General features: G+C 51.6%; 2 protein-coding genes and 1 pseudogene across 4 annotated transcripts; 2 read left to right on the plus strand and 1 right to left on the minus strand.

Annotated features, from left to right (window-relative positions):
• Positions 1 to 13,739: 13,739 nt before the first annotated feature.
• PCM1 (pericentriolar material 1) lies at positions 13,740 to 95,896 on the minus strand. Its single transcript, XM_043969619.1, is given in 40 exon segments — positions 13,740 to 14,051; positions 14,262 to 14,379; positions 14,541 to 14,633; positions 14,986 to 15,242; positions 15,901 to 15,988; positions 16,852 to 17,009; positions 18,376 to 18,520; positions 18,859 to 18,921; positions 20,767 to 20,964; positions 25,616 to 25,750; positions 28,050 to 28,186; positions 30,123 to 30,272; positions 32,785 to 32,905; positions 39,778 to 39,909; positions 40,290 to 40,462; positions 47,774 to 47,938; positions 50,503 to 50,861; positions 52,702 to 52,873; positions 58,438 to 58,628; positions 59,335 to 59,480; positions 59,626 to 59,845; positions 61,724 to 61,927; positions 64,389 to 64,582; positions 65,246 to 65,311; positions 65,314 to 65,400; positions 65,749 to 65,878; positions 65,976 to 66,133; positions 66,759 to 66,988; positions 67,655 to 67,812; positions 68,198 to 68,374; positions 69,168 to 69,365; positions 71,178 to 71,404; positions 72,548 to 72,657; positions 78,130 to 78,307; positions 88,090 to 88,206; positions 88,368 to 88,538; positions 89,598 to 89,867; positions 90,559 to 90,804; positions 91,637 to 91,756; positions 95,806 to 95,896. Coding segments are annotated over 39 exon segments (6,264 nt in total). The 5' UTR covers positions 91,733 to 91,756; positions 95,806 to 95,896; the 3' UTR covers positions 13,740 to 14,025.
• Positions 54,861 to 55,583, plus strand: LOC122730916 (annotated as a pseudogene).
• A 7,860-nt stretch (positions 95,897 to 103,756) lies between the features above and the next one.
• On the plus strand, positions 103,757 to 116,494 carry FGL1 (fibrinogen like 1). Of its 3 annotated transcripts, none has more exons than XM_043972405.1 (8): positions 103,757 to 103,797; positions 105,930 to 105,996; positions 109,694 to 109,874; positions 111,709 to 111,868; positions 112,270 to 112,367; positions 114,283 to 114,371; positions 114,506 to 114,693; positions 116,185 to 116,494. In XM_043972405.1, exons 1-8 carry the CDS (start codon positions 103,772 to 103,774, stop codon positions 116,342 to 116,344), a joined length of 969 nt encoding a protein of 322 aa, XP_043828340.1. In that variant the 5' UTR covers positions 103,757 to 103,771; the 3' UTR covers positions 116,345 to 116,494. The 3 variants fall into 3 exon arrangements, with proteins under 3 accessions (XP_043828340.1, XP_043828341.1, XP_043828342.1); XM_043972406.1 differs by lacking the exon at positions 103,757 to 103,797 and adding an exon at positions 104,430 to 104,704; XM_043972407.1 differs by lacking the exon at positions 103,757 to 103,797 and adding an exon at positions 104,430 to 104,704 and having other exon boundaries at positions 105,933 to 105,996.
• Positions 116,495 to 121,896: the final 5,402 nt, after the last annotated feature.

A 121,896-nucleotide genomic window follows, 5' to 3' on the forward strand; every position in this document is an offset into this window, starting at 1 on the left:
ATCTGGATCTGGAGTGAACCTCAAAAAGGAAATTGCTGAGTGATGGTGGCAGGGGACGGTCTTGAAGTAACCATGGGAAGCAAGAAGCCAGCCTCCTTCTCCTCCTGGCCCAGGGGCAGAGGGCCACAAGGGAAGGGACAGGAGAGGGTGGTCAGGGATGGGGCACCTTCTGGAGAGTCAGGTTCCTATCATTTGGGGAACCTGGGAGGGAGGAGAGAGAAAAGGGCTGATGTGAAGAATAGAATGGAACTCCAGAGGGTGCAATGGAAGGGGAGGTAATATGAGCCAGGACTCTCCAAGGGATGGGGCTGACATGGGTGGGTATAAGAGATTGAGGGATGGGGAGACGGCCAGGAAAGGGATCTTCCGTCTAGGTAGCGTGTGCTACATGAGAGGGGGATTGTGATGGAACAAGGTCAAGAGTTAGCAAGGAGGAGGTGATGCCTTGTCCTCTGGAAGGGCGCAGGGCGGTGACCTGGGGAAGAGGGAAACTTGGGGGAGGTCCTATTGGATGAACTCATCCTCAGTAGAGGAGGAGGCACCAGGGAGATTATATATTTCTCAACCTCCCCATTGCACTCACTTATTTTGGTGCCTGGGAAAGACCTGTGACCTCATCCCCAAAGCCTAGTTATTCTGTTCTCCTCTTTTGCCTTTGGTTTTGGTCTTACTATTTACTCCAACTTGTGACCTATTTGAGTATTTTGACTGAGAGGTAGATACCCCTTCCTACATGGCTTCCTTTTTGATCAGCTTCCTCACCCCTCTGCCTCAGCCACAGCCAGGATAGACCACATCACTGCCACAGGGTACACAAATACCTCCCCATCATCTCTCCATCCATGCCCATCTATCTCTCCATTCACACAGCTGCCTCACTAACCCAGGCCTCCCTCACATCAGCTGGATTATGACATCGTGCCTCACTTGGCCTCCCCGCCTCTGGTCTCTTCCTCTTTAATCCCTGCACCGCCCAGTTGCCCCTGATCTCCTTAATGCAGGTCTGGATATGCCTTTCCTCTGCTCTGCCTGTAGGTGAAAATACAAATCCTTTTGTTTGGCATTTAAAATCCTTAGTCTAGTTCTCCTTTATTACCCATGAATCTCTCCTCCCTCACCCTGACCTAACACACACAGGCTCTCTCTCTCCTCTCCCAGCAATCCAACCTTCTGGCTGGTCCCTTGACCCAATATTCTAACACATGCCTGTCTATTCCCAGGCTCTCTCTCCTCTTCCCACAGTGCTCTCCCTCCCCACTGCTATCTCTTGGGATTCCTGGTCCCCTTAAAAGTTCATCTCCAGTGGCATCTCCTTCAAGAGGTTATTCATGATTTTTCTAGTCACTAGTGACCCCTTTCTCCCATTACTCTATTTATTTGGTGTGGATCTTGTATTTTCTCATCTCTTCCTCGAGTAGAACCTTGAGAGCAGTACCCATCTCTCCTTTGGCTCCTTTATCTTGGTTGGGGGGAGGGGGAGCACTACATGTCGGGCACACCTTCCCTTGTTGAAAGAACACCAAGGAATTCTAAAGGAGAAGGTGAGGTACCAGAGAGATATGCATGAACGACACAGGCAGGGTTTGGTTGGGGATCTTACACTGATGATCCTACTTCCTTTTTTTTTTTCTTTTTAAAATACAATTTTATTTTATTTTTGGCTTGGAAGTCTCTCTGTCTTCCCTCAGGCACTGGAAAGGAAAGGAAAAACCCATTACAAATATGTATAGTCATGAAAATAAATCTCTACATTCATCACGTCGAAAGCAAGAAAGAATGAATTAGAAGAAAATAAGCTGCCCTCTGAATCCATCAGTTCTCCATCTGGAGGTGGGTAACATTTTTCATCATGAGTCCTCTGGATTTGTGGTGGGTCATTGTGTTGATTAGTTACCATATCTCTCAGAGTCCATTAGCTTTGCGATATTACTGTTACTGTGCAAATTGTTGTCCTGGTTTTACTCACTTTGCATTTGCATCAGTTCATATAGATTTTCCCAGGTTTCTCTGAAACCATCCCCTCGATAATTTCTTACAACACAATGGTATTCCATCACATTAATATACTGCAACTTGTTCAGTCATTCCTCACAAAATGGGCAACCCCCATTTCCAATTTTTTTGCCATCATGAAAAGAGCTATATATGTCTTCCCTCTAATTTCCACCCCCTTCTCCCCTTTCCCTCCTATTTCCTATTCAGTGAAGTGTATTTCTGTACCCAACTCTGTGTAGATTCTTCCTTCTTTTGACCAGTACAAGTAGAGCAAAGTTCAAATGTCAGTCTCCCTGGCCCCATCCCTTCCTCCTCGTATGCTTGGGTGTCTACTTTTGTGCCCTCATTACGTGAGATAATTTCTCCTAACCTTCCTTCCTCTCCCTCCCCTCATTCTTCTTTCTCCTCTTTCCATTCCGAAGATTATCAAGCCATAACAGAAGTATCCCAAACTTTGTCTAATTGGCCTTCCTCTATGAACCCTGATGACAGGGTTCAGAAATTTATCATCTCATATTTGAATGTAAGCAGTTTGTTTCGTTCTTTATCATCATTCACTCATATTTAACTTTTTATGCTTCTCTTCACTCCTGTGTCTGAATATCAAAGTTTCTCTGCAGCTTTGGTTTTTATTTTTTCATCAGAAATGCTTGGAGGGGGCAGCTAGGTGGTGCAGTGGATAAAGCACTGGCCCTGGATTCAGGAGTGCCTGAGTTCAAATCCGGTCTCAGACACTTGACACTTACTAGCTGTGTGACCCTGGGTAAGTCACTTAACCCCCATTGCCCTGCATTAAAAAAAAAAAAGAAATGCTTGGAAACCCCCTATTATACTTCCCCTGACAGCATTATACACTTAGTTTTTCCAGATAAGCTATACTTGGCTATACATCCATATTCTTTGCCATCTGAAATATTGTATTCAAAGCTCTCTGCTCCTGGTTAGTAAACTCTGTGTGATGCTCTCTATAGCTCCTCTGTACTTGAATTCTTTCTGGATGCAAGCGGTAGTTTTTTTGTTTTGTTTTGTTTTGAACTGGAAACTTTGGATATTGGCTACAATGTTACATATTGCAGGGGTTTTCATTTTGGCCTTTCTTTTAGAAGATGACCAATGTTTTCTTTCTGTTTCTACTTTGCCTCTGGTTCTTAGAGATCTGAGCAATTTTCTTTTAAGATTTCTTGAAATAGGATGCCTAGACTCTTTCTGGGTCACACTGTTCATATGGTCAAATGATTTTTTTTCTTCCATCTATTTTCTAGGTCAGTTGTCTTTGCTATGAAATTCCTTCTATCTTTTTTTCCCCTTTTCCCCCTTTTTTTGTGGGGCAGTGAGGGTTAAGTGACTTGCCCAGGGTCACACAGCTAGTAAGTGTCAAGTGTCTGAGGAAAGATTTGAACTCAACTCCTCCTGAATCCAGGGCTGGCGCTTTATCCACTGCACTCCCTAGCTGCCATCTCTTTTTCTTTTTCTAATCCTTCCTCCTTTTTGAATTTGTTTTTTTATTATAAAAGTATTTTATTATTTCCTAGTTACATGGAGAGATAGTTTTCAACATTTGTTTTTATAAGATTTCAAATTTCAAAATTTTCTCCCTCCTTCCCCTCCCTCCCTCCTTCCCTAGACAGCAGGTGATCTGATATAGGTTATATATATATATTTTTTTTTAGTGAGGCAATTGGGATTAAGTGACTTGCCGAGGGTCACACAGCTAGTAAGTGTTAAGTGTCTGAGGCCAGATTTGAACCCAGGTGCTCCTGACTCCAGGGCCGGTGCTCTATCCACTGCGCCACCTAGCTGCCCTATAGGTTATATATTTACAATAACATTAAACATATTTCTGCATTAGTCATCTTATAAGAGAAGAATCAGACCAAAAAATGAAAAACCTCAAAAAAGAAAAACAACAGCACCAAAAACAAAAGAAATAGTATGGTTCAATCCACATCCATATTCCACAGTTCTTTTTTTTTTTCTGTATTTGGAGAGCCTTTTCCATCATGAGTCCTTTGGAACTTTCTTGTACCCTTGTATTGGTGTTAAGAATCAAGTCTATCATAGTTGATCAACACATAATGTTGATGATACTTTGTACAATGGTCTTCTGGTTCTGCTCATCTCACTCATCATCAGTTCATGCAAGACCTTCCAGGTTTCTCTGAACTCCTCCTGCTCATTGTTTCTTACAGCACAATAGAATTCCATTACATTCATATACCATAACTTGTTCAGCCATTCCCCAATTGATGGATAGCCCCTCAATTCTAATTCCTTGCCACCACAAAAAGAGAAGCTATAAATATTTTTGTATATGTGGGTACTTTTCCCTTTTTTATGGTCTCTTTGGGAAAAAGACCCAAAAGTGGTATTGCTGGGTCAAAGGGTATGCACTCTTTTATAGCCCTTTGGGAATAATTCCAAATTGCTCTCCAGAACGGTTGGATCAGTTCACAGCTCTACCAACAATGCATTAATGTTCCAATTTTTCCACAGCTTCTCCAACATTATTATTTTACTTTTCTGTCATATTAGCCAATGTGATAGGTGTGAGTTGGTACCTCAGAGTCGTTTTAAGTTGCATTTCTCTAATCAATAGTGATTTAGAGCATTTTTTCATATGGCAATAGATAGCTTTGATTTCTTCACCAGAAAACTGCCTGTTCATATCCTTTGACCATTTCTCAATTGAAGAATGACTTGGATTCTTATAAATTTTATTTAGTTCCCAATATATTTTAGAAATGAGGTCTTTATCAGAAGTACTTGTCATAAAAAATTTTTCCCAGCTTTCTGCCTCCCTTCTAATTTTGGATGCATTGCTTCTGTTTGTACAAAACCTTTTTAATTTAATGTAATCAAAATCATCCATTTTGCATTTCATAATATTCTCTATCTCTTGTTTGGTCATAAACTGTTCTCCTTTCCAAAGATCTGAAAGGCAAACTATTCCTTCCTCTTTTGACTTTGTTTTAATGTTTTTTGTTGCTTCTTGGAGTCATTGGCTTCTATTTGTTTTTTTGGTTTTTTTGTGAGGCAATTGGGGTTAAGTGACTTGCCCAGGGTCACACAGCTAGTAAGTGTTAAGTGTCTGAGGCTGGATTTGAACTCAGGTCCCTCCTGAATCCAGGGCCGGTGCTCTATCCATTGTGCCACCTAGCTGCCCCTTCTATTTGTCTTTGTACCTCTTGTGCTAAGCTGTTAATTTCCTGTTCCAATTACCTTTCCTGGGGCCGCTAGGCGCAGTGGATAGAGCACCGGCCCTGGATTCAGGAAGACCTGAGTTCAAATCCAGCCTCAGACACTTAACACTTACTAGCTGTGTGACCCTGGGCAAGTCACTTAACCCCAACTGCCTCACTAAAAACAAAAACAAAAAACCAAAAAACAATTACCTTTCCTATTCCTCTTCTATAGTTTTCATTTCTTTTCCAATTTTTCTCAAACATTCCTTTTATAAAAACATTTTTAACTCTTCCTTGCTTAATCTTTTCCAAGAATTCTAGTTAAGAATTTATGCTGTGTTTTCCTCTGAGGCTTTCTAATAGATGGTATGGTGGGGTTCTTTCATTGTTTGCCCATTCTTCCAGGGACTTGATGTGAGGGCTGAGCTTTGTGGCATTTCTGGAGAGAAGGTCTGGGCTGGTCTTCTGCTTTCTTGGGGTGTTGAGTGTTGTGGTATTCCAAGTTCTTGGGAGAGCCTGGGAACCTTCAAGTTTTGGGGGCTCTCAAAAGGGTCCAGGGCAGAGTCAAAGGATTTTTCTGGACTTCTTCATCAGGATCTGATCCTGGTGCATTTTATAGATCTGTTTGATGGACAGGAGTTGTGAATGAGAGCTCAGTGCATTACTTCCAGATGGAAGCCATGTAGGCTCCATCTCCCTTCCCTTTTTCCCCCTTTAATTTCCTTGAAATTTTTTACTTTTTGTTCCTTCAGATGAATTATGTTATTATTTTTTCTAGCTCTATAAAGTAATTCTTTGGTAGTTTGAATGGTATGGCACTGAATAAGCAAATTAATTGAGGTAATACTGTCATTTTATGAAATTGATTTGAACTTTCCATGAGCAATGAGCATTTCTTCAATATTTAGTTAGTATTTTTCCATTATTATCTAATTATATTTTTATTCATCTGGAGTATTTTGTAATTGTGTTTAATATAGTTCCTGTGTGGGTCTTGGCAGTTAGACTCCCAAATATTTTATTCTGTCTGCAGTTATTTTAGATATAATTTCTTTTTCCATCTCTTCCTGCTGGGTTTTGTTGGTAATATACAGAAATGCTGATGATTTGTGTGGGTTCATTTTATATCCTGCAATTTTGCTAAAGTTATTGCTTCAACTAGTTTTTAGTTGGCTCTCCAGGCTTCCTTATGTATACCAGTCCTATCATCTGTAAAAAGTGATTGTTTTGTTTCCTCTTTGCCTGTGCTTTCAATTTATTTTTCTTATTGCTATAGGTAGTATTTCTAGTACAATATTAAACAGTAATTGTGATCAGAGACATTCTTGATTCACCTGTGATTTTGAGAAAAGCTTCTCTCTTATCCCTATTACAGAGAATGCTTACTTTTGCTTTTAGATAGATACTGTTTTAAGGAAAGCTCCATTTATTTCCATGCTTTCTTGTATTTTCAGTAGGAATGGGTACTGTATTTTGTCAAAAGTTTGTTTTCAGCATCTATTGAAATTATAATATAATTTTTGTTGGTTTTGTTATTAATATAGTTAATTGTGCTTATAGTTTTCATAATATTAATTAAACCAGACTTGCATTCTTAGTATAAATCCAGTCTGATCATAGTGTATGATCTTTGGGAGATGTTGCTATCTCCTCGCTAGTATTTTATTTAAAATATTTTCATTTATTGATTTAATGAATTTTAAGAAATTGGTCTATAGTTTTCTTGCAGTTTTTTCCTCTAGATTTTGGCTATAATATTCCCCAGAGTTTTCATTTTGAGATTTTTTTTTCAGGAAAAGACCAGTCAATTCTTTCTACTGAGGGTAATTTGGGTGCTACAGGAGTGGCTGGTAATTAGTACACATCTGTATTTCCCAGAAACAGGAAGTGATGGGAAAGGATGACCTAGGACTTGAGAGGGTACCATGGTCAATGGAATCCTCCCCCTCATCTTCTTTTTAAGGCTAGGCACCACTTGAATGTGTTTTAAGCACATAACTGTGTTGATTGGGTCTATTACAAATGGACATTCCAAATCACACCTGGGCCCTTGCTGTAACAAGACAATTCTTTTCTTTCTCCCTGATTCTCCATCCTACTCCCCATAGTAGCTGTTCCAAACCTTCTCTTCTCTCAACAGGCTGCTTGGGCTGAAACTCCTGTCTTTTCCCTGACCACTTTGCCCCCGCCCCACTCTTATACCCATTTGTGTCAGTCCTTGTCTTAGTCAATCCTCCCCTTCCATTGTGCTCCCTGGAGCACATCATTATTAACAACTGCTAAGGACCTTGACTTATTTTACTTAGAAAATTGGGACAATCTACCCTGCGTTTCCCCTTTTCTACATTTCACAGTCCCTTAACATTGTCCCTTGGTGTCTCCTCTTTGCCTCACTGGATGATGAAGAGACGGCCTTTCTCTTAACCAAAACCCATCTTCTACATGTGTTCTTCCTCCCATCACCATCCTTTCTGGGAGCTTGCCTCTCCACTACCCCCTCTTTCTGTAATCATCATCTTCAGTTGTCTTTGTCTACAGGCTCCTTCTCTGCTGCCCATAACTATGGCCACATCTCCCCCATACTTAAAATAATCCCTCACCGGATCCTGTAATTCTCACTAGCTGTCCCGCTATACCTCCCCTTCCTTTCATAGCTTAACACTTAGAAAAAGTAGTCTCGTCTTGTTGCTTCCATTTCCTGTCCTCATTTCTCAAACCCTGGCAGTCTGGTGTCATTTGACCAAACCTCTCTTTCCGAAGCCCCTGGTGGTGTCCTCCTGGCCAAGTCCAACAGCCTCTCCCCATCTTCATCCTTCCTGACCTCTGGGTTGCCTCTGATGGCACAACTGCCTCCTCTTCTTGATCTCTCTCCTCTTTGGATTCTGGGGACCTTGCTCCTCCCTGCCTGACCCCAGTCCTCTGCTGGCTCATCATCCACATGACACCCTCTAATTGTGTGTACCCCCCAAGCTCTCCCCTAAGGGGCTCCCTTTTATTTTTGTTCTCCATTCTCTGTGCAGATAATCCCCATCTTCTCCACTCCACCTACCAAAGCTGTCTGTTGCTCTATCTCGTTCTTTCTACTTCAGTCAAGAAACTTTCAAGTGCCCAGTTGTGCTGGGCAATGTGCTAAGTGCCCCAACACAGTCTCGCCTTCTTCCTAGGAGACACGCCGTTTCTGCTTTCCAGGCCTTTGCCCAGGCTGTCCCATGTACCTGTGATGCGTGCCTTCCTCACTTCTACTCTGCCAGATCCCAGTTTTCTGACCTTCCCAAGAAGCCTGTTGTGATACCTGCAGCTGTCCTTCATTTTGTACATTCTTCCATACGCACACGTGATCTTCACTCATAGGATGTCAGCTGCCTTTTAAAGGCAGAGGCTCTGCTCCTGTCTCAATCTCCAGCACCTTGCACGGTGCGCAGCACGCAGGTGCAAGCCCATCCACCCACTGACCAAAGGGAAGGAACCAGCCCGATGGAAGAGCATGATTGGAATGGAGAAAGCGTGGGTCTGGAGGAGAGGGCAGAGGGCTAACTCCCTGGGGAAGTAGGACTCTGGTCCCTGAGTGGAGGGGAAACAGGGAGAGACTTGGGAGGGGGGAATCGGGATCATTTCGGCATAAAAGCTCATCCCATTTGCGTCTAAAATGGATGACCTTTAAGTCAGTATGGACCACTTTTAGTTTGGTTGTAGGACTGTTTTCCTTCCTGAGGAAGCGCTCACTCTAGAGGCTAGGCTGGCATAAATATTCCCCTAAACCCACATTACCCGTAGATGTAGTGAATAGACTGACGAGATTTGATAGAATAGGAAATATGTCTTCACGGGAATCAGTCACAGGACTGAGTTTGGTATTCGGGGACTCTTTACCAAAGGCCAAGTTCCCTTTCCGGACGGCTGGAGGGTGGGGACTGACTTCCACCCTACTGACCAACAGTTCCCCTTTCTAAATGAGCCATTGAGAGAGGTACGAAAAGTTCACCAAACGATAGGAATGCGTTCTAATCCAATGGAATATTAATCCTAGCAGCTTCCCCACCCTGGAAACTCCCCTACTCCCCCACATGCCCAGTAGTGGAGTATTACAAATCAAGGATTTCCTATGAATAATCGTGAGTGTTGTGAATATGTATTGGCCTCATTTGACTATTCTAAAAATAAACTCTAATCCCGGAGGGATTATTGACCTGATTGTATGGACAATGTTGACCTTGCTAATTAAGTGCCTCAGACTTTCCTTTTTTAATGAACACATTTATTTCCATGTTGTCTGAGTGCCCTGGACTTGGTGCTGTTTATTTTGTGGGGGGTCTGTTCCCCGGGGAATGTCCCAGCATACTGTGGGGCCCTGCTGAGGTGGAGGGCCGTTTCTCTGCCATTCCCAAGCGGGATGCCCAGTCCTCCTGGCTGGATTCAGGGGGCACTTCTGGGAGAGGCCGCAGACATCCCTCTCCTGGGAGAGCTGCTTGAACCTCAGCAGACAGAGACCTCCCGGCCGCCGGCCAAGTCGGAAGGGGACCTGGGTCACCTGTAGCATATACCTCTGAAGGCTCTGGGTTCGAGGCTGAGGCAGTCATTTCTCTGCCTTTGGCCCCTTGGTCTAGAGTCCTACAGAGGGGAAGGGCAATGGCCATCTAAGCACTGGCAACTTTGAGGGCACAGGGCCCCCAAGCCCATCTGCTGTTGGTGAGGCTCCAGGCAGGAGGGGTAGTGCATACAGAAACTTGGGGAATGCCTGGGGAGGCGCAACCTGCCTGCCAGGGAAGGAGGCAGGGCCAAATTCTCCTACTCTGCCCATGCCAATGCGCAGCTGAGGGCTAAGGTGCCCGTCATTGGTGCCCAAGTAGCACAGATACTTTTGCCCATTTGGGGGTTCTGGTACCTTGCTGCAGTCGATCATCCTGCTTGAATTTTACTCTTCATTCATCACCTATCACTGCCCCCTCCTCAAAGATGAGAATACTCGGAAGAATATGTCGCAAAAGCCTGGACCTGGAAGGGGCTTCAGGGACGGAAATAGGAAATTCAAGAACAAGCCCCCTTTGCGAGATGCTCTGCTTGGAAGGCGAGCCTGAGGTCCCTGCTGTCCCGGAGGTCTCAGAATGTTAGAACGCCAGGCCACACCGCGAGCTCAGCTCTTGGGCCGTCCCAGTGCCCTCCCACGCATGGGCTGCGCTTTCACTGTCGCCAGGCTGAGCCTTGACTTCTGCTGGGGCCCCACGGCTGGGAGCGTGGTCGTAGGTCCGACAGCCGTAGGGACATTGGGAAGAGGGGAGGCTGGACTAAGACCAGCAGTCCTGCTTTGGACATGATGTTTCCAGAGGAGGGCGGGCTGGAAAGGCAAGACTGGAGGTCACCGGAGAGGTTAGGACTATCCTTGGGGGCTGAGGAGATCCAGTGAAGAGGACAGAGGGAGAAGGGGGAGGGCCCCGGGCAGAGTCCTCAGGGGAGACATCATCCGAGGGAGGATCCAGCCCAGGAGGCGGGAGGAGCGGTCAGAGACGGGGAGGGGGAGGACGCAGGAGGAGAGCATGAATGACCCGCCGTGCCCAGGGCTGCAGAGAGCAGGAGGAGGAGGCAGAGAAAGCTAAGAAGGGTCGTAAGAAGCGTGTCCCACATTGCTCGCCTTCTCAGCGTGTGTGTTGGGGGGCAGGGGATTTACCCCAAGCGAGCCAACAAAGGAGGGAAGGCTTCTCGCTGAAACCCACGCCAGTATTTTACATCTGGAAAGGTCCTTGACCCTCCCCCACATGGAATTGAATGACCCCTCGGGGAAATGGGCCAATAGGAGTCCAGGGGGCCCTCGGGATGGGAGCCGGATGGCCAGGCCGAAGGATCCAAGCGGTCAAAGAGCGCCCTCTATGGACGACTGACGGCACCATTCGGGGAGCAGTGCCCGCGACACCCTTGGAGCTAAGTGGGGGGACGACCCTCCGTGGAGCTTTAAACACCACGTTTCTCTTGATTTTGCTGGGTTCTGGGGAGATGGCGGAAGGCAGAGACCCAGGAATCGGCGCAGTGGGCAGCGAGCTGGTCCTCATCACGCCATGCTCAGCCCTGGGGGTAAAAAGAAGGGCAAAGTCTCTGCCCTCCAAGACCTCCCAGCTGTATCGGGAGACAACCCATACAAAGTCTCAACAGAGCGCAGCTGCGGGCGGCTGGAGGGCTTCCTGTAGGAGGTGACCTTTCAGTTGGTACTTAAGGAAACCAGGGAGGTCAGGAATTGGAGCACAGCCGGGAGCATCGTCCAGGCCTGGGGGACAGCCAGAGAGGAGAGCTAAAGCCGAGGGATGGGGGGGGGGGGGTCTTGTTCGTGGAACAACCTGGAGGCCAGAGTCACTGGACCAGAGTCTACGTCAAGGAGTGAGGCGTGCGGACACTGGGAAGTAGAGGCAGGGGAGGGAGGGCTTTGCACGCCGAGCATTCTGCACTTGAACCCGCAGGGAAATGGGCTTACTGAGGAGGGGGTGCGCTCTAGGACAGCCATTCGGTGGCTGAATGGAGGGTGGGCTAAGTGGGCAGAGACCATAGCCCGGGGCAGGGGATGAGTCTGCCCAGTCTGAGGGGGCTGAAAGGGAGGGCGGGGTGGAGGAGGCGTGGCCGCACATTTGAAGGGCATAGGGACGAGCAGAGAGAGGAGGGGACGTGGGAGCAGACAGGTGAGCAGCTCCACTCTGGACGCCCTGAGGCTAAGAGGTCTACGAGAGGGCGGGGCGGGACAGGTAGGTTTGAGAGCGGCCAGCAGAGATGAAGCCGGACGGAGGCCTGGGCACAGCTGTGGGGAGGACCCCGCCCCGGGGACAGGAGGAGCAGTCGGTGAGGGAGGACGTCCTGAGCCCTAGAGAGCAGTGACCAGCACGCCAAAGGCTGCAGAGAGGCCCAGGAGGGGCCTTGGAGACCAGAGCAGTCCGTGCGACAGACGGCCGAGAGAATGGGAGGAACCCGAGGCACTTGGGTCTGACGGGACTCGGGAAGAGACGACAGGGCAGGCTCCCTGACCCCTGGAGCTGGGAGGCCCACAGGGGCGACACGCGGCCCCGGCTGGGGGGCTTCTCCACAGGGGACCTTCGTGCTTGGCCGCCAGTGACAGTGGTGTAAGAAAAGGTGACAGCGCCGAGCGACGCCGCCCCCAACCCCGAGAGGCTGTTCCTTTTAAAGAGCCATTGGTGGGAAACCAGGACGTAACTCTGACCGCCGCCTTCTCTCCCCCAGTCCTTGGCCCCTGGAGGAAGGGGTGCCGGGGCACGGGGCAGCCACCGCTGGGACGTCACAGGCGGCAAAGCGACTCCCGCGCCGCGCCGCGGCATCCCGGCTACGGGTGAGGACATCATCGGGGCTCCTCTCACAGCTGCGGCCGAGCACGCACGATAGGGGACAAGAGCAGCCGGACCCTCGCTGGCGGGCAGTCGTGAGGCTACGTGCATAGGGACCAAGCCCTGCCTCCTCTCGTGATGGGAAGAAACGTCCTGATGCATTTAGAGTCAAGGGAAGGTGGGAGCTGACAGTGGCTCAGGGGGAGCTCGTGTTTCCTTCTATTTAGGCTTCTGGCCTTTGTTCTGATGCTGTGGAAAGACACAGATCTGCTAAAAAGCAGCCACAATTCTAGAATCAATTCAAAGCGTGAATAGGTGTGTGCTAGAACACAAATGAACAGACCTCAAGGGGCAGCTAGGTGGCGCAGTGGATAAAGCCCGGCACTGGATTCAGAGAGACCCTAGTTCAAATCCGGCCTCAGACACTTGACACTTACTAGCTGTGTGACCCTGGACAAGTCACTTAACCCTCATTGTCCTGCAAAACACAAACAACAAATGAGCAGACCTCAGTCAAGCCCTGCGCTGACACCTCACTGTAAAACCCTGGACAAAGTGGCTTCGCCTCTGAGCCGTGTCCTCCTCTGCAAAATGCCTGGTCGGCTCTGAATCCATGCTCTGGGAGGTATCATTTTCACATTGCTTATAGAATGTCACGTTCTCAGCAGCAGATGTCAGATCATCACTGACAATCCTGTGACCGCCTGTGGCACTGAGGATGCCCCCATCTTACAGAGTGGTTGTGAGGGTCGAGGGAGAACAGGTCAAGCACTCAGCCATCCTCAGAGCACTGCCCCCCACACTAGCTAACTAACTACTGAAGTGGCATTTGGTGGTGTTGGGACCATCCCCATCTAAGAAAAGGAAAGTGACATCACCACCCCCAACTTCGTTCTCTGAGGGAGAAGATGCACTCCCCACCACCTGAAAAGCAGGCCATCTCCGTCCTCCCAGGAATGACCCAGGGCAGGGCAGTCCTGACAAACCAAGACACCGTCACCCTTCTCTTCTCAAAGGGCTGTCGCGGCTGAAGGCCTGACTGAAATCGAGCGCCGTCGGAGGCGGGAAGGAAAGCCCTCCGTGTAGCCTTCCCCCTCAGAGGCACAGAACCTCTCAATGTGCGTGCGCGTGCGCCCAGGCCCCTCTTGGAAGGGGGAGCCGCTAGGGACGGGGCCTTCCTAAGCTCCATGCTGGTGACCATCAGTCTCAGCAGTTCAGGAGCATGCAACACGACGCTCAGAAAAGACCCTTTACAGACAAGTCCAAACTTTATTGAAAACTACATTTTCAGTTGAAAGTTACTAAACAAATCACAATGAAAAAATAAAAAAGAACAGTGCAGCAAGCCTCGGATCGAGGGGGGGATCCCGTCTGCGCCGTGTGACCTGCCTGAGCAGAAGTGAGCGATAGCTAGTCTAAAAGGCAGTGGGTCAAAAACTAATTTACATTTTTGTACAGATGGAAGCAAGTTTATTTAGTGCCCAGGAAAGATATGCATTGGTGGGGGCAGGGGAAGGCAGGTGGCTGGAGATCTCTCACACGCTTCGGGCTGCAACGGCTTCTGAAAAACACAAGCAGGAGAACGCGTCGGCCGGGCGTCTGGTTGGTTCCAACGCCGGGGGTGAAGGCTCCCAGTCGCCTTCAGAGTCACCCCTGGGGGGCAGAGCGAAGTCTGCAGCTGGGCCAAGCTTAGGAAAAGGCTTGCAGACTGGTAGGGACCCCCGGCCCGACACGGCCACCCCCAAAACACAGGGAAGACTCCCTCTCTCACCAGGCTCTTTCAGGGTCTGAGGGTCCCCAGCCAATTCCTCAGTGTGAGTCACGGTTAATATTTCCTCAGATAAATGGTTACTCTGCTCCTCTGCTGCCATCTTCTTCATCAGATCTGCCTTTGGAGGTAGAGAAAGGAAAAGGTGAGAACCCCCAGTGAGGGAACCAGAGTCGGTAGGCACTGCCCACTCGCCCACAGTGGGACTCACGGGGCCTCTAGGATGGGGTGGTCTAGGCTGGGCCAGGGGGCGTGCCCGACCACCAGGAGAAAGCCACCTACCTCGGAATAAATGGTCAGCTTAAGGGGCAAGTCTTCCACCTTGACGAAGTCCTCTTCGTCAGACTTCTGACTTAAATGGCCGGATCCCGCTTCCTGCTTTAGGAGGAGAAGCCCATGCCGTCAGCCCCCAAACAACTCTGATCTCCTGGTGCCGCGTGCTGTGCACTCCCTTGCACCGGTTCATCTTTCATTCATCGGCTTTGCTTCTCCCACCTGACTCCGTAAGCTCCCGGGCCCATCACAGGGCCCTGAGTGCAGCAGCCCGGGCAGTTTGTGCTGACGCTGAGCAGTACTAAGCTAGCCCAAGCGACAGATGTAACTTGGGAGTGACCAGTACGCTCCCACACAGCACTCATCAATGCCGTGGTCATTCTGACAGCCCTCCCACCACCTTTGTGGCCCGGGCTCCATGTGGCATGGGGCGCCGAGTCCGGTCGATACCTACGTAATCATTGACCAGCACCGGCGACTCGGTGTCAGGACTTCCGGCCACAGAGCTCTCGGGAGTTTCTGAAGTGGACTTCACCTGGCTGTTTCTGGGCACGGAGGCCTCCACCTCAGTGATGGGTAAAGAAGGCTTCGGCTCTTCTGAGGGCCCCCCGGGGGTCACTGTGGACTCCAGCGGGGGCGGGCCGCTCAGGGGCTGCTCACTGTCCAAGACGTTAAGGTAGCCAGGCATGGCAGGAGAGTCACCGTGGTCACCTGTCACCAAATGAACCAATACAGTGTCACCACCCCTAAGGCTGTCCCAGGCTTGTCTAGAAGACAATCTGGATGAATACTTGTGACCTGTGGGAATGTTCCGTCTTGCGTGTCCAATGTTCCCTGCATGGAGGAGCTGCTAGATGGGGCTTGAGAGATGGCGCGGTCTCCCATGGGCGCAGAGCGTGAGCTCGCATCTCCTGATGCCAAGGGCAGGGAGGCATTCATGGCTCCAACGGGTCACGGTTCTGCCCCATCTCTGACAGCCCAGGGTGGGGGAGCTCAGCACCCAAGGGCCAACACCCGACGGCAGTGGGCAGCCCAACCACAGCCTGAACACGCCAACACCAGCCTCACCCTGACGGCAGGTGTGTGGCACCCGCAGGCTGGGCACTTTCCTCTTCATCGCCTGGGCTTACTCCAGGGTTGCCTCACAGACTAACCTCTGTTCATATTTACCACAAAAGATTTAACCAAAGATCAATAACCACCAAGAATCAGAGGGAAGGTCACTCAAGATTTACATCATCACAAAGGAAGTGATGCGCTTGGACACCTCTCAGAGGAGGAAGAGAGGGCCAGGCCCCAAGCTCTCTCCCCGTCGCCACAGGCAGGCCTGGACAGGAAGCTTCCCTAAGCTAAGCGTGGACGCCCTCACCTTTGTGGCTGCTCTGGCCATTGGCAGGCTCCCGTTCGCATAGGAGGCCTTCCTTTTCCATGGACTTCTCAAATTCATTTTGTAGAACCTACGAGGGAGAACAGACGGTCACTGTGGACAAAAGCGGCCAATGCCAGCTGAGTTACTGGGGGAAGGAGAGGCAAGTGCCCGTGTTCTCTTGTTCTCCATGGTGGCAGATGCCAGTGGAGGAGGAGGGTAAGCTCTGGGCAGGGGGTAGGAACAGGCCTCAGTCAGGCCTGGTCAGGGCACCAGAGTCAGACCTGCCGCCTTTGGAAAGCCTTCCTGAGACAGTGAGACCCTCTCCACACCCCGAGGAGCCCAGGCTTGCGGGGCACATTGATGCTAAGAATACCCAGCGGGTCCAAGGACAGAGCGGCCCATCCCTCCAGCCCCTGCACATGACCGTTCAGAGGGCAGCTTTTTGAAGGAAATAGTGGCAACTCCTAAGACAGCCCCTTGCTTTCTCTTTACTGCCCCGACCTCCACCCCGTGAGCCCCTCCCTGCGGGCAGCCCTGTTCTCCAGCCCCTGCCCAGGCCGTGTGGGGTGCGGGGCCTGCTGGGAAGCCATCTTGCATCCCTCCCACAGGTAAGGAGCAGGCCTGCAGGGCTTACTGGAGCCCTGGGAATGCCTCTCTCTGAAGCACACCTCATGGAGGATCAGCTCTGTGCTGCTCACATGCCTGAGCCCGGACGGTAAGCCCTGAAGGCCCCCAGCCGGGCCAGTGCCGGGCAAGTGTCCTAAGACCTAACTAAGCCATACTGGGAGGCAGAGTCCCTGCTGAGCTCCAGGCTAAGGAGGGATCATCCCATGTAGGTAACTGGGTGCAGTTCAATACGATGAGAAGGGAACGTGCGCCCACACCACACCCCGCCGCACAGGCCTGGCGCCTCTGGTCATCAGCCGCAATGGCACCTCTCTCCTCTAGTACCTGGTCTTGGTCGTTCTCCTCGGTTGCTTCGTTGTTGGCCTGAAGGGACGTCTGGACGTCCACAGGCCCTTCTTCAAAGTCCTCGATCTCTTCGTCCTCATTCTCGTCTTCTCCGCTCCCGTAGTTTGTTAAGGCCTGAGTTTCCGCTTTGGACAGATCTGCACCGAGGAACACGTCACACGTCACTTAGCAGAACTGTCTCGGGGCTAGCCCTGGACAAGACGGAATCTGATTTTTCAGACACATCTCACTGGCCAGTCTGACCCACTCTCCCCAACGGTTCATGATCTCACGGGATGTTGTCTGTCACTGGCTGGAGAGAAGCCGGGCAGAGGCCACCGCGCCCCTGAAACGAATGTCCCCTCACACGTTCTTTAAGTCATACAATCCTGGGTCTAGGGCTGGACAGGGCCTCAGAGGAGGAAATAAGGGCCCGTGGAGGTGGGGAAGGGACTTGCTCTCCAGTCACACAGGCATGATGTGAGATTTGAACCCAGCTCCCCAGAGCTGGTGTGCTATCAGCCTTTCCAAGCGCCTCAGGGATGAACTCAGGCCCTTCACCACCTGGGCTCTACCTGTTCCCCTTGCCCACACCGGTCTGCCTGGGACGATGGCTCAGCACGGGGCCATCACCTCATTCAGGGGGTGTCTGGTTTTCTGGCATCTCAGTGCCAAGGAATTCAATGGAGATCTTCTGCCTCCTGACCCGGACATCCCACGTCAGCCAGCCCTCCCACTTTGTGTCCCCCCCCAACCTGAGGATCCCAACACCTCTGCTCTCATCCCATCCCTGGTACAAATGCTAAGCAGTCAAGCAGGGACTTCAGGGCTGCTCACTCAAGACCACTTGAAGCCACAATGACCCATGCTATCACCTGGCCCGTGCCTCCACACGTGGCAAGTGCTTGGCTAAAACAGTGACTCTGTCTGTACATTCTCCCTAATGGACAGCTCGATGGTAACCCTGCCAGCAAGGACCCCGAGGCCATTTCATTAAGACTTCTCCTTCGGGGCAGCTAGGTGGCGCAGTGGATAGAGCACGGGCCCTGGAGTCAGGAGTACCTGAGTTCAAATCAGGCCTCAGACACTTAACACTTACTAGTTGTGTGACCCTGGGCAAGTCACTTAACCCCAATTGCCTCACTAAAAAAAAAAAAAAAAAAGACTTCTCCTTCCCTGATGAAGCCACATGGGCTCTTTGTGACAACTCCCCCTTTTCTGGATGTTCCCTAACTGTTCCTTTAATGTTCTGTGTTCTAGAATTTAGCCAAGAAGCTGGCTCAAACTCCCCGGTCTGCACTGATGCGTACCTCTCACCTCCTCCACCCCCTTTCAAAGATGGTGGACAGCACCCCAACCACTGGCACACGAATGTTCTCCAGTCCTACCCTCCCCACACCACTCGATCCCTCCCACACCCCTCCCTGCCTCCCCCTTGGCTCCGGCTCCCTACACAAGTAGCTCTCGTGGACAGCCACGAAAGAGGCCCAAGGCTGCACCAGGCTCCCCAGCCGCTCCACTTACTGATGGACACAGGGCATCCTTCACTGTCTTCATCCTCCTCCTGATCAGATACATCGGACCTTGTGTTCTTAGGTGCCTCGCCACCATTGTACACCTCAGAGGGTGGCAGTGGCGCCGGCTTCACCGTCTCGGTCTCGTCCTTGTCCTAGCCACAAGCACAAGGGAGGGATTAGCACCTGCGCTCCTTGGACAGGTTCACTCTCGGGAACAGAAACTGGGGACAAAACGATGAGGAGGAGAACCAGAGCGGTTACAACGGAATTATTTTTGACAGCACTAAAGATCGTTTCTGACTGGAAAGAAAGGAAGAGAGCCATCAGAAAAGGCTCATTGGCCGAGAAGGGATTCTGCTCTCAAATGGCCAGAAAACAACTGAGCTCAAACCTGAGCCCAGGAAACACTAGCTAAGCACAGTGGGCAAACATTCACTAATTTTAAAGACTACTGAACTGGCTAAAATAAATTAAAGTTTTAACAACATACTTTATCTTCATCATCAATTTCTCCAGCAGGTGAGCCAAGATCTCCCTCAAGAATTCTTTTTGCCTATAAGAAAACCAATTCATGTTTTCAATTCTTTTTATATAACACGGGAAGGACAGAATTGAGAAGCAGCTACTTGGCAAAAAGCCAGTTACAAGGTTTCTAAGCGTTAAACACAGGCACTGGGAAGGACACAGCCTGGGAGCCAGAAGACCCGAGTCCAAGCGCTGGATTCAACATGTGCCAGCTGCCGTTTCCTCCTCTATGAAATGGGGACAAGCATCTTCCCACTGATTAATTCCTAAGGCTGCAGAACAATTGGGGAGCCGCCTTTACCTAAGCACAGTGGCAGGGCTGGCAGCTTTGCAATTACTTGGCAGGTAGGCTGCAGAGCCCACACTGACTTTGCCCGGACTTGGGCGGGCCCAGATGGGACAAGGCTGGGGTTAGGAAGATCTGGTCTCAAATCCTGCCTCAGACCCTTCCTGGCTAGGCAGCTCCAAGTCAGTCACTTTTTCATCTGTAAAGCAGGCTAACGCCATCCCTCCATCCCTCCCTCCCTCCCAGGTGCCTGAAGTATCCCAGAAGCGAATGGTTCAGGTAGGTCAGTCACTTTTTCATCTGTAAAGCAGGCTAACACCATCCCTCCATCCCTCCCTCCCTCCCTCCCTCCCAGGTGCCTGAAGTATCCCAGAAGCAAACGGTTCAGGCTTGGGGGTGCTCTGCTCTCGCTGATGCAGGGGAGCAGCAGCAGCCATTCCAGAGCCGTCTGGGGCAACAAGAGGAGAAGTGATGAGCCCCCTCCCTGCTCTGCCCCAGCCAGGGGGCAATGAACCTAGGTCTTCCTGACTCCACAACCAAGCTCCTGACCTCGAGGTCAGTTTCCTGATAGGAAAACCCAAGGGTAAAGGACCTCTGAGGGGCAGCCTGGCATAGCACAGCGACCCCCAGCCCCAGGGAGCCTCTCTCAGCTCCTGCTCCCGGTACAGAATAGAAGCTTGATAAATGTGACAAAGAAAATGCGTCACCGTCATCTTCTCTCCACCAACCAAAAGGCTCACAGTTTTTAGAAACGCCCTCGCTTCTGGATAACTCCACAGCAAGCTTGCCTTGTGGCCTCCGAGGGGCTTGTCATGGCGGTGGGGCTTCCAGACCTGCTCCTCCTGGCCCACGTGCTCTCCAAGCATGACCGGCTGTAGCCCCTCACGACGTTCAGGGGGTCAGAGGCCATTAGCACTCCAGGCACTGCTAAAGGACAGATCTCCTGCCCAGCCCTAGAGGCCCGGCCCAAATGCCACCTCCTTCCGAGAGCCTTCCAGAAACCTTTGCACAAGAGTCCTGGCCCACGTGCTTACAGCATTCCAATCTATTTTCTGCCAAGTGACCACGGCTCATCCACAGGCCTTCCCCAAAGCTGGGCCTGGGGCTTCCAGGAGCAATGAAGGGTTTACAAAGTGCTTCCTGGGCATGGTCTCTCTGGGCCCTCACAGAGGCCAGCAAGTGCTCTGAGCCACATCAGACAAGATTTCTAGTCTGACTTAAGGGGCCCTAGGCCTCGCGGCAGCCCCTCCCCACAGGCAGGCCGCTCTCATCCCCACCCCATTCATCCACTCGGCCATGAAACATGGCCTTGGGCACAGTGTCCACCCACTCCCCATCCCCCCTAGCCTCCCACCTTGTGCTCTGGAAGGAGCACCAAACTGGTACCACAGGGATTCCAGACAGGGCGTGACAAGGGGCTGCCAGCTCCCAGAAGAGAGAGTGCTCGTCTGGTGGCGAGCATTGCTCGGCATGTATTAAGAACGGCGTAAAGGTCATTCCACTCATTCATTTATTCATTCACGTGATCCCAGAAAACATTTCTATGTTCTTAAAGCTCTTAAGAAAAACAAAATCAACATGATTCACCTCTTTCGCGTAAGATGGCATCACCCCGGCGGCCTCCATCTTCCTCTTGCATCGCTGTTTCACAGAGATGCTGTTGTTGTCCAGATCTTGCATAAGCTTGAAGAAAGCCAATTCATTGAACAAAACTTCAGAAATCTCCACCAGAAGGTCCTCACCGCAGTCCTTCAGCTTCCGGCCAGCAAATTTTGCCAGTGAATCCTGGGAACAGCAAAGTCACAGTCAAGTTTACCTTTGACAGGAGACAATGGGCAAATGTAGCCAATTCACACTCATTATCACCAGAAAAGGCAAAGTGCACCTTCTGTCACGCCGTGAAAAGCAGGCAGTTCTGTCGCTCCCTGGCACCTGCTACTTAACAAGAATGACGGCCTTCGACAGCGCACGGCAAAGTCTTCCCATACTTGACTCTCACCAGTCCTTCCCCACAGCCCAACCCCGGCACACACCACCCCCCTTTTAGGAAAGTGACATCAGGCATCATGACTGCCAGGGGGAAAGGCTGACAGGATCCTGCAGGATGGAAGATGATATGATAAGCAGGCCTTATGGGTGGCCTCTGTGCACCCCACCTGCCTGCCTCACGCCTCATTCCACCTTCAGTGATGACGCAACATTTATGCCAGTGACACAGCCCCTAAACTATCCCAACAACATGAAAAACAAGAACCCAGCTGCTGCAGAGATTCACAAACAGCCTTTGATGATACACAGCATCCACTCCAAATAAAAACATGACCAAAGGGACAGAGGTGGCTGACACCGAGAGGCCTCTTTCTAAGAAACAGGTGGAATGAGGCTCTCTAGTGGACGCTACAGCAAATCGCAATGAGCCAAGAAAAAGAGAAGGGGAGGCCGCAAACTCATCCCTGTTTGCAGGGTCCACGATGGAGGATGTAAGCAACCCAGTCATTTAGGCCCTCTGCAAGGTTGCCAGGTACAAGATTAACCTATAAAAATAGTCCAAGTTCTTATGCAACAAAGATCAAGAAAACGTCCTTCTAAAAAACCCACTTATTACAACAAAAAGCTTGGGTGTCACTTTAAAGATCCCACAGAGAACAGCAGAAAGCATGAAACATTGGGGCTGAATCTTCCCTGGCCATTGCCACGTAATCACTGGTAAGATAACCACTAAACATAATATAGTCACAAATGAAGAGGGTGACTAAAACTGTAATGACAAAAATGAAGAAAGCCCCTAACAACTGCTCACGGGGAGGGCAGACTCCAAAAGACCCCATGACCAAAGTTAATTTACAGACGGTGCAGTCAATACCAATGTCAGTAGCACTGGTTTTCTTCCCCAAATTGTAGAAATCCCTCTGAAATGTGTATTCAAAGCTTGGCTTCCATAGAAAAGTAAACATGCCCCTTTTAGACTGGAAAATGCAGACGCTTTTTGGGGCGTGGGGAGCAGGGGGCCAGAGGAGTGACTTCAGGAGTGTCTAGACTTCTCGGTGTGTGCGAGGTAAAGGATTAGCCTGGAGGCTCCCAGCTCCCAGAATCCCGGTCTTCTATTCACCAGGCTGTGGAGTCAGCAGCCGTCAAACACAACAAAGTTGTTACCATCCCAAACTGTACAGAGCAAAAAAATAGGAGCCAGCTTCACTGGAAGAGAAGACGATTGGCCTGACCTATACATGGACAAAGTAAAAATTCGGGGAAAGCACTGGCTGTTTGCCAACTGTACTTCTAGCCATTCGGCAGTAGAGAGAGTGACAGACCTCATCCCCACTAGGGGTGGTCTGACTCCAAAGCCCTCGTCCTTCCCACCACGCCACCCGAGGGTCATCTTTCTCTAGCCGAGCCCCGCTGTACCGCAGCCCTGAGTGGCCGTCCAAACAGCAGCAGCAGCTCTGGCCTCCCGAGGCAGCCCATGGACGAGGGCACAGCTCCAATTAGTACCAAGGCTGTCCCGCACACCCAGCCTAGCTCATCGCGCCTCTCCTCCAGCTTCTCAGTCACCTTTCTGAGGCCAGACCAACGAGGTAGATCCCTCCTCCCCAGGACAGGCCGTCATCCACAAGCACGCACTGAGTCTGAGCGCTCCCCATTCTATCCACCCTCATGGATGCTAGCCCTTCAGCACCCTGTCTTGTCGACGTCCTGGCAAGGTGAACAACGGCACCCTGCACCAAATCCAGTACACCAGAGAAGAGGTGCTGGTGCCTCCCGGTTCCAGGAAGCCTGGCCTCTCCACAGTGCCCAAGACACCCAAAGCTTCTCTGCTGGGGCACCACAGGGAGCCTGCAGCCTGACCAGCCCGCCTTCACTCAGGGCAAGCCAAGAAGCACCCACCGTGTCCCAGGCACCGTGCTCAGTGCTGGGGATAAAAAAGAAGCAAAAGCAGCCCTCAAGGAGCTCCCAGGGACCCAAAACACACACACACACCCACACACACACACACACACACACACACACACACACACACACACACACACGGCACAGAGAGGACACACACGAGATCATTGGCAGAGGGAAGGCTTCCTGTACCAGGCAGGATTTAGCTGGGGCTTAAAGGATCCCAGGAGCTGACAGGCAGACCCCCCAGCAGCCACTACAACAGTCCAGGTGTGAGATGATGGGCGCTTGGACCAGGGTGGGGACACACTGGTGGGGGGAGGAGGAGATGTATTCATGAAGGTAGAAGCGACAGGATCTGGCCTGGATACAGGAAGTGGCAGAGAGTAAAGAGTGGAGGAGGATTCCAAGCGAGGACGGCAGTAACCTCTCCGACAACAGAGAAGGCTTGGGGCAAGATTGGACAGGCTGAATTTGGGTTGTCCATGAGACATTTAGCTCAAGAGGAGGGCAGTTGGAGATAAGGGAATGGGAGTCAGGAGAGAGGTGAGGGCTGGACAATCAAACGTGAGACTTGTCTGCTCGAATCCTCAGAGCCGATGCTCCACCAAGCAGAGTTGTAGAGAGGGACAAGAAGAGAAGAGGGTCCGGGACAGAGCCCTGAGGAACACCCGGTTAACAGGTGTGATGAGAGCATCAAGAAGGAGGGATCCAGTGTCCAAGGCTATGGAGGAGGACCAAGAAAGGCCACGGGATTTGATGACTGAGAGATAACTGGTACCTCTGTGTGAAATGATGAGGCCGGGAGCCCGAGTGCGAGGATTCATGAGTGAGAGGAGGGAAGTGGGAGCAGCAGCTCAAGGTCTCCTCCAGTCTAGCCATCAAGAGAGAAAAAGCAGAGTGGATGGAGGGGTCAAGCGAGAGCTGCTGAGGACGTGGGAAGCACAGGCGTGTCTGCAGGCACCAGGATGCAGCCGGCGGGCAGGGAGAGATTGCGGGTCAGCGGGACACCAGGAAGGACAGAGGCAGTGACGTGCTGTAGCAGACGGGAAGGAATGGGGTCTCACCTGGGGCGAGGAGGGCCGCGGGAGACGGTACGATCGGGAGGAAGGGAGAAGAGCCGGCTCTGGGAGAACGCTCTCCCAGCTGGGAGGCAAGCTTCTCAGGGAGAAGCCAGGGCAGGTCTGGCAGACGTGCAGGGAGGGAGGTCTGCTAGGACGGCTGGGCAGCAGTGAGGGCCCAGGGCAGGTGGCACCACACGCCTGTAGAGAACTCCGTGTTTCTGGGGTTTTCTCCAGTTTCATTCGGCAGCAGGTGAATAAGACCAGAGACAGTGATGGTGGGAGTGATCACAAGATCTTCAGAAGGATCCAGGAAGCAAGAGACTCGTGAAGACACCTCTGTAGAGCTGACCTGGCTCACCAAGGGGTCACGGTGGGGAAGAGAGGAGGGTGTGGCTAGAAAGGGGTAATGGCCCCGGAGAGAAATGAAGGATGGAGGGACTGGAGGTCGAGGTAAGAACAAAGAACGAGGTCTGGGGTTGCAAGGAAGAGTGGAGGCAGATAAGGAAAAGTGAGAATTTGCGAATGAGGAGGGGGTGACGGCAAGACCAAGGGTATGCCCATTCTCCCGTGTGGCTGAAGTGGGGAGGAGCGTCAGGATGTTTAAGAGAACATCCCTGTGTATGCCGAGGTCTCCTCACAGGAGACCAGGAACTGGGGAAGAGAGGAACCGCACTGAGGGAATCACAGGTCCAAAGCATTGCAATATCTCAAAACACTGGAAACCTGCCAGATGTCTGACACCAGGAGAAATGGCCTCAAAGTGTGGCAGGTGGCCCGTTCCCGTTCTGAATCTGTGGCCTGTGATGCCACGAAGAGAAGAGGAGGCTGTAACTAAGATGGGTAATGACGAGGAATAGGCGGGCACGGAGGGAGGGCTTGGAGAATTATTGGTCTTGCTCATCGGGCCACCTGAGGCAGAGGATGGAGAGCCAACCTTGACATCAGGAAGCCTGGGTCCAAGTGCCCTCTCGGGGGAGCACTAACACAAGCCATTGGACTCTGAAAGCCCAGACACTGATGATCTGCACCAGAGGAGGCACTTCCTGGCCGGTGACTTCCTTACGCTAATGAAATCAGTTCAGGCCCTGTCCTAACTATAAGTGATAATGCAGAAAAGAACGACAGAATGAGAACGAGTAAGCAAGGAAAAGGTGTGGAGACTGGGGCAGGGGACAGGACCAGCTGTGACAGACATGAACTCCCATGTAAACAGCTGCAAAACAAGTCTAACTGCATTTGATGAGGCTCTGGTGAAGGACTGCTGAACTCCAGCACCCCGTGGCATTTTACTAAAGCAGTGACTCCAAGCCTCTAAGGGGCAGCCGGCCTCGCACCCCCCTGGCCCGCAGGCTCTGCCACCATAACACAATGGCGGGTAGACTCTTTGAGGCGAAAGCCTGTCTGTCCCCACCCTCCTCACGGGGTGGGAGGGAGATGAGACATAGGGCAGGGACGCCGTCTGGGGTGCGCAGGGGCTCTCTCACCTGCAGAATGCTTCCCAGCTGCTTGTGAAAGAAATTCACAAATTCTTTGCTCTCGTCATTTTGCTGGGTGAGGGTCAGAACCATGCGTCTCACTGAGGTCAGCAGCTGTGAGGAGCACACCTCATCCATGTGTTCCTACAGAAGGGCAAGATGGATCATGAAATCGGCCCTGGTTCGCAGCAGGATGAACGGTGACAAAGATCCTCATGGAAACGGTCCCTGGGCACAAACCCAGGAGGCGTCTATCACCCAACCACTGCCACCCTCTGCCCTTATGGCTCCCAGCCCATGCCCATGCCAAGCTCCTCACTTTTCCTGTGTCTTTCTCTCAAAGCAGAGAGAACTTCATCTGAGGTCACCAGACATTCTCTTAAAGCCTAGTCTTCTCTCCTGACCTGTTTCTAAAAAAAAGTCCCTCACCCACTTATTAGTTGAGAACTCCAAGATGGGGAGATCACTTTGCTTGGGGCACACCTATAAGATGGACTAGGAAAAGCTAGTTTTGAAGTGCAATGAAGTGACAGCTGCCCGGGCTCCTCAAACCACTGAGCTGTGCCCAGAAGCCCCTGTCGGCATCTCCAGCCTTCCCATCAGCCCCCCCCCCCCACATTCTGTCCTCTTCCTCTAATTAGATCTGCATTCTGCCTTTTACATGAGGAGCTCAACAAATGTTTGCTGAATTAATGAGAAAAAAAGAAACATTTCTGGGGGGCAGCTAGGTGGCACAGTGGATAAAGCACCGGCCCTGAGTTCAAAGTCAGCCTCAAACACTTGACACTGTGTGATCCTGGGCAAGTCACTTAACCCTCATTGCCCCACCCTTCCCCCCAAAAAAATGCTGGTTCAGGGTCCTTTTTTGGGTTGGCTTTGTCACCCAACATGCTAAATTAAAAATGATTTTTCACTGCAAATGTACAGCAATTCAGCCACATAATGGATTCAATTGGCTTTCTTTGTAGACTGGTCTGGCAAAGAATGGAAGAGGCAGCATGGCATCAGGGAGCACTTTCCCCTTACATGACCATGGAGAATGGCAGGACTGGCCTGGAGAATCTCCTCTGGCCCGCTGGTTAGGATGGGCCCACTCCCTCAGGGGAACGGGGGAGGGGTGGGAGGGCAGACCCCAGATGGAAAGCTGATGAACTGATTACAGAGCCCAACGGACACCAGGCCCATCCTGCTCGTGACTGGCACAGTCAAAACCATCTGACGCACAGCAGGGCTCAGCTGCCACCAGTCTTAACTATCTCTGGCCGCTCACAGTCAGCCCTGATGAGAATTCATTCTGGGAAGGGCTCTGACCACAGATGGAACGTACTCCTAATAAAAGCTGTCGTCTGTCACGGGAGCATGGGACAGCTGTCACCATTCCTTGGAATGCAGGACGGGACTGCCAGAACTCTAAAATCCTCTTGAGCTCTAAACCAATGAACTTAGCTCTGGAGGAGCATCATTTTTTTTTTAAGACAGAAGCCCCCAAACCCCGACTCTTCCTATCTCACAAAGTTAAAAACCCTCATCTAAGAATTTGTACCTCCCCTCCCCCCAACATCCTTTAGAGCAAGATTGTAGAAAAAGGAGAATTCCATCATCAAGAGGAAATCCTTTTTGTACTCAATGTCCCGCATTTCACTGACAAACGATGCAAATGATTATTGTCTTATGTTGTGCCTGCCTTAACGGTGACCAGTGGATCACCAAAGAAACCCCAAACCAACCTCTTTTTAGTTCTATCTACCATGGGATCCCTTGGTTTTAACCTTCTTTCTTCTCTATGCAAAGAGTCCCAGTTTTCTAGTCTACAAACACTAGCTGGGGCAGCTAGGTGGCGCAGTGGATAAAGCACCGGCCTGGGATTCAGGAGGACCTGAGTTCAAATCTGGCCTCAAGACACTTGAGCTTACTAGCTGTGTGACCCTGGTCAAGTCACTTAACCCCCACTGCCCCGCCAAAAACCAAAACAAAACAAACACTAGCTGCTGGGACTTTTAAATGTGGGCTGCCATTTTGATTCAGCCATCTCTACTCACCCAGAGGTGTTGTCTTGGATCCTTTTTAAAAAACAGGACTGTATCAAAAACACACACACACATCATATTTACACAGACACAGACAACTGTCTCTTCTGTACTTTCCCCCTTTCAAACACTTCACTAGGGAAGCCACATGACAGTGAAACAAAGGCTTTCCTTTTCTGATACCTATCCAGGAAACAGATGGATCTGCAAGCAAGGCTGTAAGAACTACAACTATTAGCTACATGTGGGGGGTAATTCTATGGACAAAACAAAGGCAGTGACTCCTGCTGTTCCCCGTGTGACCATTCGAAGCACGGCATCATCCCAACTCCCCCGAAGGCCCCAAACAAGACACTTAGGAAATGGAGGGTTTTCTGAACATTGTACATAGAAGTCAGTGATCTCGAGCTCCCTACCTTCAAAAAAGGAATGACCTCTTTCATAATTGCTTTTATTTGCCGGTCAAGCTGCTGAGTGTCGATCCGAGGACAAGGAACAGCAGCGACTTCACTGAGGGCTTGTTGTGCACTACGAGGCTCAATTTTTGGAGATTCTGTTTGAAGAAAGACAAAAAAAAAAAACCTGGCTGGATTAGTAAGGACGAGGCCATCTAGCGAACAGCGACACTGACTGGCATGAAGAACTTATGGAGACGCCCTGACCTCACCCCCACAACAGCTCCTCCGCTCACGAGGCCACAACCCCGGTTTATGCCTCTTGGCTAGACTACTGCCAGAGCCTCCTCACTGGTCTCCCTGTCTCCATCTGTCCCCTCTCCAAGGTCCCCGAGAGACCGTCCTGCCAAGCCACCACCACCCAACAAGCCCACGAGCTTTAGCCTCCTGCAAGGCTCAACGTGGGTGCCGAGTCTCTCCTAATGCTCCTTTTGGTCAGTGCTCCCTCCTGTGGATCATTTTCGCCTTCCTATCTCTAGCACACTAGCACACACTGCCATGTAAACAATGAGTGCTTAATAAATGCATGCAGCTGAATGGACGTACTGGAGGTACTGTAGGCATTCCAGATGTGTTTTTTGTGCTACTAGTAAGTCAAAAGCTATGAATGTTCTTGTACCAAAAGGTCCATAGGCTTAAACTTAGCTCCCATCTCCCAAGGTTGGGATGAGGATGAACACTGCTCATCAAGGCCGTGTGTGCCCTCGGGCACCAGCACCTGGGCGCTGCCCCTGAAGCGCTCGGCCTACCAGACCTCAAAGGCCCCTCTCTCCTCTGCCCTCAGCCCCACTCTTTCCAGTTGCCTTTCGTGTTATCTTCCCCCTGGAGAATGTAAGGGGCTTGGGGGCAAGAAGTGCCTTGCCTGGGCAGCTAGGTGGCGCAGTGGATAGAGCACTGGCCCTGGAGTCAGGAGTACCTGAGTTCAAATCCGGCCTCAGACACTTAACACTTACTAGCTGTGTGACCCTGAGCAAGTCACTTAACCCCAATTGCCTCACTAAAAAAAAAAGAAGTGCCTTGCTTGCCGTACTGGGATTCCCAACACTGCTGAGCATGATAAGCACTTTCCTCCCTCATTCACTTATTCTCCTCTTGTCCAATGTGCTCCGTTCTCTTTCTGGATCACCTGTCCTAGACTCCTGCTTCATGGGCCGTTCCTCCAGCTGCCCAGCACAGGCTGCACAACAGACAGCATTTACCCAATTGGTTTTCCCCTGTGTGGATCACAGGTAGCTTTAGGGAGAAGAGAACTTTGAGTGATGAGGCTGGAAGCTGTATTACGAGGGGTGGTGATTGACTACAATGTCAAAACTATGGTACCTACTCTGCTGGGCTATTGTGAAGAAAATTCTCTGTCAAGTTCAAGGTACTATATAAAAATTATGATGAGCAGGATGCTCTCAGAAAAACCTGGAAAGACCCACATGAACTGAAGCAGAGAGAAATGTACTGTCTACAAAATAACAGCAATAGTGTAAGATGATCTGCTGGGAAGCACGTGGTTATTTTCAGCAAGGCCATGATCCAATATAACTCTGAAGAACTTATGAAAATTGTAGTCCATTTACAGAGAAAGAACTGATGGTATCTGAAAACAGACTGAAACACATTTTTTTTTGACAATTCCTTAATCTGAAGCTTTGTTTTTAAAATCTGTTTGTTCTCACAACCTAGATAATGTAGAATTGTTTGAATTCTTGGGGTGGGGGTGGGAAGGGAGGGAGGAAGAGAAGTTGGGACACAAAGTTTTTTAAAAAAACAAAATTGATGTCAAAATTTGCTTTTACATGTAATTTGGAAAATAAAAGTTAAAAAAAAAAAAAGTCACCTAGCAGGTGAGCAAGGCAGAGAGACTGCAGGCATTTCCTTGCCCCAGAAGCCAGCACCAGAGCAAATACCCAGCACAGCCGGTCCTCTGCTAGGCTCACTGCCCCTCACATTCTCTCTCCCAGCTGCCCTGGTGCCCAGGCCTCTTCCTGCTTTTGAGGACAGGCAGGCGCCGTGGTTTTTGCCCTCGCTCACCCCAGACCTGACCTTCTAAGGTGGAAGCAGTGGTGGCAGAGGTGGTGGCGGTGGCAGCGGCCCCAGTGCCCTCTGTACTCAGGTGACTTTCAGCCTCAGTTTTCATTCGTTCATACTCTCTCATCCTAGCCAGTGCTTGGTCCAAGTGGATCACGGTGTTGCCTGCATGGGGAACAGACACACATTTAAAAGGGCCGCTTTTTTCCATACCAGACTTCTAAAAACGCTGCCTGAGCTCAAAAATGACATCCCTCAAGAGAGACAAAGGGGCAGCTGGGTAGCACAGTAGATAAAGCACCAGCCCTGGATTCAGGAGAACCTGAGCTCTGCCTCAGACACTTGACACTTACTAGCTGTGTGACCCTGGGCAAGTCACTTAACCCTCATTGCCCCACAAAAAATTTTTAAAAAGAGAGACAAATAAAACTGCGTGAAAGGAAACAGAAGACAGCAGAGGAGGGGGCAGCACTACTGGTGAGCCCTCAGTACAGCAGGCAGAGTCTGCCACCACCTAGTAACAATTGTGCCTGGGCCCTGGTGGCATGAGCGCTCTCGGGGGTTCCCAACACCAGGGCAGTCATGGGTCAGGTCTTGCCCACTCCTTCCTTTAAAAAGAGAGAGACGACCAAGGTACCATGGAAAAGGAGGAGATCCTGCTGGACACTGACCGTCATCAGAGCAGCCACATCGGTCAAGTGCTTGAAGGTTTGCCAAGTGGTCTATGTGTGATCACTCCTGACCCACACGACAAGCACCCTCATTTTGTAGAGTAGAAAAGAGCAAATGACTTGTCCAGCACCACACAGAGAGTAAATACGGGATTCAAACCCGGGTCTTCCTGACTTGAAGTCCTGCCCCTAGTGCCCATGCCAGACTGCTTCTGGAAGTGAGACCAGGGCTCAGAATGAGGCCTCTGAACCTGCTCAACACTGTGCCCACTACAGGGTAAAGCAGATGAGCAGCCAGACCCAAAGCTCATGTGGAAAATGTGAGGGGAACTGGGAAGGGTGGGGGGCTGAGCAGGGAGTCGGTAGGGCTCACTGACAGGATACTGGTAAGTGCCTAGCACCTGGCACAGCCTGTGAGAGGGGACCAGGTCAAGGGGCCTGAGGGGAAGAAAAAGATGCTGGTTTTGTTTGTGCCAAATCGGTGGGCTCTGGGCTTCCTGTCTCATCATCACTCTTCCAGAGACGCTCGTTAGTGAGCATTTCAGATTTCGAAGCACGCGAGCATCTCTTAGTAGTAGATCGTCACCACCATCATCATATAGGTAGCAGTTAAACAGCACTGTGCTCTAACAGTTACAAATATTATCTCACTTGATCCTCTCAGGTGCTCTTGAGGCCCAGAGCAGGCGATGAGCTCCCTCTCTCACCCTCCTCCCTCCAGATCTGAACCATCTCCCAGGCTGCTCAGTTCCGCCTCCACATGGGTCTTGTAGCTGTTGTTGGCCCGACTCTCAGTTCAAAGCATTCCCTGTTCACATGCATTCATTTCTCAGCCTCTCCCTGCCTGGTTAGCTGAACAAGACCGGCCAACTCCAAACAGAAGCCTCCTAACAAGTCTGCAGAGTCCAGCGCCACAGGCGTCCACATTGGCCTGCTTCCTCTGGCATCTGAGCCCATCACGCCCTTGGCAGGAGCCCTTGGCATCCCGGCTGGTCACAGTGCTGACCTGAGTCCTCAACGAGCCCGCTGCTAAGGGGTTTCCCTGCCTCTTGTCCTCCCGTGTCCTATCCACGGTCCTCCCTGTGGTGGCCATGGTGATCGGTCACATCACTGCCTGCTCCAAAGGCTCCCTCCCACCTTCAGGACACATGCTCCTGGGCTGGGCCTGCGAAGCCCCTCCTGAGCTCCCTTTAGACCTCCCGGGGTTCTGCCCACCCTGACTACTTACAGCTCACTCACACCTTGGCACAGGTCACCTGCCCGGTCCTTTTCCCTAGACCATTCTCCTTCCTCATACCGCACCCCCCACCCCCACCCCCGCCTCCTCGAATTCTTGCAAAGCTCAGGTCAAATGGGACCGAGGTCGGGGGAGGGGGGGCTCCCTAATTACCCATCTCCTTCCCTTGATGGGCAGGGAGTGCTTTGTGTCTGTATCCCAATCACCTGGACGAGTCACTGGCAGTCAGGAGGCACTTAACAAATGCTGACTGACTTCCTGTTCTCACATCAGAGCCTCTGAAAGCCACCCAGAAGCCAGTCTGGCTGTGGGCCTGAGGCCGGTCCCCAACACCCTCTGGACGTAAAGACATCCAAGCTCTCTGGGAAAGCCAGCCTATTCAGCAGCGGAAAGGCAGAGTCCTACCTCGGGGCTGGCCACCGTCAGCTTTCCTTGATTTGTGTCGTGTAGACAGGAGGCCCAGTGCCCCCGAGGAACTTGTGTTTCCCTAAGAACTGTGACCATCCCCCTGAACTGAGAGAGGCCTCCTATGCACGTGGAGTCTAGGCTGGGCTCAGGAGCAGACTGGCTAGGGCAAGTGTCTTCCCATCTCAGGGTCTTCTAGCAAGGGCACCTGACAGCGGAGAGACTGAGGGTCTGTGACTCTGACCCGGCCGATGGCCCGCCGTCAAACAAGCCTCCCCAGGCTTCGGGTGCCTTGGCTGCAAAATGAGGGGATCGACAAGATGGCCCCAAACCAGCAAACATCCTTGAGGCCTGGGCTACTTACCAAGATCATCGGTGGCAAAGGGCTCAAAATTAGAAGACGTAGACAAGGTGCTGGCGTTGTCAACATCATTTCGCTCGCCAATTTTACAGGTTTCTCTTTCAAAATTCTTCTCAAAAGTTTCCTAAGATGCAAAATAAAGACACAATGTTCTGATCTGCAGAGGAAGACAAGAGTTAACATTCCGTAACCAGCCCACAGACACCACGTCTAGAATCTGGCTCGGCAGTCTGCACCGCCCCCCACAAACCCTTCTAAAAGCACCAGAATCTACTCCGACAGAAACGCAGTCTTGTCTCACAGAGGACATGGAAGGACCACCTCCTGCAAAGAGGATTTCAGGTCAGAGCGAGCAGGGCAGGAGAAGACATTTATAGACCATCTCAGGCAGGCTTGGAGGTAACGCGTGGTGTAGTTTTAAAGGACCTGAAGGATTACTCAAATCCAATCTACGAGCACCTGCTAAGCACAGGGTACAAATAAAGCAAACCAAGGGTCCCTGCCCTCAACGAGCTCCCAGTCTTATGGGGAAGACAGGACCAACTGGAGAGTGAGTGGGTACAGGGCAGTCACCTATGGAAAGTCAGGACTTAGCTGGGACTTGAAGGAGGCCAGGAGGCGGAAACGAGAAAGGAGGGCATGCCAACCATGGGAAGACCAGCGAAAAAGCTCGGAGTGCCTTACGGGAAGAAGATCTGAGTTCAAAACTGGTCTCAGCCACGTACTAGCTGTGTGACCCTGGTCAAGTTGCTTCATGCTATCTGTCTATTTCCTCATCAATAAAATGGGCTGGAGAAGGGAAGGAAACGGCAAACCACTCCAGTGTCTGCCAAGAAAACCCCAGTGGGGTCAGGAAGAGCTGGACACAACTGCAAGTGACGAAACAACAGTAATAACACACGTTGGGCAAGTCACTCCTCAGTGCTCTAGGCCAGGGGCGTCAAAACCTGTCCCCACAACCCTCCCAAGTGCTGCTGAATCCGATCCGAGTGCCGAGAGAGTACTGCGGGAGGGAGGGCTTGGAGGCTGCAGCAAGGGTGAAGGATGGGTTTAAGAAGGATGAGGCAGAGGGAAAGAGAAAATGACAGATGATGATTGGACCGTGACATCCAGAGCTGTGATACCCATCAGGATGACCAGAGATGACCCCAGTATTGGGGGTAATTGGGGTAAACTGGTTTGCCCAGGGTCACGCAGCTGACGATAGCTGGTAAAAACAGGGTGCCCAAATCAATCCTTCTTTTCCTGACCACTGTGTGTCCCACTCTCCGCCCTAAGACCCTCAGCTGCTTGAGAAACACATCCTAAGCTCGGTTTTCTCCACATGTTCAGCAGTGACCACGCTTTCCCCATGAGAACGTAACCTGCAGTCAGAGAGCCAGCAGGTCTCTGAAGACAGAACGATGACTTTAGGAACAGTAATACTGCTCGGTATTGGGAGTGCTTCTCTGCTAATGGAGACAGCCAGGCTTCAAGTAAACAACACCAGAGGTTAAGATCTGCCTCCAATATACATTTGCTGGAGATGGACGACCCCTTAGGAGAGGCACTCAATGCCCGGCTCTGGGCGGATCTCATTAAATCCCAGAATATTCTGCCCCAAGTTACTCAAGCCGATGAATTTGCAGGCCAGGGCCAAAAAAGAGAACAGGTATGGCGGTCATCACCAGAAACTCTCGGCACCACTTGCTCAATGCTGCCGTCTGGCACCGTCTCTTGCTTTTCTTTTTCTCTGGGGTCCGCTGGTCTGTCAGGGCCTACCCCAGAGACACACCCTCAGCGGATGGGCCTACGGCTGCATCTGAGGCTGAACTCCAGGCATTAGCTTTTCCCTGATGGACGGTTATGGGGATTTTTAAAAAGCTATCCCGGAATTCTCCACCACCTCTCTTGGCCACTTCACCAGTTCCCTTGGGTTCCATCATTGTGTCTAGGATGAAGCCCAGATGTCTCTCTAGCCCGAACCTCTCCCTCGGGCTTCAGGGCCGCCTCAGCAAGAGCATACTTTTTGGACATTTCAGGCCATCTGACAGACACCAAGAGATCCGGCCAAACTGACCTCTGTTTCTCTGATACTCTATCTCCTCTCTGTTTTTGCACTAGCTGCCCCCTGGACAGATCTCATCGAGTTCTGCCCTTCCTTGGAGATGCCGCTGACGCACCACCTTCTACAATCTATTCCTATCCCTCCCTAAATGCTTGTCCCTTCCTGGATCTCTTGATGTCTGACAAGTGCACATGAGAGCTTGTTCAAGGCGGGTCCTTGGGGCTACTCTCTTGCTTTTGAAAACGCATGCACTGCATGTTAGGAAAGCTCGATGAGGTAAATGGCCAAGGGGGCACAAGAAGGCCACGTGTGCTGCAGCTATGACTCCTGCAGACACCCCTCCATGCCAGAGTCTACCGTCTCCCAGCAGCCAGTGCCACTGGAGCAGGCCTCTAAGGCTGCATTCCTGAGCCAAAAGAGTTTTTTGGGATCCACAAACCATAAACCCAGTGGAACCGTGCAGACAACTGTGGGAACACAAAGGGGAGCTCAGCCATGGAGATCACGGTGGGCCTCTGCCTGCCCGGTTCTTACACCCCCAGAAAACATCCTGTCTGCCTACCATGGCCATTTTGAGACAGACTGCAAAGCCTAGGAAGACAGCGTCCTAGAAGGTTGTTTTCATATTCTCCAATGCCTTTTTTGCATAATATTAGTGGGGTTTTCTTCTAGACTTTTGGAATCTTAGTCCTTCTAGAGAAACAGCATAAAACAAGGGTCTTTAACCTGGGATTCAGGGCAGCAGACTGCGGGCATGGATGGTAGAAACCCGACAGCTTTACTTTCACCAGCCTCCAAGTGAAACTTAGCACTTCTTTCAATTGTGAATTTAAAAAACAAACACACACCAAAGCTCTTACCAGGAGCAGGGCCCACGGATCTCTCAAAGCTCCCGTTTGTGAGTACTTGGGTGGTTGAAATACTCTCCCAGATTGCCATAAAAATTAACTCCTTCATTTCTAAATACATCCCTCACCTCAGTCATTCCTTGTAACAGTAAAAATCCCTAAACCAGTCCAATAACCTAACCAAGCCACCGAGTTAACTTCACAGTAAAACCAAACAAGGTGTTTCAAAGTGATGCTTTGTAAAATCTGCATTCCACCCAAGTTCCCCACCCATCCCTGCAAGAGAGAGGCAGTCCATCTTTACATGCCCTGACAGTGCTGAGGGAACTGGGGGTACATGGTTTTCCTGCCTCTGCACACTTCACAAGTGTTGGAAGGGCCCTTGGGGGTCAGCAAATTCAATCCTCTTATTTTACATAGAATGCGACTGAGGCACAGCATCTGAATCAGGATCTAAAGTCGGGTCTTCCCAATTCCAAAGTCTACCCAGCTACCGTGTCAGCTTCTATCAACCTTCCCATACCTCTCTGTCTCATTCTTGTTCACTGTTTCTTACAACCTGGCAATATCCCATGACACACATTTATTCCCCAACAGAGGGCATCTACTTCATAAGGCCATTTCAGACTAAGATTTTAGGGTGTAAATAAAGTGGTTCCACTGTCACTAATGATGAAAAACAACTGTTTAGAGGCCCACTGGCCAGGCCGTTCCATTGCCTGTGCACATGCTGCCCTGCCAGGTATGAGGGTCCTTCTCTGGGTGTGAATGCTCTGACTCAATTAGGTCTCGTGCCAAGCTTTCAACAAGCCTGTTTTAACTTCCGCCACTTTTTGCTGCTTCTGAGGTGACGTTACTGTGCTTGTCGTCTGCCATCCTTCTCACCAAAATGGTTTGCAAAGGAGATTGGAATGGAAATGAGTCTTTCCATGCTTCTCTGCTGGGCAAGGAAATCAAGTGTTGGTGAGGGGCTCCTGCCTGTTGATGACTTTACATCTATTAATGTTAACAGGAAATGGTGATCATGGTACAGTCTTTTCGTCATCAATGGACTCTGGACAGGTTCCAAGCTGTGTCTTCTCAAGTTTCAACATCTGTGGTGCTTTGATTTAGAACATCTGGCCACAGTCTTCATCAATTTTGCAGTCTCTCTGTCTTCTGCAATGGTCTTAGGGACGTGATTCTTCCATGGCTTCTCTCCTTAACAGAAGACCTTCATCTGATCCAAGTGTCTTGTCAAGATGCCATCCTTTAACTCTCCTTCCCTTCACAGCTCATGGGGGGGGGGTGCATCTTCACTTCTCATCACCACTTTCACAGGCTCCCAGGACATCACGGAGCTGGCGCTGCCCTCTGCACATGATCCATCGTCTCTTACTTGGCAGGGCTCCTGGTCTTTTGCATGCCCCTTCCCTCACATCTCTGGAGTTTGCGGGTACTCTCCTAGCTCTCCCAACACCCACCTTTCTCCACATTCCTCCAAGGTCTCCTTTGTGTCTCATCCTTTCCTGTGCTCGTCTCCTCTTTTACAGATGAGTCCCAGGTCCCTCTCTACCGTCCTGGTTTCTCTTTCCTCTCACAGGACCAACTGCCAATTGGTTATCTCTAAGTGGCTCTTCCAAAGGGACCTCCGGACGAATCTGTCCACGCCGGGCCTCACCAGCATCGGCACATCATTCCATTTCCCGTCCTCTGTCTCCTCTCCCATTTCTCACTATTTCTGCCCTTCCAGTCAGCATCCGTGCCTGCAAGCCATCCCTCCCCATGCTCTGCTCACAGTCATCGCCTTGCTTCAGGCTCGTTGTGCTTCTTACCTGGATCACGGCACTAGGTTCCTCCTCACTGGGCTCCCCGATTCACGTCTGCTAACTATGTGCGTCTCTTTGCCATTCATGCCTTATGACCATATGTTGCACGGTGTTATAAAAAATGCCCGATGAACAAAATCGACCGCAAGAATGAACTAGTAGACATTCAATTCAATAAGCATTTATTACAGGCTGGGTGTCAAGTGCCATGCCAAGCACTGGGGGAGACACAGAATGCGGGGTCCCTGCTCTTGCTGGGTACACAGCAGAGGAGGGAGGGGGACACACACAGAAATCTAGGCGGGCTGCCCCAGGACAAAACGCCCCCTTTCTCCCTACTGTCTCCTGAGGTAAAATCTCAGAGGATGCTTGTTCCCCCAATGATGCTGCCATGGTTTTGATGAAGTTCTTAAGTCTAAGCAACGCCTTTGGGCGACAGACTTGTTTGCCTAGAGAGATGGGATGTCGGGGCCCCAAGGAGGGAGCAGGGCTGGCTCAGCATTTCTGAGGCCACACTGGGAAACCTAGAAATGCGATGGAGGCATTCATTTCTGGACCAAATCAAGAGCAGGCCAAGCTTTGAGTTGTTGGCACCAGAAGCAGGAAGCGAGGAGAAGCAAACAGACACAGTTCCCTATCCTGAGAGTCATGTGGTCAGACTGTAGGCCTGGGGATGGGGTTCTGTGGTACCCCTGAATTCTTGCCCCATCTTTAGGAGGAGGCTCCTTAAAGACAGTTTACAGGTACATACACAGAGGTGCCCTGAGAAAGTAGAGGCTTTTCTGGAGGCTAAGGTGAATAAGGGGGGAATGGGGGAGAGAAGAGCATCTCAAGTTTTTCCTTGATGTGGATGGGAATCAGGGCAGGCTTCCTGGAGGACAGGGCATTTGGACTACAAAGGATAGGGTAGGAATTTAACAGGGATGAGGAAAAGCGGGAATGAAAGCATGGGGCACAAGAGGGTAATAAAAGTTTTGGGGCACGGGGCAGCTAGGTGGTGCAGTTGGATAAAGCACTGGCCCTGGATTCAGGAGGACCTGAGTTCAAATCTGACCTCAGACACTTAACGCTTACTAGCTGTGTGACCCTGGGCAAGTCACTTAATCCTCACTGCCCTGCCCCCCCCCAAAAAAAAGTTCTGGGGAAGAGAGCTGCCCAAATTGGCCGCAATAAAGAAGCTGCAGGTGAGAGCAGAAAAAGATAATGATAGAAAGGGCAGCTGGCAACAGACCCTCTCCAAATACCAAATGAGTTTGGTTTTAACTCGGTGGACAAGAGCGAGCCAGGGAAGATCTCTGACCAGGGATGGGACATCTTTGAGTCAGACTGCACAGGTGGGAAGGGGGCAAGAAGGTTAAGGAGATGAGAGAGAAATCTCTTAAAGTTTTACATAAACTGTGTAAATGACAATGTTCTACCAAACTGTGAGTCGAGATCTTGGAAGTAATGGCTGTTAGGAAAAGGAGACCCATGCCATTGATGTCCCAGGGCCTTTTCCTCCTGCCTTGGTATCCCTGGAGGATTCATCAGGCCTGCTTCTCAATAATCCGCAGGAGCTGCCTTGAGCTCTGCCATGGAGCTGCCTGGCCTTCCCCTGTACTTCTGCTTCCCTTTGCCTGACTATGCACTGATGTGGGTCAAGATTGTTGGTCCGCTTGGCAGCCCGGATCCACTGGTGAGTCAGCTGTGCGACTGCCCTGCTCCATTCTTTTTTTTTTCTTTCTTTTGGTGAGGCAATTGGGGTTAAGTGACTTGCCTAGGGTCACACAGCTAGTAAGTGTTAAGTGTCCGAGGCCAGATTTGAACTCAGGTCCTCCTGACTCACCTGCTCCGTTCTTTACGGGAACACCAAGGGTTTGGAGCAGTGCTCTGAAGAGCTGCCTGAGGGCCGGCCCATGCAGGCTCACTCTGCTTTGGAGACACCATTTGCTCACGCCTACATCACTAACTCTACTGGGTCAATGGAGGTAACCCCCAGAAGTAATTCCAGTTCTAACTGTTGAGAAGCCCCTTTCTGACAAGTGAATGACTGCAAATCAACAAGGGACTCCAAATTCAGGCTAAAAGGGGAAACGTGGGGGCAGCTCGGTGGACGGCCTCAGACACTTGACCCTTACTAGCTGTGTGACCCTGGGCAAGTCACTTAACCCTCAATGCCCTGCCAAAACACACCAAAAAAACCAATGACAAAAGATACATTTGAGTGTGTCCACAAGAAGAAGTAAAATTGGTTGGTGCCAATTTGCTAGAGAATGAAAACACGCCTACGTCATATTCCACATTAATAGCTTACATCATCAGTAGTGGCGAGGCTTTCACTGGGAGTCAGTTCTGAGTTTGAGGCTATCCAAGGAGCAGAATTCATTGATTTGGCATTTTCACCTTCTTTTTCATTAGTCTCAGAAATATGCCTGTTGACTATGTCCTAAACAAGGAAATAAGGCAGTTAATTATGCATATAATAGCAGTAATAATCTATGAATAATAAATAATCCTTTAAAAAATAAACGATAATTTTTAAATGGTTCGGTGTAGCATTATTTAAATGCACTAGCCCTTTGCAGACCGAGACAAAAGAGGCAACATAAGGGATGAAGCTACCTTTTCAGAAGAGAATTTACACGAAGGGTCACCCCCAGAGTATACAAAAGGCAGCAGAGAAGCAGAAAAGTGGCCACAAAGTACGAGAAAAGAAAGAGAGGAACCCTAGTCCACAGCTTTGTCTCAGTGCAGAGCCGGGCTCCCCGGGCAGACACAGAGAGAAATGAGGCCCCAGGTCCATGGGAGTTGGAAGCCCTTCTTTACCTGCAGTGCATACAGTGCTCTCTGTCTCAAATAGTCTGTGTTAAGTAGCTGCAGCTCATGGAAAAGCTCAATGAGAAAATGAGGACGGGATTCGTTTTGAGAAATCAACGTTGCTACTTCAGAATAAATAGTATCTCTCAAAGCTTCAAACATAGAAAAATCACTTCCAGTTTCTGGAAGACAGAAAAGATCAGACAATCAAAATGGATGAACTGCTCGACGCCTCCTACCAGTGACTAGATGAGCTTTTAACAGCGGCTTTCACGTTCTTCAGAGCGCAGCAAGTTACTGAGGGTGGGAAGTTTTCGGGATAGAGAGAGTGCTGAAATGAGGAGCGAGCGTCCTTCACACCTGCAATACAGCCTCACACACCATTTACATGACACTGAAAACAGGGAAGAACCCTCACCCTTCCACAATGTTTTGTCTATTTGCTAACAAAATTGAATGGAACTTTCATCAGTACATCAGTGGGATGACACAGGCCACATGCAGATACACTGGATTTCTGCAGGTCACCTCACCAGAAATCATTTATTTTGGTGGTTGGTGATAGGACCACAGACACATCAGCTCTTCCTGGACAGGAAACAAGATCATTCCAAGTCAGAGAATTTGTGAGCTGGACCACCTCCTTTTAAATCAGTGGGAATTTAGTGACTTGACCAAGGTCCCCCAGTGAGTTCCTCTGACATACACAATAGAAAATTTTAAAAGTCACGGTTTCTGTATTGTGTGTACACACACACACACACACACACACACCATAAAATGGTTCACATCTTCCCATCCATTAGTGATAGTATCTTTACGTTTTTTATCTCAATAAATAATAACTTTTTATACTAATGTACATGTCCAATTCAGGTGTGTGTGGGCGTGTGTGTGTATGTATGTTAAGGGCCTGTTCTTGCCCCTCTTAGAATTTGGGGGGGTCGAAATGTGTGAGGAATACAGCCTGCTGCTTCCTGGAGCCCTTCTGAAGGCTATAGATGCTTTTTCCTTCAAAGTGTCCTTAATATGTTCAATTTCTGGCTTCCCTGGGCTCTGCTCACTTGTTCTTCCCCACTCTCTTAAATGTTAACCAACCCTCCTGTTTCTTCCTTATTGATTATTGCTATGGCATAACTACAAAGTATTACAAGGCAGTAAGTCTCTAGTTTAAATACAAGAATGACACTTCAGAAAGCTCTCTGAAAGTTCATATAATCTGAAATCTATATAGTCGGAAACTCTGAACAGTTTGTAGTTGACTTTCATGGGAGATATTGCTAATTAAAAACTCAGTGAAGTCTAGGATTTTGGTACCTCCAAGGAACAAAGCAAATATGATACTTTAATATCACAAACGTTTGGGAATCAGGAATAACTCTAAATTCTAATTTCTGGAAAATGGGGCTTTAAATATTTCCTAAGTACAAGCTGAATAGCTCAAAAAGCCAAACTCTATCTGCTCCAAATGTCAAGTTGAGAAATCACACACCTGCACATGGTACACGCACACTCCCACACATGCAGGTGCATGTGTATACACACTTACACACGCACACTGTCCTTTTACCAAGATAAAGTTGACAAATGAATAGTCACTGAAATTAGAAAATGATCAGATTCTTGAAGCAGCAGGGGTTTTTGGTTGTTTTAAACACTTTTTTTTTTAGTCAAATACTAGCCAAAAGATACGTTAAACTGTACCTAAAACAGAGAGTGAATTTCTAGCAATGAATCAGATAAAAAATTAAGACAGAGATTTGTTTTCCCCCCACATTGAAACTAAGCAGTTGGTGCATTACCTGGTGCTTCATTGCATGCATTTCTGTTAGACTGCTGAAGGATTCTCCTAGCATGTGCTGTAGGGAAAGGGGGAAGGGACAGATACAACGATGAACACCAAATGTGTATGAGTAGCAAACACAGGGTTTATCTATGAATCAGTGGAATTAAAAACAAACAAACAAAGCCCAAACTCTTGAAAGTTGTTTTTGAGACCAAAGGAGCAGCTTTTTATAGTTTTACTCATTTAAAATTCTTCCACCATGTAAAGGCAATCACCCCATCATCAAAGGCCCAAAAGATCTATCATAGAAAAAGGTGACTGATCTGAAACTGAAACGACTGAAATAAGCACCAATGAGTGTGACTCTACCTTCTGTGCTCAGGGTGGGGCATGAGGCACCCAAAAGGAGGACACCTTCCCTCGCTTTACCTGAAATCCTCAAAGAGGCCACAGACTTGTCCGAATTGCCCCTGGAGGTCCCTGGCCATCAAGTCTTGCTAGCCCCTTGAAAAAAGAGGGCCATGAACGGGTAACACTGGATGGAAGGGTAACTCAGGCTCAGGGTTTGGAGTGAGGAGAAGAATGATGGGCCTTGGTTACCCAGTGTCCCCTCTGGACAGCTCTAAGGGTCTGGAGGCGTTCCTCACCTCTGAACCTTTTATATAAGCCCCCTTTAGTCCTAGTTCTCCTCTCTGGGGTGTCAAGCAGAGCGAGTCTAACCCCATGTGTACCAGAAGCTCTTCCCATACTTGAAGACAGCTTTCATGCCCCCACAACTCTCCTCCCCAGCAGTCCAACGGGGCATGACTCAGGGCTCTTCACCATGTGCCCCCCAACATTAAGCATGGTCCTCCATCAGGGGTCCAGCTGGGTCTGCGGAGGACAGCAGGACCACCACCTGCTTAGTCCTGGGCTCCAGGCCTCACCCAGTACAGCGCAGGCCAGCACCAGCTTCCACGATGGACCTACCCCTTAAGGATGCCTGTGAAGCTCAAGGCATGCCCACGTCCCCAGGTGTTTTCCAGGCAAATGATGCTCTAGTCACCTCTTCCTCATCTCATGCTTCATGGCAGTCCTCTGCTTTGTATGTAAAATGAGGGCCATACCTCCCCTTTTGTGGGGGTGGGAAGGCCCACAGGCACTACACATTGCACTCTTTCAGACTCCTTTATTGATCCGCTGCACTGACTTTTTTTTAATGCTCTTGAAAATACACTATTTGCCCATTGGGAAGGCTTTCTGAGAGGGGAAGGGAAGGGATAAATGGGAGACTACAGAAACTATCCATAAAAAGTCATTAAAAACAACTTAATGGAGGGATGGAGGATGGCAGTAAGAGCACTATATTACAGACCACTTAGACAAAAATGGAGTAGATAAGGAGTTGGCCCAGAAGGGGCTGACCTCATTATGGAAGACCCCGTTAGCTGGATGTCCGCATGAAGCAAAATGGCTCATCATTCCTTGACTACTGACAATCAGATCCTTCCAAAGGCAGAGGAAGAAGTGAGGACGCCCCCATTCTGGACCTGACTCTAACCAACAAGGAGGGACTGGTTACCAGTGTGAAAATGGCGGCGTCCTTGGGAGGATCCCAGCAATGGAAAATGAGACATGGTCTGACACACACGGACTTGAAATATCGTCAATCTGCAGCAAGCGGACTTGAGAGAGTTCAGAGAAGAGAGAGGAGAATCCTGCCTCTGACCCACGTCAGCCGTGTGACTGTGGGCAAGTCACATATAACCTGTGAGGGGCTGGAGGCAATTCTCTAAGGGTACAAGTTACAGAGAAAGTGCCAAGCTACACCTGTGAAGGGCATTTCCTCCCCGACTTCCCCATATGAAAGGAATCGTACCCACTGGGGAGGGGAAAGAGGAGAATCCAAGAAGGGCAGGACTGCTAGGATGGGTGGCAAGCTCCTCTCCTCCTCTGGAGAGGACAAAAGCAGCCCAAGCAGGCCTGGCTCCAAGAAAAGGACATAAAAGGGCTGTTCGCTGCCCGTGATGAGTTTGAGTTACCAGAACCAGATGTGGCATGACGGCAGGTAAGAGAAGAAATGGCAGATAAACCTCTGTGGTGTGAGCAAAGGTTTTGTCCAGGAGGAGGAAGGCTTACTTTATTTACAACGGTCTCCCTGCATTAGACTGTAAGCCCTCTGAGAGAAGGGCCTGCTGCATGTCTCTTTTAAGTCTGGTGCTTAGCACACAGTTGGCACTTCATAAATGCTTGCTGAGCGGTGACCTGAATGCTTTTGCCAGGGGTGCTTATTCTCCCCAGTATCATTTGGCACAATATTGGAAACGCTAGCCATAGAAATAAAACTGGAAAGAAGTTAAAGGTAAAAATATGGGCAGAGCAAAGACAAAATTATCTGTTTGCAGATGAAAACCCCAGAGAATCAGTGAAGAAAATGAGGAAAAGTATGAATAACTTCGGTGAAGTAGTAGGATAGAAACTAAATCCAAAAAAATAAGCAGGATTTCTAGACAGTACTAATAAAAAAAAACTGTAGAAAATGCTAGGAAATACTGTACTCAAAATAACTACAAAATCCATAAAATATTTGGAATGCTTTGCTGAGACAAATTCAAGATTGAACTCTAAAACTGTCTATAGAAATAAAAGCAGCCTGCTAGTTAGACATTCATTGTTCATAGTTGGGCCATGTCAACATAATAAACATGATGACACATGATGCTTTGCACAAAACAAGTGCTTAATAAATGCTTCATTCATTTCATTCCTACCCACACTCATTTAGCACTGTACCAAACTACCAAAGGTTACTTTGTAGAACCAAAACATAAAATTTAAAAATTCATTTGGAGGAACAAGAACATTTAGAATCCCCAGGAGGAAAACAGAAAGAAAAAAAAAAAAGCAGGAATGAAGGGAGCCCAGCATTTGGGAGACCTAACAAATGATGTGATCCAACATGCATCAATACAACCTGAGCTAAAGAAAAAAATAGAGTTTATGGGGAAAGAAGAACAGAACACATTAGCTCAGTGATCAATCAATTAAGAAAACAAAATACCGTGAAAAGCCTGAGTCTGATAAACATTGAAAAGAAGCCAGAAAACAGCCTGGCAGAAAAAAGGTTTAGAGCAACAACTTACACCATGCCCATTCGTGCACCCATCCCTGAGCATCATTAAGCACCTACAAAGTGCCAGGTGCTGAGACACACAGACAAAAACAAGGAGTTTACATTCCTTCAGGGTCGGGGAGAAAGCAGTTTAAATCTAATATGGATAAACGTAGTCTGAAACCTTGATCCAAAGCCTCGATGTCAGAAATACAAGATGTGGAAGACCTGGCTAGAAAGTGACTCATGTGAAAAAGAGCCCATGGTGTGGCAGGGCAGTGTGACGTGGAACTGGGCAGTGAGTCTGATTTGGGCTGGAGGCGTGAGGAGTGTCCAGGCGCGGGGAGGCGAGTAGCCCAAAGGGCATCGGCAGACTGTAGGAGACACCAGCTGCATCAGTGGTGAATGGCCAGCCTGGAAGGAAGGAGATGTGAACACTGTCTTCAAGTGTGTGAAAGGAGGACGTTCACTTTGCTCTGGCCTGGGAAGCAGGACCAAGAGGCTGCCTGAAGGCTCAGCTCCTGATCTGAGCTGCCCTGAAGCAGAATGGGCTGCACAGGGTGAGCTCCCCATCCTCAAAGGGCTCCAAGTGGAGACCTGTCAGGTAGGAAGCCTGCTCAGGGCCGGGCTGAGGTAGCTGGTCTTGGAAGTCCCTGGTAGCTCCAACTCTGTGTTTCTTCTTTTCACCCATTCCAAGGACAACTCCTATAAATAAGGAGCCTTTCTAAAGTGCTTTAAGCACTTCACAAACAGTACCTCATTTGATCTTCATGACAACCCTGGCATTGGTTTTGCACCTGAGGAAACTGAAGCTAATAAAGGTGAACTGACTTGCCCGGGCTCACAAAGCCAGTAAGAGCTGGCAGTCAAATCTGAACTCGGGCCTTGTGACTCCAAACCCAGCATGCTATCTGGCAGCCTCTGACGACTGACCACTGTCCAGCTGGGAGAAGGAGCCAGCATGGTGTATTGGAAAGTGTAGCTCGTGGGCCTGGCTTTGAGTCTTGGGCATCACTTGAGAGTCTGGTTAGTGAATGTTCTGAAAAGGAAACAGCCCTCACACACTGTCAGCAGCACTTTATCCGCTCCAGGTCATGCCAGAGCATGCGTCATTTGCTTTCCTAATGGGTCACTAAGTGGCTCACTAGGGGAAATCAGTACTCAAGCCTTGAGCAAAGCAGTCAAGCAAGCACTGTGCTCGCTCATCTTGGAGAAAAGACAGACTGATGAGGGCTGGGTGGTAACACCATGAAGGAAGGCCGAAAGTGGGCTGAATGGCTGGAGAGAAAAGAGCCAGGTTGGCGTGGGTTAACCATTCCCCCAGGACTTAGTTCAGGGCAAAGGAAACAGCTTGGCCAGTCAAGGTGTGTCCACAGCACAAAGCTGAGAGGTATCTCAGGATCAGGACACACCAAAAGCAAGACAGGATCAAAGAGACTGTCCCGGGCTGCATCTCACAAGATTCCGTTCAAGAGGGATAAAGTGGGGGAGAAAACGAGTTCCAAAAATGGCTTTCACAAGTGGATGAAAGGGGCAGTGTGGCTGGCTGGATGTGCAGCTCCAGGCTTGGGGCCTGGAGGGGGCTACAAGTTCACTAGGTGTCAGCAGCTAAAAAGTGAACGGGGTCCGGCTGATTAGGAATAAGGAGATGAACCTCGCACTGGGAGGACGAGCACCACAGTTTAGAATGGACTTCATTATGTTTGACAGCGACTAGAGGTGGGCAGCCAGGAAAGTGAGGGGCCTCGGGGCTATGCCCTATGAGGATCAGGAGAACGAAGTAGAGGTGCCATCCCAGAGAATACGTGGGGCCTGGGTAGCCTTAGAGGACAGCTGTTCTCAAATATCTGAAGGGCTGTCCCATGCCAGAGACTGGTTCTGTGGCAAATTCGATTTTCCACCAATGAGAACCATTCCAAAGTGCAAAGGCTGCCCCAGAAGGAGGAGTTCCTTCACTGGAGGCTTCCAGGAGGATGCTGGGTACAGCCCAGACAGGACTTGGAGAGGACGGCTGCTCAGGGGACTTTTCAATCCTAAGACTCTGGGATTCTATGACTTCTGATTCTGCATCCAGAGGTTTGGAATTCATCACCTAGATTTACCACTTACATGTGTGACCTCAGAAGTCACTTCACCTTGTGGGCCTCAGTTTCCTTAACTGCAAAATGCAGGGCCTAAACTAGACGACTCGGGAGGTCTGCTATCACATGAATCACTCTAATGCTGCTGCTGCTGCTGCTGCTAACGATGTGGATACCAAGTGGTGGTGGCGGCAGTGGCACCCCCCCAGTGCCTCTACGACCCTTTCAGACTTGCCCAGTAGCCTGGGATCAGCTGACGGCACCAAGGGAAGGCTGAGATGAGGTCCGCCGTGTCCTCTGGGGCTTTATGTGGAGGTTCTAATGATCAGTGCACATGGAGAGTGAAGAGCTGACCTTAGGTCTATTGGAGATTTCTTGCCTCAAAGGTGAGTGGGACTTTCTGGATCCGAGATATAAGGAGAGTAAAGGATGCTTTTGAGAACCAAGGGCAAGCACACATCAATGCAGTTGTGAACCTCAACTGGACCAACCTGTGCCAGCTCGGCACGGCAGGCACTTCTTCCCATCCCCTTACCTGAGGACATCTCTGTCGATCGACTATATTTTATAATTTTTTCCAGCTGCTCATGATTCTTTCTGCTGAATACTTTTGCTGGGACAGGCTCGTCGGTCTGGGCTGCATGCCTGTTCCTACTCTTGCAAGGCTCACACGTACTAGACATACTGGCACTTTCATACCCTTAAGTGAAAAAAGGGACAAGGGTTGTCATCAGGTGTGACTGGCTCGCTGAAATCGTAACTCACATTAGTCATTCTGAGAGTCAATGCCATCTTAGGAGAGGACTGGGGCCCCACCAGTTGGGCAGGTGAAGCCAAAAGAAATGAGAGCATCGATACCCAGGGAATTTGCTCTCGTCTTCCATGAGTCTGTCTGGGAAGAGATTACAGGCGAGGTGTGTATATGGAAAAGGATCTCATGATGATTCTTGGAAAGAGCCCCAGAAAAAGGCGGAGACAAGACTCATCATGTTTCTCTGGAGCCCCTTAGGGACCCCACTAACATCAGAGTTAGCGATGGAGTGATAGTATGTCTATGACATCAGCTGCAGTCCTTAGATTTAGTAGAAACGTTAGTCCGTGATCTTAATTCTAAGTCAGTCAATAATAAAACGCAAATCTAATGAGGGGGAAACTCTTAATGTCTAAGCTAAGGAAATCTGCCCAAGCAAGAGTTGTTTTTCAGTGTTTGTTTCGGGCCTTTGTGCCCTTAACTCTGGAACGTCCTGCTATCTCCCTGGCTCTGGTGTTCGTTCCGTCACCACAATCTGCCTTCCTCCCCGACATGGACACACGGTGCCTCCTTTCAGCCCCCTCTGCCTCTCCCCTGGATGATTCTCATTCTCTCCTGCCTGGCCCCTTCCCCTCCCCAGTCCATCTTGCCCCACAGCTGCCAAAACAAGCTTCCTAAGGCACACGACTCGCCATGTCCCTCTCTAATCAAAGCCTCATTTTGCTTCTGCGAAAGCACGTTATTCCCTGGGTGCCACAATGCAGTCAGGTGAGATTCCTGGCTCTCAACCAAAGCAGGAGACGGGCCTTCCCTCCCCCTGGGCTGAATTCTGGGGCACCATCTCCCTTGCCTGAACAAATACCATTTTCTCCTCTCTGCCTTGCAGAAGACTTCTCTTCCCTCAAGGCCCACCGGCCATGTGGCAATGGCTCCAGAAAGCCTTTCCTGACTTGGGCGGGGCCTTCTGACATTCTGCCTCATTTGTTTACATGATATATATATATATACAGTCTCCGTCTGATAATATAACCTCTTTTTAGGCAGGCCATATCATTAATCATCTTGGCATGCCTAGCATCTAGCAGTGTCTGAAGAACAATAGGTATTTAATAGATATGGACAGAATTAAGGCTAATTAGATTCTTCTTATTCAGCATTTTGTATGTGCAAAGAACTGCATTATGCACTAGGGAATATGCATGACATTAGTTTATTATTAATATCATCATAATAAATAAACGATTGTTGCTTGTTTGTAAATGAAATCATTTCTATAAGACATCCTCTCACTTCGCAGAGCTCACAAGAGAATAAGGCCCTAACCAAATAGCGCTGGTAGGGAACATTATGTGCTAAGTGTACCTGAGAGATACAAAGGGAGAGATCAAGGGAAGTCAGGGAAGGTGAATGGGTTGGGAACCAGGGCACCTTTGGTGGAGGCGTCGTGAGGAACTCGACACGCATTCAGTAAGACAAGAGCGTGCGGCCAAGGCCCTGCTGAGACTCCTAATGGATGAGGCTGGCTGGCCTTCCTAGCTTCTGACAGTGGTACTCACTAAGGATACCCCAGGGTGTCACTGGCAGAAAAGCAAGAGAGTGTGGGTAGCAGCAAGTCAAAAGTAGGAGTCAGAGCATCAAGTTAATGGGAAAGTGAAGCTCGGGGTGGGTGGGGAAGCAAGAGCGATGGGTGGTAAAGGACTGGATGGGAATAGGGTCATGGCGTTCCCAGCTGCCCGCCTTCTTGAGAGAGAAATCAAGGAGGGAAGTCCGAGTGCCTACACATGAGGCTCATGGGGCATGGGGGGTGTAAGAGGCCACTGGAGTGGAAAGGGGATGGAGAGTCAGTGGTTATCAGTATGAACACTTCTGGGAGGGCATCGGATGGTGAGGAAGACAGAGTTCAGTACCCAAGGTACTGTAGGTCTGCAGGTGACACGGTGGCCTTGGGGGGAGAGTGGCAGGACTGTACACCATGGATCTTAAAGGGGCTTAGCTCAGAGGGGTGGGATGGTGGAGGAAGACTACTCTGCGAACAGAGGGTACAAGTCCTCATGGAGAGGAGGGCTGGAGGGCCCAGGGAGGAGGAGGAGGGATCAGAATAGGGATGAAGACAATGGTTATGTCGCCCGACCTTCAGAGGGTGAGCCTGGAGATTGGGGCTGGGATAGCAGCACACTGCAGGGCCAGACATTGCTTTAGTTCATTTGTTACAGAGTCCACCAAAGAACCTGGACTGGAATGTTAGTGGTATTAAAAGCCACCTTAATAAATCTGACCTACTGAATCACGTCAGCTACTTCAGCATTAGCCAGAGCAATGCGGAGGGAGACCTGGGTTTGTGGAGACGCTCCCTCATCCCTGGTTATTAATGTCCCGGGGCCTCAGAGCCTTCCCTTATAAACTCAGTGGGCAGTGCTGCACCCTGGGGGCACCTCACGGGATGGGCGGAATGGCTGCTGGTCACCGCTCTGTCTACGGCTGATCAACCCCGGGGTCCCCATCCCAGCACTTACCAGTGCTTTTAGCTCTCGCTTTCAGCTGCATAGACATCTTCTTTTTGGTCTTTGACTTGGGGGTCTTGTCTCTGGAGGCCAGGCTGGCCTGAGCAGACGCTTTCCGAGTTTTGAAGGTTTTTGTTACCGTGGTCGGGTCCACGGGGTCAGGCATGCTGCTGAAGCTCTCCAAGGACTCCTCGTCAAACTGCCGTCTCCTTCGGCTGCCGTCGAGCTGATCTGGGCGATGGTTACTGGCGGTTTTCTGGACAGACACGGCAAAGCCGGTCTTGATGAAAGGCTTCCCCAGGCCACCTTCTTGCTCAAACAGCCATGCCGGTTGACTGTTTTCCACCTCCTCCTCAGGCTGCCTTTGATTTCTTAACAGGGTGAAAAAAAAAGCATTTTTACCTTGATAGATTTCTCCATCCTTTCCTATTTTCTATGAGGTGGGCTTCAGTGGGTACAGCATCACCAGGGGGAAGGAAGGGAGGGCAAGTCCCAAGAGTCTGCACCACGATCTAAGTGAACGCCACCTGAGAGGAGTGGTGAGGCAGGCCTGCCCTAGGCCCCAAAGCACCAGCTCTTTCTCTGGTGGGAGAGCACAGCAGAGAGCACAGAGAAGGGCAGAGATCCCAAGAAAAAGTGGGCTCGGAGGTGGGAAGAAGCCTAGGGACTGAAGGCAAGCTAGCTCAAACAGAACCAAAGTTTGTCAGGTTCACTTAGAGCCACAACGCAGATGGTTGTTCTGGGCCTGTGCTGAGCCCCGAGGGTACAAACGCACAGCCTGGGAGAGACTTCAGAGCAGCCTGTTATCCCGGGGAGTATGCTTCGAGGTAGATAAGCCCAGATCCTGCCCAAGGACATCAGGCACCCAGGGCTGCCCATGGCTGCTGGATCCAACTGGACACCCCAAGAAGAGTCTCGGATTCCTGGTACAGCTCCAGAGATGGGGTGGCCAGAAGGAGTCCTAGGATTTGTCTGCCAAACAAATGGCCAGAGCCTGAGAACTGCCCACAAAATCTGGCTGGCTGGTTCTAGGTCAAGGCTGAGAAAAAAAGGGGACCAGCCAGAGAGGACGCTGTACAAAGAGCGAGCACGTGTGTATGACAGGAGGGACCTGCTGGAAGACTGTTGGCACCCAGAAAGAACTGCTGGCAGTTGTTTCTTGCCTGTTTTCTGGTTCTGTGGCAGACAATTGCTCTGTCCATAGGCCATTTTATTCCTCCTGCCTGTGCACACCCTGCCCTTTTCCTTCTTGTTTCCCCAAAGTCCCCAAACCTGGATCTTAAAACATCTAGGCTAGAACATTTGTTTGGGAACCCAAGAACAACTATCCAAAGAGGATTCTAGAGCCCTGGTCCCTGCTCTAGAAGGCCCTTTTCTGAGGGACTGAGGCCAGTGCTTTCCCAAGCTGCCCTGAAGCACAGACCTAGGAGCACCTCCATAAACCAAGTCTTGGGAGTGGCCTCCCCGTTCCTGCCGAGACACCACCACAGGATGTACCCCTTTCACTCTGCAGTCCCTGCCTGTGCATATGTGTGTGTGTGAGTGTGTGTGTGTGTGAGAGAGAGAGAGAGAGAGAGAGAGAGAGAGTAAAGAGGAGGATGCCCTCATGGAGCAGAGATAAAAAGGAGTAAGGGGTAGGGAGACCACCAATGGGCCAAGGCCTACAGGGAGATGAGAAGTGCCCCACTGGGGATCCGAGGCCAGGAGACCAGTTGGGCTGTGGCCTCCCTAGAAGCAAGTGCTGGGAGGTCCCCTTCAACCTGCCTAAGGCTCTCAGGGCAGTCCCTGTGGGTAACAGCAGACCTGTGGCCTAAGCCACCCTTATCTCCAGGTCATAGGTCCCCTCCTCTGCTATCCTGTGAATATCCTTCACAATTTTTCTTCAAAAGTGTACCCAGGGGCAGCTAGGTGGCACAGTGGATAGAGCACCAGCCCTGGATTCAGGAGGACCTGAGTTCAAATCCAGCTTCAGACACTGGACACTTACTAGCTGTGTGACCCTGAGAAAGTCACTTAACCCCAATTACCTCACACACACACAAATATATATATATATATATATATAAATCTTAAAAAAAAGTGTACCCTGTTATATCAGAGGGTACGCATGGGCCTTGTGTGCGTGCGCGTGCGCGCGCACACACACACACACACACACACACACACACACACGTGCATACATGTAACAAACATTGTTTATAAATTCCATACCTTTGCTTTTCACCTCCAATGGAGGAATTGCTTTCAAAGGGTTTAGGAAATGCCACGTACTCAGTTTTCCCCGGAATATTTTGGTCTGCTGGTTGTTGCTGATCACTGGGTGCAGAGATATTTTGTGCAAAATCTCCAAAATTAGATGTAAATAAAGGATTGAAATTCACACCTGTCAGAACAAAGTCACAGACGTGGCAACACTAGTGAATGCCATTTTTAAAATAGCATCATTCCAAGCCCATAACAATTAAAACTTTGAAATGCCTCCTTTCTTTCCAAAGCAGAAGAACTCATCACCCTCAAGGCCATTCACGAAACGCTCTTTGCAGTCCGGGATCTCACCCACATGATCCTAGGAAGGGAAGAGACCTTCCCTTGCCACCAACCCCGCCCCCCCATCTCTGGCTGGAGGCCGTGTACACCAGCTGACCTTCTGTGGGCACCCCTCGATTCCCGGGCTTGCCCAGGCAATGCCACCGTGTGCGATTGAGCAGCGGCAGTGAGGGTGCCGGTCGGTGTCTGTGGTGGGGCAGGCTTCTCAGCAATCTCAGAGATCTGGCCTGCAGAGGGGCCTGACGCTTCAGCAGCAGCCCAGAGTGATGGGACTGATGCAAACCCTGACTAGCTCTCTCCTGGGACGGTGCGGGCATCTGGATCCAAAGTGGTGACCGATTTCCCTGGGTCAGTGGGAGCTTTGTTCTCAGAGACTGCACGGAACTGAGAACATGGGCACACGGGCTGGCAGCTCCCAAGGCTGGCTGTGGCACCATCTTTCACTCCTGGTATGTCCCGTCCCCCCCCCCACACACACATACTGTCTTCCTCTCTTTCTGAGATCCTGCAAAGTGGCCGTTTGAGGCTCTCGACGCTGCGTCGGCTCTAGCAGAGGCATTTCTTCAGAGGGCTCTGACGACCTTCCTGGCCTTCGACGCCATTTCTGATTTTCTTAGCACATGTGGCTGTGTGCCCTAACAATTCTGCCATGCAAGATGAGAGAGCCCTCTAGGGATGCTGGCAGAGACGCAACTCTTCTGTCCTTGCTGTTCCCCAAGGCTTCATCGGGGCTATCTCAGACAGGACGCACGGCAGCCACCCCAGGAACAGAGCCAGAAATGACCCTCATTTCACAGAAAGGTCACTGAGGGCTAGACAAAGTCAAATGTCCGGTAAACTCCAGTGCCAGGATCTGAAGCACTTGGGCGGCACTTGGGGAGTGACTGAATATTGTGGCTCCCAACCGGGCTCTGTCCCACAAGTGCCATGTTGCTTCTCCCAAGTGCATCCCCTCGAGGACCAGCTGAGCGACGGAGAAGACGTGCTGGTGACCAGGAGGCTGACTGATTATGAGGCTCGCTTCCTACTCTGCCCATGAGGAGAGATGGCTACCTTCTTTGACTGTGCCCCCCTCCCCCTGGCTCCTGCTACACCTCAGGCACCTCATAGATAACCAGTTACAAGGAGCCTCCGAGTCAGTCACTTGAACCAGGGGATCTCACAGGCCATAGGCCTAGGTGACAAAAGCACATGATGGCCTGGTCCCCACCCCCAGCTCCCTTCTGATTGTGTGAGGATGGTGCAGACTGGCAGAAAGGGGGTGCACAGAGGGCTAAGAAGCCGAGAGCTTCGAGACAGTCAATAGACATTAGCTTCACAACCTACATGTGGGATCGGGGCCCACAATGGCCAACGAGTGGACATATGCCAGGCAGCCCTAACTGCTACCAATCTTAGAGCCATCCTTGCTATAAAAGAAGGCAGGAGCGGGGTGGTGAGTAATCTGCACAGAGACCACCGTGACACCACTTCAGAAAGCTCCAGCATCTGCTGCAGACAGTGACCTGGTTTTTCTGCTTGTGAGTCTGCAAAGACATGCCAAGTGAAACCCACCTGTATTTACTCAGTGATGATTCAATACCAAAGGGGGAGGGGGGGAAAGGGGAGTGGTGAGAAACTGGATCAAGAGTAAGGAATGACACTTGTACACTCAACAGAAGCCTCACCCCTACAATCACAAGTCACCTTTTAGAGAAAAGACTTGGGTCCCAGCGGGCCCCCGGGTCAGGCTGCAGCGAGGCCTGGCGGGAGGGCAGATGGGCAGGCGTTGCAGGTCCCGTTGTGCTGTGGCAACTGTGGTCTGTGCATCCACTGGCCCTGCCATGGAGCCCGGGCCCCCAGCCATCTGCGAGGGCTGGTTCTGGGAGACGTGCAGCCTGTGGCCGGGCCAGGCCACGTCCCTGCAGGTGGACGAGCTGCTCCACCACCAGCGCTCCTGCTACCAGGAGATCCTGGTATTCCACAGTAAGACCCACGGCAACGTCCTGGTGCTGGATGGAGTCATCCAGTGCAGAGACATCCATCGGTGGCGTCTGTGGTCCAGCGTGAGATCGACGAGGACGGGACCCAGGTCTCTAAGAAGTATTTGCCGGGCATGGCCGTGGGCTACTCCAGTCCCAAGCTGACCTTGCACGTTCGAGACGGGTTTGAATTCATGTACAGAACCAGGACGCCTTCGATGTCGTCATCACCGACTCCCCGGACCCCATGGGTCCTGCCGAGAGTTCGTTCAGAGTCTTACCAGCAGCTGATGAAGACGGCACTGAGAGATGACAGGATCCTCGGCTGTCTGGGTGGGTGCCAGTGGTTGCGTCTGGACCTCATCAGGGAGATGCGTCACTTCTGCAAGTCCCTGCTCCCTGTGGTGGAATATGCCTACTGCACCTACATCCCCACCTACCCCCGTGGCCAGACTGGCTTCATGGATGCTCAGCAAGAACCCGAGCGCTAACTTCCGGGAGCCAGTGCAGCAGCTGACCCAGGGACAAGTAGAAAAAACAAACTTCAAATACTACAACTCGGACGTTGACTACACAAGGCCCTGAGCGATGTGTAAGGAGACCAGCAGGTCCGGCTCGGCTTCTCCCAGGGACTTCAAGCCACAAGCACCCTTTGCAGGGTGCCCCTCTTCCTGCTCTGAGGGCATCGACTGGCACTCGGCAACCCCTCCCGACTGAGGACCTGCCCCTCACCAGCCATCCCACCCATTGACCAAGTGTTCCCAAACCCAGGATGTGATCAAGGGGCTCCCCGTGCCATACTCTGCTGGGCAGGTGGGGGAAGAGTACAAGATGTCTGTGTTTGTCTCTGTCCAGTCTGGTCAATGAGCATCTATTAATATTGATCATCTGTGTATAGAACGATCCTTCTCACCTCTACCAAGCCCCCTCACCAAACAGTGTATTTATAACTAGAAGAAAAGAAAAAAGGAAAGACTTGGAAGGCACCAAACAAGACCACAAAAGCTGAGTGTGATGCTATTTGAAACAGATGGGAAGGAACTTATTTGTTATGTGGAAGTCATTCCTAGATCAAGTGTGGGGCCCACTGACTTGTCAGAGCCAGGCTAAAAATCTGCACAAAACTAGAATAAAAATGGGGGGGGGCGGGGGAGGGGGGGGGGGAGAAAGACACAGCAAGAATTCAGTAATCATTCCCTCCTGAGCCATTTGCACCAGTTTCTGCAGAAGAACAGGACTCAAATACAGAGTATAATCACTTTCATACAGCAGGTTAATGGAAGCCAACCAGTTGCCATGAGAAAGAACCCAAGAGACCAAGAGCCTGGTCAACAAACCCCTAAGCTACTCAGCAAGGGGAGAGAAGATCCCAAAATATAAACAGGCTTTTACAAATTTATGGGGAATGATGACGGAAGACCATGAGCCACATAAAACCTCAGAAAAGAATGAGGAGGAAGGAAGGGAAACACAGCTTGAAAGGAGATCTCTAACCAGCCAAGTCCTCCATGATAAAATGGAAGCTGGAAAACAACGCTGGCAAAAGAACAACAGAAAAGATCTGCAAGGACTCTTGTCATCAAACTTCACTATCAAGGGTGGCAGGGCCCCCATCCTTGGACTCTTGACATCACAGCCCCTTATAGAAGCGTCGTTAACAGAGCCAGTACAGAAGACTACCGATGGGCCATGGGTATTCACAGAGACGAGCTGTGCTCGAGGCGATGCCATTACAAGGGCAGTGAGGGGACAATTCATCAAATGCCAAAAGTCTGAGAAGACTCTTGGCGCTCACTTAATATCGAAAGAAAGGGGCCTGAGAGACCATCAACAACAGCTCCAGTCTGCTCTTCCTGCATAAAGGAATTGGAGTGGGCCTCGTTTTATCTTCCAAGGGGACTCAGTGACTGGCTTCTCTCTGGCGGCTTCTGCTCGTTAGAGGGAACCCCAGTGTCAAGGACGTCTCAGACCCAGGGAAGGCTTCTCAGCAGGCACGGGTCTGTCAGGGGAAATGACTCGAAACCTTGCGCCGTGCCCTTCTGTGGTGCTATTCAAAGGGAAGTGTGGGTGTTCTGAAGGCAAGGACGCTGAGTGTCCCCTGCTGCAGAGGCACTCCCCAGGCTCTGATGGCGCCTTCTCTGGGCAGAGGAAAGAGCTGAACTGAAGAGTGTTCCTTCACAGCTTCTTCATGTCATGCTTGCTCCTGTTGAATATCTGGGCTGTGCTCCAATGAGTCTATGGTCTGTCAATATGGGTCCCTAGACCAGCTCTTCCAGGGAGAAGCCCGCTGCTATACAAATGAGGTTTGAAGAGTTTACAAACTGTGCCTGGGAACATCCTTTGCCCCCAGGCCCTGCAGAAGCTGCAAAAGCCAGGCCCCAGCACTTCTGGCCCACCCAGAAGAGTGCCAGCTTCTGAGGGCAAACGTGGCCTACTGACATGACTGGATTCCAGGCCTCCCACAGCTCGGGAGCCACTGGCATGACGCACAGGAGGAGATGCCAGTGGACTTGTGTGTCAGTCAGCTGGCACAGACTAAGCAGCTCTGAGTGTTGGGGATACGAAGGAAGACAAGGCCGTCCTTGCTCCCCAGGCACTCCTAGGCAGAGTGGGGTACTCCACTCTCCAGTCTCAGCCCTGCTCTTCCCTACCTGGGTGGCCCGGGGGGTGGGCAGTGCTCGCTGTTAGCATCAAGGCCTCCCCTGTCCTTCTGCTAGGTAAGCCCCACAGACTTTTCTCAATTCGGCTTTGAGAACTGGGCAAGAAGAACATCGCTGGAAAGAGACTTTGTCAAGGCTTGTGCTCAGTCTGCACTTTGTGAAGCCCCATCCTGAGCCTTTATCTATTCTTACTAAGGGGCTGCTACCAGACAAGGAGGAGGTAGAGACCGGAAGGGGCATAAGCCCAACTGCCCAGGCTCACCCAGCTGCTGGTACATGGCAGAGCTGGACTAGAAGGAGAAACCCTGGGGCCCTGATTCCAATTCAGAGCTGCCGGGCTTTTGCCCACACTACCAAGTGGGCCCTTGCCAGAGAGCAGATGCTCTGCCGCCTGAGTCTCTGGAAGGACAAGTCCGGATCACTTTCCTGCCACAATGAGACATCAGAGACCGGGCTGTAAGAGGCCTGCTGGGGAGAAGAGACAGACTTCTGGGCAAAGAGGACTTGATCTAAGGGCCTGGATTTATGAGACAGGTTAGAAATGCCATCTTGTGAAAGCCAACACTCCAGGGCCCTCAGAGGAGAAAAAGCAGTGTTAACGAGGCCTATTTCCTTTTAAATTAAGTAGAGCAATCAGGGTCCTTGCTTGTAGGCACTCTTTGAAAACAGATAATCCCATTTAACAGCAACCTTTAAAAAAACCCCACAGGTTGGTAAAGACACATAATTCTCAACAATGCCATGTATTTGTATTCCCTTTATGTTTTTTCCAAACATACCTGGTGCAAATGAAGAGAAATGGGAGAATCCTGGGAGATTGAAGAGACCCACAGGCTGGGCAGGGAAGCTGAAGGGACAGAATAGAGCTGGGGAGGGTGGCGGTGGCGCGCTGCTGCCTCGCTCCTTCCTGCCCGCCTTCTCAGGTCGCTGCTCTTGCTGGCGCATCAGGTCACTCAGCATCTGTCTCAGCCTAGGAAGAAAACAATGTGTCTTGAAAACGACCTCATCTGAGTCTGTTTCTGTGACTGCCCCCCAAAAGACAGACACTAAGAGGAAAACCCTGGGAAATGCTCCTGGGGGGGGACAGATGAGGGGTAAGGGGGGTGGTGTGCAGAAGCAGGGCTGCCAGGCGTGCGTGCCCATCCCCCGGGCTGGGCTGGAAAGGGGCTCTGGACACACAGCTGCTTCCATGGCCCCCTGGGAGGGGAGGGTGCCCCACTTCTCTCCAAACTGAGGCCAGGGGACTGGGCTGCACCAGCTCCCCAGTGCCATCAGCCATCCAACGCAATGCCTGGCACACAGCACATCATTTTTTAGGGTGCCCAAGCACCCTTACCTTCATCACAATAGCTATGCCACGTAGGTCAACAGAGCGTGAATGATGAGCCCAGAGTGGCACAGCTTGTTAGTGGCAGAAACGAAAGCTCGTTGTCCCGAGTCCCATCCCCCCCAAGCACTACCGAGAGCCCTAAGTAAATAGCAGCCCCCACACAATGTTCTCCCTGCCCCCATCACTTCACCAGTCCAGGGCAGAAGGCCCCGCTAGCAATGGAGGGGAGCATTTGCTCTGTGACCCCAGAAGAGCCTGCTAGTCAGCTGCCCTTGCCCAGGCTCCCAGAGCCAGGGGCCAGGAGAGCCCAACCCTTCCACATCAGTAAAGAAGAGCCAGTCCCTACCTCTGAACGTTATTCTGCTGCCATGTTAATTGAGTATAGCACTGGTTTAACTGGTGCATAATCAGATGGACTTGGGGGGATGCCACATTACTGGGCATGACACTGTAGGGCCCCGTGAGCAGGGTCTGCAGCAAACACGAGAGGGTCTGTGAAGGGAAGAGAAAGGTCCCATTACTGGTGGGCCGGATGAGGAGAGAGGGAGTCAGGACTCCCCTAACCTGGCCCCACCTCCCTCCCCCCAAGACTCTCCCCAGCCTGCCCCCTCCCCCCCCCCCCCCCGAGCCTGCCCACCTGCTGATCCTGCATTAGAGTCTGGCAAATGCTGACACTGAAGTCCAGCTGCTTCTTGAGCTGGTTGATCTGCTCTTGCCACTGTTCTTTCTCCTCCACATAAGAGAGCTCTGACACCCAGCGGAGGTTCTCTTGCCGCCGCATGCTGATATTCTGCTGCCTTGTCTTGGCTAGGGGACGGTAATTGCCATCTGCAGAAAGGGGACGGCTGGCCTTCCACCTGTGGGGTAAATGAGAACACATGCCAGTGCCAGCTAAAAGCCACCCCGGGGTGGGCCTGGGGAGGCCAACAGGCCAGCGCCTTTCGCTCTCCCACACTCTCTGAGCTGCGTGAAGACATCAACCCCAGCCACAGCTGGCTCAGAACCCACTGAGGACCCAGACATCCCCACATCAACCCGTTTGGGGTCAGTCAGTATGGGAGCGGTGCCAGAACCCAGTGGGCTCTTCGGGTATTGAAGGGAAAGTGAACCCTGACCAACCCAAACACAAAGGAGCACCTGGTACCACCGAGAGCCCTCAGAGAGATGTAGCCAAAAGCCAGAGAGCCAAGTTCTTTTTGTAAACGAGGTACTGGACAATCCTTGTAGCACGTCAGCTTATACTGACCAAAGGCGTCGTGACTGAGGGAAAAGCCTGGTTGTTTACTTCTCTACCCAGAGAGAGCCAAATGAACCTCTCGCTTTTAGCCATTCACTAGGATGCCAAAGACCCAACCTGAACTCCCAGAGAGGAAAGGCTCCCCCAGACATTCCACTCCTTTTTCAATTTGTCGCTGTGGCTGGGGGAGATAGCCTTGGCACCATTTTTGTTTTCAGTGGGAAGCAAGACGGGTGGGAAAACTCATTTAACACATCGCTCTTTCTCTGGGAAGGGAGCTGCTTGGCCTAGTGCGTGCAAAGTTAGACCCGAAGCCAGGAGGACATGTTTTAGAAAACGCAATGCTCTGGGCTTTGGGGGTCCAACATGGCAAGTCAAAGTACCCAAACCAGCTAAAAACGTAGCAGGGAAATGTTTAACCAAACAAAGTGACACTATTCCCAGAGGTAAGGTTCACAGGTGGTGTTCTAAGCCAGCATCTCCATCACCACTGGATACCATGACTCCAGGTAAAGCTTTCAGATGCTACGCTACAGAGGAGGGACTAAGCTTGGCTGGCATAGAGGAAGTTTACACACTAGGATCTCATGTTGCTGATACAAAAAATCACAGGGTCCAGGTCCCCTTCCTATTCTATGGGAAAAGGCACCGTGGGTGCCCAAACATGGAACTAGGGACCTTGGAATCCCTGGGCAAATATGACAATGGTCTGGCTGCAGATAAGCAGCTTCCCCAAAAGAGGGAATGAAGAGGCTATACCCGAGTGTCCCCAAAAAGCACTGGGAGCGGTGACGGCGGCAGGTAGAAGCGCCCTCCACTGGGGGCGGGGAGGGTGTGCTGCCCTCCCTAGGACCCGAGGGCACAGCAGGAAATGACCACAGACGACTCAATCGATCCAAGTTATGTTTCCGACAGCTCTGTGCCAAAGGACCTTTAGACCCTTGGGTTCTGACGAGGGTCTGACCACAGCAATGCTGCCTGGGGCCCCTCTGCTGCTATGAATACCCAAGCACATTTTACAGTGTTTGAGGAGAATTAAGATAGAGAATCACCGGCTCAAACAAATGAGCAGAGAACACGCTAGCCCATGCCCGAATGTCAGTTCCACAGTAACTTGCTCAAGTTCTGGCCCACGCAAACATAACGTGCCCCTACTAAGGACCGTGGGGAAGACACACAGAAAACGAACCCCCCCCCCCCCCCCGCCTGGACGATCTGATACCCCATCACCAACATTCCCCAGCCTTTTCTCAGGGACTCTCCAAATTCAGCTCATGTCAAAGAAATCCGAGGGCGGGACAGGGAGGAACTCGGCGACTCCGGCTGGCTCCTGTTGTTTCTAAGCCCCTGAGCTCTCGTGAACACGACCTCCCAGACCACACAGTCCGGACTCCTTCCTCGCAGACTTCTGACCAAGAAGGACACCCAGACCTCCTGACTCCCCACCGAGCGGTCCCTCCTCTCGCCCCTGCCCCTCCAGAGAAGGCCCCCGACTAACCTATCCTTGTTGTCCTTCACACCATAGGGGTTATGAGTCACGCTGTTGGGAGGATACAGGGGAAAGTGATCATTTGAGCTGGCATCTTGTTCTTCCTCCTCCTCCTCCTCCTCTGCTCGAACAACGCCATCAGAAAGGTAGCCGTCCTCGTCGCCTTCTTCGTCCAGGGCACACTGGGTAGAACCTCCCCATGTTGCCATTGTTCTAATGATTATGACATAAAATACAGTCAATGCTGCACACCTGCCAAATAGCTTCAGCAATCACTCCTGTGCCCAGCTCGAGAGGGCTAATGCCAGCCCTGGAGGGGCTGCCCCCGCCGCCCCCACCAGCTCTTAGGGCTTGGATCCTGGTTCCCTGTAGCCAGCCAGCCGGCCCCTTCTCCCTGGCAGCTCCCCGGGACACCCCATTTCTGGGCCTAGGCCCTCATTGGTCCTCCTCCTCCTCGGTCCCGGGTTGTTTGGTGCTTCACAGCAACGAAGCTGACGGCCACAGGAGCTCGGTGGTGCTGTCATCACTGGCGAGCACATGAGAAAAGGAAAGTGCATCTGGGGAGCGGGCAGGGGGTCGAAACGGGCTCCAGACAGGGAAGGAGCGCCTCTAAAAAAGGCTCGTGAAACATATCTGCCGGAGTCTCTAAACTGACAAGGATGTAAATGCACCAAGTCAGAGCACCAGGGAGAACACCCCAAACGGCATGTCAAGTAACAGCAGAGGAGCCCGAAAAGTCACTGAGGACGGTGAGGGCCTGCCACAGTGCCCAGAGCACTGGGCCTGGAGTCGGGAAGAGACGAGTTCAAATCCAGCCTCAGACACTCCCTGGCTGCGCAGCCTGAGCCAGTCCCTTCCCTTCAGCCTGCCTGTTTCCTCATCTGTACAGCAGGGGTCAGAACAGGACCTGCTCTCAGGACCGAGGTGAGGACCCAAAGGCACTGGGCATTAGTGAGCGCTGCAGAAACATTAGCTGTCATCGTCAATCCAGCCTCAGACAAGTCCCCTTAGCTCTCTGCCTGCCTTGGTTTCCTCAGTTGTCAACTGGAGATAATAATAGCACTGACACCTCCCAAGGTAGTTGTGAGGGTGAAATGAAAGGAGGGAAGGGGAGAGGGCCTCATTCAGTAATCCTACTGTGTGCCAGGCGCATGTTAAATGCTTTACAGGCCAGAGGCAGGCCCAGCACTCTGTGCACAGTGCCTGGTGAGCCTTATGCTAATGAAGCCAAAGTCCAAAAAAGTCACCAAGATGGAGAGAGCCCCCCCAGACACCATCTCCTTTGAGTCTCCCCACCATTCTGTGAGGTTTTTCAGATGGGGGAGCAGCCTCGAGGAGGGGGGTGCTGGTGACAGCTTAAAGTGGCATCTGGAGGTGGGAGGAGCTGGGTTCTAAGACTAAGGACGGCCAGCCACTCGAGGTGGCCCCCGGGGAATGTGGATGAAGGGAGGAAGCAGAGTGCAATGGCGGGGGGCAGCTGCTGCCGGGGGAGGGGGGGGGTCGCTCTCTGCACAGTGTAGATCTGAAAGGGCCCCAGAGATGGGCTGGTCACCCAAAATTCTAGCCAGGACCTCAGCCCAGCAGCTCTCCAGAGCTCTCCCATTCCCCAGCCATAAGGGGAAGGAGAAAGTGAGGTGCTCAAAGAGTCACATGTGGAGCTTTCAAAACCCGTACCGGGAAGGAGAGTAACAACAGGGACCACCACTGGGGCCGAATACTGCCACTCCTACCACTGGCTTACATTCAGTCAGCACCTGCTCCGTGTCAGGTGCTGTGCTAAACACCTACTGCAGCCTCACAACCACGCCAGGAGCCTGGTGCCAGTCTGACCCCTATTTTACATTTGAGGAAACGAAGTGGACAGAGGTGAAGGGACTTGTCCAGGGTCCCAAGGGCTGGATTTGAACTCGGGTCTTCCTGACTCCAGGCCCAGTGCTCTGGGCACTGTGGTGCTACCTTGCCGCCTGAGGATCCCTCAGGATCGACAGAAACATGAGGCTAGGTCTTGGTAGAATGGCACCAGGCACACTCCAACACCGGGCAGACAGAGCACTCAGAACTAAGACCTCCTGAAGAGAATACTAGCCCTAGAGAAGAGCTTTAAAAGAAGAGGAGAATTTAAGAACAAGCAACCCATATGAAGTTTCACAAGACTTCAATACAAGAACGTTAAGAACATCAGCACCTTCCCACAACAGAAGGAAATGAAGCACAAGACGACTCAGGCCACGACGGCCCATGGAGCTCCCGATCTCTTTGGGAAGAAGGGAACGAGACAGCAAACACCCAAGAGACCCAGACACGAGCTGCTCCCCTTTAGAACACGCTGGCGAGGGCTCTCCTCAAGGGGCCGGCAGCAGTGAGGAAACCAAGGGGCAAATGCCTTGGCCGGGTTCACTAAACTACCAAGGGAAACACCCAAATGGGCATCTTCTGAACCCAAGACATATGCTAGACCAAGGTCAGACCGGCTGATGCCCAAGAGAGGGATCTGGGTCCGGCAGGCCGCGGGGGAGGGAGGAGGGGGAGATGAGGAGAGAGGAGGAGGAGAGAGACAGAGAGACAGAGACACTGACCGCTCCAGACCCCAGCAGCAGGGTGAGGAAGGGCAGGGAGGGTGTGACAAGGTCGACGGCCTGTCCAGAGAAGAGATGGTTTGAGGACGGGTGGGTGCTTACTTTCCGTTCTGCTCTGCTGCGGTGTGCACGGATTCTCAGAGCCATCGCTTCTGACTGACACGGCGGCTGTGGATGCCGTCTCCGTTAGATCCCGCCTCCGCTGATGCTCGGCCATGAGGGCTTCGAGCTGCTTCCTTCTTTGTCTCAATTCTTCCCTTAAAATCTCATGTCTTCGCATTTCAGACCACAACTATTTTAAAAAGTGGGGCGAGGGGACCAGAGTCAGCTCCAACAAAACACTTGGGCTAATATATGGTTGTCAATGATTATTTCTTGATTTGCCCATTAAAAATAGCAATTTGAGGGCTGAAAGTACTGAATTAATGTGTCTATTTCAAATAAAAACTTCTTTTTGTCAACTGATTTGGCAGCTTTACCGCCAGAGCTTAGCACATGCTTGGCAGGTACACAACAGACACTTAATAAGTGCTATGGATATGGAAACAAAAAAGGATACAAAGAAGGTCAAAATGGCATTTCAAGAATGAATATTTGATAATGAATATTTCAGACCTTCTCTTGAACTGGTGAAAATAAATAACAGACAAGTCTTTCCCACACACTTTTCTAAAGACTGTATGCTCTCTCTAAAACAAATTCATACAATTCATTGCCCTCAGAAAACTTCCCTACCTGGGACGTATAATCTCATGAAGAAATCAAAACCATCTCAACCCCTGGCGTTTCCGAGTTTGTGTCATGCTTTGGTAGGCAGGTGGGGGCACCACCCGCTTGGCTGCTCTGAGCACATGGGAAGTCCGGACTCCCTCCAGAGACAACCTGACTCGCCCTTTCAAGCTGGCCATGAAATGCACCACGTGGAGGATGCGCCAGGCCCTCCCTCCCCACCTACCTCACTATCCGCCGCCACTGGCCCTGCCGGCTCTTCTGCCACAAATGCCGCTTTGGTTTGTGGGGCTGTTTCTCGGTCTCGTTCACAGCCGGTGTCGAGGTCACTGCCGGTGCATATTTCTTAGAGGAGCAGTTACTCACGCTCACAGCAGAGAGCTGAAAGGAGAGTCAGACCCATTTGCCCTCCATTGGTGAGTGTCCTTTCCCTGCTTCAAGGGGGTATCCCACAGACAGCCCCTCTCTGGTGTTGTGAGATCATTATACACCCTTTCCCCTCAAATGAGGAGCTGAGGAACAAGGCACTGGGATCACCAATGGCCTCAGAGGCCCTTCAGTTCAACCCTTTTCATCAGTCAGATGAGGGTGCCACGGCTAAGTCTGTCTGAGACCCCGCCCTCTGTCATCAGCCCAAGAAAACCACTTGTAGGACACCTGCCTGAGGCTGGCCTGGGTGTGGGCACGGTGCCAGGCCCCGAAGCTAAGCGGCCCCTGTCCCAGAGCTACCTGGAGGTCAGGACACGCCTTCTGTAGGGCTTGGATTTTTTCCTGAATCTCCATCAGCTTCTTTCTTTCTTCCTGCAGCTGTCTGAGCTCCCTCTGCTGCTGCTGCAATTTGGCTTCATAGAATTTCTCTCTGCAATAAGAGGGAGGTACCTGCCATATCTGTCCCTGACGAGACATCAAAGGTGGCCCGGCCAAAGCCAGGCATCCCCAGGGCTGACCAGCCATACCTCGCCTTCTCGTTGAGCCCAGCCTCCTTCGGTGTTTTACCGGTGTTGGCCCTCGTGTTATTGGAGTGCTGCGTGGCCTCTGGCTCCTCCGCCGGGAAGAAGTCCCCCAAGTTAGACGCGCTGGCCGCCGAGATCGCTCCAGGCTCACCATCATCATCCTACGACAGAATCGTCCCCAAAGCAATCAGCTCCATTAATGGGAGTTTGACCCCCAGAAGGTCTTTTCAGCCAGAGTGTCAATCACACCAATGACTCAATAGCCTTTCAATATGACTCTTACAACACCAACAGAGTTAAGTCAGTAAAGAAAGAAGAGACCTCTGAGAAGAGCATGAAGGTGACAGAGATTTGAGAACAGACTTAACCATATGCTTCTGGACTAGAAAGAAGACCCAGAAGAGACAAGTCCAGCAGCCCTCCCCTAATGCAGGGGCCGGCCCACAAATCTGGCCCACCGAGGGTTTCTGAACAGCCCCCAAGCTAAGAATGGTTTTTAACACTTTAAAATGAAGCTTCGTCATAAACCAAATAAAGAAAGCTTGCAGGCCGACCTCTGCTCTGTGGAGTCCTTGCTCGGTTCAATCAGAATAGAGGAAGCAACGGTAATGATTTGCACAGGCAAGTCACCTAGTCCCAGAAGCTCAGAAGCCACGCTCAGCCCCTTGGCATTTGCCACATTTAAACGCGTCCTCTAAGTGGGTGACGTCTTGTCCCATCACACCAGGGTCGCCTCTTCTTAGAAGACACGTTACATAACCCAGTAGATTTAACCCCCGGCCTCACCTGCACCATAGCGACCAGATCCTGTAACTGTCTCAGCTTCTGCTTGGCAGCCATCAGCCTGCTGATCTTCTGTTCAAATTCCGCGTCCTCGGGGGCCTCATCCCCCAAGCTGCTTCTGTGACTGGAGAGGGAGGCTTCGCTGCCGCCATCCTCTTCTGCTTCTTCCTCTTCCTCATCTTCACCTTGGCCTCCATCCATATCTTGTTCTCCTTCTCTGTTGTATCGGCATTCTACGTGGAAAATCAATCCGTCAGTGGAGAAACACTTATTAAGCACCTACTATATATAGGCAGTGGGGATACAAAGAGGCAAAAGACAGGCCCTGCCCTCAGTGAGCTCACAATCTGAGGGTAAGGATGACAAGCAGACACGTGTGTACAGAAAGCTCTATGCGGGATAAACAGGAAATCATTAAGAGAGAAGGCCTTGGGATGAAGAGGAGTTGGGGAAGGCTTCCTGGAGAAGGTGGGGACTTAGAGGAAGCCAGGGCCCAGTGTCACTGGGTCGAAGAGTGTTTGTGGGGGAGTAAGGTGTAAGACGGGACAGGTACTGAAAGACTGAATAGCAAACAGAGCACTTTGTATCTGATCCTGAAGGTGATACGGAATCAGTGGAGGAGGGAGGGAGTGTGTGTGTGTGTGCGTGTGCCTGTGCGAGTATCTCTGTGCATGCACATGGTAGTGATTTGGGGCTGTGGCTGTGTGTGCGTGTGTGTACATGTGTGTCTCTGTGTGCACACGTGGGCGGGGTAGTGTGTGTCTGTGCCCGTGTGCATATCACACAACAGTGGCAGATCAGAGAGAGCTTCTGCCCAGAGCCATAGGGACGAGTGGGGAGCAGTCCTAGAGGAACACCCCCCACCAATGGCCCTGAGAGGGGGCCCAGAGGCAGCTTACCGAGAGAGGAGGACACGTTCAGGGTGCGCAAGTTTGCGGCCGATCTGTTGTTGATCTCACAGTTTGTGTTGAGGGTTCTCCCATCCCGGTTGTTGGTGGCACACTGCGCATTTGTATTACTGTTCACCTCGGCCCAGCTGGCAGCCCCCTGGGGGTTTCTAAGGGGAATCAGAGTGGTTGGGTGAGAGCGTGTTTCTTCTCAGGGCTCCTGCTCACCCAAATCAAAGCGTCAAGTCTTTGATGAACCCCTCAGCACATTCCTCCCTCCAGGGGAAACGGAGGCATGCACTGTGACGCCGTATACCATGCACCTGAGTCCAAGGAAGCCTGTGTCAGTTGCCATGGAGGGATGAGGAAGGCCCCCACTATACACCCAGGATGGGCCAGGCCGCCCCCTCTGGGTGTCCTCCCTTGATAGCGCACATTAATGCATTTCCTCACCTGAAACCCAGGAGGGTTTCCCATTGCCCCAGAAGGCCTCACCTTACAGAGAGGAGTGCAGGGCCCCGGGCTGGGGGAGGAGGAGCGAAAGCCCCCTCTTACCGAATATTGGTGACGGGCGCAGGGTTCTCATGGTCTGAGTCATATTCTGACTCTTCTGTCTCCTCTTCGTCTCTGGTGTTCTCGTTCACAGCATCGGTCATCATATCTGACGTCTGTTCATAATAATGAACTAATTCCCTTAATTCATTCAGCCTCTTCCGAACTTCATTCAGTTTTCTAGGGGACAGAGACCATCAACTCCACATCCCCACGATAACTGCGAGCGCTGAGGGGATGCTTTAAGATTCAACGAGTCGCTGAAATCTATCATCCTATCTGAGTAATTCTCACAGTAACCCTCATTTGACATGAGGAAACTGAGGCAGACAGAGATGAAGTCACTTGCTGAAGGTCATCCAGCTAAGTGTACAAGGCTGGATTTGAACTCAGGTCTTCTGTACCCCTGGGCTGCCTCCACTGCTCCACCTTGCTGCCTCTTGTCTAACCACCATTTTAACTAAATCCCCACAGATAAAGGCAGGCCTTTTTCCCCCAACGTCCTCCAAGCAGAGGGCCCCCCCAAGTCAAAGCCAGTCCGCCCCAGCCATATTTCATTAGGTGGGTAGAGGCCTCAGATGGCATCTCAATCTTGGACAAGAATCAAAGGTTTAGGTGACAATGGCAATACATGGAACTGAGGCTTTTCTCGGCCACTTATTTGTCCAATCTGCTCATTTGGCTTGTGATCCACAAAAATCTGCCCCCAGAGCTCGCCCAACCAGAAATAAGGGTACATATAGCCCCAATTCAAAGGGAACGGCAGAGGAATCCAGACTCCTGAGTGGAGAATCGGCAGCTCCTTGGTGACTACACCCCCTTCCGCTTCAGGGCCTGCATTTCTCTGCAAGGATTCGAAGCATTAGCAGTTTTCCCCTTCTATGACAGCATTCGGGACCCTTTACTATCTGCACCAACGACCCTCTAAGTGTCTCCCACACCCCGCCCCCTGGCACGGGTATCACGCCCTTACTGCAGCTTTTCTGTCGGGTTGAGATGCTCCTCGTTGTCACTCTCCTGCTGAGAAGCCACCACGTCAGGGGCATAAGCAGCCGAGGGCACGTGACTGGAGGACTCGCCATGGGCGGCTGGGACCAGCCCCCCCGGGGCAGAGGCTGCTGAACCTGTGCTCCTTTGATCCACGCTCCTCTGAGGGGAAGGTGAGGCAAAACTAGGATGGGAAAAAGGGCATCGGCCCGCATGGGTGACCATGTTCGTTCGGTGATGCCGAACCTCCCCGACATCCCCCCACTAAAATACCCCCCCAGTTCTCAGTTGGCTCAAACATTCCTGCAAATTCCTGCCCTTCCCAGAGACCCGATGGTGTTCAAATCCCATTCCAAGACCCATTCCACACGCCTCGATCTTCTTGCAGCAACCACTCAGCTTCACTTCTCACCACCAGTGAAAACAAGCAAAAGGGAATGAGAAGAGCCAAAGTTGCTATAAAATATGGGTGGGGCGGGCACAGACCCATTCCAGAACAACGCAGTCAAGGCTCTCAAGGTGAGCCCAGGGAAGGGGCAGGCGAGGAGAAGAGGAGATCCTTCTCCAACTTTCTCAGAAAACGGTCCTAGGCTCAGAGCTCAGAGTTCAAAATGACCTTACAGGTCACGGGGCCCAAGGCCTTCATTTTATAGACGGGGAAACTGAGGCTGAGACAGGATTTGAATTCAGTTCTTCCTGACTCCAAGCCCAGTGCTCCTCTATCCACTGTATCATCTGGCTGCCCTTCAGCAGTTAAACATCGCTAAGCTTCCTTTAGCCGATATCGCCAAAGTCCAAACTTCAGTGTGTAGCCTAACTTGTTACTTCACCCCCTTCTTATTTTCCTTTGTGTCTCTTGTGTAAAATGAACAAAGAGCACTGAGGCCTAGAGTCAGAGGCCCTGATTTTGAATCCGGGCTCAGACAGGGTAAGTCATTAATGCCTTGAGCCTCGGTCTCCATCTACAAAATGACCGGCCGAGCCAGATGACCCTCTGAGCCTGGGCCCTGGCGTCTGGAGACTCACCAAGGGACACTCTCTCTGCCTTTGGGAAAGAAGGGATGTGTGTAATGCTATACCCCCCCATTCCAAGGCCATTTTTCTGAAGGCCAGAATTGGATGGTGAAAAGGCCCAGGAGGAACATGGCCCCCGCTACTGAGCAGGACCTTAATTAAGTGTCTGCTGCACTGTGTGGGGACTTGTGAGCTGGTCCAGCCATTCTGGAGAGCAGTGTGGCCCCTGGGCCCCAAGGGCTCTACGACAGGGTCTGTATTCCACAGAGATCCAAAAAGAAAAGAGAAGGACCTATCTGTGCAAAAGTATTGCTAGCAGCTCCTTTTGTGGTGGCCAAAGAACTAGGAATGGAGGGGATTCCCATCGGTGGGGAATGGATTGTGATGGAAATACTGTCATGCAGTAAGAAACAATGGGTGTGTGTGTGTGGGTGGGGACGGGTGGGGGGGGGGTCCGAAAAACCTGGGAAGACCAGTATGAACTGAGTGCAGAGCAAAGTAAGCAGAACCAGGAAACTGTTGCACACAGTAATGATATCGTGGCAAAATTGGCTGTGAATGACTTGGCTACTTGATCAAACGATGATCTAAGACGATTCCAAAGGACCCATGACAAAAAATATTACTGTCCACGCCCAGAATGAGAACTGACAAACCCAGAGGGCAGATTGAAGTAGATCTCTTTTCTCTCTTTTTCCTTGCCTTTTTTGGAGGGAGGAGAGGGGGATGTGGCTAACTGCATGGAGAAATTTGTTTTGCCGTGCGTATTGATAATGGATATTGTATTTCTTGTCTTCTCAATGGGAGAGAGGAATTTGGAACTCAAACTCAAACAGAATCCAAACCAAACAAATCTAGGTCCAGCAGACTCTTCTTGTTCTAGAATGGTGTCTTCTTCTTCCATGACCCTGGCAGCCCCTGACCGACAGCCAGGGAACCACGCCTCCCTGTCCTGGAGGCCCCCGGGCTGAGCAAGATATACTTACAAGCAGAGTTATTCAGGTGCTGATCACGCAGTGTATGAAGTTCTCCAAGCAATTTGTCCATTTTCTGTTTTCTTTTCTTTGCAACACCTCGCATTTTGCTAAAAAGTTGAACTTTCCTCATCAGACAACTGCTCTGAGACCAGATGAATTCCTGCTTTGGGAAATCGTCCCTGGCTAATGAAAGGCTTTCTGCTTGTCTCCTATTGTCTGGAACAGCTGGGGCCTTAAAAAGGAAAAAAAATATGCATGTTTATCCAGCCATGTGCTTATGTGTTACAATAAGCAGTCAATTATTCTGAATAAAATAAGGTTTCTTTTCTGGCTTGCTCATTTTCTTACACCATTAACATGCAGATCATGGGTCCCAGAGGGGACTAGTTGCTTCTATAAAGTGAACCAATAAACCATGCGCTGTCCCCCTTGCCAGGACGCCTAAATTGAATGACACACCACTAGAAGCCTTCTTGTATTACGTTGGTAACACCTAGCCCTGGGCACAAGAGCACTTGGGAACCTAGAGAGCAGGCTTGATAACTTGACACCCCCTTCTAAAGAGCAGAGTGACCTCACATGCCTCTCCTCCTCCTCCGCCACCACCCCACCCCTGTCCCACTCTCCTGGACTGCCCTTATCTTCCCCCACCTCCCCATAACCACCCAGCCACAGCCTGAGCCACGCCTCGAGCTTTACAAAGTCTGACTTGTAAAATCCAGGAAAGCAAAGCAAGGACATAAAGGGTCTGGGCCACCCCCGGTATGAGACACAGCCTAATCCGAGTGACTCAGCAGACAAGCCAGGAGAGTTGCGAAAGCCGCAAAGCTTGTGAGGCCTGCCCAGCATCCCAGCTTCCCCCAGAAGCTCTACCACGATGATCCTCAGGAAAACAGCACGGCCTATAACCCAGTCCTGGTTCAACAGAGACATGGCTCCATTTCTTTCTTTCTTTTTTCTTTTTTTTTTTAAAGTGGGGCAATGAGGGTTAAATGACTTGCCCAGGGTCACACAGCTAATAAGTGTCAAGTGTCTGAGGCCATATTTGAACTCAGCTACTCCTGAATCCAGGGCCGGTGCTCTATCCACTGTGCCACCTAGTTGCCCCCGACATGGCTCGATTTCAAGGATCGTTGCTTAAAAGCAAAAAGAAACTAAAGGAAAACAAATAACAACAAAAACCCTCCCCTGACAGCAGGTGGCAAAATTCAGGGACAGTCATGATAATCTGAAAACCAAAACCAAACCTGAACAAGAGGCCACCAACACAAACCCTGCAACGCATGCACGCGTGACACAGGAGAACCAGTGAGTCTCGCCCTTAAACTCAACAGCACTCTTCTCTAACAAGGCGCTACTGAAGACGAAAGGGTACCTGAGCGTCGTGCAGCTGATTGTGAAAACGCTGGATTAAGTCATTCAGCTCCTCGTTGAGCTCCGATGTTATACTTATGCCAGATATGCTGCCCGTGGTCTCCGTGACAACTAGAAAGCAAACAAGGAAACTCATTTCATTCCCATAGACCATACAACCAAGAGCCCGGGCCCACCCTCCTTCCACAGCCTCCTGGTGGCACAGAAGACTCACAAGGTGAAAAAACACCAATGCCAGCAGCACTAACTCTGTGATCTCCCTCACCCCACAACCAGGAGCTGCCACAACCCTAACTATTGCCATTTTACAGTTGTGACTGCCAGGCTGTGGCGGAGCTGAGACTGCCACTCAGCCCCTGGGTAGTGCCAGGTACACAACAGGAACTTAATGGATGGGTGGCGACTAAGATGGGATTCTTGCCGCTACTTGGCACAACAGCATTTCCAAGCCACAAGTGCTGCCCATAAGACATTAAGCCAACGATCAATGTGACACCACAGAGCATTTTGCTGGGGCTGAGAGAGATACCAAGCGGAGGGGTGCTAGAGGCCTTACCCTCAAGTCTTAGCTCAGGGGGTGCTCAAAGGTCCAGAAAGCTAAGTAACTGACTAGGTTGTAATGACGCCACTTGCTGGAGACTTACTGTAGAAAAGCTCCACCACGAGGTGAAGGTCCCTGAGGGCAGGACCATGCATCTTTCCTTTGCTTGTGGGAGGAAGAAGGGGGAGGCTGGGGCTCCGACTCGCTCTCTTTCCTGTGGACTCTGGCGGAGAGCGGAGCTAGGAACGCGCTCTCCCTTTAATAGATAGAGGAATCAGGCCTTTCTCTCTCTCTTTACCAAATTCTTATTCTCCTTAATAAATGCTTAAAAGTCTAACTCTTGCTAAAGCTTATAATTTATTGGCGACCACTCAGATATTTTAGACAGACTAGCTAGAATTTTAGCCTTTACAAGGTGTAGCTGGGAGGTCAAGAATGCCCCCAGCCCCAGCCCCAGATCCACGCAGCCTCAGTACCCCTTTGCCTCTCTGAACACAGTGCGCCCCGTGAGGCCCAAAGGCCGGCCAGGCAGTACCCCCCCACACCCCGACTTCTCTACCATGTTTCCCATGCTCCCCGCCCCCTTCAACTTCCCTTTGCGTGTTGCCTGCTCCCAATGGAGTATAAGTGCCTTGAAGACAGGACTCCTTTTTTTTTGTCTCTGTTGCGCTTGTGTTTAGCACAGTGCTAGGCACACTTACTGACTGACACAACTGAAACCAGTGGGGGCAAACAGAGGCTGTCCAGACTGAACTGGGCACTCATTACGGCAAAGCAATCCTTTTCTTGTCCAGACCGAAGCTCTCTCCCAGCCCAAGCAGCTGACCCAGACCTCTCGCCCGGCATCCGGTGCCCTTTGCAAGCTTGGTTTGACAAGGGAAGATTGTGATCAGCCCTTTCTCCCTTGTTTCCCTTCATAAACCACTCCTAGCCGGTCTCTGAACCTGCAGCTGGTCCGTGACACAGCCCAAAGATGGAGGACAGCATGCTCCGCATGAAGCACCAAGAAGGCCAGGGTGGCTGAACTGGAGAGTTAAGTCCCCCTGAGACTGCAAAGACAGGTTGGCACCAGGCAGCCCAGGGCTTTCAAAGCTCACGAGGGGCATCTGTAACTGTTCCGATAGGCAAGAGGAAGCCCATGGCATTTGTGAAATAAAGCGACACAGTTAGACAGGTACTAAAGAGCTGGGTGGAAGATGGCTCAGACGGGGACGGACAGGGAACAGACGACCAGTGAGGAGGCTGTGACCGCGTGAGTGCCTGCCAGAAGTTCTTTCCCAATCCCTCTGCATCTCCACTACTGAGCAGGTCCAAAAGGAAGCTCCTTGCCTCTCCTCCCTGCTCCACCGTCTTCTTCTGCTTCTGTTAGTGGAGCTGCCATCCTTCCAGTGGCCCAGGTTGGCAAGCCTGGAGTCACCCCTCCCCCTCCACACCTACATTCAACCTGGTTCCAGCTCTCATGGCTTCCACGGCCAGGCCATAAGCTCGCCTGGCTCCCACCTTGGCTCCCACCCCCCCCACCTCCTGTCCAGCTCTCATGCTTCCTTTCCCACCATTCAGAAAAATTAACTGACGGTCATTCCCCCCGGTCATTCCGGGGCTCCACAAGCCCCAGGAATAACCAACCACAAACGCTTCCCCAGACATGTCACCGTCATCGCTTCTGCTTTTTTCTTTGCAGACGTTAATGCTACCCCCCCCCACGGCCTTCTCGACATCCTAGGCCCGCCAAACTGCCGTCAGCACCTCTCCCAAACATCTCCTGTCTCTCTCCGTGCCAACACCCATGGACTGGCGTCCTTCTCGTCTCAGCCTCGACCTTCAAGGCCGTTTCCCGCTCCTGTTAGTGCCCTCCCCTCCCCACAGGCCTTTGTACTCAGTCCTGAAGAGAGGATGAGGAGCACACATTCGTGAGGCAAAGCTTATCCTTTCTTTTTCCTCTGAGTGCCCAGTACCCAGCACCTAAGTGGCTCTGAATAAATGCTGCCTGAACCGTGGGCTGCAGGGGGAGGACAGCGGTCCAAATCCTTATCACCTTCAGACTGGCAGAAAGGGGCAGAGCTGATGATAAAAAGAAGAAGCCTCTCACTGGGCCAAGCCCCAGGGCACCTTCGAGACAGGCGTGTTCTCTCCAGGAGAGTCTCTCTGCACTGTTAAGGCCACAGGACACTCCTTGATAGACAATCCAAGAACTCTGGCCAACCACCGTCTGGATACTAATGGTAATGAAGCATCAGACAGGAAGGTCCAGCCTTGCTCACTGTTTTGCTGTTCACTGTTCTAGAGCAAAAGTATAAAACGGAAGGCCTCAGATGAAAAACTCCAAAGAAATCAAAAAGGAACTGAGAGGAGGGCAACTAGGTGGCACAGTGGATAGAGCACTGGCCCTGGATTCAGGAAGACCTGAGTTCAAATCTGGCCTGACAAAACTTGACACTAGCTGTGTGACCGTAGGCAAGTCACTTAACCCTCACTGCCCCACCAAAAAAAAAAAAAAAAAGTAACTGAGAAATGTTTAATAAATACCAATACAACAGAACACAGACCGTGTCTTTGGAGGCAATGTGCAGCCCACAGGACCCGTCTCCATTTGAGTTTGGTACTGTTATTTCTAGAGACTGCCTCGGGCAGGGTCCAAATGGAAAAGGACTTCCTGGGGTGGCAGAGAGTGTGCTGACTATTAAACGCCAGAGTGCAAGAGAAGCATGCCAGCAGGCTGGGCTGCATTCGAGGCTCCCAAGCCATTACTCTCAGGAGCACAGCCACCTCGCCCTCCCCCAGCCCTGCCATTTCAGCCTAGTGTTTCTGATGATGCTTGGAGGAGTTGTTCATCTCTGAGCAATCCGGGCTGCAGATGCTCCAAAGGCAAAAAAGAACTGTGCACGGCAGGTGTGAGAGGCTGTGGCCTTCCAATGGCGATCTCAAAACAAGAGGTTGCTACTGATCGGCAAAGAGGGCCTGCCCTGGACTCACCACAAAGCGGTGCACAAAAGCCACACCAACAGGAAGGGCCGAAGCTCTGAGGAAGAGCTAAGAAAAGAGCGAACCCCGTTCCACCCGGGCTGAGAAGGTACACACAGGGGTGGATGTGCAGTGAAGGAGGGAAGGCTGACACCAAGATCTGAGGATGGAAGCAAAGTGCTTTCTAAACCTTGGTATTTTTGTCCTTATGAGCAATAACATATTTGTGGGTTTTATTCAAAAGTCGCTTCTTCTCCAAATCCAGGAAAAAAAAAAAAGAACCATGGAATCTAGATACAGATTGAACCACGCTATTTAATCTAGATACAGATTGAACCACGCTATTTTTTTCTTTTTGAGGTTTTTCCTTTTTGCTCTGATTCTTCTAGCACAGCATGACTAATGCAGAAATATGTTTAATGTGATTGTACATATATGACCTATATCAGCTTGCTTAATGTCTTGGGGAGGGGGAAGGGAGAAAAAATTGAAACTAGAAATCTTATGAAAACAAATATTGCAAACTATCTCTACATGTAACTGGAAAATAATAAAATATTTTATGGAAAAAAGAGAAGTTGCTTCCAAGAGATTTCAAAGACACACGAAGAAATTTGCTTTTAAATCAATGCCACAACTTTTCATGATAATAAAAAATCCACCCTAAAAGACACCATGTGAATTTCATGATTTTCCCTGACTTTTAGAATCGGAGACAAGCTTTTTAGCCTTTATTTTCTACTCTGGCCCTGCAGAATCATGGGATCAGGAAATGGAAAGGACCCCGATCCCCCTTGGTCCCTCCATCTCACCTTTCATGAGGCAGAAACTCACGTCAATAGAGGTTCCATGATTTGTCCGAGGGTCAGTCCTCCCCACTCTCTCACACATCTCCCAGCTCTCCCTGTGCACTGGCTGCTTGTCTACTGCCTACTGATGTGCCTACATCTCCTCCATCCCTGTTCTCCATTTCCATGAAGAAGGCAGCACCTCCTCCTCTCACCATCTGCTCGCCCCCATCATCCCACTGAATCCCACTCTCTCCAAAGGGATCAGGGAGTGACCTCGGGCTTCCCAAACCAAGTGGCCCTTTCCTACACCTCACTCTCCTTGACCTCTCTGCAATCGGGTGCGATGATCCCTCTCTCTTCCGTGAAACTCTCACGAGTGTCGTTAGGTTTATGGACACTGTCTCCTGGTTCTACGCCCCCGCTACTGAGCGACTCCTCCTAGCCTGCAGGGCTGGGCACCTCCTCAGAAGAAGTCTCCCCCACTGGTGGCCCTCAGCGACTCTGTCCGGGGCCCTCTCCCCTTCTCCCTCTGTTCTCCTGCACTTGGTCATCTCTTCCGGCTCCCTGGATTCCATGATCACATTATGCTGCATGACTTCTCAAGTGTACTCAGTCCCTAACCTCTCCATGATCTCCAGTCTTATGTCCAATATACCCATCAGACATTTCAACACGTCTCAAAAGAGAGTCATCATTGTCCCCCGCTTCTATTCTTCTCCCCCACCCCCCATCCCCTATTACAGTAGACGACCATCCCACACAGGTCCCCCAGGCTCCCAACTTGAAGAGTCCATCCATGATTCCCCATTCTCCTCTCATCGCCTAATATAGCGGTTGCCAAATCCTGCCAATTTCTGTCTCTGCTAGAAACAGACCCCCTTCTCTCCTCTGACACTGTCACCACCCAGGTGCAAACCCTCTGACAAAGAGAAAGGCATCAGAAATGCTTACCCATACTTAACATGGGAGTGCTATGAAAATGGAAAGAATCTGATTTTCCTGATGAATTACCCAATAGTATGACCGACCTAAAAGCTGTTCAGTGCCAAGGAGCAGGTTATCTGCCTTAGCTGAGAAGAAATAGTGAATACACAGGCTGGGGACAGCAGCACCAAGGATCCTATCCCTACAAAAGGGGGCACAAATCCAAGCACAGCCTACGCTGCTGCCTAGGACACTTTTCTGGTGCAGTGAGCTGGGCACAGGTCTGTGTGACCTCACCCTGAGCTCAGGAGCAGAGAGCCTGGCAGAAGGGGCCAGCCTTCAACAGTTTGGCTCTCCCCAGCTTACCGGAATCATCCATCACAGCAATGGCCTGCTCAGCTTTGTGCTGCAGAGCCAGGAGAGCAGCTTGCCTTCCTTGTAAAGCTCTCAACTGCTCCTGCTGCTGTAACATTCTTTTTAACAAATCGTGTTGTTTCTTCAAGTTTTCCAGCTCTTCCCTTGGCTCCTGCTGAGGGTCTCTGGCCTGGGGAATAAATCAAACCAGGATGAATTCTGAGCTGTCATATTGCTCAACTACACCCCCAGAAACACAAAACCAATCTTCAAATACTATTAAGATAAACCCCTCAGAAAAAAAAATTGAATAGTCTAGAAAAAGAGCGTGAGATCTGAATGGCTACAGAAACAGAACACTCATTATGAAGGGTGAGGCACAAAAGCAGTAAACGCAGGGAGGGGACCGGCAAGAGAGAGCAGAAACACATTTAGAGGGACAGAGAAAGGGAGAGAGGAGAGGAGAGGTATGATCAGAGGGCCACAAATGCAGCAGAGGACAACAAAGGCGTAGATTGGAGCAGCGTCCCGAGACGATCTCTAAAGACGGGCTGGGTGAGGTCATCCTCTCTAAGCAGGTACCAAAAACAAAACCTCCCCAAAGTTTTCACAAACACTCCTGGTCTTCCTAACCAAGGACAGAAAGAAAGAGATCAGTGTGTTCTTTTATATGATAATGTATATGTGGTAACAATGACACTGAACTTCAGTCATTCACTTTATCTTAGAAGCATGGTGGCCACCCTTGGAGGATGGAAAGAGCTTAAAAATAGGCAATGTTCCATTTTAAGGCAAAGTTGTTGGCCTTCAAGTTTTTACTCTCCAAAAGAGGATCCTATTCCTGATTCTGAGGCCCCCTGATGAGAGAATCCAGCTTATCGCCAATGCCAACATGGGCAAACTAGGTACAGTCCTGCCCAAAGGTAGAGCTAGCTAGTCAACTAGTTGCCTTATCCTGCTACAAACCAATGAGCACGTTTTAAACTTCATTCTGAAAACTCTATTCCCTACCAGAGGAAAAACATGATTTGTCAAAGTCACACACTTAAGCACGAGGCCCCTCAAAAGATAGAAGAGCTTAATGTGCTAGTCAGAAAATGGTGGCACCAATTTTAATGGGTATTTTTTAGCACTGACATTTTTCTGTGAGGCATCTTAAACAGAATATAAGATGCCTTTTACTTAACATTCGCCTAAATTTGAATTTACATTGAGTCAACTCTAAATTTCCACCGCCCCCAAAAAAAGTCTGATAGGGTTCAGGTTTTCTTAAATGGATTATGATCGCTGAAGAGTTTGCTCACTGAATATACCTTCTCTTTGTGAAGTCAAACTGCACTGACCTAGTTTAGGGCCATGTTCTGGTTCTCTGGAGAAATCAGGAAGGAGAGAAGGGGGTCATGTCTGTGGTTCCCATTCACAAACACTTACATACTTCTCAGGATCTAGAGAAATACAGCCCTGAGGAAGTCGGTCACTCTGATGTACAGACTCCTAGAACTCAAGCCCCTCGCTAGTTCCTGACCAGCAGGGGGTCTCTGTTGAAGCCCCCCCTTTGCCTCTGAGACGCTTCCATTCTGTACTATAAGCCCCAATGAAAAGGAGCCAAGCATTATTGGAACTCCACATCTTAAGAAAAGCAGCATATGAAATAGATTTTCTAAAATCCCAGCGATTCATGCTGTTGATAACTCTCTTGTATCTCTGTGTACACAGCACAGGAACTTGGAGGTAGTTAGCAATAGATGCATCAGCTCTGAACATCCCTGCTTTGTCAGCAGTCTGGGTCAGGGACGTCTTAGGAACACAATCAAGGCCGGGCCCCAGGAAGAGAACAGGCCACTGAATCTCTGGGCCAATGAGGGTGCCCTTTATGGACAAACTGCCTTCTGTGGCCCTGCCTGCCCTGCATAAGCTGACCACACAAACCGGCTGGAGCTCCACACTCAAAATCCTACTGCTTCTCATCAGCCATTCAGTCCAACCTGCCTTAGCACGGGCAGAGCAGCTCTGTGTTAGCTGGACACCCATCCTCCATACAGACGGCTGAAGGAAGAGGCTGCTACCCCCTTCCTACACCTCTGGCTAGCATTCTGTTGTGATTAAGAACTCCAGAAAACACAAGTGAGTAAGGGGGAAAGGAGAGAGGGATGACAGAGACGAGAAAAGGGAAGGAAGCAGTGGGGCAAGTCAGAGCCCAAAAAGAACCTGGTGGTGGGAGGCTGGCGGATTACCAGCCTCAGACGCTTGGTAACCAAGGCTATAGCGCACTGTGATCCTACAGAGATGTGCTGTGTTTTCTCTGAAGACACCCTGCTTCTAGTGGCCTTTTTGGTCCCCAGAGCAGATGAGGCGAGGGCCTCGGGGAAATCCTCCCAAAAGGACCATTACCAGTCTCTTCCTTGGGACTCCCCAGACGCATGGCTAGATGATGCTGTTGTACAGCTTAAATTTCCCCACACTGTGACTCGGCCAGTAAAGAAGTTTCTACTTGTTCAGAAAGGCTGGCTCACAAGAGCTTTCTGAGGCTGATGCCTATCGTCTGTCATGTCCCTCCCCTCTGCCGTGGGCTCACTGGGAACCCTGTGGCCTTGGTGTGGGGGATAACGCCGGATTCCTGAAGGCTGGGCCAGTGGAACACAGGCCAGAAAGGCTTAGAACCAGAAGGAGCCTGCTTTTAAAGCTGGGGAGAGGTTGGCTCCCCACTAGCAGAAGCCTGGCCCACGAGAGGAAGATGAAGTCTCCCTAAAATAAAATGGTCCAGGTCCTCTGTGGGCAGGAGGAGAGGAGGGTAGAGGGGGCCGAGAATCACAGTTATAAGGCAGCCTAAAAACTTGAACTTGGCCCTTGGCCCCCCAAATGAGAGGTTCTTGTCCAAGGGAGCACAGACAGGTGAAGGAAATGAAGTGTGTCAGTCCTGGCAGTCTGGCCACCACTGAGAACAGAAGAAGGAAAGTGCAGAGAAACAGAAGGATGGGACGCAAAGAGAAGAAGTGGGAGAGCTGATTTTACAAGCAGCAGCACGTCACAGGCTATGGGATGATCTTGTAGCATTTGTGAACAGTTTGCCATGAGAGAAACGCAGCGGGTACACTAAGATCTGCCACTGCCAAGGCCAAAGAGGCGGAGAACAAGTCAGCGTCAAGACCTCGCGGTGAGAAAGTGAGAGAAGCAGAGCTCCCGCCAGGGCCTCCCCTCCCTGTCGGGTCACCTCTCACTTACTCTGCTTGAACTCGCCTTAACACTGTGAGTCACACAGCGGCTCCCCCATGAGAGGGGGGAACTCCTTGAGGGCCCGGCCCCTATCTGTGCCTTTCTTTGCATTCCCAGTGCGTAGCCCAGTGCCTGGAACACAGGAAGTGCTTAATAAATGCCTGATGACGACAACAGCATATAAGGATGAAAACAAAGAGATGAGCAGAGGTTACCACTCTCAGGACTGGGAGGCAGAGGTGAGCTCTGGGCTCTCGGGTTAGAGGGCCTGGACCCGAACCCTCGCTCTATCACCTTCGACTCTGGGGACCCAGCCTGCCTCAACTGGGAAGGCTAGAGGCAGCATTGTCCAAGTCTGGGGCCGCCGGGAGGACATACCAAAGGAGACATGACAGGGACCACCAACCTCCAAACTCCAGGCCTACTTCCCAGCAGAAAGCCCCAACTCCCCTACATCTCAAAGGCATCCTAATGAAGGTACCTACGTAGAGGCTCTCATGAGCAATACCCCCACTAGGCTACACAGTGACCAGCGTACCCAGGGGAAGGCAGGAGGGAGAAGGGAAATCAGTATTCACAGGGGACCTCCTAGAGCCGTGCCAGGCCCTGGCCTAAGCACCTCAAAAAGATGATCTCACTGGATCCTCACAACAGCCCTGCCAGGCAGGGGCTATTAGGATCCCCACTATACAGTTGAGGAAACTGAGGCAGACAGAGGTGACGTGACAACAGAATGGGGAATGTAGAAAACACAAGATACCCCTGTCCTTATTTGTGGATTATTTTTTAAAGAAGATGGTGACATCGACTTGGCAAAGGAAACCCCCACCCTCCACACTTTGGTCCCTTACACGCCCTCAATGTCCGAGAGGCCTTAAAAGGTACGACCCTATATATATCTATAGATATAGATAGATAGATATAACCTATATCGGATCGCCTGCTGTCTAGGGGAGGGGGGAGAAAAACTTGAAATTGGAAATCTTATATAAACAAATGCTATCTCTACATGTAACTGGAAAATAATAAAATACTTTTATTTAAAAAGAAGAAAGAAAGAAAGAAAGGTAGGAGCCTGTTTAACAGTCTTCCGCACAACAGCCTCAGCCCCGGGCAAGGCCCCAAGAGGCCGACTGACACAGGGCGCTAGAGAAGAAGGCTTTCCTCCAGAGGGCAAGGGCCTCCGCATGCCCCGCGGCCTCCCCTCCCCACCTCCCTCCCCGCCCCCCCCCCAGGGCTTGCACAGCCTGCAAGCAGCCAAGCTCCTGTGACAACCCCAAACCCAAACCCAAAGCCCAGCTCTGTAGCCCCAGTGTCCATCCTAGCAGTGCTGCAGAGCAGAGAGCAAGAGTAACAACAGTGGCCCCAGAGGGGCAGCACAGGCCGGGCCTCAGGGGCCCAACCCTGCCCCCCCGCACTCCCTGGGGGCCTGCCTAAGTCTCGATTCCTCATCCAGAAAAGGGGTGGGGGGGGACATGACAGCCTCTACGGTCCCTTCCAGCTCTTGGGCCAAGATGCCATAAACTGAAGACAAGCGGGGATTGGGGAGGCAGGCAGCGCGGCACAACAACCGCCAAAGACACCACCAGGGTAACTAACACAGGATCCAAAAATAGCTGGGCTGGTCAGCATGGCCGAGACCAAGCGGGACAGGTGGCCGGCTCCCGAGCCACTGTAGTGAACTAAGGCGAGGTTCTGCAGCCACCGACAAGATGCAATCTCTATCAGCAAAGGGACCACCCCGAGTGAGGAAGTGGGGAAGAACACACGTGGTCTACGGGAGGGAAACCTGGGTGCAAATTCTCCCTCCACTCTGTGTGTGACTGCAGGCGGCTCTTCTGCAGCAGCTTATGGGCAGGTGGTTCCCTAACAACCCGCTGTCTCTGGGGGCAGCCATGTCATCCTGCCCACTCCCACTGAAATCCCAGTCTGCTAAAACCTACGGCCGTGTCCCCCCCCCCCGACGAGATCAGCCAACCAGTGGCAAGAGGCCAAAAGCAGTCTCTGTGGAGACAGCCTAACAGAAACAACAAGCCAATCGAAGCAAACCGGAGGCCATTCAGAACCAGATCACACCCCTAGAGCGCAGACCAGAAGTGCTCCAGGAATTCAGAGAAAGGAAAAACCAGTGGGAGCTGAAGGAATTAGGCAGTTTTACGAAGGTGGGACTTGAGAATGGCTTTTCTTACAGTCGCCAATCAGAAGCCCAGTGACCCAGGGAGTAGAAGTGATACCATCTGTCCTAAAAAGGCCCAAGATTCAGAGCATCGTTCATTCACTGCTGCCAAGAGAGGAGTGTAAATGACCATGATGACACGGCTTCATGGGGTGACAGCAATGACCACCCGTGTGCTTCTACCGGCCCCAAGCTGACAGGACTGACCCCCTCTGCTTAGTTCGGCCAGTGGAGTGGCAGACTCCATGCTGTACGGACATGGATTCATCATGCGCTCTTCTGTGTTTTTTTCAAGAGTGGATACCACTTCACGGAAATGTAAAATGTACAGCTCACCAAGAGCACACTTCAGTGACTAGTAGAGATACTGAAGCCAAACATTTCAAGGATCATTTGAGCTCACAATAAAGCAGGATGAATCACACCAAAGTACAAAGGAAAGTGTGGTCAGAAGTTAAAAGGCAATACCAAGAACTGACAAACACTATGTGTGAAGAGGCCAAAGGGACCTGACAGGAGGAGGGCTGTCCCTGCTCCTTCTAAAATGCTGTATAGACGTCTTCAAGTTGGAAGAACAATGTAAAGACCAGATTTTTTTTTAAATCTCCTAACTTTTGCGATAAAGAAAAACAAACTGTTGTGGCCAAGGTAATACAAAGGCTGGTGTTCCTGGGACTGGGAAAAGGTAATCCTTAGGCTCAAGCTTCCTTCTCATTCCAGGCTATACCAAACCTGTCATCAGAAGGGCTGTAGGTGAACCTCTCCAGTCTGTAAAACATCCTCTCCCAAAAATGTCTGGGTTGGTTTGTTTTCTTTTCTTTCCTCTCCAGGAGGCCTAGAAGACTTTGAGGAATTTGACTGGTAATTGGGGGAATGAAGAACTCTGAACTCTGATCCTGACAAAATGGAAAAGCTCCAGAGTTCCAGAATTACAGAACCTGGCCAAAGGAGATGGCATGTGCAGCAGGACTGTAGCAAACTACGCACACCCCAAAAGGTTAAGAAACTGATCCAAGAGATAGAGGATACATCTTCTCCAATGGCCTGGTAACTCACCTGAAACAAACCCAAAAATACAAAGTTTATTTTTTTAATCAATGTGCCTGGGGTGGGTGGGGAGAGAGATATAGAGCCCTCTGGGATTTCACTGGTATAGGGTACAATATCCCTGACTAATGCAGACCAGAATACATTCAGACTCAAACAACTGCCTAGGAGCCTTGAGAGGCTAAGTGACCTGCCAGGGGAATGTGGCAGGGGCATACCTCGAACCCACATCTTCCTGCATCCTGCATCTCAGAAGGAGACTATTTTGAAAACTTGTATTTAACCAGGATAACAGAAGAGCAAAGAGAAAACAACTGAATTATAGGACCTAAATACAAATTCAGGTTTATATTTGGGTTCTCCTTTAGCCAGAGCGGTATCCAGTGAGGCATCAAATAAAAGCAGTAAATTAAACCAAACACACTGCTTACAGACATGTTTTCAAATAATGGTCACAAACTAGAATTTGTGACTGCGGTGGCCAGTATTTTCTTAACCACCTCTTAGGAGCATGAATTAGGGAAATGAACCAGTGAGTAATAAGATGCTTCTGTGCGCTCGAGAGAGCGAGAGAAAGCGAGTGAGTAAGTCTGGTAAAGCCCTGGGCCCTTTCTCAGAATGATATTTTTGAATAACTGAAGGAAATGCTACATTTTGGTTAGAATCAGCTGGTTTTTTTCACCAGGCCTCCTGAAATCTATCCTTGCATGGTCCCTGGGGTCATTGCTTCTCCCAGGCTCTGCTGCCCTCTCTCTCCTATCAAGCTAAGGAACAAAGAGCCTCCTGCACATTCTCCCCAGCCGTCTGCTCATCAGCAACTCCACATTCCTCCAAGAGTCTGGCCAAGCCACCAACACAATTCCAGTTAAGCTCTATGCTTTTGCCTTTATTTGAAGTAATCACATGAATAAAAGAAAGGCAGCCAGCATGGTCCTGTGCATAGAGCCAGCCGGGATCTGGGTTCAAGTCCTGTCATATACTGGGTCCCTGAGCAAATTCCTTCTCTCAGAGTTCTCGGTGACTCCCTAAGACTCTAAGGGAGTCCTCAGAAATGCCGACTTGCCTTGGTTCAAGGTGCTTCCTTACTTGGGAATTTTCAATAATAATGAAATTATAGGTTCAGCAAACAAAAGACGTTTTACCCCAAGAAATGAAGTCTTAAAAAAATACATTTCAAATATAAACATATACTACCTTAAAATCAAATTACTGTCGGGGCAGCAAGGTGGTGCAGTGGATAGAGCACCGGCCCTGGAGTCAGGAGTACCTGAGTTCAAATCCGGCCTCAGACACTTAACACTTACTAGTTGTGTGACCCTGGGCAAGTCACTTAACCCCAATTGCCTCACCCAAAAAAAAAAAAAAATCAAATTACTGTCAATGGGCTAACTTGGATGGGTAGTTATCTTAGAGCCCTATGTACTATAATGGCAAAATATGGCAAGTTAAAACAAAAAATATTTGTGAGAAACATTGGAGGAAATGAGCCCAGCACTCAATCTGATTACGGAATAACAAGTTGAAAGAATTTTCAACTAGCATATAAATAAGGAAAAGGAAACACTAGAAAGATTTCCTTTCAACAAAAGGCAGGAAAAAAGGCTCGGGTGAATTTTCAATTCTACTCCTCTAGGAAACAGCCGAGATGCTAGCAAAAGACTGAGTCCCACAACTGATCCCCCAATGGGAGCTTCCCTTGGAACCTAAGACTCTCAGACTCTTTTTAAGCTGTTAAAAGCTTAGAGGACGGGGACCAGCTTAAGTGGTGAATCTTTAGGTTCATGCACCAGGAGGTTCATTAATGATGGTGACCATTTTAAAGAGCCATCGCCACAGAAAGTCAAGAAAGCAGGCACACAAGAGAGGCTTCCCCTGCCGCCCTCCCCCCCCACCCCCCTGCCCAGGGCTGTAGTGTCTGTACCTTTGCGGATAATCCACGTCCGTGGCTATACTTCCTATTAGGCCATATTTCCCTGTCATTCTGAGCAGGTCTGTCACCTTTCCCTTTTGGACTTGTAGGGACGTCAATGTCTGAAACCTGTTCTTGGGAAGCTGAGTCCCCTAGCTTGTCCTCAATGCAGGGCCGAATTCTCAGACTACAAGATGCCTCCTTTATTAAATAGTGTAGCGCATTAGTTTTCTTAACACACACTCCTGTTTAACACACATTTAAAGGCAGCCTCATCAACAAGGCCCACCCACTCACCAACCCTCCCTGCCCTGCCCACCCCCCAGGAGGGAGGAGGGAGCTTCAAGTCCCTGAGGACCTTCCTGTTAAGCAGAGCAGTCAAGGGAATCCCAGCTGACCTCAAGCAGTGGCCAAGAGACCACTGCCCCAAGTCTGACTGCCCACCCTCCTCGGTAACCTCACAGTTTTCCTCCTCTGTCCTTTGGCTGGGAACTAACACTTCTCCACCCCTCAGTCAAAGGCACTGTTGTCTTGTATGGCCATGTCTCCACCCCTCGCCCCATTCACAACTGGCAGGCGAAACCAGTGAGAAGGGGGATTTGGGGCACATTCATGGCAGCTGTGAGAAGGAATTTCCCCGCTGCTGAAGCCCACTTCCCCTGATCTGCTCAACTTGTCAAAGCAGCCATTCCAGGATGGCTGCTGTGGAAATAAGGCAGAGGAATGTGAAAACGGTTTCATTTCCTCTTCGAGGAAGGGAGGAAACAAAACAGGAGTGAAAATAAACCAATATCGTTCCCTCCCACTTTGTACTTCCAATAATCCTCATGCATTATCCTCAGCCCGCCCCCCCAAGTGCTCTGCCTGTCAGCCCCTGTCTTTCACTAAGGAGGCTGTGGGAGCAAGGACCAAACAGAAACAGAGTTTGCTCCTGTGTAGCAAGAAGAGTGGACATTTCTATAGCGCCTGCTGCGCCAGGCCCAGCCGCAGCCATCACGCTGGGTGCTCAAGCCACCCTGGCACAGAGGGGCCGTTACCGAGGCCGGGCTTGGTGCTTATTCTTTCTGGGTCTGGCTAGGCAGTCCCCAACACTTCTGAAATGCCTGTTCTTTCTAAGTAAAAGTCACGTTTGGTAGTGCCCACTGTCCTGGAACAGCTTTAGCCCAATCTCCCGCTCCCATCTACCAGTGCCCAAGCCAGCTGCCAACACTGGGTAAAGCAGCTTAAAGAGAAAACTATTCTTTCTGCTGGGTCTGGGGGTGCCTGGGCTAAGCCTGAAAGGCCTGCGGCTTTGGGTCTTGGCAGCCCTGAGCTGGGGCTCCCCCTGCTCATGCCCCCGGGGACACGGCAGAGATCTCTCCCCACAAAGTGGCAGGGGTGCTCCTCAAGGAGGAAGCTGTAACAGCAGCCCTAAGTTCTGCCACTAAGGTGAAGCCCTGTGGCTTCCATAAAGGAAGAGGCCGAGTGGCTGGCACACGCCGTACAACGTCTGGGCGGAGCTCTGGCAGCGTGGGGGGCTGACGTGCTCCGGCCCAAGGCTCGGCTCTCATGAAATCCTGTCCTGCACAAGAGCCACAAGAACCGGCGCCTTCATCCCCAGCAGCATAAAGACTAAAAAGCGGCTTACCGTGGCGTCTGAAGCCCCCGATTGCACATCTATGTTTAGCGATGTGCTCTCAGCTACAGAGCCAGATCCCACAGCGGAATCTAGAGTCCGAACATCCTCCTCCTCCTTTTCTCTAGCCTGCAATACGGCAGTGGCATAAATCACACAACGATTCCAAAGGGACAACAGGAAATGAAAATGGATGCACCGCTCCCATGACACCACCGACCACCACCGGTAACGAGGCCTGCTTGCGCAGGGCTCCCAGTGGGTCAATGTTCAAAAGGGCTAAAACTCACAAGCATCTTTTGCAGAAATTTCAGGTAGGACTTTTCTTGTTCTTTGAGATGATCTATGAGGTGTGTGAGGCGCTCAACATTAGCAGATCTCTCATTTTTCTCTACCAGATCATCCCGCATGGAGCTAGCCTTGGCAATATAGTCCCGAATCTGAACCAGCCTGCTCACAATCTGCAGAGAGGACAGTCCAACAGTTAAGGCTCCCGTCACAGAGGCTTGTGTAAGGCCTGAGCACTAGCCCGTCGCTGCCCCGCTGCAGGCCCCCTACTCACGCGACAGACACAGCAGTATCAGAAGGACCCAGACCATGGTGTTCATGGTGGAGCGTCCTTCACTGGAAGGAGCCACTTTAAAAGGAGTTAACCTAAGAGTACAGTGTATGGGGGGGGGGGGGGAAGCAGCTGCTTCCATTTAGACACTAAAGTCCAAAAAGAATCCAAAAGACCCTCAAACTCTTAACAACTGATATGGGAGACTGGCGTCCATCACTGATGCACCTCAGTCCTCTATGTCTCGTCCATCTGTCTGTCCCCTGGCAGGGATTAGGTGACTCCCACGTGCCCTAGGCTAGACAAGGGCACTGGCGATGACATCTAACAAGTGTCCAACAGCAACCCAAGGGGTGGGAGAGCAGCTGACGGGTACACTGTTGTGTTTTACAATCTACAAAATCCTTTTGCCCAAATGTTCTCGTCTGAGCCACTCCACCAGCCTATGAAGTAGGGGTTACAGGGATGACCGCAGCCCTTTTTCAAATGATGGAGCTGAGTCTCAGGGAGGACCACGGACTGCCTTGTGACTGTCAGGGAAGTGAGACAGAGGCCAACATTCTATCCACAACCACAAATGCTGGTGGTCCCAAGGTGATTGCAAGGTACTCACAGGAACTTAGAGTAGGAACTTTCTAGACACTCTGGTATCTTTTACTCTATTCCAGATTTCTGAAAACTGGTCATTTCTAGAGGGCCCATGTGTCCAGCGGTGGTTCTTAGCCACAATACTCCATAACCCTACAAACCTTAACATATTTAAAATACACTGGGAAAAATAATGAGAATTTTTTCTCTATTGGAGAAAACAAATAAAAATCAGTTGCTCCTTAACCTAACAAAAACTAACCATGTGTACAAGCCCCAAGCATGTTGGATTTCTTCTCAAAGGTCTCCTCACTGGGAGAGGGGAAGATGTGGGCCAAACACAGAAGGCACACACAGGTGCTAAGAGCATTACCTGGCTGCTGTCCATGGCAGGTTCTCCTCTCCCATCTTCTTCAGAGACTTGACAGTTTTGTAAAAGATCTTTACTCAAAGCAGACGCAAATAACTCTTTACACTGAGATGACCCACTCGTCTCCCTCGTTTGAGGACTTGTGCCGACATCCTTACTTTTGTTTGTGTTAATCTGCATCGACAAAAAGTTGTAGGGCTTTCTGTTTTCCGCAAGCTGTCGTTTGTTGTTAGCAGCTGTTGCTCTGCCTTGAGAATCACTTCCAATGCTCCTCTAGAGTGAAAAAGAAAGCCCACCCCACCCACATGAAAAAGCTTGAACAAATCCAAAGTCACTTTGCACTGAGCAGGCAGCGCACACACGGCCTGCTCGCTCAATTCCCAGCATCCTCAGGCCGCTCCCACAAGGCTCCCAGCTGGCTCTCCCAACACTGGCTCAGAGACAACATAGCTGATGCCTCTGAATTACAGGAACAAGGCTTTCTTGTCCACAGGATCTCTGGCAGGTTGCAGGTCTAAGAACCACCAGTCCATTGGCACATCAGCCTAAGAGACCGGCTTTAAAAGGCCAGTTCAAACCACTAACTCACTCTGTCAGCTCAGACTTGAATCTACCAGAATGCAAATTTCATGCAGTACGTAATACCCCCAGAATAAGACAGACCCGATGCTGAGAGGTCTGTGTCTGGTAGAGTCACCGACGTCATTGTTCCTGAACCGAGGCCACTGACTAACAGAACGACACCTTTTAAAATGAATCTCGGACCCACCCTTGTGAACAAGTGTTCTTTTGGGCACAGTTACAAAGCATGGAGTTGAGAACAACGCCAAGACACGTCTGGTCCTTGAGGCCTCAGAAACCTAAGAGCTTGAGTCAGAGACAGGGAGCAGCCCCCAGCAGCCCCAGCCACGGCAGAGAGCGCCACTCTCCAAGGTCCTTCCCCCACGGCCAAGAAGTCACAAACCTGGTCTAAGTCGCTGAAGTTGATGCGCTGTTTCAGCTTCTCCAATTCGGCCTGCTCAGGAGCAGACATCTGCGTTGTGTATCTACTGTGAGGAAAGGTGTGTGGGGTCCTCGTCCTTCTCCGTCCCACTCCCGGTGATGACTCAGGGGAAATGGCGTTCGTCACCCTTTTTTCACTCTCTACACCAAACTTCTTTTTGTTTTTTTCTGCTGATCTGTTGGCTTTCTTTTGTTGGCCACCCCAGTCCTTAAAAAGGAGGATAAAAGCAATAAAGTCAGAGTTCATTAGTCCTTTAGCAAAGGTAGGTATTTTACTTAGGAACCAAAATATGCTTGACCTTCAAATGCTAATCCATGATGTCGGTTCCCAGGCACCTGATAGCATTTCCCCTGGCCCAACTTTTTAGAAAGTGCTGGCCCTAAAATGGGATCCACTATGCTTCTGGAAAGGTCTCTCTCTGACCCCAGCTCACCTGTCACATGCCAACCGATGTCTGAGCATCCCCAGAAAACATAAAGCACTGAGCTTAACCCAAGGCCTCAGCTGAAATGCAGCAGCCTTGGGGTTCAGCCTTGCACCCACAAAGAGAACCTGCTGAAATCACAGAGGCCTTCATGAGCCCATGGTGAATCCTGAGAGAATTTATATCGGAGGCAGCCAAGGGTGAGGAGTGAACCCGGAAGACAATGAGCAATCCTGTTCTTAGTGGACAGAGCTTAGCCAGCTGGAGCAAACAGACCCCCTGAATACCTGGGACCCTGAGGGAACTGAGGAGAGGGTGCCCTGGAATGAACTTTGGACCCAGAGTCTAAGGCCTTGGTTTCCATCCTGGCTCTTTTCCTTCCAGCTTGGGTGACTTCAGGAACCTCACGACTCTTGGTCTCCTTGTCTCGAAGACCTCTGAAGTCCCTGACCACATCTCCACAATGACTAAGCTCCCAAGATACTGCTTTCCTGACAGACTAAAACATTTGTGCCACAGAGGGTTTTCATGGGCCAAGTTGGGCTGATCCTTTGGGGATCGATGACTAAGGCAGCATGGTCCCTGATATGACTGCGATGACCAGGATAATCGTACCATATTGTTCAGCCGATCATCCACACTCTCATTGCTCCAGCTTGGCAAATCTTGACCATTCCTGCCTTCTTCAAAAGGACCTCCTCCGGTGGCCATATTGTCCCATTAATCAAGAATTATCTGCAAAATAAAGTGAAGCTAAAAGCAGACCCAGCCACAAGACAGAATTTTCAGTACATGAAAAAGACAAGGATTTCTTCTCATTTAAAAAGCACTGCCGATGGGGGCAGCTAGGTGGCGCAGTGGATAGAGCACCGGCCCTGGAGGCAGGAGTACCTGAGTTCAAACTTGACCTCAGACACTTAACACTTACTAGCTGTGTGACCCTGGGCAAGTCACTTAACCCCAATTGCCTCACTAAAAAAAAAAAACTTAAAAAGAAATAAAATAAAATAAAAAGCACTGCAGGGGGGCAGCTAGGTGGCAGAGTAGATAAGGCACTGGCCCTGGATTCAGGAGGACCTGAGTTCAAATTTGACCTCAGACCCTTGACACTTACTAGCTGTGTGACCCTGGACAAGTCTCTTAACCCCAATTGCCTCACCAACCCCCCCCCAAAAAACACTGCCCCCCCCAATCAAAAGAAGGCTCCGCAAAGAGTATACTGAACCACAAAATGGGCCACTGCCAAACACATATCACAGATCTTCTGAGCTTGCCTGTTCCTGCCCAACCCCCTTCCTAATCCAAGGATGACCAAGCACTGAAGCTTCCACGACACCACCCTAGGTCAGGCCCTCATGGGTTCAGAGCAGCTTTCTAACTGGGCTTCCAATTTCCAATTCCTCTCTCACAGTGGCCCCAAATTAATCTTTCTCATATACAGATCTGACTGTCACCTTCCTGCTCAAAACCCTTCAATGCTTTCCTATTGGCACTTGAATAAAGCACAGAGCCCTTCACCTGGCATTCAAGGCCTACCACAAGGTCATGACTGACTTTCCTCAAGCACAACTGAGCTGCTGAAGAGGCTGCCATGTGTCTGATACAAAAGCATTTCCCTGCTTTTGTCCTATTCTGAGATGCAAAACCCAGCTCAAATGCGCCTCTTCCAGGAACCCTTTTGTGACTGGCCTGTGCTGCCCTCCCATCTCAGGCCAGGCTAGTCATCGGCATGATTTTTCCCCTACTTCCACCCTGCCACAGCAGAATTAGACTCTCCAAAGTTATAGCAGCTGTGGCACTAGACTTACCATTATCGTACCTTAAGGACATGCACCACTGCCTGGTTGGCGAGTATTACAGCCATTTCCCCTCTTCCCCCTCCCCCAGCAACAAGACAGAGGCCGTGTCTTCATTTTTCTTTGTATCTTCCCCAGGCCCTCAGAGGAGGCCCTGCACGTGGGAGGCCCCCAGACGCACACCACTGAACACTGAGGACTGATCTCCATAAAGACAGGCTCCTAAGAGAACCCTGAACCCCTGACTTACGGTGTGGTACAAGGGCTCTGGAGACAGCTTACAAGAACAGAATCTCGTCTCTAGCCAGCTCTCGCTTATCCATGGCAAGAGGAAAAAGCAGCAGCTCCGCACAAGAACCGCTACCAGCCAAGAGGTGGATAATCCCAGTGCTGGGCCCCAGGCAAGGAAAGATCCCTGCGCTCCAACGGGGAGGGGAGAAGTCCGTCCTGCAGTTGGTCTGAAGTAAAGCAGCACCAAGAGCAAGTGAACTCTGGAGGAAAGGCCGCAGAAGGTGGAAAGGACGGAGCTGTCTCTGGCCCTCTTCTCCCCAGCGGCTGAGCCCGGCGGACTCCACCTCCATCCTTTCCCAGCCTTTACCTGGCTACTTCCCAATAAAGCTTGAGGCTCCCACCTCTTGGGTAGAGATGTGATTATCAGCCTCTTCTGCTCAAAACTTTCTCAGGGCTTCTAATACCTCCAGCCTCCTGATAACCTCCAAACTCCCGGCCTTGGCCTTCCAGGTCTTTCTCTAATCGGTGGCCACTCTCTACCCCCCTTCTGCCCTTTCCCACAGGCGGGCGGGGCTTTGCTCCTCCTGCTGACCTACCCATTGTTCAAGAGCCAGCTCAGATGCCATGGTCTCCGGCCGCCCTGTCCATCCTGCCTCGGACTTCCCCTGGCAGGCTGTGTACACGGAGACTCGCAGTGCCCTGAAGGCAGACTGCTCCCTAGAATGAAGCGATGTTCTCTGCCCACAGTAAGAGCCCAAGAAATACCCGTGGGATGTAACTGGAGAAGAGAGGGGGAGTCCTGGACTTAGAAATCCAGTCTGAACCGGAAGCAAGGGCACGTAGGACAAATCAAACAGCCAGGGTACAGACCATGCCACCACCCCAGCTTCACTTCAGGCCTCTCGATCTTTCCAAACCTCCCCCTTGTTAGGAATCCCTCATTTCCTAAGGGCCCGCACCTCTCGACAGCCAGGTGATGGCCGGGGGAAGGAGCCCAAGTCTGCTGCTTACCACCTCCTCTCCCTGCCCGTAGCCATCTGTGGCTGGCTGCTGCAGGCTTGGCATTTATGTCTACATCATATCCGGCTCCCGCAAACACACAAATCCTTGTCTGCTCACCCGCCACCCCATTCTCATCCCACGAAGGAGAAGAACTCGCGCAATGGCCCTGGGATGCCCACCTGGAGTTTACAAATTGCTCTCTAATTAATTAAAACCTGCCTTTTCCTCAGGTCTCTGGGCCTCATTAAGATGGAGCGGAACCGAAAAACAGTCCGGAATACGGTTCTTAAAAATGAATTCCCAGTCTTTCACGCACACTGTGGCTTCTTAAGTCCACGGCTCCCTAGGGGAGGGACCCCGGAGGTCAGCGCCTCCCTTGTTCAGACGGGACACCCCGTTCTAAGCGGTTCACTCGCGGGCGCTTGGGGTGGGGCGTGAGGCAGAGTGGAGGAGGGGGCTTCCCTCCCACGACAAGCAGCCCGGCCCAAGCCCCGCAGGCTGCAGGTCCCCCCGGCACTTCTCCGGGCACTGGGGGGCTCCCCTTCTCGGGCAAACACCAGGGGCCGCCTCTAGCCGACGCGGCCCCCGGGCCGGGCGGGTCCTGCGCCGGGGCCGCCCCACTGGGCCGGCTTCTCCCCTGGGCGGAGGGGCGGAGATCGCTCTGGAGGCCGCCCCTTCCCTCGGGGTGGGGTGCTCACCCGCGCGGGCTCTCCAGGACACGGACACGCGGTGGTCTGCCGGCCGGGAGGCCCCCCACGCACCGCAAACTCGGGGTCACGAGGTCCAAAGGCGCCTCCCCCGTGCAAGCCCCCAGGCGGGCAGCGCGGGCCCCCGAGCTTCCTCCTGGGCATTCAAAGCCCCCCAGCCCCCCCGGGACGACCTCCCGGCCGTGCTCTCCCGATGCCCAGCCCGGGCATCACCTCCCCGCGCCCAGGCGGCTCCTCCGATTAAAAGCCGTCGCCGTGTGCCCGGCGCAATGCCAAGGGCCAACGACAAAAGGGGGGGCCCGAAGGAGCGGCAGGGGCCGGGAGGTGTGGACGCGCCTCCTCACCGGCGGGCGGGGCGGGGCTCCCCAGGCGCAGCCCTGCCCCCCTCTTGGAACTGGCGTCAAACAGGTGCTTTTCGGGGCCGCCCCCCAAGTTTCACTCCATACCCAGAGGGGAGGAGGCGGCCCTGGGCCCCGCCCCCCGCTGGGGGTGCTGCCCTGGGGGCTTCCCCTCCGCACCCCCCCCAGGCGGTCCAGATGACCCACGTGCGGCCCCCGCGCGTCCGCGCCCGGCCCCGGCCCGAGAGCTCCGCACGCCCAAGCAGGTGGGGGTCCCCGGGGGGGTCCCCCGGAGGGGGGGGAGGAGGGCGGTTGGGAGGCGGCGGGAGCAGCGGGCGCGGGGGCGGGAAAGCCGGGAGCGGGACGCCCCCCTCCTCCTGGGGGGCACACCCCACCCACGCCCCCTCCCGGCGCGGAGTCATTTACATATTCATGACGCCCGTCACCAGGCCCGGCCCAGCCCCCTGCGCCCCCTGGGGACAGGAGGGCGGGTAAACTGAGGCCCGGCGTCGCCCCGCTCGGTCAGTCGGCGGAGACCGCCCCCCGCCCCCCCCACTCCGTGAGGCGGGGGGGGGGGGTCGCGCGGGGTCCCTCCCCGGCGCGCGGGCCCCCTCCGCACCCCAACCGAGCCCCCCGGGCCACCCCGCACCTCCGCCTCGCCCCGGCCACCCCCGGATCCCCGCCCCGGACCCTCCGGCCTCTTCCTCTACCTCGGCGCCTGCGGCCCAACCGCCATCTTAGGAGCTCATTGTGGTGGGAAAGGGGGGAGGCGGGGGGAGGGGAGGGGGCGCGCGCCCGGGCCTGCGCCGTCGCCTCGGCAACCCACGCACTACGCAGCACGCGCCGCCGCCGCCCGCGCCGGGGAGAGGCCGTAGGATGGGACGTGATGCGACGTGACGTAAGGGGACGAACTCCACGTCCCAGAGTGCAGTGCGCGCGGCCGGCTGGCCGCGGCTGCGTCTCCCGCGGAGGGTCCCCCCTTCCGAGCGCTAAGGGGGGCTCCGAGGAGGGAACGGACTTTCCCCGGGCGGGGCCGAGCTGACGTCACCGAGCTAAAGCGCCCCCCCCCCCGGGCGGGAGGGCCCGGGAAAGGGCTTAGGGCGGGGGTCTCTCCGGCCGCCACCGGGCCGGCAGCTCCTTGCGGGCGCCTCGGCTCTCTAACGCCGCACCCCCCCCACCCCGGACTCTCCCGCCGGGCGACCCCCCCCCTCAGCCCCCCGGGTTCGGTGATCGCCTCCGCGCTACGACCCTCGCCTCTGCTGCACCCCCGCTGGATACTGGGGAGACCCGACTCGCCGGACCCGAACCCTCCCCTCCCCCACCTCACAGCGGGAGCACCCCCGTGCGGCGCCCTCCACGCCTGCCCCCCAACCTCGGACCCCCGGTTCACTTGATGTCTGTGCCGGGGGCCGTTCTCCGCGCCGCTCGGCGAAACTCCTCCGGCCGCCTGCGTTCCTGCCCCTGCCCCTGGGCAGCTGCGGGCACTTAGCCGGGCTAAATTCGGAGTGCTGACTCACGGCGGGGGGCGGGGGCTGGCCGGACATGCCCCCTCCCTGTCCTCTCCGCGGTCCCCTTCTCCCCCTCCCTCTCCCCTCGCGGTCCTGGAGGTGGTATCTTCTCTCTTCACATCCCCTCTCTCCTACCCTGCCGGAGGGGCATGCGTGCAGGTGGCTTCGCCTCGCCAGCAGGTACCTTGCCGCAGTGTCACGGACTGGCTGCGATGCCCGGGGGGGGGTACCCTGGCAGAAAGCATCCCTTCTCTGTCGTGCTCTGACCCGAGCCCCCCTGACTTCCCAGTTGTTGCCACTCTCCCCCTCCCCTTTGCGTGCAAACATCAGCGCGCACACATTTCCACAGTTACCCGGGGTATTTAATAGCAGACAGAGGGAAGCAAACTTGGGCGATGGGGATGTGCAAAGGTCCACAGACTTCCCGGGCACGGAGAGAAATGGGGAGGCTGCTCCTTTCCCCCGCGAGCTACAGAAAAGGGATGGGGGCGGGGCGGGGAAGCTTAGCTTTGTGCGGAGGCTGCGAGGTTCGCCCGGACCGGCGGCGGCTCCTACCTCTCTTCCCATCCCGGTGCTGCTCGGCGCTGCCCCCCAGCCCTCTGCAGCCTTCTGCTCCTGGCGCTCCTCCACCCTGCGGTCGGAGCGTGAGGGACGCGCTGTCCTCCCCATTGGTTGCCCGCCCCTCTGCAAGTGCGGTTTCCCACAAAGTCAAGTTCTCCTTCTAGGCGGGGGCTCTGGACACCTGCAGCCAGCGGTGCCAGTGTCTCCGCACCAGAGGAAGGCCAGATTCCCTCTTCTATGAAATGACGGGGCGGTGACACCCTAGGAGGCTCTCCTCTGGGTGACTTCTGTCGTGCTGCTTCTGCCTGGTTCTTGTCCTTCTCCTGATAGCCTCCTTTGCTCATTCCACACTCTGCACACCCTCTCCCAGTCTCCACTCACGTCGGCATATCAGAGCTCGGGGACCTTCCCCCCCTTAGAGTTTTAGGGATAATTGAAAGAGACTGGGTCGAGTTTTCTTCTTTTTTTTTTTTGGTGAGGCAATTGGGGTTAAGTGACTTGCCCAGGGTCACACAGCTAGTAAGTGTTAAGTGTCTGAGGCTAGATTTGAACTCAGGTCCTTCCTCCTGACTCCAGGGCCGGTGCTCAATCCACTATGCTACCTAGCTGCCCCTGGGTCCAGTTTTCTAAGCCTATGATCACAAGCCCCTGCCAGAGTGCTCCCAAATACCTCTCCAGTATCAATTACCCAGCTGTGACTAATTAGCTTTCACAAGGGGGTATTCACCGAGAAGGTGCAGCAAGTCCCAGGAGCCCCAACCAAATCAGGAGGCACACTGGCAGCAACATGCAGACTTAGAAGGAGGGATATAAAACATTTCTCAGCACACAGGGTGCCCTCCTCCTTTCCTGGGCAGAAGCACCCTGGGCTAGCTCCTCATTGGACCTGGCTCCTGGGACCCAGGCAACTTCTACTATCAAAGCCTAGACCTGTGATGGCTCTTCAACCTTTCAAAGCTCTCAAGGTTATCATTCAATAATACATTCACACAAGATTGGGGAAAATAAAGACACAAAACCAAACCAGAAAAGTCATATATTTATATTCAGGCACACACAGAAAAGAGACAGAGCCAACATCTGAAAGCCCCCAAGGCTTCATCTACCCAGAACCATAAGATGTCTAAGGCAATTGAGGTGAAGTGACTTGCCCAGGGTCACACAGCTAGTAAGTATCTGAGATTGAGATTTTTAACTCAGGTCCTCTTGACTCCAGGGCCAGTGCTCTATCCACTGTACTACCTAGCTGCCCCTTGGGCCTTTTATATGTAGCCAAGTAAAAGGTTTTTCATCACCACAAAGTGTACACACAGCAAACAATACTTGTGCCCAGGGATGTGCTGCTCAGTGTTTAACATTGAAAACCACAACACACTTTAATCTGAATTGTTAATATTTTCTCCATCACTTTTTAAAGTCTACACAGTCAGTGGACAAAATGATCAATTAAGCCTTGATTTGTAGTGGGGATACCTGCCTAAGGAGGGATCATCGTCACCCCCTGCGCCTAGCCAGGTAGTAAACAAATTAGGCAGGTGGGATTCCAATGAGGCTCTGGCTGGAAATTTCAAGGCACCTAATTTTCTGGGTCCCCTTGGCGGGCCTGTTTCATTATCTGGTTGATTAACCGATTTGCTTTCCCGAAGGAAGGGCACCCTCTAACTGACCCCAGCAAGGGGTCTAACTGACTCCAGCTGGGCCTGGACTTCCCACTCCACCCCCTGTCTCACACAAGTCCTGGCTGCTGCCAGGGGCTCTGCTACCTGGGGCAGGGGCGGGGGAGTAGGCCTGTGGTCAGAGGGCCTCCAGGCTCCTGGCTTTCCTTGAAGGGATCTCAGCATCCTCTCTGGCCAGTGTCAGCTATCCCCTGACGGCCACCCCTGTGGTGATGGCCACTCCTGTCCTTCCTGCTCCTTGCCCATCTGTCATTAGACCTGAGCTTGGAGACTTGCCAGCTTGAGAAGGCCTGCCCAGGCTTCCCTGACTTGGCCTGGTGTCACCTCCACACCCCAGTCATACATTGGAGCTTGGCTGCCAGGGGAGGGGGAGGTGGCATAAGTCCAAAATCCATAATAACGTCCAGGAGAGTGGCTTGGGGACACACCCATAGGAGCCTAGATGGAGAGGGTGTGGGGAGTTTCAGAGGCCAGGCAGCAAGGTGAGAAGCTGACTGCCTTGGGTCACAGGCATAGCGGGGTGACTGTCCAGCTTCGCTCTGGCCTCCTCAGACCTCATCTGGAGAACTGGGCACCTCGGCTGGAGAAGGCATCGATCAGCTGGGGAGTGCCCGTAGGAGGGGAGGAAGGCCAGGAGCCCATGATGAAGGAGCAGAAGATATTCAGCCTGGAGAAAAAGACTGGGTGGGGGTGGGGGGCAGTGGGGATGAGTGGATCTCTAGAAGCATTGGAAAGGCTGCTGTGGGGCAGAGGGACTAGACTGGTTCTCTGAAGCCCCAGTGGGCAGGACCAGGAGCACCGGAAGGGAAGGGGCAAAGAGCCATGTCTACTGCCTAGGAAAGGGGATGGGCTCCCCCACCTTGGGGGTCCTCAAGCAGAGGCTGCATTTATTAAGCTCTGCTCAGGGCAACTGGGTAGCTCAGTGCATAGAGCACCAGGTCTGGGCTCAAATCTGGCCTTGGATACTTCCTAGCTGTGTGACCCTGGGCCAGTCACTTCACCCTGTTTGCCTCAGTTTCCTCAACTGTAAAGTAATCCAGAGAAGTAAGTGGAAAACTCCTCCAGTATCTTTGCCAAGAAGCCCCCAAGTGGGGTCACGAAGAGTCTGACAGGACTGAACAACATACTAACAAAAAAGCTCCTCCTATAAGGCAAACACTGTGTTGAGGATACAAAGGCCAAACACAAAAACTAAAAACTCCAAAGAAGCCGGTCCCTGCCTTCCAGGAGCTCACAGTCTAATGATGTAGGAGGCCAAAAAGGGGTTAGCAGAAAAACCCAAGAGCCGAGCTCTAATTCAGATCTGAGCTCAAAGAGGAGTTCAGACCCCAGTTAATGGAGAACTTACAAGTCAGGATGCTACCCACATAAAAGGGAACAGAGGGAGAGAGGGAATGAAGACCTGCGAGTATAACAATGGAGAAATGACAGGCTATAGAGATTTGGACTAGAAATAAAAGAAAAATGAAGATGTTTTGAAACTAAGCATCAGAATCAGAAAGAGACATGCGCAGAAGAGGCCAAATTTGTCCCCAGAATCACCTTATGACGTGTAAACCCCAAAAACACACCTGCATGGAAAAAGGTACCCACCTTGGGGGTTGGCTTAGGACCCCAGGAACTCCAAATTAGGATAAGCCCTCCCCAGTTATTATATTATTATTATATATTATAATATAGATATATAATGTATTATATATCGGTTATTATAATGAGACTGATGATCAATTTATCTATACTATAAATATAACTGTCTTTCCTTTCCTTATTCGAGAGATACCTTTCCACTTTTCTGGTTCTCTCCCTGTGTTCACTCACAGCATTGCAATAAAACTTGGGAAACTGAGTCACTGAGTCTTGTGATTCTTTTGGGACAACTCACAATCAATTGACCCCAAATTCCATCCCACATCAGCTTTGGGCAAACCCATCATCTCCCGCCCCCCCCCCCCCCACGCCAGGAGTCTTTCAATCTGGACACAAATCCAGGTCAGGGACCAGCTGTTCTAAGACCAGCCAGCCCCAGGGGAAGGGTTCATTGCTGGAAGTTCGGCCATCAGATGATGCTGTCTTCTTGCCCCGGCGACTTGTTCACCCATCAATGAAGACATGGAAGGATTGAGATCAGTATTGTTGATAAACTGACTCTTTTGGAGGTGTCAGTGTCTTCCTGTTGTCTCTCCTGGTTCCCCAACAGTGCTCACATCCTCCTGTATTTATCTTCTACTTGTCTGGATACATTTTGTACCCCTCCCCCATTAAGAATGTAAGCTTCTTGAGGGCAGGAATTCTTTCTGTTTTTTTCTCTCTTCCCTGTCCCGAGCCTATAGTAGGTGTGTAATAACTTCATTGAATTGGTTTGAAGTTTTTACCAAAATTCCTGATTCTTTGTTTCATTTCTTTTGCATTTTACTTACTAATATTTCAAACTTTCAATGTCATATGCTAATTGACTTGCAGCTAGAAGGTATTTTAGCCATCAGCCCAGGACTCATCCTTGATGGGCATGGATTTTCCCTCCAAGGGTACAGATTGCAGCCCATCCAAGCCCCCTTCAACCTGTGTGACTCTTGGGTGCATCCTCTCACAAACCCTCTATCAAGCCTTCCTCTGATAATAATCAGATCAATCCAGACACATTTCCCAGCCTGTACAATCTAACTTGCAAGACTAAGAAATCAGGCTTGTTCCTCACATGTAACAAGTAGGGAGCTGAGCAGAGACAGAACATGTGATGTGGGATGGAATTAGGGTCAAATTGATGGTGAGTCATCCCCAAAGAATTATAAGACTCAGTAACTCAGTTTCCCAAGGTTTATTGGAATACTGAGAGTGAACACAGGGAGAGAACCAGAAAAGTGGAAAGGTATCTCTTGAATAGGGAAAGAAAAGATAGTTATATTTATAGTATGGATAAATTGATTATCAGTCTCGTTATAATAATCTCCACCTTAGGGAGGTACAGGGGAGGGCTTATCCTAATTTGGAGTTCCTGGGGTCCTAAACCAACCCCCGAGGCTGGTACCTTTTTCCATGCAGATGTGTTTTGGGGGTTTATACTTCATAAGGCGAATCTGGGGACAAATTTGGCCTTTTCTGCACGTCTCTTTCTGATTCCCATGGCTAGTTTCAAAACATCTACATATTTCATTTATTTCTAGCCGGAATTTCTATAGCCTGTCAGTTTATCATTGTTATAGTTTCAGGTCTTCATGGCCTGCCTCCCTCTGTTCCCATTATGGGTACTGATTTCTGTGGGTGGGAGAACTTAGCATCCTGACTTGTAAGTTCTCCATTAACTGGGGTCTGAATCCTTCTTGGAGCTCAGATCTGAGTTAGAGCTCGGCTCTTAGGTTTTTCTGTTAACCCCTTTTTTGCCTCCTACATCACATGGAAGTTTCTCACCTCTGTCTGGTTCCCCAAATCTTTGGGGCTTGGATCCTCCAAATAATTGCTCCTGTCCTCCATTTTTGGCTGTCTATACCCATAGCTCTTGTGTCTCTAGGGCCTCGATCTCACACACACACACACACACACACACACACACACACACACACAGAAAGACTCTGCCATGAGCTGTGAATGGCCCTGGGTACCCCAGAAGTTTTGTGGGGTAAATCAAAAGAACCTTCTCCTTGAGAAACTAGACCAAAGGACAGACACCTAAAGAGATAAGTGGCACTGGGTCCGGACTGAGTTAGCTCCAGGACCACCACCCTTCATTCCAGTCTCCCCCACCCCTCAGGGAGATAAGATTAGGTGTGACTGCTGCCTTTGTGGCTTGAGAGATCCGCAGCCACCCCTCATCCAAGTTCTCCCAGCCACCACAAGTGGGGGATGGTCCTCTCTCACTAAGGGAACTTTCCACAGTCAGATGATCACCCCCATCAGTCCTCCATAAAAGTACCTGCCTGTCTCCTGCTTGAGGAGATTGGTATCTCAAAGCCATGCTCTGTGCCATGCCTTCTCTCCATGAGAAGTCCAAGGATTTCTCTCTTGGTTTCCCTTCCCCAGCCCCTAAATAAACAATTATTTTATTCTAATTGGATCAGTGTGCAAGAGGGTGTCATTCTATAAAGAGGAATTCCTAAGGACCCCTACCCCCAACCCCCTCTATTTGCCCATAACAAGCTGCCTCATGACCTCTGAGCTATTGGGCCGTGTGTGACGGCAGCAGAGGCAAACACTGGCTGGGCACAATCCCGATTGAGAAAGGTGAACAAGAAAGAAAACACAACCTATGGACCTTCCTGGAACTGGAGTCAATCACAGGCGGTCGCAGAACTAACTGCAAACAGCAGGAAATGGGTCAGAAGGGAGAAAACAACAAACTTGGATTTTCTTTCAGACTAAAATGTCACAAATGGGGGTTAAGGAAGATGATGGGCACGAGTGGCTTAGCCATTAAGCCCACACCTGGTGCTGCTCTGCACGGTGAACCCACCTTGCATGAGAGTTGTACCGGGCACCATTCTAAAGGTCAGGGGGCGGTTTCTGCCCTTCTCTGAGGCCAAAGGAAAGGGCTTGCTTTCCCCTAGGCCCAGTGATTAACCTGTAGTACCCACCACACTTTTACTTTTGCCAGGAATCGATCACCAAGTACTTGGGAAGGCCCTCCTAACACACCAGGCCCTGTGCATCTGCATATGTGTACTTCCAAATGGATGCAGCAGGTCATTGGAGACCAGTTCTGCAGGCGGAAGTCAAGACTTGTCCATGGGAGCTCCTGGGAACACTGAGCCTGGACTTATCTGATGGGGCCTTGCTGGCTGGTCCCCCCCATACATGGGCATTCATGCCGGAATTTGTCTGGCCGGAAGAAGAGTGGAGGAGTGAGGAGGGCGGCGAGGGGGCGTGCCTCTGGCTGGAGTGAGACTAGAGGATGGGAAGAAAAGGGAGCATAGCAAGAACAGAAGTGACGGCTTGTGAAAATGCTGAGGGGTGGTGGGAACAAGAGGTAAGGGTGTGCTGGTAAACGTTTAACAACTGGCTCTCCAAAAAAATGTCTTCAGGACACACTCTAGCTTTAATCTGCCTTATTATCATTTTCTCCCTCCTTTTCTTAAGTCTAGACAATCAACAACACTATATAGCAAGCCCCGATTTATAGCATTTTTTCTTTTCCAAGCTGTAAATGCTCCCACAGAACATTTAACAACCAGCTGGAGTGGAAGTCTAGGGCCTAGGTTGGGGAGCAGGAAGGCCTGGGAGAGAGGGAATGATGGGAGCCAGTGACCAGATAAAGGAGTCTCCCGGTTCTGGAAGCACAAGGTGAGGGGTCAGGCTTTAGCAGGAATGCTCTCTGATGTCCTCTTGAGGGGGCTACAGCTCGCATTAGTTTGTTCCTAGATAATGTAAAAGACTGACCCGGCTTGGGGGACTTTCCCCTCCTTAGATAAGAACCTGAGAGGGGCTGGGGCTTGGAGCCCCCACCTCAGGCAGCCTGGACTTGCCTCCCCTCTCCTACCACCCTTCCCTGGTGACCCGAGCCATTATTCTGGGATCTGGCCAAAATGAGGAGTTGGATTGGTGATCGGGCATTGACCCAGGCATTTCCTAAAACAGCAACCGCAACAACAGTCAGAGGAAACCAAAGTTCAGACGTGGGCATCAGGATACGGGTACCTGGGCCTCTATTCCAGGCAAATCAGTGTTTCCTTATGCTGACTCCTGGACGTCAGCCAGAGTCCCCTGCTTCCAGGGCAGGTCTTCAGGCACCACTGGGGCTCACTGGACCTGTGTCTAACGGTGCTGCAGCAAGCTGTTGGAGACCCTGAGGCTGCACCAGGGACAAGTCTGGGAGGAAGGAGGCCTGCAGTTAGTCTCGGCCAGCCGTCCCACTGACCCTAGGACAACCTCCCCAGGCAAGTTTTCCCACTTGTCTCTTAAAGTCATTTTTTTGGGGCAGGGCAATGAGGGTTAAGTGACTTGCCCAGGGTCACACAGCTAGTAAGTGCCAAATGTCTGAGGCCGGATTTGAACTCAGGTCCTCCTGACTCCAGGGCCAGTGCTCTATCCACTGCACGACCTAACTGCCCCCCCCCCCATTTGTCTCTACACTGGTGGCTTTGTGCATAGGAAGCTGCACATGGACTTCTTGGGTTTGATTTTAGAGATGACTCATCCAAGCTTGCCAACTCTGGCATCGCCCTGGGACAGGGGCCTCCGAATATGGTCCCTCTTTTCCTTCAAGGGTAGTCTCCTGCTTTTCCCCCAGGTGGTCATCAAAGCAGTGGGTCACTGGGGAGGCAATTCCTGGTCTTCCCCTCCCAGGGCTCACCTGCTTACCAGGTCACCATGGCTGAAGCCCAGTAGACAAAGAGAGAGAAAGTGTGTGTGTGTGTGTGTGTGTGTGTGAGGGTGTGAGTGATTATGTGTATGTGTGAGTGTGTGTATGTGTGTTTGAGTGTGTATATGTGTGTGGGTGTGTCAGTGTGTGTCTGTGTCAGTGTGTATATGACTGAGTGTGTCAAGGTCACGAGTGTGTATGGGTATGTATGGGTGTGTGAGTGTGTGTATTGTGTGACTCTGTGTGTGTGTGTGTGTGTGTATGGTGAGGTGCTGGGCTACATGCAATGCTGTACACTGGCACCTCTGGCTTCTCTCCATGATCCCTCTCAGCCCAGGTTCCTTGATAGTCTAGGGATTATATTCTGTATTAGACTCAGAAATTACTAACAAATGACAAATTCTCTCTTCATCCACATGAGCCTCTTTTCTCTTGGAGAAACGTCTGCCTCAATCTCAGCCTCCCCAAACTTACAGAATGATGGCAATTCACCACTAATGGCCGTGTGATTTACCAACACAAGCGGACAGTGTAGAAAACAAAAAAACACATTAGAAAGAAACACTATTTCCCAATAGCAGGCTGCAGTAATGTCATAGGCAGGGTCGATTTTCCCTCTTTTCCCCCACCCCTTCTCCCAGCTGGATGCCAGCCAGAATAGGCCCAAGAGTTCCCCAAATTAGAGAGGACCTAGGCTGGGTCGGACCAGGTCATCCCAGCAGAGTATGGACCTAGTTCCGGGCTCAGAAAAGGGAGTCTTGAATTCATTTCCTTTTAGTGGCATTTCTTTTTTTTCTCAGCAGGAAGATGGTGAAGTGGTTCAGTGTCATCCTGGCAGTGACTTTGATGATGGACTGGAGAAGCTGGGTGAGGTTTCTACTGGGCATAGTCAGGGGGTTGGAGATGTAATGCTGCTGTCTCTGACATTCATTCATTCATTCGTTCATTTGTTCATTCGTTCATTCATTCGTTTGTTCGTTCACTCAGCAAACAGTCCTGCTGTGTGCTGGGAGAGATAGAGTCCAGGTCAGACACCTGAAGTCCCTGCTCTCTGGGAGCTTGTGGGCCCAACACAAAGCCCAACAGACTCATCACTTAGAATCTTATCTCTTGGAGGAGCACAGTGGCGGCACAGAGAAGGCCCAGATATCTGAATCCTTGTCCCGGGTCGTGTGACTGCGGACCTGGCCTCTTTCCCTTAATATGGGGCTAAGGGCCCCCCTGCTACAGGCATCCTCTCCTTCCTGGCCATCGCCAAGCCCAAGCCGTGCCACCTGCACTCTTCCTCCCCACACACTCCCAGGGGACACTGGGCTCTGATTGCTGAGGCCTGAATGCCCCAGGCCATGTCCTGGGAATGTCCAAGCCCTGGTCCCAGCCTCCTCCTCCTCCTCCTCCCCGAACCTCTGTGTTTAGAGTGTAAGCCCCCTGAGGGCAAGGGCCGTCTTGCTGGCTTGTGCTGGACCCCTTTGCTTAGCTCAGTGCCTGGTAAATCATGGGAGCGGGTGTGGCCAGTGCTTTTCTATTGATGGATCCATGGCAGGTGGCTGAGTCATGAGGTAAGGCGGCCGCTGGGCTCTTTAGCCATTTAATGGGCTCAGCAAAGCCTTCCGAGGAGCCTCTGCCGGCACCACAGACACAGCAGCCAGCCCCACTCCTCTCACTCATTTCTGCAAAGGAAGAGAAGTTTGTACTGAAGAGGCCGGGGAAGGGGAAGTTCTTGAGCTGTTGTGTGGTGTTGGGGAGTTTGGATTTGTGAAGAAGGCCAGAGACTGAATAGGAGGAAGTGAGATCAGGACGAAGTGAGGCAGCTGGAAGGAGAACATTCTCCAGGAGGGTCTAGACTTCTCTTATGGATTCAGGTGAAAAAAGGTTGAAGGCAAAGGAGCAGGATGAAAGGGGAAGGACCTGGAGAGAGGGAGCAACTAGGTGACCCAGTACATAGAATACCTGGCTGGGAGTCCGGAAGACTTATCTTGAGTTCAAATCTGGTCTCAGACACTTCCTAGCTGTGTGACCCTGGGCAAGTCACCTAACCCTGTTTGCCTCAGTTTCCTCATCTGTAAAATGAGCTGGAGAAAGGAATGGCAAAGCACTCTAGTATCTCTGCCAAGAAAACCCCAAATGGGAGCAGGAAGTGTCAGACACCTGGAGAGAGGTGTTCAAAGAGAAAGAAAAGGGGAAGGTACTTGTCGAGGCAAGAGAAGCCAAACAATGAGTAAATTAAACAAATTGGTAAGTGAAAGACAACGGTGACACCCGAAATGGTTACACCAAAAGTGGGGAGGAATTGGGACTGTTGTTGAAAGAAAGGAAAGGAAGCTGAGGGTTGTCAAGTTGTTGTTGTTCAGTCATTTCAGTTCTTTTCAACTCTTTATGACCCCATGTGGGGTTTTCTTGGCAGAGATACTGGAGTGGTTTGTAATTTCCTTCTCCAGATCATTTTACAGGTGAGGAAATGGAGGCAAACAGGATCGGGTGACTTGCCCAGGCTCACACAGCTACTAAGTGTCTGAGGCTAGATTTGAACTCAGGAAGAGGGGGTCTTCCCGACTCCGGGCGGGGCTCTGTCCACCCCACCACCCAGAAGTGTTTAAAGACCACAGAAGTCTTAAGGAGGTGTTTAGGAAGTGAGGTTCCAATAACCTGAAGCCAGGAGCATGCTGGTAAATCTTTAACAGCCTCTCCATAACAAAACCATCAAAAACTGTTCACGTGACATACCACTTTAAAGTTGGATTTGCTTTGTTATCGTTTTTTCCGTTACTTTCTTAAGTCGAGACGATCAACCAAACAAATCAATGTGCGGCATTAGTTCACTTCTGAGGTTTAAATGCTCGCACTGAAAATTTAACGATCGGCTTTCAAACACCAATGAGCCTCTACTGCAGACCCCCGTCAGCGGCACTTTAAAAACAAACCGGGGGCAGCTAGGTGGCGCAGTGGATAGAGCACCGGCCCTGGAGTCAGGAGGACCTGAGTTCAAATCCAGCCTCAGACACTTAACACTTACTAGCTGTGTGACCCTGGGCAAGTCACTTAACCCCAATTGCCTCATTTAAAAAAACAAAAACAAAAAACCCGGAGAATCTCGGTCAGTCGGTCAGAGCCTTCACTCTGTGACATCTGCCTTTCGATCATAAACTGGACAGTTGAGTTCCACGTGTAGACAGCCCTCCCTCCGACTCGAGAAGTGAAGGAACCCAGGGGATAACTTCACACTCCTGGTTGTTGAGACAACAAAGAGTTCCTCAAAGCACCCAAAATGTGCCTTCCACGGGGCAAAGCAGGACTGGAAAGGGCAGAGGGGGAAGGTGACGTGAGGACAGAAGGAAGTCCTCGGGAAGGGGGAGGAAAAAGACGAGTGAGCCCTCAGAGATAATAAAAGCAAAGCCCAGCACCCAGGTGGAGACTCCTCTCTGGAGGAGGGAGCCCCGGACGCTCTCGGGAGAATCCAAAGGATGCTAGAGAAGAGGCGTGGAAGAAGTGTTGGGCTCGGTGCTCCCCTGCCCTGCCCTGCTGCTATCCTCAGAGGTCAGTCAGCCGGCATTTATGAAGCACCTACTGTGTGGTGTGCCGGGCGTGTGCTAAGGGCTGCACAGACAAAGAAGAGCAGAAACAGGATCCATGCTCTCCAGGAGCTCACAGCCCAGCGGGGAGGCGGCCTGCCGACTACTAGGCACGAACAGAATCTGTTTCGGATAACCTGGAGCACGTCGCGGGGGACTCACTGGCATCAAGCGGGATGGCCTCCTGTGGGAGATAGATAGGATGTGAGCGGGCGCTCGGAGGAGCAGGGAGAAAGACTCCGGGGGAACACGAGGAGTGTCTTCCCGTCCTGGAAGGGTTGTTCTCTGAAGGCGGGATTAGCCTTAATGTGCCTGCCCCCCCCCCCCGCCCCGGGCAGGAGCGGGATCATGGGGAACGATCCAGAAAGGCGGCACGACGAGAGCTGCCCCAGCTGCCCCTGTCTGTGCCCCTTCATAAGCAGGCGGGGCGACCTCCTTTGGATAGATTCAGAGGGAATCCTCATTCATTTATGGGTTGGACTGGAAGCTTCTAAGGTCATTTCATTCTGGCTCCCATTCTGTGATTCGGTGCCAAGTGCTACTGCATCCGGGGGTTATTGAGTAGGGGGGTTACTTGTCAGATTGGCTTGAATGCGAGACGCTGTGGCCAGGGGTGTGTTTGGTGTGAGCGGCCAGGGAGGATCAGGAGCCGAGGATTACACCGAGTTCGTGGCCCTGGGAGGCTGGGGGGATGGTAGGCACCTGGGCCCGCCTCAGCACAGTGGGCGGCCCTGACCAGACGCGGGTCAGAGCCCTTCGGGGCCCCAGCAGGCAGTGCGCCTCATGAGCTGTGGGTGTGCAGTCCCTGCGCGGGACGCTGTCTCACCGAGAGGCTCAGCAGGCTGGGCCCACTCACTTGCGCAAGAATGACCAGAAGCCGGAAGAGGAGTGTGGCCACCTGGGAGGTGGGGTGGGCGCCCAGGAAGACATCAGACTGGCCCTTCAGGCGACCCGGCCACATCTTCTGTCATGGAGAGCTCTGTCTTCCCCTCCAGGCTCTCGAGAGCTGCCTTCAAGAGCAGCAGAGGCTCAGGGACCAGCTGAGAGTCCTGGAGGCCCGGGTCAAGCAGCAGCAGGTGAGGATTGAGCAGCTCCTGCAGGAGCAGGAGCTGCAGCTGCTGGACCGAGGAGAGGAAAGGAGCATCCCGCACCTCGGAGGAAGGAGACAGTACGCAGGTCAGTCAGAGGTGCTCGCCTTCCCTTGGCCTTCCCTGTGGTCCTTGGCATCTCTGCCCATGGGGGAGGGCGGACAGGGTCCTGGCTGCAGGGTTCGGTCCTCTCAGTGCCCTCCCAACAGTGAAGCACCCGCTCAGTCCCCAAGTGCTCTGCCTCTCCTCGTTCCCGCTCTCTCCGAGGTGACCGTAAGATAAATGCGCAGCATACAGACTGGTGCAGCGGCCCATCGCGCTTGGATTCTAATCCTACCTCGGACCCTTCCTAGCTGTGTCACACGGAGTCCAGGAACTTGTATTTAAAAAGAAAAATGTGTCTAGCTATTTCCATAGACTTGGTTTCCTTTGTAGTCTTTGCATTCTGTTTTCTGCATTTAAAACCCGATGCTGCGGAGTCCTGGCTTCACCAGACTGACTGCCTGAGGGGCCTCAGAGAGGGGTCCGCAGAGAGGGCAGGAGATGCATCGATGAAGGCTATTGTGCCGCCCCCCCCCCCAGTTCCCTAGACCTCTGGTTAATCACAGCTCCTATGCCTCTCACCCATTCCTTAGAGCACAGGCCTCTGAGGTCCTGCTCAGAGATCTCAGACTTGCTCCATGGCAACAGCTGACCCTCAAACTCAAGTCTGGGTTCAAGTCCTGCTCTAAGACACTCTCCATAGGCTTAATGAGCCTCTGCTTACGGTGGTATAGGATAACTGATTCCCACCCCCCCTTTTTAATCCTTATTTCCATGCTGGGGCCACAAAGATGAAAACCAACAGTCTCTGCCCTTGGGGACCCAGATTCCATCTGGGGAGAATCTGTCATGTACAAAGATATGTACGATACCAGCCAGATTGTGATGGGAGAGAGAGCTCAAGGCAGAGGGTCTGAGAAAGACCCAGGGCAGAGAGATTGAAACTATGTCAAATCAAGGCAGGCTTCTTGCAGGAGGTGGCATGTGACCTGAGGCTTGAATAATAAGCTAATGAGAAGCCCCAAAGAAGAGTAATAGCTAAGATTTGCATGGTACTCTAAGGCTAGAAGACTTCTTTGCATATGACATCTCATAGGCAGGTGGTATACGATCACCCCCATTTTACAGGTGAGGAAACCGAGGCAGACAAAGATAAAATGATCTGCCCAAGGTCACTCAGCTAGTAAGTATGAGGCAGGATTTAAATTCATGTCTTCCTGACTTTGGGTCTCAAGATCTATCTACTGTGCCACCTCACATCACTCATTCCAAGCATCCCCAGAGGGGTGAAGGGAAGGGGAAGGGAACAAGGTCATCCCAGGATAGATTGTGATGGCCCTGTAATGCCAGGCGAAACAGCTGTTCTGTCCTCTTCAGCCCACCCCTCACACCCATAGCTGTCTGGCTCTGCCCCTACAGGGAAGGCCTGGCCGTGTTAACCTCCTGGCAAAGGTCTCGGGTGTTAGCCAGCATTTCAAGCCTTTCTTTGTCTGGCTCTCCCCTACCTCTCCTGATTAACGTTAGTTTAGGTTCCCTGAATTCGGCTTTCCATCTTCTCCCCCCATGCCTAGAATGCCTCTGGGCCTTTTCTCACACCGGCCCATAGTCCTTTGCTTCCTTCCAGGCTCTGTTCACGTGCCCCCTTCTACCTAAAGCCTCCCCCAAATTGCCCGCCCAGGGGTTAATGCTTTCTCCCTCCCCAGGTTACTTTAGAAGTCTTTTTCTGTGCCCCAAGGCATCCTGCCCAAAGAATGTAAGGTTCCTGAGGGCAGGCACCATTCTTTTCGGGATCTGTTTAGAGCACATATAGACGTGTTTGTTGAATGGTATCTGGGGGCCACCCTTGGGGCAGGGTCTCCTGACAGATATTTTGCCAACAGATTGTTCAGAGGTGTTCAATGATGGGCACAAGCTCAGTGGTTTCTACAAAATCAAGCCCCTGCAGAGCCCGGAAGAGTTCTCTGCTTACTGCGACATGACAGACGGAGGGGGTTGGACGGTGGTCCAGAGGCGCTCTGATGGCTCAGAGAACTTTGACAGGTACCCTGGGCCAGGCCGCAGCCTTTTTTAGAGTGAGAGGCGTAGCTCAGTGCTTTGACTGATCACCTCGGCCAGTGGTGGGCTTGAAGTGCCACCTTTCCAGTTAAGACAAAATCCCGAGGATCTGCCTCCAAATGACAGAGGGCAAAGAGTGTCAGTGAGTTCAGGGCAAAGACAATGGGGTTCTCATCCTGCCCCTGTCACTGATGTGTTCAGTGACCTTGGGTGCTCTGGGCTTCAGGGCACTCAGGGTCTCATCTGTGAAATGGGAATAACAATATGCATAGGAGCAGGAAAGCATTTTGGGGCCACAAACATAATCCAGGAGGAGGAAGAAGGTAAGGGTGGGCTGGAGCAGGAGGCAGGTGACAGCCCTGTTTGCTTTTCCCTTGGATTTTCAGGAACTGGAATGACTACGAAAAAGGTTTTGGGAATTTTGTCCAAAAAAATGGCGAATACTGGCTCGGGAATAAAAACCTCCACTTCCTGACCACCCAACGTAAGATGGATGTGGGGAAACCTTGTTTTGCTCAGCAATGAGATTCCTAGAGCTTGAAATGTTTAAGGTGTTTGGGCCATGCCTGGTTATGCTCCTTGTCAGATAAGGGTGGGGATTCGTGGCTGTCAGCAGAAGAGAAGGAGAGAGAGGGGAGAAAGAGAGGAGAGAGACAGAAAGAGAGAAAGAGAAGGAGACAGAGAGAAAGAAGAGAGAGAATGTCTGCTTCAAAATATGCTAAACAAGTAAGAGAAAGAGGAGAGAGGGAGAGAGAGGCAAACAAAGACAGAAAGATAAGCACAGAGAGACCGAGAGATAGCTGGAGGAGATAGAGGAAAGAGAGAGACAGAGAGAGGAGATAGGGGAAAGAGACATAGCACAGAGAGAGAAAGAGGGGGAGGAGAGAGAGACTGAGAGAGGAGGAGATAGGGGAAAGAGGGAGACAAAGCATAGAGAAGGTGGGGAGGAAAGAGAGGAGACAGACAGGCAGGAGAGGGGGGGCAGGAGTAATGTGGGTGTATTAGTGGGCCAAGCTTTTCTGTAAATTGAATACTCAGTAGAAGTGAGAGGTGCAAAGGCAAAGGATTTGTGAGGTCACAGATCACACCACGAGCAGAGTCTTGGAGCTGGGGGGCCCCGGCTGCCATCTCTCCCACCCCATGCCTGGCAGGGAATTCTCTCCTAACAGCTCCCATTTCTCTGGTGTTTAGAGGCTGACGAAACACTTGACATTGATTTTCTCATTTGAGCCTCACTACAATCCAGTGAGGCAGCTACTACAGGTACTGTCTCCATTTTACAGATGAGGAAACTGAGTCTCTGAGAAAAGTGACTCAGCATCACACAGCTCTTAAGGGTCTGGGGCATGATTTAAAGCCAGGCCTTGAGGGTCCCACTCCTCAACCCCATCCAGTACCCCACCAAGGTCCATTGGGCATCCAAGGACATCCAATAAGTGCTTGGAGATCTCCGGCACACCCATTGCACTTGGAAAATGTGGAGTGCAGCTACCCTTGTTTGGAAGGTTTCCCTGACACGCAACCTCGGTTGGCCTTTTGTGCAGCTCCCCAGCCTCCCCACTGGGCCTGGCTCAGCCCTCAGGGATGGTCCTTCAGGTCCTCCCCGGTAGCTGGGATCCCTCCAGGTCTCCTGGGCTCCAGGAGAGGTATCCCAATTCCTTCCATTCATCCTCTCTACACTACCCTTAGACAACCAGGAATATCCCTCCTTTCTTTCTTGTACCCTTCCTGGTGGTCCTGCTGCTTCCAGGATAATGTCTTCATTGAAAGCATACAGATCTCTGCTCAGATTCTGTGCTCTGGGGAGGCAGTGGGCTGTAGCAGAGGGCTGGACTTCCTGTTGGGAAGATCTGAGTTCAAATCCTGCTGGAGACTGGCTTTGTGACCCTGGCCAAGTCACTTCAATTCTCTGAGCCTCAGTTTCCTCACCTGTAAAGTGGGGATGTTGATAGCTCTCCCTCCCAAGGTGGTCTCGAGGATGAAATGAGATGATAAGAGGCCGGATGCTTGGCAAACGTTAAGGCGTCCTTCCAAGGCTAGCTCTTTGGGTGGGCTTTTTCCTTCTGCCATACCATGTTTTTGTGTTCTTCATATTTGTATGGAGAACAACAGGACCCAGTCAGTCGTCCCTGTGCTGCCGTGGGCTGTGATTTCTTGCAGGGGTGGGGAGTCTGGGAAGCCGTGCCTCACAGGCGCTCTCCTGATGTAGCTGGAGCAGCAACAATGGCAAGGGGGCCTCAGTGGCCAAAAGGCCACGTGGCTGGTCACTGGTTCTCCAGAAAGGGGAGTTTGCTTGGGGCGAGGCCCCGAGTGATCAGCGAGCGGGGTTGCCCGGGTCTCGGGCTCTGGGGCAAAGCAGAAGCTAGCCGAGGCTGGGGGTGTGCTTGTTGCTTGTCCAGGAGACTACGCTCTGAAGATCGACCTCGCCGACTTCGAGGGAGAGCACCGTTTCGCACAGTACGAAAGTTTCCGAGTTGGCGATGAAAAGGTAGGCAAGGAGTAGCGTGAGCCCGCCTCCTCCCCAGCCGTCCTCAGAAGCAGATGGGGCACATTGGTCTCTTTCCTCACGGGCCCATTCTGTGGGCCCAGACTGGCTCTAAGGATGCCAGTCCTTCCCCTTAGAGCGCCTACGAGCTGAGCTTCAGGGAATACTCGGGCACAGCGGGGGACTCACTGGCAGGGAGCTTCCATCCTGAGGTCCAGTGGTGGGCTAGCCACTTACGAATGAAATTCAGCACCCGGGACCGAGACAACGACAACTACTCGGGGAACTGCGCGGAGGAGGACAAAGGAGGCTGGTGGTACAACAGGTAGGCGAGCTCCTCCGGTTGGTTCAGGAGTCAGTCAAAAGGCATTTATTAAGTGCCTACTGTATGCGGTACCATGTGAAGGGGGGCGGGGGGATGCACAGGAAGATAAAAAGGCGTGGCTCCTGCCCCCCAGGAGCTCACGCTCCAGCCGGGGAGACACCATTCCAACCACTAGGCACCTGTGAGCTATGAGCGAGGTCCCCGGGAGATGGCCCCAGCAGGAAGGTGCTGGGATTAACGGGCCTTGGGAAAGTTTCTGGTAGAAGGTGGGGGGTTAGCGGCCACTTTCAGGAGGCCAGGAGCGGAGACGAGGAGGGAGAAAAGAATTCACCCGGGGGGCTCCCTGGAGGCAGAGGCGTGGCTCTCACCCAGTGCTTTCTGGGAGCTGCTGTCGGCACCCACTTATCAGAGGAGAGGTAGGCGGTGCGGGGGAAGCTGGAGCTAATTAGGATAACCCAAGGATAACTTCAAGCCAAGTCGGCCTCCCTGCCCTTTAAGACCGAGTGCGCAAGGACCCAGGAAGCCAGGTTGAGGCTGGACCCTGGTCCACTCCCTAGTCATGGCCTCGGGCAGCGTCCACGCCCCGGTGGACCTCCCTCCACTTCCTCCCCTGGAGCTGGGGAAGGTACAAAGGTGCAATCTGAGCTGCCTGAGACTGAAGTGGCCAGAGACAGGAAGGAGCCGTCTGGCGCTCAAGGAGCTCAGGCTGCAGGGAGGCCGAGCTTGAGGAGAAGCGGGTTATTCACACTGAAGCCTGACTGTGTCGCAGCCTCCCCGTGCCGGCTGTCTCTTCTTTCTCTACTCAGTCCTCCACATAAGTGCCAAAATAATATTATAGCTAGCCTTTATACAGCACCTACTATGTGCCAGACCCTATTAAGCACTCTACACATATGATCTCATTGAATCCTCATAACAACTCTGGGAGGTAGGTGCTGTTATTATCCCCATCTTACAGATGAGGGGCTGAGGCAAAGAGAGGTTAAGGGACCTGCTTAACATCACAAGGTGACTGAGTGTCTGAGGCTAGATTTGAAGGTACAGGGGCTTGGGGGCCAGTAATACAGAATATAAGAATGAAGGGATGGTATAGAGCTCACCTAACGGCCATTACAAACCTGTGCCTGAGGTCTGTGAATCTGATCCCCAAAAGAGGAAGGACGGAGAGGCCCATGAGATGGCAGAGGCAGGTTCAAATCCTCCCCTGACTTACAGTGACTGCGTGAGCCTGGGAATGCCAGCCTCCAGGGTTCTAAGTTACAGAACAATTGGGCATTTGCATTGTTGGAGAGAATTTCCTCTGGGGCTTCCTTATCACGATGGGATCTGAGAGCTGGGACCCCTCTTCCCTTAAAGAAGCCCGGGCCAGTCCTACTTCAGCCCCCAAGCCTGGCAGGTTGTGTCACCCACAAAAGAGGCCGAGGAAGGATTTTGTCATCAAGAGAGATGGTTCCAATGATGACACATCACATCTCGCGTTTCCCCTCTCAGGTGTCACTCGGCAAACCTCAATGGTCTCTACTACCGAGGCGCATACACAGGCCAAACGGACGATGGCATTGTTTGGTACACCTGGCGCGGCTGGTGGTACTCCTTGAAATCTGTCGTCATGAAGATCAGGCCCAGTGACTTTGTGCCCAACGTCATCTAAATGTGCGTCCCGAGATCTCTGTCCCTGCCTGGGCAGGAACTGCTGCCCCGAGGATGGACTTTTCCAGTGTGGCCGTGTTGCTCATCATTTAGCACACTCTCAATGAAGGAAATGTAATGAGAAATTAACCCAATAAATGGTGTGATCAGACGGGGAAGAGCTGGGAAGCACTGTGGGGGGCCTGCCTTCAGGGGGGCATCCCGTCGGTCCAGGAGATAGCCCAACAGAAACCTCGAGCAAGACTTAGATGATTGTTGGAGAGAATGTGAGGCTTCTGGGAGGGCAGTCTTGGCAGCGGCAAGAGCCACAGGGCCAAGAACCCGTCCCTCTGCCCTGGACCCTGCCCTGGGCCCTGCCCAGACCAACCACAGCCAGAGTACCACACTTACTTTCAGGAGCTGTATTTGAGGAAGGACATCCCAAACTGGAGGTGAATGAAGGGGCAGCCAGGATGGGAGGGGAGTGGCCTTCGCTCTTCAATCTCTGATTTCTTTGGGTTATGGTGATTTGCAAGTAAGGCACTTTGTTCATAACAGTCGTCGTCACATCATACCCTAACAACCCGGCATTTCTACAGGCTTTATAGGCTTGCAAGCTCTTTTACAGATAGTCTCTCATTTTGACCCTCACAACAGAACTCAGAGGTAGGTGCTATTATGGTCCTCTGTTTTACCGGTGAGGAAACTGAGGCAGGCAGCGGTTAAGTGACTAACTTATCAGCTAACAAATGGCAGAGGCTTGATTAGAACTCGGCTCTTCCTGAGGTCCAGACCCAGCGAGCTGCCCACTGTACCACTGAGCTGCCATGTACCTTAGCCGGCCCTCAGACAAAAGTAGTCCTGGTGTCATTGGAGAGAGGATGGAAGTGGGGGCAGCAAGAGGTTGTGTGGCTCGCTAGTCAGTCTCACCTAGGGCTCCGACCCAGATGTCCGGAGGAGAGGACACCTGGAAGAGCTTCTGATCATTCGCTCGCCCAGAGGCAGAACTGGGAGCCATGAAGGGGAGTTGTTGAGAGGCTGACTCTAGATAGATGCAAGAAGGCCTCCCTAAGCAGCTAGCGCTGACCCCGGGAGGGAGGGGCGGACACTGCTCCCTTCCCAGAGGGGAGGCTGTGTGGCAAACCTGCCCCAGAAAAATGTGTGTCATCCATCCAAACTCTCTCTTCTCTCCCCCTGAACTTTCAAATCACTCCAGCACCATCTCTCACCCTTTCCTCCTTTGCTCTAGTCTTAGAAAACGAGGGGGCCAAGGCCAGCCCTGACTTGTGCTCTGGACCCCATCCCTTTCCATCGGTGCCAGGGGTTCTGGCACTCTAACTCTCTCGTTTCTGTCTCTGTCTCTGTGTCTGCTTCCCCGACACCCCCCCCCACCCCCGTGTGTCTGTCCTCTGTTTTGGGGGACATTTCTCTGTCGTTGTTCCTTTGCCCACTTCCTTCATAGGCGCCTCTTCCACATCCTCCCCCACCCCAGCATGGGAGTGCTCCGAGATTGCATCCTAGACCCTCTCCTCTTCTCTCTTGACTTCCTCTCTTCTGCTTGGCCCCTCCTAGGGTTTCAGCTACCACAGCCCTCACCTCTCTCCTGAGCAAGCAGCAGTTCTACATGTCCAGCTTCCTGCAGTGTCCTCCACCTGGGATGTCCCAAGGGCATCTCAAACTCTTTCTGTCACAAGACCCCTCTCCTCCCTTTTTCTGACTACCCAAGCTCCACAAGCTCCACAGTTTGGATGATACCTGCCTTGGGGAGGTTTCGAACAGAGGTGGGGAATGCCTGGGGCTAGCGAATCGTGGACATGGGCCTAGCCTGTGGTCTATCCCTTCATTTCCCAGTCCCTGTCCTTCTGGCTTCTAAGAATTGGCTCAGAGCCGAGGTCAGAGACTCTTAGCCCTACGCCTGAGCCCTGGTTTGCAAAGCTGACCCTGTCTTTTCCCCACCACAAACTGTCCTTTTGCCGTTCCTTTGCATCCCCAAGCTGTCAGCACATGAGTAGGCTCTTAATGCATGTTGACTGACTGACTGATAGAAGTGCATCTTGCTAGACCTCGTCATTTCATTCTGTGTGACTGCTTTCTTAAAAAAACTCAGCCTCTCTGCCTGATACCTCTGAAGTGAGTCAACCACAAGCATTTCTTAAGTGCTTACTACATGCCAGGCACAAGGGTGCTAAGTTACCTCCAAACCTTGTCTCCTGCCAGAGAGATTGTTGGGATTGTTTTGAGTGCCACCTTCTTGTGTTTTCTGGATGCCACCTCCTCTCACCACATACAGCGCTAATAACAACAATAATCTTCATGTGGCACCTGCTATGTGCTGGCACTGAGCTAATCACTTTACAAATACCATCTCGCTTGATCCTCAGAACAGCTGGGAGATAGGTGCTGTCTGTTGTTCCCATTTTACAGAAGGGGGAACAGAGCAGGTAGAGGGGGGCGGCTTGCCAGGAAGTGTCTAAGGTAGATTCAAACCCCAGGTTCCAGGTCCAGCACTCTGTGCCCTCAGGAGCTACCTTGGCTAACCAACCACTGAGGATTCAGAGGTAGGAGAACCTTTAGAGATAACGCGGTGCCCCTCTGAACTCGAGACACTGAGGGGAGACACAGGCCAGACCCCCCCCCACTGTGGGGTCGACTGGCAGCTTAGCACTCTTTCCCTTCAAAATGCCACATCCTATGCCAAGATCTGGAAAGACAATGAAGCAACTCAATTCCATTAACCCAACAAGCAGCTATTAAGTACCTCCTGTATATAGACACTGTGCTAGCGCACTAGGCTTGCAAAGCCAAAATTGAAGCAGTCCTGCCATTGAAAACTTATATTCTACAAGGCTCCAACCACATGTGGAAAGGTAAGAAGATAAAGGTAATTGGAGAGGCAGCAGCCCAAGATGAAGAGAATTGGGAGGCATGGGCAGCACACTCCCATACAACCCCTATATTTCTTTGTTCAGACTGGGGCTAAGGGATTAAATGATGGGTTGCTTCCCTCCGTGTTGCCCCAGAGGCCCCATCTTCTGCACCGAGGGTTCCTAAGCCAGGATTAGGAGCTTGTTCTGAAAACAACTCTGCTCCAATATAATGGATGTCTTCTGTGCACTTAGCAATGTGGTTCTGAAGACGGTCCCGGGTGGTCTTCAGCCACCCATGTCCAGGACGTACACCATTCTCAGAGTCTGTCCGAGGGCTTGGGTATGTCAGTGATGCCCCTTCTGTCCTCTCTCAGATTCTAGCCCTGCAATTCTGTAGCAGGTGTCCAGGTGATGAGGGCTACAGACTATCGAACAAGGAGTTGGAGAGCCCCTAACACCTGCTTGGAAGTGTGCCAGGCTGGGGTGGCGATAAAGCGTTTATTAAGCTCTTACTTGAGCGGGCACTGTGACCCCAAGACAGAAACCAAACCCCCCAAGTGCCTCAAGGCACTTACTTTCTGAGGATGCCCCTGTCTCCACAGACCCACGTGGCAATGGAGAGACACGGCTGCTGCTGGCCATCAGCAGCAATGGACTGAGCCGTGGCTGGGGCATCGATGCCAGGAAGGGAGGAGGACCAGGAGAGGGGTGGCAAACAGGCAGAGGCAAGAGGGTTGTTGGGGGAAAGGCTGGGGTGGAGGCTGAGGGTGCTATCCATCAGGGAACTCCCCCCACCCATCTTTTTCTAAAAGCACCATTGATGCTCAAGGCCCTGCCGGCTCCCTCGCTTGAGGAAGGGCAGGGCTCCCTCTAGGTGGAGCTCTCAGCCCGCCACAGCCTGTGCAGCAAGCACCATGGTGACGTGGGCTCTGGAGATGCCATGGGCAGGCAGGGGATGCTGCCATCCCGCTTCCTCCTCAGCCCCACCCCGGCCCCAGCGTGGAGGGCCTTGCCAGCTCCTGCCTGGGGGCAGCCCGAGGTATCCAGCCTGCCCCAGGATCGCCCCAGGTGAGGGATTCTGGGCAGATGAGAGCCCCTCAGGGAGTGACTTCTGCTCAGTACAGTTCAGTGAACAAAGTGCTTCGGATCCCCACGGAGGAGAGGAGCGGGGCCTACAGAGCCGGCCTTGCAAGAGTCATCAAGACCTCCCTTAGTCACTCTCTGGCTTCGCAAGTCACCTCATCCCTCCTGGCCTCAGTTTCTCCACCCAGAAAATGAGGAGTGGGAGTCAGCAGCCTAACCCCAAGTCTCTGCCCAGCCTATACTGGCTGAGGGAAGCCTCATGAGTTACTAATGGAGAGAGTTTAAACAACCAAAGGCCTGGACTCCCCTCCCCTCCCCAAATGGATAAGGTGCCGTGCTAGGCTCTGGAGTAGGAGGAGAATGACATTACTGTGTCCTCAGGGATCTTGGAGCTTAGGAAGGACTAATGGGGGAGAGGGAACATCAGACGCGTTTGTAAATAAATGATGAAAAGAAAACGCAGTAAAGACCAACACGCTGGAAGAAATGTGACTGCCAGGGGATGGGAGCCCGGGCAGGAAGGCTTCATGGAAGTAGTGGCATCTGAATTGGGCCTGTAAAGGAAGGGAAGGACTATATGGGGCAGATGGCAAAGTTTATCCTTGGAATGGGCCCAGGGACCCTGTCTAGAGCCTCTCTCATGGAACTTCCTCTGGGTGGTCAGGACTAAGAACCAGTCTAGGTCAGGCGGCCGTGAGGAGTCCAGAACACTGTGAGGGCCCATGGAAGGAGAAGTGGGCAGGTGCTAGGCCCCCAGGTGCAGACGTTCCAGGCCACAGGGAAGTTCAGGGCCAGAGCGGCTGTTCTTGGAGAAGAAGTTAGTTAGTTGTACAAGGAGCCCAGCTAAAGAGGGAAGAGGGCTATTGTGGAAAGGGGGTGGTGGGAGAGGTGGGTAGATTGGATGAGCAGAAAGAGTGGGACTTGTCTTGGGACAATGGAGCTGGGGAAGGGGAGGGGCAATCCCTAGAGGCTGGAAGACATGAGATGGCCCGAATGGGGCTGTTTGGGTCCCCTAGGGTTGTCACCAGAGTGTGCAGGGGCAGGAGCGGTTCAGGGTTGGGGCCCATGCCCCATGTGGTTTAGGAGCACATCCAGAGCTTGGGCCGAGATCCAGCCATGATTGCAGGTCCTGTCGAGTTCTGCCAACCTGAGCCCCACCACTGCTCTGGTTCCGATGACCATTCATAGAGAAAGGTGGGGATACAAGGGATGACAGGCAGGCAGGCAGATGGGCAGACAGGCAGGCAGACAGACAAGGGAAGATGTCCTGGGGGGTGGCCAGCTCAGGCTAGACCGCTGGCCAAATCGCAAAGTATCCTATGATCTAAAACTGGAGATTTCAGCAGTCCCCACCCTCCTGGCTCTGTGGACCTCCTAGTCAACCCCCCAACACCATTTTACCAATGAGGAGACAGGATGGGAAAGACCAAATGACTCGTCCAGGTTACACAGGTAGCAGGTGGAGAGACTTCGTCTGGTCCCAGCTTTCCCACTCTCTTCACTGGTGCCGCCCTCTCTGGGACCACCCAACCCTTTCAGGACAGACTCCAGGATCACTCACTTCTGGCCAGACTCGCTCTGGGGGCGTCCTTTCCATCTCCCTGCTGGCCGCCTTGCCCTCATG

This window comes from Dromiciops gliroides, chromosome 6 (assembly GCF_019393635.1).
Source record: "Dromiciops gliroides isolate mDroGli1 chromosome 6, mDroGli1.pri, whole genome shotgun sequence".
In the NCBI taxonomy this organism is placed as follows: Eukaryota; Metazoa; Chordata; class Mammalia; order Microbiotheria; family Microbiotheriidae; genus Dromiciops; species Dromiciops gliroides.

Excerpts from the sequence above, each read along its gene's own strand:
- FGL1 (XM_043972405.1), top strand. The coding sequence starts at position 103,772 with ATGCTGAGGGGTGGTGGGAACAAGAG. Across the intron at positions 111,869-112,269 it reads GGCTCAGAGAACTTTGACAG|GAACTGGAATGACTACGAAA; the intron begins GTACCCTGGGCC and ends TTGGATTTTCAG. Across the intron at positions 114,694-116,184 it reads GGAGGCTGGTGGTACAACAG|GTGTCACTCGGCAAACCTCA; the intron begins GTAGGCGAGCTC and ends TTCCCCTCTCAG.